The sequence below is a fragment of the Colossoma macropomum genome, unplaced genomic scaffold, assembly GCF_904425465.1.
Source record: "Colossoma macropomum unplaced genomic scaffold, Colossoma_macropomum, whole genome shotgun sequence".
Taxonomy (NCBI): domain Eukaryota; kingdom Metazoa; phylum Chordata; class Actinopteri; order Characiformes; family Serrasalmidae; genus Colossoma; species Colossoma macropomum.
The window spans coordinates 24,917,125-25,061,303 of record NW_023494785.1 but is presented as its reverse complement, the minus strand read 5'-3'; the positions used below and the strand labels follow the sequence as shown (position 1 = coordinate 25,061,303).

At 40.0% G+C, this 144,179-nt stretch overlaps 1 long non-coding RNA gene across 4 annotated transcripts; it reads right to left on the bottom strand.

The window, feature by feature from the left end:
- Positions 1 to 39,081: 39,081 nt before the first annotated feature.
- On the bottom strand, positions 39,082 to 143,634 carry LOC118820134. 4 transcript variants are annotated; one of them, XR_005008233.1, is made up of 6 exons: positions 143,522 to 143,634; positions 141,734 to 141,917; positions 112,668 to 112,800; positions 72,901 to 72,978; positions 67,629 to 67,680; positions 39,082 to 40,634 (listed from the first exon to the last, which is right to left on the bottom strand). It is a non-coding gene; the product is annotated as an uncharacterized LOC118820134 (long non-coding RNA). The 4 variants fall into 4 exon arrangements; XR_005008235.1 differs by lacking the exon at positions 39,082 to 40,634 and adding an exon at positions 59,809 to 60,316; XR_005008232.1 differs by lacking the exon at positions 72,901 to 72,978.
- Between the last annotated feature and the right edge of the window lie 545 nt (positions 143,635 to 144,179).

The window sequence follows — 144,179 nt, the reverse complement described above, 5'->3', positions numbered from 1 at the left end:
GAAGAGAAGAGAAGAGAAGAGAAGAGAAGAGAAGGTGTCCTGTACAGTCTGTGTGAAGTAGGTCAGGCTGAATCTCTAATGATGTCACGGTCTGCTGACCTCCCAGCCTGTCTGTCTGCCCTGCCCCATAATAACCTCAATTGCCTGCTGACATAATGACACAGTACCCTGTTAGAGCTGCAGTCTCATCAGCCTGCAGCTGTCCAGCCCCCATCCTGCCTGACGGGCCTCCACAAGTCTGGCACATCCGCAGAGGAACGCGCATCAATCACACATGACTTTGGCGTGCATTAATGACCCCACCAACAGGGGGAGATACCACTCAAATGAAGTTTCCTCCATATTTGTGAACACAAAGACATGACTGAGCAGAAGCGCTGATGGATTTAGAGTTAAAGATTCAACAATATGATAGTTGAGATCATTATAGGAAGATGAACACTCGCCATCTACTACAAACCTCTGTCTTGTACTGTTAGGGGTGATTATACATTTTTTCTACTCTTACTTTTAAAGAAGCATACTTTACCGAAGAAGTTACATACAGAAATGTCAACAGACATGAGAGTTGAGCATATTAGTTTGTTGTTTTTATTTAACCTTCATTCAGATTCAAATGAATGTAAAATTAAACTGCCCTAATGTCCTAATCTATGAATCGACTTGTACTGCCTGTGAGTTGCTGCAACACACATGTCCTATCTAAACTGTGAAGAGGAAGATGAAGATCAGTGCGGCTTAAGAAAATGAAGAGCAGCACTGCTGAGGAAAATGACGAGCCACACAGGCAAGGAAGACAAGGAGCAGCACAGCAGAGGCAGATAAGGAACATGAGTACAAAAGACTGTTGCAGGCCAGAGACTGAGTGAGTGCTAACACTGTGCAATGCAGTGGTTACGGCTGACAAGATATTATTTAGGCACTGGATCATTCTCAACACAGCAGTGATACTACCATGGTAGTGGTATGGTAGTGTGTGTGGTGTTGGTGTGAATGTATCACAGCTTTAGTTTTTACACCCATCAGTGTCACTGCTAGGATGAGAGTGGTCTATAGTTATGCATTACAGTAAGACATATTCCGTGTCAGTTCTCTTCCATCATCACAACTTAAAGTTCATGTTTCAGTAAATGAAACCAATCCAGAAGAGAATAGATAGATCTCTGTTAGAAAGACAATAACAAGAGAATCTGAGCAGCACTTTGATCAGAAACAGTGTCATCATTACCGTGGGTCTACGCAGTGTGTCATGCTTGGCACTCCAAATCAGCTGCTGTACTTCTTAAGAGAACTGCGAGACTCTTAACGGGCTGAGTTGTCAGACCATTTTAGCAATAACTCTCCGGAAATAACTCTCAAGAGCTCGGCTGGTGTTACTGTTGCCACTGCTGTATTGATTTTGCAGAGTTTTATGTATAACTATACAAGCACCAACTGCAAAGCTCTTATGCGAATATTTTAAGCTGATACAGACACTATTTGTGAAATGTATCATCCATCTGTGAGTGTTTAACAGAATTACACTATGAAAACTTGTCATAGTTGAGCGCTGTAAGTTTGTGCATCATTTTTCCTTTTTTTAAATACAGAAAATTTTGAGTGAAATTACAGGAAACAAATATTGCCAGCTCATGTGCTCTTATTATTAAGTGCAATGAAACATATTTCAGGAATACACTTTTTCTCCAGCCAAAGGCACATGACATTTTATTTATATTGCATATACATAAGTACACTGGTATTAATGGTACTTTTTCATCACATAGAGGAGTTATGATACAAGTAATACATGTTTACAGGGAAGATTAAACAGAGTCTGTTAAAGGTCTGATTGTGTGGGACTCATACAGGACGTTTAGATATTAGAACATGGGGAAGAAGTTCCACATGAATGTAAGGAAGAATTACAACTTTAAGAAACTCCATCCTAGCTAAGCAGGTCAAAAACAATTGCTTGAATCACATATGTCTGTAAGAGGGATGGAGCCTTTTAATACAGCGATACACAACAGCAGCTAAACAGCCTCTGTGTAATATGTAAAGGGTTATTAGAGTTCTCAGTGGACCCACTTCTGCAGATGGAGTTTCTGCTATGTGAGAAACATGTGTGTTATTAAATGGTCATGTAAAACTCTCCAGTCTGCAAATGTCCCACTAGAGGCATGAGAACCGGACAGGGATTCTGGAGAAGTTAAATGATCTCACAATGGGAAACGGCTGCTTTCCTACTTAGCCAGCTCCTCGTCCATGTGTAGAATCTCCCTGAGAACAGTTAGTCCAGTTAGTCTGGGTTTTTCATCAGACCTAGTGTAGCAGTCAAATGTTTGGACACATCTTCTCAAGTATTTTTTTTAAACTATTTTCACAATTGACAATAATATTGAATACAGAAAAACTGTGAAATAATACAAGTGTCTCCACTACAATCAGAAATATTGGCCTTAGTTATTTGGAGTGACGCCATAAAAGACCTACCTTTAGGTCTCTAGAGAAACTTTCAACTATAAATTTCACTGAAATTCTAAATGAAAACCACTTGTTTTGGTGACTTTTTAAAAACATTTTTCATATTCAACGTTTTAGAAATAAATTCAGATAGCGTCAACTTTTTGTCACCATTTGTAAGGACTGTCAAAGCTAATGCATTAATAACATGTTAACATGATAAATTTATTAATACCAACTTTTTTTTAAGGTGGTTAGCACAACTTACTTGATCCTTCAAAAAAATCCATAGGTACAGGTTGAAGCCCAGCTGGTCACACACTGTATGTTGCTATGATAGAAAATGTGATTGGGGCCCTCTTGTTTAAATACAGCTTTTAGATGGCTTTTAAAGCACCTTCAGCAGACTACACTGGACAGAGCCTGTAGGAGACCTATAGATAAATCACCAAGCAGCAAACAGCACAGTTTCCCTGAGAGCCTCCGCTGTAACAAGAATCCACAAGGATCCATGTATGAACAAGAACTCGAGTGAGAGGCTACAATCACAGTGGAGGAACCATTGACTGTATTTATGAACATAATATATAAATTAATTGGTTGGAACCTGCAGCCACTGTTGCTCTCACTGGACATTGATCAAGAAAATTGGAAAAAATTCACCCTGTGGATGTCAATGACACAAAATGATGTGATTAATCATAATTTATTGTTTTATTAATTTGACAGCTCTGTTGTTTATATTGATTCTAAACATATTTAAAGCATTTAAGCATAAGCATTCAGATCAAAATGTCTGCGACTATGAAAAACATGCATTCAGTCAGGTGAGTTCCAGTGGTTATTGGCATGCAACAATAAAGACATCTGACATTCACAAAGACTTGTAATGAGAAAAGAACTGATTTAGACCTTTTCCATTAGACCATCATGGTGTTAAAGAGAGAGTGGGTGTACTTCAGAGAGTAACCAAAGTGACAGTCACTGTAATGACATATGAGGGAAATGCAAATATTATCTCCCACAATGCTTCTGTGCACCTGCGGTTCTCAGCCTGTGTCAGCAGATTTCTCAGGCAGACACAATAGACAGTCATTCCCATCCCAAATTATTTTAAACAAACTGAAGACTGATTTCTTCCTGAAAAGACAATTTGGGAAGTTCTAAAATGATACCATTGTGCTCGCTGCAATGATCCAAAAAGAGGCACATTGTCCCAGCTTTCTGCCACATAAATATCTGTCATATTGGCACAGAAAGTGAATAAATGTTCTGGAAAAATGATCCAATGAATGCAGAAAATAAACTGTAGACCTTCACTAGCATTATCTTTGGGCTCATTATGAAGCTCACAACACTCCCAAGAATGAAACCCATTTATAGAATACTTTGGCTTTGTTCATTCTAATATCTGACTGCTGTCTACCATCTGCAGCGCATGGCCAATTACCAAAGACAGTAACTTCCCTGTACTTAGAAAAGAACAGAAAGCCCATAGACTCATAACACACTCACAACAGAAGTCAATAGGCAGCTGCTTCATTATATAACTGTGTTCCTTCTACAAGTGTGTTTTGAGTCAAAGGGTTCTCTGTTCTTCTTCTAAGTACGAGGAAATGTTTCCAAATTATTACTTCTGTTAATCCACTGGATGCTACAGCTGAGGCAGATGGAGATTAATAGGAAAATGCTTGAGTATTCCTTTAAAGAGTCCAGAGAGTGGTTTTTGTTTTGTTTGTGTTCTCTTTCCCCTGCAGTTACAGACAAATGCAATTAGATTAACGGCTGACTGCGGTGAGATGACGCAACCATGTGAAAAGCCCCTGAAGTCCAGCTGACCGCTTTTACAGGCATGATTATCTCCAGACAGCAGCTGAGGGTGATGGGTTATGACAAGGGACTGCACACGAGCACATAAACACACGCACACACACACACTGAGGTTAGAGACTGGGTAGAGTATAACCTGAGGTGCTGCAGACGCTGTTTATTATTAATCCAAGTAGATTTTCAAAGGTTAAAAATCAGAGCAGAGAGCAGATAAGGCCATCACTGCATTAACACTAATGACTGCAGCCCACAGCTGAGGAGCTTTTTGTCTTAAATTGAAGAAGTAATAGTTTCATAGCCTTATTCACTAGCTTAACAACACAGTGGATTTTGGGCATTAGGACCCTCAGTAAATCTGCATTTTATGCAGCTGTCATATTTCTGATTGGATGACTTTTTTCTTCTTGTCGTTGATTTTTTTCTGGATTTGCAACCTTAATACTTTCTCAGTTTCTTCATTTTTGACTGCTTTCTCTTACACTGCCAATCAGCCAATAACAGCCTGCACACACGCATGAGGCCACACATGACTTAAGGCAATATATTTATAATTACTTTCAATTAGTGTATAATTATTTGTTTATAGACATTTTAAGGGCAGTAATCTGGTGTTTAAAACACAATAATAATAATAAAATAATAATAATGTAGTGGAGTTCAGCAGTTACTCCCACTGTACACTTGCAGCCCAGGATCAAACAACCCACAGCTCAGTATGGATCTGCAGGCCAGCAGTTGGGAACGCCTGCTGATATTACAAAGAGTCTCTCTCTCTCTCTCTCTCTCTCTTTCTCTCTAACTCTCTCTCTCTCTCTAACTCTCTCTCTCGCTCTCTCGCTCTCTCTCTCTCTCTGTCTCTGTTATTTCTGTTGTTCATGTCTGTAGCTTTCTCTCTCTCTCTTTCTCTCTCTCTCTCTCTCTCTCTCTCTCTCTCTCTCAGGTTTGTCTAGCATCTAGCTGTCCTGGTATCCTACTATCTCTCTCTGGCTTTCTCTCTCACACTCTCATTTCTTCCTCTCCTCTCACTCCCTTTCATTCTTATTTCTTTTCCTTTCCTCCCTCCTTCTCTACCTTTCCTCTCAATCTGTCTTCTTTTCCCTCTTTCTACTCTGCACACCTTATCTCTATTCTCTCCTACTCTCACTTTCTCTCTTTTCATTCTCTTACTGTAATGACTTTTATCCAGTCTGTTGCTCTCTCTCTTTCTTGTTCTCCCTCTCTTTCTCTCGTTCTCTCCCACTATCTCTTTCTCTGTCTCTCCTCTTCTTCTACCCTGCAAACCTTTTCTCTATTCTCCCTTACGCTCTCTATCTCTCTTGTTTCTTTTTCTGTCCTTCTTTCTCTAGCTCTCCTTCTCCTTTTTTCTCTGCTTCTATCTCTATTTTTTTTTATTTTTCCATGTGCCTTTATCTCCTCCTTCTTTCTCCCCTTTTATCTCTCTTTCTTTCTCTCTCTCTGTCTCTCTCAGTCTGTCGCTCGCCCTCCCCTCCTATGTTGGTGTGAAGTGAGGCTTGTACAGAGTTGATCTCACTCTGGGGTGACACTTCTCCTCCTCTAATATTCCCTCTGCTCCTAACGGCAGCTCCCGCAGCTCTTTCCTGCTCAGTCAGGTCTATCCGCTGCTGCTGAAACATGCTATGTGTTAAAGTTGGTGGCAAAGGAGCAGTCAATGAGGCTTTACTTTAGCGCCCCCAGCCAACCCCCACCCCAGACTCCATCCACCCCTCTTCATCCCCTCCTCCTTCTGCTTTGACAGGACAGATACATCAGCGTGACGATACGTTTATCCATTTTTCTCTAAACTTCACCTCAGTAAACTCTTTACTAAATGCATCTAGCTGCAGGAGGACATTCTCTTTGTCATCCCCGCTGTCTTTGCTTCAGCATTGATGCGTCCCAGGACAGTAGGATCTGATGCCGGTCTCCATCGTGCATGTTTACCATCCCATTCTCGGCCATTCCGAAAAACCCTTTCCCGATTTCCCTTTATACCTCTATCCAATTTTACCCACATTTCATTCTAATTACACCCTTATTTATTTCATATTTCTCTGGTACAGTTGTTCAGTGTCTAACACACTGCTTGTTCTGTTTAGTATGCTGCATGCTAAACACTCACCATGACAAATTCCGATTTGTCAAAATAAAACTGATTCTGAATCAGGCAAAACAAGAATCCGTAAACCAGAACCGTCCAGAGGATCCATGGATAAGCCCATCGCGGAGTCCAGGAGGAGCGCAGGTATGAAACGCTCCAGTGAAGAGGTGCCAGGCTATGCACAGTCACTCTGGAGTGTCGCAATCTTCTTTTTTCCTTCATGCCAGCAGATCGGATGCTGTTTGGGTGAAGCAGAGAGTCTGGACTAAAATATCTCAGCACAGATTGCAGAGACATGAGGTTAATGCTGGTCCTGATTGGGAGCGCTGTACTCTCCAACTGTTTCCACCACTCTCGCAGCCTTTCCCCACTCACTCTGCTTTTTCTTTCTGCCTTTTTTTTCCAGAGAGGGGGGCGGTGGAGTTTTAGGATCAGCAGTGTCGTCTGCAGGGCAATGAGGATGTAGCAGTGGCACACCAATATTTCTCTCTGTCTCTCTATCTCTTGTTCTTTCGTACTAGCTATCTCTCTCTCTCTCTCTCTCTCTCCCTCTCTTTCTTCCTCCAGAGCCACAAATCATAAGAAGAGGCAAATGATAAGGAGCGTTAAGCTGAAAAGCTCTTCTCGGTTTAGTGGGATTCTGTAAAATGGGGTTTAGTGAAGGTGGGGTTGGGTTGGTGCTGGGGTTTATGAAAAGTGTACCCGGGTGTTCTACGTGGATGCTGGTGGGCTGAGGTGGGTTTCAAGATGCTGTTCCACTCATGTTAGCTTGATGGCAGCATTACAACTCGGAGCTGCTCAGACTGGAGGCTTTGTCCGGGAGGAGAGAGACGTGGGTGCGAAGCAGAGTTGCTTCCTGGTGATGATATAATTCTCACATTCTGCCTCCTTCTCTACTTCTCCTCTCTATCTCTCTTTCTCTCTGTTATTCTCTCTTTCTCTACCTCTATCCTTCTTCCCCCCTTTTTCTAGCTTGTATACCCTGTATACCCTGTATCTCCTTCTCTATAGTCTTTCCTACTCTTTTTTCTTTTCTCCCTTTCTCTCTTTCTCTTTCTCTCCTTTCTTTCTCTCCCTCTCCCCTTTCTCTGCTACTTCTTTTCTCTACCTCTTCACACATTTCAGATTTTTTTACTTTCTTATTTGTTTATTTACTTAGTTAGTTTGTTTATGTATACAGATTCATAGCTATGTTTTTTTCTTGTGTATTAAGATGTATTTTTAATTGAATTATGTTAACCTGTTTTCCATATTTATTCGGTTAAAATAAATAAGCACAGGTCACAATTTTTGCTGCAGATAATCAAGAGAAAACACATTAGTCTTATCTGCATGAAGTTGAGCAATTTGAAAAGCAGTGCATGTTTTATATCTATGTATGTGGACAAAACAAGTTAATCAGAAAGTATTTATTACTTACATTAAATTTGTTAAAAGTAAATCTATTTTTAATTATGTGAATGCAGATCTCACATTAACCTGAACATGAAAATCACATGATTTCCAGAGAGAACATAGTTTCCAATTTTCATCACCATGTCCAGTGAGAGCAACAGTGACTGCATGTCCCAACCAACGAGTGTGTATGACATATAAAATATATGTCACATATACAGTCAGTGACTCTAGCTCTTCTATGATTATATGCCTCTTGCTCTCATTCATACAGCTTGTGGATTCTTGTTACAGTGAAAGCTTTTGAAAGAAACTGCAGCTTTTCACTTTGCTGTTGCTTTTGTTAGTTTGCTACTCATCAATTTATCCATAGATCTCCCACACGCACTATCCAGTGTATCCTGCTGACAATGCTTTAAAAGCCATTTAAAAGCTTTATTTGAAAGAGAAGGCTACAGTTGCAGATTGCATCATAGTAAAATACAGCATGAGCAGCTGGGCTTCAAGGTCAAACCACAAATGGTCTGAAGGGTCAAATTAGGAAGTTATGTTAACTGCATTTAAAAAACTGTGGTGTTAATCATTTATCATGTTAACATGTTATTAATATGTTAGCTTTGACAGCTTTGACAGAGCTGATGCTCTTTGAGCTTATTTTTAAAACTTTGAATGTCAAAAAACAAGTGTTGCTTATTTACTTTGACAGCACTAATTTCTTTATTGAGTTATTTAGTTATTTATACATTAATTTTATTATTTGTTTGTTTGTGTATGTATTTGCTAGTACTGCGTAGCATGTTTTGTTTAATCCACATGTATATGTGAAAATCAAGGATGGTGTAGGGTTTCAATAAACAATAGAAAATTTAGAAAATGAAAAAAAATCTAAAACAAAAAATCTAAACAGTCTAAAAAAATCTGACTGATTTTCTACACAGGGTGGAGAAGACCCTTCAAACATTTTACAGAAACTGACAAGCGTGACTCATTGCATTTTGCTCTGTCTGGGATGAGTACTCTGCCAACAGAGAACATAACAATGTGTCGGCTGATGCCAGACAGACACACACACACGCACATACAGCACATTGCTTCTTTGAAAAGCAACAGCCAAATGCTGCATAAAAAAAGGGTGGACTGAGTTGAGACACAACACTATGTTGTTCAGTGTGTTACTATATCTACACTCCACTAAAGCTAAACTCTAAAAAAGGTGCAACACACTGATGTCACTCCTGCTGTCTTCACTACAGTGCTGTGCTATTCAGAGCTCACTGTAGTGGAGTTTAACAGTGAGGGGGTTAAACTGAATCCCACCACACACAGGAGAGTGTGTTTGAACACCTGCAGGCTGGTGCAGGCGGGACAGAGGAAGTGAGCTTTTCCACCAGCAAACACCCGGCCTTAGCCAGAACACCCAGATAGGTCCCGCTCTCTCACTGCTGCTGCCTGTAAGCAGCCCAAACACGTCCCTGCAGAGGACTGAAACTCACACTCACCTTCTCTCTCTCTCTCTCTCTCTCTCTCTCTCTGTGTCACTCTAACTTGAGTGTGCCTGAAATTACTCCTCTGATGGAGATCATGATCTCTGGGCACAGCCACCTTCAGTGGCACTTTTTTCTCTAAATACAAAACACCCAACACACCCAAGCACTGAAAGATGTGTGTAATATAAGAACGTAGTCATTATTCATTTATATCACCAACATAACTGATATTGTAACAGAAAATAATGCTTGTATTCCAGTACAATTTGTCAGTTATATTAGTATATATTACATATCTTTGTTGATATATATTACATATCTCTATTGTCGGAAGAAAACCTTGTATCTCAAAATGATAACTTTACAGGTGAAGGAAAAAGCCTACTTTACTCATAATGTAAGTGAATGCAACCAGACCGAGTCATTTTGGGCAGTCTCTTTTGGTCCATTCTTCATGAAATTTACACACAATGTAAAGGGCAACAGGCAATTTCAAATTATGTTGAAAACTAAAAAATGACAAAAATGGAATATATATACATATATATATATATATATATATATATATATATATATATATATGTGTGTGTGTGTGTGTGTGTGTGTGTGTGTGTGTAAAGCCCACTCCCAACACTGTATATCATGAAAAAAGTGGTTTTAATTCTATATTAATGATACTGACGAAGTTTAAGCCTAAGTACATTTTAAAGGCACATCCATTACTGATGAAATGTATGAGGTATGAAGACGAGCATTACTTTTTTTTTTATCTCATCATACTGCACAGCTACAAAGCCATATCAGTTGGAGCAGAGGTTGGAATATTAAATGAGAAATTAAAGAGCTTTCGGATTTAATAGTAAACGTTGAGCTATTTCCATTTCCTACACCAATCTTTAGTCAGACAGAAATATGTCTCACAGTGTTGTATAAAGCTGTATAAAGGAGCTCCTTTACCTAGAATTAATCAGTACCTCATACTGAATGCAGCGTCTAAAATACAAAACGTTTCCTGTGTATTAACAGATGTGTTTAAGGCACACAACTGGCGAAAAACTCCATGCCTTCACTGGAGAAAGACTCATCGTTCATCCTTCAGCCTGCTTTAAGAGGATTTGGCATTTGGGCTGAAAAAGAAACATAAGACTCCTACTGTTACAGTACAGTTACATGATGTCATACCAAAACTTTGTGACCATTTTTTAAACATCATTTGAAAATGCCAGTTCCGGGAACTGAACTTGACCCATAGTTTAACTGATCCAGTAATAGGATTGACTAGCTCAATAAAAAAGCCTCATCATAAATTTATATTAGTGACTTTGGTATTATTTGTTTGCAAAAACAAATTCAGAAAAAATGGCAAACTAAAAGGTATACAAATGGCACAGTGCCCAAACTTTGCCAGAAACAATTTCTTTTCTAAGAAATTTAAACCGCCATGCCAAATAGTAAATAAGGCAGGTGTCACAAGCATGGTCATTAGAAACAGACCTTTACAATTCTGCAAAAGTTCATTAGAGGATTCTTTTTTTGGGCTGATGTGTCCTGCAATAATGCACACACCATTAAACTCATTTTGACGGAGCCCAAATGGAGAAATGCATTGACCGACAAGCCTCTTAGACCTTCACTTGCACAAGGGTGGAGAGGAAGGGAGGGGGAATTGGACCTCAGCCACTTTCACATACTGTAGAAAGCAAATGCAATCCATCCCACCTGGGACTCCCTCACTCAGGGCTGCAGCTGTGAGGCAGGAGCCTTTAGCGCCCTGATGCTTTGCTTTCAGAGCAAAAACAAATGGAACAAAAGCCCACAATGTGTTCGTCCACTTCACTCAGCTGCTCATAGCTTCTGAGCTTTGGGGTGTCTGGCCTTTTTTGTCTCATGGAAGCATGTGGTTGGAATTAATTGGCCCGTTCACCTGCCAGCAGACAGGTCACCTGCCGCCCCTCTTCTCCGCCTCTCATTCAGACTTCATGTCCCACGATGCACCTGAAGCTTTCCTTGCATCAGCTTAATAAGTGTGGATGATCTATGGTTTATTTCAGGTCACTGCCCAATCATAAACTACCCAAAGCTGTCCAACTATTGTTGTATTTTTGTCATTATGTGCTTGACATGACTTAGATGGATGCTTTCTTCCACAGCATAGAGTTGAACTCAGTTCCACATTGCACATACACCAACCTCAAGCATCACTGCAGGCTAAGGGCTTTGTATGTGTGTACAGGAGATTGTATTATATATTAGATTGTGTTTATGACAGCAAATATTTTGACTATTCTGCACTTTTCACTGGTGTCTCCAATCGATTTTAGAGATAATGACCACACCACAATAATGATGCCTTAGGGGATTAAACACTGTAATACTGTACTGGATACAGAGTAAATTTAAAGACATGAAGCAGCTAAAATGTATTTTAAAAAGGCCTTAATTTACCATAGTGGTGAATAAATGTCTGTCCAGATTATACTGTATCTAATCTATGTTCTGTTCAATATTTAGGATTTTCTGCACTGCGAAAAATAAAAGGAAATAAAGAAAAAAAAGCATTTTTTTCCAGCCACAAATGTAAATAGCATTTGAACGAGATGGTGGTTCACATTTGCCAAGTTTCCATGACAACCACACCAGACTCAACAAAAGCCGGGTGAGTGTGGCAGGCGTTTGGCAAACCCGGAGGTGCGTCTACACACATTCAGTATTCTAACCTCGCACACCATCACATTCTTAAAACATATTACCACATATACAAGGATTGTATAATAGTGTGTTTGTTGTGGGGTGATAAAACACACAGAGTATGACTACTAAGAGGCAGAAAAACTGAATTTAACTAAACAGAATTAGCATAAATAAAAGGGAAAAAAGAAAAGATGATTGTTTTGGCTTCCTTTTTACACATAAATAAGATAATAAGTCATGCTCTGACAAGCAATAACTGTACATATCCATTCCAAGAAGTGGTGAAATTATTGTAATAGCACAGATCACATCTGAACAACATTTTACAGCTTTCTTATCTTCAGCAGAGCACAGATTCAAACTGTAGGTTAAAGGTCAAAGTGAGTCTTCAAGCTGGCCTCTTGCACTGGACTGTAATTTTATATAAATATTCAATTATCACTTAAGAATTAAATATTCCATTAAATGTTGTATCATCCAAACTGAACAGTCTCTTTAAAATGCTCACAAAATAGTTTATCCTGCAACAGCTGTAGTCCATTTCTCTTCTCTCATTCTGTAAAAGTCATCACCTCTTACTGCACTGACTGTGTGCCATTTCACCACAGACATCAGTTGTAGTGTGGCTAGACAATATTTGTTTTCAAAAACAAAAGTAAAAAATGTTGTTGTCAGTTTTCTGTAAATTCAGTACTCACAATGCTCTTTTACTACCAAAGCTGGCGTGGGCTTTGTGAAAATATTAAAGCAAACGTCTAACATTGCTTCAGCGCATCAAGTCATTACAGGTAAGACATAAATGGACCATAAACATGTTTCACTGCATAAGTAGGACTACTATTAGCTCCTTGGAAGAGAGAGAAAAGAGTCAGGCTGTATTAACCTTTTTTCTACAATCAGATCAGACAATGAACTGAATATTGCAGCAACAATAGATGCTCTGATGTCACTGATGTTTTGTTTATTTTGTCCATGTACAGTATACACACGACAAAATAATGCCACATCCCCCCACTCGCAGTCTGATCAGATTACTGTTTAGGCCAGTAAGTCTTAAAACAAGGAGAAAAACATGTAATCTAAGCATGACAGAATTACTGTCCAGAGTTTATGGAGAACCTGTGTTAGATTAGATCTCCCCAATCACAGCCTTATTCAGCCATTTACCTACAAAATTATGGCAGAACTGTATTTTATAAGTATGGGCTGATATAGATCAGCTAACTAATGGAGCTAGCTAACAGGCGCTCAAAATAAAACATACACAACAGATTTTAGGTGTAGAATCTTATTCAAAATCAACACAGTAGAAGAAAATTGAAAAAGCACAGTACCTGTTTAGCTAGGATTAGATAGCCAGTCAGCTAATGGCTGATTCATCGGAGTGGAAAGCTGGAAGGCAGAGATTTCGGCAGGTTTCTGTAAGCGTGTTTGGCAGCTGATAATAATACTGTTTCCTTTAGTTCATTTGAAAATGAATGAAGATGGCTGTTTGGATAAAGTATGTTCCTCATGTGTGCAGCCAACATTCTCCTCTTTCTTTCTCCACTAAACTTGATGTCTCTGGACTCATCAGGGCTTTCTGGCTGGGAGCTGCTCTGTTTTGATTGGCTTTCAGAATTGAATCTTTTAAATATAACCAGGCTTTCTTATTATTTGTTTCTGAGCTGAAATGCACATTTGTTATTTTTCTGTAATAATAACAGAAGTAGTGATGTGAAAATGATGTTAAAAATAAACTCAAATAAAATTACTTTTAAGTACTGTGATTTTATTCTACCCGAAAAAGTATCATATAAGGAAAATGTATTCAAGTACTGATCACTGATGAAGGGTTAGAGGATGGCTAACACATATCTACAGGCTACAGTTTCTAACACACCAGCAAGGTTAAGCTACAAAATAGTTGTCTCTAATAAAAAGATGGCTAAGTAGTATATGATGAATGATCAAGGATCTCTGTTTAAGTGGCTGCAGTTTTATAGGGTTTTGTATGCCTCTCTAGTACCAGTATTACAAAGCTGTTTTCAATGATTCCTGACTCAGACTCTGACATGGTGCCTTTAACACAGTGGAGGCTGTTTGCTTTTTCTGTGATAAGTGTCACCACAATATAACCAGTACAAAAGCACATCTGTAAACCGAATGGACCTCCCATGCGTGGAGCATTTCTCTCATGTCTTGCCATCCTCATGTGTTTTTCCTCCTCCTGCATGATCTTATCCCCCAGCACTCCTCCAGCACAGAGCTGCCTGCACCTCAACCCCGCCTTGCATCCGAGTCTGGATCTGCTCAGCCATCTGCGGTGCTGTCGGCCCGGGTGTAATTAAAGGTTGTGACAGCAGAGGCTCCCGGCAGGGGGTCCCCCACCGCGATCCGCCACAAGCCGCCTGGCCCTAATGCGTCCTGACATCCGTTCAGGACAATGCGAGCCGGGCCTTACCCTGGGTAACATATGCCAACACCGCTACGCCCCTGCCGGTTGTGGCCTGCGTGAGAGCGGCCCGCGACGCTAACCCACAGAGACTTGTGTAGAGGAGAATCTGCTCGTGCCCTTTCGCCAGGCCTAATGCCATCTGAGCAGGCAACCTTCCTTGGGCTACCTATATAGGTCAGTGTGGAGCTGGCTAGCTTGTGAAAGAGGTTCCAACAATCTTGCAATGTCTTACCTCCTGACCCTCAGATCGTCCTTCAATCTGACACACTGAAATCTCAAGGAGGTTGTTTGTAAAGGTATGGACTATGAAGTTTCCATCTTTAATATCTACAAGGTTTTTATCATCTCGGCAACTCACCTGAGATAAACAGAAAACATGGTGCTCATCATCATTGCACACGTCATGTCTGATATTGCACATACTAGTATTATGGTATGTGTAACGTTCATCTATATCATTTAGTTTGTGTATATATATATGTAGATATATGTATATAGAATACAAGACAAATTCATCACACATGCATGTGTACTTAATGTTTAAAGTGATTCTGATTTTAGGATACCAGGCTTTGAATAGCAAAGAAAATGAACCAGTTTAACAATGATATCGTGCAGTCAGAGGCTTAAGACTCAGAACACAAAGCATTGGCTGTTCAGAAGGGTTTGGATCAATGAACTCAAAAAAAAACAACCACAAAACAGTCTATTCTGCTGTGTCATATTGAATCACACTCAAAACGTCCCCATTCATACACATTTGAATCTCATCTGAAGAAAATTTTAGAGATAAAAATAGGTCTGTATGGAAAACTAAGACATTAAAGGAATAGTTTGTCACAAAAAGCTATTTTTTGCTGAATTAACTAAACTGTCCACATATTCCATATGTAGTCAAGCAGCAAAAACACATTTGGTGTCTAAAGTTTGTTTCTTTAATTTTGCACTGGATCTTGAGGCTAGTGTAATTAACAAATAATGGAAGTTTATACTCTATGAATTAGCATTGTGCAAACAGCAGGCCTAAATTTACACAATGGTCATAAACAACATCATGGACTTCAGGAGTCAGTAGGGCTTTTCCGGGAATCACTGTCAATGAATTTCAAGCATAATGGGCACAGGCACATGTAGGAGGGATAACTAGAGGCCAGTTCATGATCAGAAACAGACAAGCAAAGGCAATAACAGAGGAAAACACTGGGACTAGGAGCATTACTCATAACTTAGCTATAGCAGGGACCATAGAGACTACATATATAAAGGCAATGATTAGCTGACAATACTGCAAAAATGATGGCTTGGCAAGTGAAGCCTAGACAATAAATCTAGTCAATATGTCTGATGTTTCTCATCCTGTGATTGTTGTATGAATATTTTAAGAGTATTCAACCTAATTATAGGTGTTTTGGTAACACTTTATAATAACTTTGGTCAATAAATCAATAACTGATCATTAATAACTGTAAACAAATTTTTAGTTCATCAGGATTTAAAAATGTAGCAATGTTTATGAATGACAAGTAGTTATTGATGTGTGTATTCATATGTGCACATATGCTGCACAACAAACCCTTTCATTAATAAATAATGAGTTGTACATCATCAGTTCATGTTTATAAAATCATTGCAGCAAAGTACTAAAGTGCATAAGTTACAGTATTAACAGTTGCCTAAGTTCATATAATGTCCAGTATGTACACATGATGATAAAATATCTTGTGGCTATGTAAATAGATAAATCATGTGTGAAGTTTAACTTCTGTTAACATGTATTCTATAGTAGTAAACCTTTTGGCAGTAGCTAAAGTACAGTGGAAACTTTAAGTAGTTTTCTGTCTTGCATAGCTTTGTATTGCTTCACATTGCAGCTTTCGCATGGAGAGATCCAAAGCGTGCCTGATTCCCAAATCACATTGTCACATAAAAATATACATGAGAAGTGCCTGTCATGTGGAATAGAGTGACATGATGTAGTAGTTTTTTGCACTCATTCAGCAGTTTCTCTCCTTCTCTTGTGTTTCTTGATTCAGTTGTGATAGTCTGTGCAATCTTAGCCTTGATTTTATCACATATTTAAAAACAACTTTATGAACTTTTAAGTTTTTAAATATATGATAAACTCCCTTGATCAGCTGAAGAAACACAGTCAAATGAGCTCTGAAATTATTATGAACAGTTTCAGCTTTTCTTTAGCTACAGCAAAAACATCTATATAAAAGAATACATATTTCACAAACATCTGATAACAGAACTTATAGATTTACACAGGAGTTATCTAATTACTTAATCTTAAAATTGTTTGGTCATATATCCATACTGGACAAAATATATAGCTTATGTCACAATTAGAAAGTGATTTGCAGCAATTACTGGTATACATGAAATGATGCTGAACAGCTCATTATTTATAAATGAAAGGGTTTGTTGTAAATGATTAGAAAAACAACATGTCCACTGTTTATAGACATGAATACACATATCACCCCCTACATAAATGCTCATTTATAGACATTTGAATTTAAAAATTCTGATATGAACTATTGATTTGTTTATAACTATTTTTATAGAGTTATTTATGACATTATGACATTTTTTACTTGTTGTAAGAAATTTTATAGTGAAGCGGCCTTAGTCAGTTAAGGGTGTTTACTGAATCGAGTCACAAGTCAGTCAGCGTGAAGAGTTGGTGGACCTCATAAATTAACCAATGAGTGGAAGGATCATTCTCACAAAACATGTCCATAAATATTGGAGTGTTCCTGGAGTTTCTACAGATGCCAGTGTCACTGCTAGGTTGAGAATAGTTCACCACCCAAAAATATCTAGCCAAGAGCTGCTCTGTGCTCAGAAACTGACCATTAATGAAAGGCTAGAGAATGGCTAACTCAAATTGTGCATCTACAGGTTATGGTATCTAAATGTACACCAGCAGTTTCATAGAACATGTTACCTTTAAGTTACATCAGTTACATCATATCTAAAAGATGTTCTTACTTATATTATAGACTAAAGGCCACAGCACACTAACCCAACATACCCAAAAAACTGAAATGTTTGGTTGGGTTTGATGTACCAGTGTGTAGTTTAGAGGATCTCAGGATCTAAAGTTGGTGGACCTCATAAATTAGCCAATGAGTAGATGGATCATTCTCACAAAACATGTCCATAAATATTGGAGTGTCATCATTCAGAGAAAAATATTAGTATAATTTAATAGATCAGTTGGAGCTCTACTTGGTACAGCCAAACATTTGTGAAGTTAATTTTCAATTAATTCAATTTTAGCATTTTTACCCTAATTCTCATTACTGCACATTTTTTATTCATATTAAATTTTATATTGCTTGTAACTGTTAAATCTTTTTACTTTAACGTGTTGTAAACTATAAGGATGTGAACCAAAACATTTTTTTTTAATGTGACACAAGAAAAAAGAAAAACCTCATTAGCTGTCAATGTGTTGCAATAATGAGGCAAAATACAAAAAAACTAAAAATAAAAAACGCTATATTTTGCAAAATATAGGTATGTTTTAATACTTAGATTTAAAATATAACAAAACATTATTTACAAATACATCTTCAGATCTATAATTCTAAAAAAAAAATTTGCTTTATTTTAACCAATCATTCAGGTGCATTTTTTAAAGCTGCACTTTGTAAGTTTTGGGGATTCAGAGACCTTTCTGGTGGAGATGTGTAATTACAAACAACGTGCAAAAGAACATTTTTTAATGTTGATTGTGCATCAGATCTGTTCCCCGAGCAGATGGATCTGATGATTGCGAACGTCTAAAGCGGGTGAAGGACACATCCTCTGAGGAAATAACTGAATTATTTACTATAGTCATTACATCTTCATCAGTATAATGTTGATATTGCATTTGAGACCTAAACATCGAGCCTGTCCATGTGAATTTAATAAGTAAAGAATTATGACATGGTTCATAAAACGCCTGCGAAATCTGACCCAACACCTCTGACTGACACCATAGTGTTTTTTTTTTACTTTTGACTCACTAATGCTGCTTTTAACAGCATTCTTTACTTTATTTTTTTTGTTTGTTTTTAACAAAAAAAACATACAGAATCTTACTTAGTGTTGATTTAATTATTCAACCATGCATCAGTGTTTGCATATCCCAAAAAAGAAAACATTATGTTTCAGTCATTTTATTTTTTTGAAGTTGGATCCCAGTATTTATTATGTATATAAGAATAACTCAGAAGTAGGAGAAAATTGTTTCTAATAAAGTGGACAGTACATTTATGAGCATTCTGAAATATCTATGTACAGCAAGTTGTGTACATGATACTGTATATATGAGTATCATTGTTTGGGCATCTGTATTCTTCTTTCCAAAAGCCGAGTTTGAACACAGCACATATGCCCCTCAAAGCTTCTTTTTACATGTGCAGTCCCTTCGCAGTGCATTGGTCAGACAGGTTGCCACATGAAGCCCTGAAAGAGACAAAGACCCTTGACACCAGCCTTCAGCCTCAGTGCTCTCTGGGAGCTGCTCGCGCTCACACGGCAAAGAGCTGTCGTTTTAACAAGCACCAGAGGGAAGACCTTGGCACTGTCAGAGGCAGCACTGACCCCCTCTGCTGCCTCTAAAGGAAAGGAGAAAACACTCTCCAAAATATTAAGGGGGCGCTAACAAAGCCAGGTCACCGGGGTCTTAGAGCAGGAGCAGTTGTCTTTTGGTCGGCCTCAAGGTGGTGTCATCCAGTAGCCACTAATTTGGTCCTGGATCTGCCTCAGGAGTCGCAGGCCTGACAGGTTGCTCCCTTCACTAGCTTTGTCCTTGTCCACTGAACAGATGAGCTTAATCCGAACCACTAATTACAAAGTTGAGTGTGAGGGTTTGTTTTCTGTTGATATTACACTTAGCATTTCTTATTAAGACCATGTCTGTAATGAATAATTCATATGATTTATAATTATACTTTGTTAAACGTAGCACAGAAAGTCATTATGAGTGGTAAAAGCCATTTGTGGCTGCAAGTAGAAACGATCAAGTTGTGAGAAGAATTAGTGCTGCAAATAAGACTAGATTCAGAAACATAAACTTCATCCATTTCAATATCCCAAAGCTTATGTTTCATCTCACACTGCCCTGTCCTGACCCTAGTTCTCACCCTTTCATTGAAAATGAATTGCACATTTCACCAGTCACCATGCACCCCATTCATCACTGGTCAGTGTCTGACGACAGGACTACTGCTGACCCAATATTAATTGGGGGGTGGATCATTCTCAACACAGCAGTGACGCTGAGAAGGTAGTGATAGCGTAGTGTGTGGTGTTGGTATGAGTGTATTAGGTACAGTGGTGCTCCTGGAGTTTCTACAGATGCCAGTGTCACTGCTAGGTTGAGAATAGTTCACCACCCAAAAATATCCAGCCAAGAGCTGCTCTGTGCTCAGAAACTGACCATTAATGAAAGGCTAGAGAATGGCTAACTCAAATTGTGCATCTACAGGTTATGGTATCTAAATGTACACCAGCAGTTTCATAGAACATGTTACCTTTAAGTTATATCAGTTACATCATATCCAAAAAGATGTTCTTACTTATATTATAGACTAAAGGCCACAGCACACTAACCCAACATACCCAAAAAACTGAAATGTTTGGTTGGGTTTGATGTACCAGTGTGTAGTTTAGGGGATCTCAGGATCTAAAGCATGAGGATGGCTTTAGATGGTGAAACTTTCATGCAACTAATGAGTTGCTTGCAACAAAATTTCCTTGCAACTTGGTAGTTACATTAAGTAATTAAAAAACATGGGTGCCTTCTTTTTAACCATCCAATACACCATCTTCTGTTTTATTTCCTTGTCCACTGATCCAGTGAAATCCATTGTCATCATGCGATGTGTAATGGCATTTCAGGAAGCTTGTTTCATGTTCAGATTCTTGCAACTGAGTAAGTAGATTGCAAATGGCTGTACATTATGGAGTTTAAGGGCAATGTAGGTTTAAAGCAACAAAAATTGCATACACATTTCACCATGTAAAGCCAGCCTGCGAAATCCCAAACATTTGGTTCTCTTCATTACGGCCTAGTAAATGACAACAGATCTCCCCAGAATAGATTGTGTCTTTCATAGAAGTGAAGCAAATTCCCCTATAGGTCTTCCAAAGATGTCAAAGCCAACTGTCAGCCTGGCACTGTCGGTGATACTGCATTCTCTGCTGACCTACTGTCTGGATCCTCAGGACCTTCTCAGGACCCTCACAGTCAAGGACTCCCTCCTCTGTGACCCCAGCACCACGGCCCTGTCCGTTTGTGGGCAGACAGGCCCCTGTCTGAGCCAGCTGTGCCATCACTCAAAAGTTATATGAAGGCCCCAAGGGCAGCAGAAATGTCAGGAGCACCAGGGTAAAGGTGAGGCAGTGGGGACATGTCTGAACCTGTCTGAATATATCAGACCAGAGCAGCACAGTGCACATGCATATACACACTCATGTTTATTAACACAGGACTCTGCTGGACAACAGCTTAAGCTGACCAGAAATGTGTGTCACTATCACTGAACAAAAAAATATTTAAAAAAAAAGGAGTTCTGGCTGAGCAGACTAGGTTACTTTTATGCAGTTGTGGCTTGGGACAGATGCACAGGACATCAAATACATAAACAGGAGGGTTCTTTTTTTATTCTGAGTCTAGATCTTCTGCTATATAAAATTTCTTATGACAGAAGACACAACTCGGAATGCTGAGCAACAGCTGGAATCTTATAAGCGAGGTAATCACCATCACCATCCACCAACTTCTATTAGCAAATATGTAACCGTCCAGAACCAAGTTACTGTTAGACCTGTCCCTTAGGAGATATACATTCATATTTTCGTGTTTGCTCAAACTAATTTGCATATTTTTCAATATTTATTCTAGTAAATACCACTTGCACACTTTTTAAACAGGCAGTGACTCATTGGTTTACTAGTACTGTAACCATCCAGTTACACAATCATATGAATTTCAATGCCATAATAAAGGCAAATACATTCACCATCCACCTTATTAGAAACTCCTATCTTGGACGTCCACTCTTTATGAGGTCTACCCTTTTTTCTGAGTTTTTCTGAGTAACATAGTGGATAATTAAAGTGTAAAACATGCCATAGCTTTCCCACAGGCCACATTTTATGTCATTTTTTTTCCCTGATGTAAGTCAGCAAATAAGCAGTACATGTGCATTAAAATGTGCATTAGAAGTGTGTTCTCTGTAGAAGATGTGTTATTTTCATTTAGGAAATCAAGAAAACTTGTCATTTAAGCAGGCTAAGCTTTAGCATACAACTCTAGGTGTACAGTTACAGACTGTAGCCCATCTGTTGTCATGCACAAGTTCTTGGATTATACCACAAGTAACAGACCTGATTCAACTCATCAGCTAATTACAAAGGCCTTCATCCTTTTTTAGAAGAGGGAGAGCAATAATATCTGCAGAGTTGTGGCCCTCCAGGACCCGACACTCATGCTCTACCCCATTCATTTTTGTTCCGTTTCTGACCACAGGACTGCTTTTGGCCAGGTATTCTTTAGGTAGTTGACCTTTCTCACTGATGTGGTAGTGGAATAGTAATGAGTGTGGCACAGGTACAAGTGTAGGGCTTTGTAATGAAGTGTTGGGTGAGTGTTCATAAAATGTACTGTAAAGTTCCAAAAAAGTCACTGAATTGAAAGCGTTCTTACCACAAGCTCATAAGCCACCCCACCTTTGCAGAGCAATTTCCTGTATCAGTTACTAACTTGGCTCTTTGTGCTTCTCTACACATTCTTATCCTTCCCCTGCCCTCATACTCAAAGCCAAAGATCAGATTCTACTGAAACACAAAATGCCACGCTTCAAGGCACTCGAAAGTCATAAACAAAAAGATAAATCTGGCAATAAAAAAAGAAAACACATTTGTCTCCCACCCTGTGCTTGTATGTATTTTGTTCTCATCCCTTTAACTTATCCTCGGGTGCAGTCTGCATACTTTATTTTAGTCCTTTAAGCCTTGAGAAGATCAAATTTAACCCAGAAATGAGTGACTGACGTCGGAACGCATAATACACGATCGTGAGGCTTTGATCGTAATTCCATTAAACAGGAAAAAATTTAAAAAGCAGAGAAGGTGGAGAAGCATCGAGCTCGTTAGAGCTTTTTTCATGCCCCACCAGGCTGGACCTGCTCCGTATTAGCATGAATATGCCAGACACGTACACAATTAAGGATTAGTTTCTTTGAATGAGCCTGGGGCGAGGCTAAGAATTGCCTTATTTTCAGAGTCACACGCTTATGCTAATCATTCCTGATTATAGCACTTTTTGACAGCTTACCCCACATTTGCATGCAAATGTAGAAAAAAACTATTTTGATAGTCACCTTTTTAGAAATGGCTCATGTCGTTTATAGAGATAATTGAAATTTCTTCGTATTTGTACATTTATTTCCCATTTTAGTTATTTTTTTATTTTTTTATGGTCCATGACTAGAACTATAAGTAGAAATGTCTCTAGATGTTCCTTTCGGAACACAGCAGACCTCTTTCTGCATTTTCCTTGTTAACAACCTGCTTTGAAAGTTGAGTCTTTATCATGGTTAAACTGGCCTTAACTGTCCTCTCCATCGTTAAGGAAGCTGTCAGGAGTGAAAGAAGGGTTAGATGGGGATGGTTCTCTGAGCTGTCAGTCAGACTGTGTCTCTCTCTCAGTGGGTGGCTCGCCACAAATTCAACAAGAAAAGAGTCGCTTTTGTCGCGCAAATGCTGTCAAGGTGAGAAGTTCCCAGTGGACTGTTTGATATTGTGCAAGTCTCAGACACCACAGGCAAAAAAGACTGCGAAAGCTGGTGAACGAAAGAAAGTAAACAAAACCTTCATCCGTCGACAAGAGCACCACACTGCATTTGATGTTTCACAGCTAGTTTTATCATTTGTCAGGTAGTCAGCGTCCGACAGTCTCTTTGAGCCAATCATTTCTTCCGACAGATATGAAACAAGGCCACCGCAGTGGAAGTGAGTGAGATCCCTTTTAAAGAAAAAGTAAGCCAAAAAATCAAAGTTACACCATTTCTTCTTACCTCAAATGTAGTCGTTCAGCCAAGACATGTTCAGTGTCTGAAGTTTGCTTCATTACTTTTACACTGAAGCTACAAGGCTAATGCAGCTAACAAGTAAAATACTCACCAAATAGCATTGTGCAGACTGCATTCCTAAATCATCATTCAGCTACCTCAAATAATGTTGAGCTGTTAAGTAATCTCAAACAGACTTGCAGGTAATGCTTTCTTTTACAGTCCCTTTAAGTTCTAGGTATTAATCAGATACATGTAAGGTACAAACTCCAAAGTACTCCAAAGTATTTTTGAACATATTTTTAGGTAACATGATGGCAAGCTCCTAAGCAGTGTAACTAAATTACACTGAAATGCCCAAAAGGCAGGTTCTAAGCATCAGCTGGGTAAGTGTGTGATACAAACTCCATGGTGCTTGCAGTGAAAAAGTATTGAGTAGTTATATGGTGCAAAAAGACATGCGAATAAAATATAAAAAGTATTATATAGAATATATCTGTCTATTACCTATAAACAGCACTGAATCTGGCCTGTAAAAGAAAGCAGTGATTCTTACTATAGGTCTTTACAATTTACTTCGGAAAGCTATCTTTGTCATTTTTGCCATCATTTTACACCATATAACTTACTCAGTACTTGGAGGTGTTTCCAGTTTACATTCCCATGTGACAAGTGTATGTTTGAACCAACCACCTTGTTATTACAAATATTGAGATATTTGACACTATACTATACTTTATCAGATTTATAACTGGACCATTTTAGTTATTTCAGTGTAATTTTAAAGACTGTCCTGGTACTCATCATTTTATCATCATTTTACCCAAAATAATTGCATAGCACTTGATTGTCCTCTACACTTATATCTAGAACTTGTCATTTTGTAAAACTGTCTCAAATTTATCATCATATTATGCAAGTTAATTATCTAGGACTTTGTAATTTGTACCTCACACTTAACTGGTTGCCCATTCAAAGGCCCACTGGGCCCAAAGTTTTATGACACACTTCTATAATCTAAGAATAGTTTAACCAGTTTGCACTGGGGTCCCTGTAGTTACTGAATAATACTTAGTATGTAATAACCCTGGGATTTTAAGGGGTTAATACCTAGAACTTAACTGTAAAAGAAAGTGTTACCAACTTGTTTATGTTGTGACATGCTGTTATCTATAAAAATACACAAAAGTGTATTGTACAGCTAAAAACAGTAATAGTCATTTTGAAGCCTGAATTTCATCCACTTTGTTGTCCATTTTTATATATTTTAAAGCTAGAAGCTGGTAGCCTCTGGCATCACATAAGACAATGTAAAATTAAGTGACAACTTCACAGGATAGTAAACCATTGAAGTACAATGCAGGATGAAAAGCGCTGAGATTGACAAGCAGGAACCCAGGAGGTGATAAGGAAAAGCTACATGAAAAAAGCAATAAAAGTCTGAAATAATGCTATTTTTAACCTTATCGTTTGGTAAGGATGTTGTAAAAGTAAAGCAGATCTATATGATCTTTGCTGTTCTCAAACTCCAGTCGCACTCTCAAGTGGCAGAATCATGTGTTCACTTAAAGAATGATCCGCTATTCACATTAAGCTGAAGCATGGCCTATTTTGACTACTGTGAATGTAAAATTGTTTACTTTTGAGAAGAAAAGGAAAGAAAGCTATGCTAATCGCCTCAAACCCAGTCATCCAACAACAACAGGCAGTTCTGTTTCACCACAACAGCAAGAGACTTCAAACCGTGATCAGCTTTAAGCACAATTCACATCTAATATGTTAGATGTGTGATAACATTGGAGTGATGATTGCAGTAATGATCGTCTCTAGGACCATTAGCATTGTGATTATGCAGTTAATGGCTTGCATGCGCTACTGGCCTCGCTGACAGGGAAGGATTAATTAGTGGCGGTAGAGGTTATTGCATGGAGCTGTGGGCCGGCCGAGCACATTTGTGATGACAGGTTCTCCTGAAGCCTATGAAGGCAGCAGATGCCGTGCAGAGAGGTGGTCCTACATCACATACAGGGGCCTACTTACAAATGGATGGTGTTTGAGGCTCATGAAACATAGCGTAAAGTGTTACAATATTAATAAATGGATGGTCAATAATTGATTCAGAAGATACAGGTAGTTGGCCTGATAGAATGTGAGAACATATGCTGCTGTTAGTAAGTCATGAAGATGTGTGTCTGTGTTTTAATGTTATAACACTTTCTCATGTCCAGTTACCTAACATGTAATTACCATCTATTTTTTTTAGATATCCCTACCCTGTACTTCCACTCTCTGAGGTCCACTTACATTAGAGGTCCACTATGTACAGTCATATGAAAAAGTTTGGATGTCCCTGTGTGGCATTCGCCACCATCCCATGTGCTCCGATGATGGCCACGAGAGCCGCCAGGGAGGTGGAGCCCAAACCCTGAGTGAGAACGAAGTCCCGTAAGGATGACGGAGAGAAAGGGCCCAGACACAGCTGGGGTCGCTGTGACATCCCCGCTTGCATCTGATGACGTCGATGAGGCCCCACCTGCATCTGAGGATGTCACTGTGACCCTGCCTGAGTCTGCTAAACTGCAGCTTGGTTCTGCTGTCTCCACCATCCCCATGGGGCTTCGTTCTCGCTTGGGGTTCAGGCCCTGCCTTCCTGCTGGTTCTTGCAGCCATCATCGAAGCCCAGGGGACGGATGTATGCCACACCCTGTTATTGTTTTGTTGAGCATGAATACACAGAGAACACACTTCTGTGCGTTTTAGTGTACAGTTACTGGTGGTATGGTGGTAGTGTGTATAGTGCTGGTATGAGTGTATCAGGCACAGTGTGGTTAATGGAATATTTACATGTTTAAATTTTACTAATAGAAAAAATAAAGTGAAGTACAGTATCTAACAGTCACACTTTACTGAATGGTTGCATCCAAAAGGCTACATGATGCTTACATACTGTATTGTGCAAAACTTTGAGGCACCTGAGGAAATTTGAATTAAAAAGCTAGTTATCTGGGCAGCAAGTGTTTACTTACTTATAAGAACACTGATATTAGTTTGTGCGTTTGTTTTCCAAACAATGGTTATCATCCAGTACATGTTTTGACCATTATGTTAAGTCAAGTGTGCTGGTGATGGAATTTAAGCATTTATAAATGTTTATGCAGGTTTACATCAGTTGTCATGAAAGGCTTATGTAGATGTGATGTAATGTTGTGCTTCAGTAATGTATTAGCACTTCTAACTGTACACCACACTTCCTAATAAAAGGAAAGGGTAAAATAAAAATAGCACTAAGTCTCTTTTTATCTAGCCTTCGTTTATTCAGTATTTCCAACAGATTCTGCTCCATTCTGTTGCTCCATTCTGTTTCCTCCCCATATGGAGTGAAATGAAACAGTGAGCAGTGAGCTATAAGGTCCCTTCCAGAGAGAGAAACACTGACAATAAGACTAAAACTAAACAAATATGACCAAACACATTTTGGTTGATCAATTACATTTGGGGTATGTAAACTACCTGCGAGCAATGAGCAATGTTGTTTTGAAAGCAGTCTAGTCAGACACATGTACATAATGCAATGCTCAAGGACTAGTTCAGATAGGGTTAATACCTGGGTTCCATGCAGGTATTACACCTCACAATATATGAACTAGGAGCTGTATGACTGAATGTAAACTGCTGCTGTTCCAAACCAAATGTAACTTTCTCAACAACAGCAGCTTTATCCACTTTGTAATAAATGTTTCTAATAAACAACTGCATTATTTAAAAAAAAATCTTCATAGGGAGCAGTCATTTGTTCCTACAATGTCAAAATGTTAATGTTGTCCATCATCCTGAAGACAATTTATTTTTTTATTTTTATTAGTGGCTTCCCTTTGCAAAGCATCCTTGGGTTTGTGAAAAGTTCTATATAAATTGAACTTATTACTATTATTGTTATTATTATTTGGTCCCCACAAAGAGATAAACACACACACACACAGACACACACACACCTACTTTGGCATGTTCTGGCACAGCAGAAGAACCACTTTAAGCTGGGTGGCTACAGTCCTGAAGATTAAAATAAAAAAGCTCAAATTCTGCATGGATCGATCCAGCAAGCTCCCAATCCCTGACAGCTGCAGGATTGCTGCATGATTAAGAGTGAGCTTAAAGGAGAGTAATAACCTGAACTTGAAAATCCATTTTTGGAGCTTTCAACACCGTAACATCTACTCACAATGCTCTCATTGTTATGTAGAGAGAGACTGAGAAAGAGAGAGGGAGAGAATAAAAGAACGAAAGGCAAAGTTAGAGAGAGGGTCCTTTTTCACCTTCAGGTAGAATTTGGCCTTGAACCCTCTTATACACTGACTGTCCACTTTATTAGAAACACCTACCTTTTACTTGTAATCATACATTTTCTGTTCTGCTCTGTGTTCAGAAACTGACCACTGATGAAGGTCTAGAGGATGGCTAATACAAGCTGTGTCAACAGATGAGCTACTAAATGTACACCAGCAAGGGGTTCTTGCAAAGTAGGGGTCTATAGTGAAGCGGATGGTAAGTGTATGAGGGGGAGCATGAAGCCTGTATTCAGATACTTTTATTTTGTTATTAAATTTGATTAAATATGTATCTTATTTAAAATATATATAAAATGATTCTGGTAGAATATGGACATTTCAACAAGACAATGATCCTAAATACACAGCAAAATAACTCAAGAAGATGAAGGTACTCACAGGTACTAGCCAATCTCCTTGAATCCCATTGAAAGTTTATGGAGAATATAAATATTGCAGATCCTTCAGAGGGACCCTCATAACCCTGGGGAATTGATTTGTCAAGAGGAGCTGGCCAAAATGAAACCACAATGCTGCAAAAAGCTAATCATTTCTTACTGTAGAAATGTCTTACTGTGACTGCAACAGTCAACAACATTTTTAAAACTTATAAACTTCTAAAATACATACTTTTTTGTTCATATTTTTAAGTACAAAGACAAAATACATGCATGTAGATTTGAAGTGTATATATATATATATATATATATTATATATATATATATATATATATATTTTGCACTTTTAATGTCAGTCACTATTTACTCCTACAGTGCATAAGCATCAATAACACATTGATGAAAAGTTGAATTACTGCGGATGATGAGCTCATGGATGTTTAATCAAATCACATTTGTACAATTACAAGAGTCACACCAATGTGTAGTAACTACATGATCATCTAAAAACAGTTATACCTGTTCTTTGACTAATTACTGCATGTAAGTCAAATCGACCTTGAAACATTGATTTCATGCAGTCAGAACATCTGTAGTTAATTAAGCTGAAGAGCTACAGTAAATATGTTTTTTTTTTTAAATCAAAGAACCATGTCAACATATACATTATCTGATAGATTCATTATTGTGTAGCCACTATATTAAGCAACATATGGCTCAGGAGGGAAAATGAGGTGAGTGTGTGAAGCTTATTACACAAGGCAAGCGGTGCAACAGTTGGAACTTTTAACCATGAATAAGTATCATTTCATAATGTGGTGGAGACTTCCCACCTCTCCCTTTTTCCCCTCCAAACTACCGCATGAATTTTTCATAAGGGTTGTGTGGGGTCAAGCCCCTGTGATTATTTTGCTCAAAAGAGGCTCTCGGCGGAGGCCTGCATTTCATTTGTGTCCTCGATCGCCCCCTGTGTGAACTCTCTCCCTCTCTTTCTCCCTGACTGGAACAAACCTGCTTTGACCTATGCTAATTTTCTCTTTCCCAAGGACGAGGCAGCATTGCAGTACAGCTGTACCTTACTGAACACTCCCACCATCTTCATATTAATCAGGCATCAAGGGCTCTGTCTACAGACTGACCCAGGCTTGTTGCACCACCAACATGACCTCACACTCTCCAACTGGAGATATTGATGTGAAACATGATATTAGGCCTATATGAGTCTACTCCTTTATATAAAAAGGGCTAAATAGAGGCTCAGAGGCCTACGACCATGTAAGACTTGCTTTGTGGATTCAAATTAATAGCATTAGGTTTTGATTTTTTGGCGGATTCTATATTTTATAAGTAACCAGTTAGTGTAGGTAGTGTAGTGTAAGTAGGGCTGTTCAACTCTGACTCCTGTTTTAGTTACTGTTGTTGTGTCCGTCAAACTTTCAGTTCAGGCTACCTGGTAGCAACCGTAGCACTGCTAAAAGACTAAAACCTCAGTAGCACAAAGGAAAATGTAAAAGTGCTTAGAGGAGAATCTTTTAAAATATTTTATTGTTCAAGAATAAGCTGCATTTACCAGATGCTCACTTGAGTCATGCATGTTTGAGAACTAAAAAAAATGAAATATAAATAATAATGGATTCCCATGTTTACATTAATCAAGGATGTTTTTAGCAGTCGAGTATTAAAACAGTAGGTCTTTATGTCTAATCAGGAGGAGATTTGAGCTAAAACAGCTGCCCCTTCAGATGAGCTAATGCTAAAGCTAACACAGGAGCTAGTGAGAGCAACTGAGAGTTCTTGAGGATTTATTTGTTTGCATGTATGTCTAGGTGCAAACTTTGATGGAACAATAAGAGTGATGTTGTACAAAGGCATTAATATTTGCACAGAATGTTTTTAAACTGAAACCTGAGTACTGCACCATCCTGTTTAATTTGAGTAATTTATCAAGTGAACTGTCAGCAACCAAGCTAAGCAAAACTAATTCACTTAACTTATTTTAACATTGTTGTGTAACATGTGGGAACGACAGCTGTAAGATGACTGGCCACAGCTCTCCAACTCTGGTACCCTATAAACTGAGAGGACTCTGAGGTCTGAATGTCTTCAATTTACAATGACAGATCAAACAACCAAACAAACTATTTTGATGCATAAATCATCACTTAAGAGGACGCTTACCAGTGTGCATGACCTCGCTCTTGTCCTATGATAAGGTTAACAACAATGAGAGAGAGAATATTGAGACACACTGCATTCAATGGAAAAATAAAAAAAAAATATGTCACAATTCCACAAAGACAATTTTCCATTAGTAGGGTTGAAATGAAAATTTCACAAGACGTTCATAACACCTCATGACATATCATATGCTGTTTGTGCATTGATAGCATATTTTATCAAAGTGTAATTCATTCTTTTCCTGAACTTGTATGTCCTTATCTATACTTATGTCATGTATGCACCTATGCCCTTCCCTTGCACATCCATCCATGAAGCTGCAGTCCTCTTTTCATTGCATATGTGCCGGCATATTGTGTTAATGACAATAAATTTAATTGAATTGAATGATTCACCTCAAATTAAATGTATAATCATGTCTAAAAATAGATGAAAAAACAACTGTCACTATCAGATATAAAGCTTTCATCTTTGAGTGAGAGGAGAAAATCAAGCTCCACTTTTGTTCCAGATCTAAAAAAATCCAAAGGTATTACTGTCCGTCCTTCTTCCACTGTGAAGACAACTCAACACTATGAGTCTGAAAGGATGTGGAGCTGTCTAAAAGCTATCACAGAGAAAAGAAAATACATAAAAGCATCAGAGAATTTGCAAACAAATTAAACAAAGATGCTACTGGTGTTCTAAGAATAATGGACTAGCCACCCCAGAGTCCAGATGCCAACATCGTTAAATGTGTGTGGAATTACTGGGATATTGCAGAGCAAAAAATGCAACCAACTTCTAAGACTATACTTTGGACATGTGAAAAAATATCCTTGCAGATTTCTCCTGAAAGTCCTGCAAATCTTCTGAAAAAAAAAAACAGAAAGTGTAGCAAAGTGTGGGCACACCTTATTAAATACTAGAAAAAAATGAAATTATATTTAGTTGTTGAGACTTCGGTGTAATTTTCAGTTTCCTGACACTGAAAAATGAATAATGTGACTGGAAATTAAATAAATTATGGGTAGCCTCTGCCTTTTTTTCACAGTACTATAAACTAGGCCTCAAAATAGTTGCTCACAGAAGTAATACCTCTGTGACAGAGACATCAACAGTACAAACTCATAAACCAAGGCTGTGCAATGTGAGCAATTAACACACTCACACAATACACTGTTTTTTTTCAGGCATGGGTCATTACCTAAATAGAAAATGATTGTGGGCCAAAGGAAAGCACACAAGTCCCTGAGCACTGTATGATTTCTGATTCAGTGTGAGTGTAAGAAAAAGTCTGAGTGTAAATCAGATGTCTGTACTGTACTGTATGGAGTTCACCATATGCTTTGGTTTATAGCAGGATCAAACATGCGGAACAAAATGGAAAGAGTTCATGAAAAAGCTGCGGAAGTTCAGAGAAGGCCGTTTAAGGAGAGTGGTGGAGTACAGCCAGAGAGACTGTTACCTACTCACTGGCAGCTTTAAGATTCACCTACTCTACAGGTTTACTGCATAGATGGACAATTACAGACTGTAGCCCAGCTGTTGTCATGAATAATTTGTCATCTTCTACGACTTTCATCGTTCTTCATTCATCAGTTTTGAACACAGGGCTGCTGTTGACCTGATATTATTTTGTGACATGGTAGCAAGTGTGTATCGCTGATATGTTGGTCCACCATTCAAAAACTACCCAGGCAAGAGTGGCAGAAAATGACCTATAATGAAGGGCTAGAGACTGTCTGAATTTTGCGCAGATGAGCTACAGTCTCCAATGGCTTTTTCCCACCTGATAGTGTGGTACCACCCTCCATTTCATCACTACAGTAAAAACAATAACTGAATTACTTGTTTTATTTCTATATATCTATACTACAATCTGCAGTCACCATGCACTCGTTAAGTAAATCGCTTCCCTTGCCAACTGCTGGTCACTTTGGGAGCATTTTCACTGAAACAAAAATGGTAGTTAAAGGTCATTTCTGTGTCCCAGTGTGGCCTAAAATTGTTTTTTAAAAAAGTTATCTTTTCAGCCAATGTAATTATCTCCCACTCCTAAATATTCATTTAACCACTGAAATAACCTCCCACTAGATTTGTACGTGTAGCTTGACTATAGGCACAACACAATACATGCCTCTTTGACTGATGCATCAATGGTGGAAACTAATAACGAAGACTATACAATGTGACTTCAATTCACACGCTCACACAATATACAGGTGTGTTTCAAATACTGGTCATTACCTAAATAGAAAATGATTGTGGGCCAAAGGAGAGCACACAAGTCCCTGTGCTCTGTGTGATTTCTGATTCAGTGTGAGTGTTTAGAAAGAAGAGGCCTGAGTGTAAGGCCTGAGTCTGTACTGTACTGTATGGAGTTCACCATATGCTTTAGTTTATAGCAGGATCAAACATGTGGAACAAAAGGGAAAGAGTTCAAGAAAAAGCTGCGGAAGTTCAGAGAAGGCCGTTTAAGGAGAGTGGTGGAGTACAGCCGTTAGAAAAGCCTCTCTCTCTCTCTCTCTCTCTCTCTCTCTCTCTCTCTCTCTCTCTCCCTCTCCCTCTCCCTCCCTCTCCCTTTCTTTCTCTCTCTCTGACCTCAGTAGGCAGGTATGTGACCAGAAGTCTTGTACGTTCCGGGGTTGACCAGGCTGACTCTCGCGCTTGCCACCCTGACTCCACACGTACACACGTTCAGGGTCTGAGTCCTCTCCAGATGGCACTCTGTGATCATTTATTAATGAGGGAGTTCAGAGATTTACTGCCAGCTGCTGCCAGCCTGCTCCCTGGGCCACCTACCACATACACACACCCACACACATGCACACACACACACATATTTTTCCTCATATACTGTATGCATTCGTCCATTCCCACATCAGGTTCACCTTCACACACTAGCACATTTTCAGAGGCACATATATAAACATTAATGTGTGCACACACTGGATTACACACCAACATGCAGTGTCTTTGAAGGTCCACTTGCACTATGAATGTGTCATCTCATGAAGGAAGTCCAGCTAGCACATTAGGTTCATATGTTATGCCTGTAATGATGGTCCAGTGCTTTCTAGGGACCAGTGCTGGTTTTATGGCCCACAAGATTTAACAGGGTAACAATTTAAAATGCAAGTAAATATAATACAGAGTAATCAGTATAGCCTAACTAATATCACTTAACTGTATAGTCACACAATATAATAAACATTTTCTATTTGTAGCCATTTATCCATAATTCAAATTTGAGTTAGCAGTGTTCTTGAATGATTAACATTGTTAAAAATGCATTTAAAATATTACACACAGTAATATTCATTTATTATTTATTAATATTTTATCCCATTAATATATATTGACAAGAATCAGGTTCAAAATTTCTAATGATATTATGTGTTCTCCTTCGGGGATTCATATGGTTAAGAATTCCCTCACAAATACACTTGTCTGGTAAAGGAATTAACTTTTGGAAATAATCAGAATAAAATCTTCATGATGTTACTGAAGTACATTGAACTGACTAAATGCCATAGTCACTGAGTGTGTTTACATGCATTCCATATCCCGATCATAATCGGATTTCTGCAGTTATCTGATTATTGAAATGGTCATGTAAACACCATACTCCGATACTCAGATTTCTCAGTGCATGTAAACTCTCCTTTGTGCTACTGAGCTTTGTTTTCAGATTTCTCAGTCTGCGCATATGCAAAAACAGACTGCTGTACCGGAAACAAGCAAGCAGCGTTTTTTAAAAAAGCTGCGTCATGAAGTTTGAGTTTTACATTATGCTTACGTCACGTCTTCTTCTGTGAGTTTATTGGCCTGACTCATGTAGACCTGGAGTTTCCCCATTATCTGATTCCCCAAGTGCATGTAAACACGTTGATCGTATTACTGACAAAATCTGATTTTTTGCAGTTATCGGATTATTAAGTGTAAATAATGTAAATGCACTCACTTAACACCACTTGTTTCATATGAAAGGAAAGTGTTTTTTGGGATAACTCAAACTGATATACTTTTGGGAGCAGAGTTTTTCATGCTACTGTTGGTAACATAAAAAATGGATGATGAAAACCACATCCTTCCAGGTTACGTTATAAATAGCATAAGTGTTTCTCTTTTGATGCTGCATATGGCCATCTGATGAGAAACATCAAGTGTCTCCTCATACACACCATAGCACTTCACACAGGCTGACAACGCTTCCCCTGATACTCCCTCTGAGGCTTAGTGAAGCGAATTCCTGTTAAAATCCTCCGCCCGTTAAAATAAACACGCAAGTACATGCTCCTGTGTTGTGCCAGATGTGGTGCGATGAAACTGGAAAGCAGGCACCCCAGAGCTGTTACAGTTAGCCTCTCTGTTCTGTTCCGTGCTTTGCTTTAGTGTCAGAGTCAAACTCCTGACCCCTCATCACTTGTGAGAGGATTCAAAATTCAGGTCAGTTTGGCAGCATGGATGTTACCCCTGCAAATGTTTCTGCCATGCTAACACTAAAGCTAGACACTCTGATGTTCACTAGTGCTTCTATACACTTGATGTACCTGTAGCCTAGTGCTTTCATTCACTGAAGGACTCAAAGAGAACTCTTATAGTTCTGTTATGTGATGGTTCTGGTTCTGCAAATAGTTGTGGGTTCATATTTGTAGCCATGCCATGCTTTATAATACTGCCCAGTGAAAAGCATCTTTTCTATACACCAGTGAAGTGGAACTACATGGCAGGTGTTTATAATAAAGTGGATGGTAAATATGTCTATATGTATGCTTATTTTATGCAGCAACCATCGCTCACACTGTGAAATCACATACAGCATTAATTGAGGTCTTATGTATTTTAAATGAACCGTAAAGATCAATAGCTACACCGCTGTTTAAATAGAAAACAAACGTGAGCACAAGTCATGAAAAGGTCTGAAGCCAGTAGGGTAAAAGCACCTAATTCCATCCCTCCTCTCACCATGTAAAATAAACATGCCATCATTTTTTAATGAGTGAGTAGCCAGGCATCCACCCATAAACACCTGGGGCAGGACTGTTAATCTGAGGGCAGCTTCAAATGAAGCACTGTATGCACAACTTCATAGCCTTCTCCATATTTTCTTTGGTGGGCCAGGCTTCCTCTCTTCATGCCTGCCACTAGCACAGAAACAGCCGAATCTAATCAGAATCAGAATTTTACTCACCAAGCACAACATGTGCTTTTTCTTGGTGTTTTTCTTGGTGTCCATGTAAATATCAAAATATATAAGGCACAATATCACAAATACAAATGCATAGAAGTACAGTGAATTGTTGAAGTGTAAACAGGATGTGCATTGAATAGTATGTACATTCAACAATATATCAATGATGTAGCAGCAGTTAATGCATACAGTAGATTATTAAGAGACTTTTAATTAACTGCATAAATACAGTTTATCTATAATCTGCTGAATTCAGTTGTTTTTCACTTTATTTGGAGTGTCCAAGTTCATATCTGTAGATGTTAGTCTGAGAGGAGAGGTCACTGAATATGTAACAGGTCTAATACAGACCATCAACAGCCTTAACAAGCTTTTATAGATGCACTGCTGGAGCTTAAATGGATTAGATTTTGGTTAAGGTTATGGTCAGGATAAGGCCAGAGTGAGGGTGAGGGTTAGGTTTTGGGTTGAGTTAAGGTTAGGATTATGATCAGGCCAGGATGAGGGTTGAGATTAGGCTGTGGGTTTAAGGTTAAAGTTAGGGCCACCCACATTAGCGTCTGGGTTACATTTTAAATTATTCTCTGCCCCAATCTGTTCTGTCTTGAGTAAGAAGTGTTGGAAAATGTTAGCTAGATAAGATGTTAGTTAGATAAGATGTTTCATTAATAAGATTTGAAGAAAACTTTAGCACATAAAACTAAATTTCAAAATATTTCACATATGAAGTGATCAGTTGATCCATATATATATAAAATCTGTACCAACTGTATGTTAACAGGATTTTCCAACAAAAGTGTGGTTTTCTGACTTGGAAAATGTACTGGTAAATTTTTCCCAGTACATTGTCAAATTCTTTTTGTGTATGTGTATCACAGTACACACTGTGTACAAGGTGCCATCAGTCCATTTCAGGTGTTCGTACAGTAGACAGTGTGGCATGATTGGTTAGACAAAATGCTATAGATGATATATAAAATGTTCCAGTGTCTTTGTTCTGTACTGAATCACTTCCCAGTTTGGAAAATGTGGTTTTGCTTGCTTAGTTCCTGGTTTTAGATGGGATGGTTAAACAGACCTCCAACTTCTTTACAGCCAGCTGGACAAAACACTGTCAGTAAGCTCCCAGTCAGCCACCTGGGAACATTATGTCTGTCAGAAGGTGGCAGTCAGAGACAGACGGAGACACAGACAGCAAGTCTGTAAATGAAGCTGAAGGTACAAATGTGTGATCCAGGCTGCCAGATTATATATTTACATGTATTAGAACACTGTGTGTGTTTTTACTCGTGTCATCTATGAGTGTTATGCTTTTTATTTGACTAAGGCTGAAGTCTACAGAGAGAACACTCAATATTAGAGCTAGGCCTTCAGTTCAGGACATAATGGTCAAAAACAAAGACCTCTACAACACTTTTACAATAGTGCTAATTCTGCTAGCGCCCCCATGATCCCATAGTGTTATTGCTATTATCCTGGGCAAAAAATGCAACTCTGGGACCCCTGATGACAGTAGTGTAACTACTGAGCAGGCAGGGGGGAGCAATCGCACCAGGGCCCATAGCACAAGGGGGTCTGTCGTGACCAGGACTCTTAAAATCTTTAATAGGTTCCTCATACAGATACTAACACTATTGTACAGCTGTGACTCATGCAAAGATCCAATTTCTTAACGGCATACATCACCAGTTTGCTTTCATGAACACTACACAGACAGTCCTGACATCTGTTTATCTTCATCTTATTCATAATGCAAACCATCCATGGTAACTGTTTCCAACAGATCCTTCACAATCCTCAACATTACATATTCATTATGCTCGTCTTTGTTAACATTAGACGCTAATGTGGGTGGAGTGGCATACCTTTGAGATATAACGACAGTAAATAAGCAAATTGCATCGTCATTTTTATTCACTGAAGGTAATATTTGTATAGAGGTCCATTAAGTGCTTTTTTGCACAGGAGCCCATAACATCCTAGATATGCCAATGCTGGTGCTTTGGGTACACTAAGCAACTACTTATACCACTGGTGCATAGAAATCTCCCTGATCCTGTGGACATTTGGTCCCCACAAAGAGCTAAATGCACACTCACGTTGACACGCTCACCAATCTCACCAGCATCCTCCTTTCATGTAAGGCCGATGCTAATCTGTGTTTTTTCCTGAGCTGCCTGCAGTGCAGTGTGATTGTGGCTGGTGTATACAGGGAGGTCTCTTCTTAAACGCCCGTTTCCATGCTGATAAACTGGAAAGGAAAACCAAACATCAACATACAGAAAAGCCAGGTGTGGCCAAAGATTTGAGCATGCTAAAAACTAAGAATAATTTTATTAGTGTTGATTCTGTTGGGGTTTATTTCAAAGACGGAGAACAATATGCGCAAAAACTACCCACTAAGAAAACTTTTTCCACAGATATCCATTGAAACAAAATAATGTGCTTCTTTTTGGTTCATTTGCAATTATGGCCAAGTAGCTCAATTTAACGGGTTAATAAAGATTTAACATGAGCCTCTAATTCGGTGGGAGGGAAATTTAAGATTGCCAACACATGGGCTTCTTTATGAGGCAGTTAAACAGGTGTAGGAAAAAAAGTGCTGAAACACCCAGAGGTTCAAAGTGAGAGCTATTAAAATGTTCTTTTCAGGAGTTTCCCTGTTAACAAGTTTATAAAGCACCATTACGCTCCATCTCAAACCACCGCATTGACTTTCTTTGATGCTCAACCAGGCCTGCTCACTTCACTCCAGACACATGAACACCAGACTCACACTAACCTACTGAGAGTTTCTGGCTTGCTGCAAGTGCTCAGTCAAATTAACAGTGCAATGCTTGTCTAAGAAGATTTAATTGCTGCTCCAAAAAGTCAATATCTACATGCTACACTCAGCAGCCACTCCTTTAGAAACCTGTACCTTGTAGCTCCACCCTGTTGGTGTATAGTTAGAGACTGCAGATCATTTGCTGAGGCATAATTTGTGCTATCCATCCTCTAGCCTTTCATCAGTGGTCGCTTGTATGAATATAAAAAGTGGCCAGTGAATGAAAAAACAAGGTAAGGGTTTCTAATAAAGTGGCCGAGCTACGTAGTACACTTATTTGACAAGAGGTGGTGCTGTTTTACATGGGATAACAGGAGGGAGCTTCATTGAGAGTCTCTGGTCCTGCAGACCACTTATACAATCAATCACGCTCTGTTCCGTCTCCAGTCCAGGTGAAAAATTATGAACTGCTTAAGTGCTGAACAGGGAGTGTGTGCTGCTTCTGAACTAATCCTGTGTGTGCAGTGCAAATGCGCATTGAAATGTGGTACAGTTTTATATTGTGAGGTGCAATCACTACATTTAAAGTGTTCTAGGTGAGTAAAATGGCTCATTATAAACACTATAGGTTAAATTTTATCTCTTGTTTTTGAATTCTTGTTATCAGTGAGCAAAACAACATGTGAGATTTTAAGGATTCAGCATGTGATAAAACAAAGACAGAACAAAGATCCCTGATCTAAACCTGTTCTCGATGAGTTAACAAACCAACCACACCTTAAACCCTGTTTGTTCAAACTTTTATTAACCTACTTTGAATTTCCAAGGTTGTCTTCCAACAGGAAAAGTCAAATGCGCCAGATATAATTTCATAATGAACTCTTTTTGATCGCGGCCTTTGAAGGACATGGGCCCTGCAGGTGTGTCTGCTTTGGAAGGTACGCCAGAGCTTTGACAGTATTCCCACTGAATCATGCCAAAGTTTAGAACTTCACATCGCCAGTGGTCCCATGGAGGGCGGCAGATAAAGTCAGTGTTGGAGTCGGGTAAGCTCAGACGGGGGGGTGGGGGGTGTGGGGGGGTTATAAATCCCTCAAAGAACTCAAGGCTGCCTGCGCTCCTCCGCCAAGCTGTGGTGGGAGCCTGAATCAAAGCAGACGCTGCCTAGAAGGAAGACTAGCCTGGAGCCGAAATTGATTTACAACAGAAAAAAATGGAGAGAACGAAAACAATTGATTCAGGGCAGAAAAAGAATGGAGATGTACACAGCTCAATAGATAGCCTTTTAGCAGGTGGTATTGTTTTGTAAATGATTTTTGGAGGGTGTTTAAGGATTTGAGGATTTAAAAAAAAGCTTATAGTAATTCGAGTGTTTGCTAACTGTTGGATCAGTAGAACCAGAAACTTCAGCTACACTGTGAATTTATTGCTTGCAGATCTGCAGATGTGTGAGAAATGAACACTGTACTAAAACCAACTGAGAGATCCCCCTTCATTTATTTAATTTCCAATCAAAACAGCCATTAAATACCAGTTATTTATTTTTGAGAGATATTTCTGAGGAGATTGCATATAAAATAATTCACTTGCATAAGGAAGAGGAATTGAAAACTGGGACCCCTAACAACCACGCAAGCCCACCAAAACTATCACCATCAGATAATCGAGCTTCACTCTTGCTTCAGATCTTAAAAAATCCACAATTGTTTCTTGCCATCCTTCCACTGTGAGAAGACAACTCAAAAAAAAGGATGTGTAGCTGATAATAAGCCCTTATTGAGAAAAGAAAATAAACAACAAAATAAGAGCTAAGCGTGATGTATTATTTTCAGTTTTCACCTCAAACTGAATATTTTTGACTTCCTTCCTTTTTTAGCTGGACCTTTTTTCTTTTCTTTTTTTCTGGTTGATATTTCTTTTGGAAAAAAAAACACAGAGCAATAAATAAATAAAGAAAACCATTCACCTGCACCTCACTCCTCTCTCTTAAACTCACAGTAGATGGAAGACCTACAGTGCAGGGTGGGGGGTGAGGGGTAGGCGGGGTTAGAGGCCGCCTTTGAAAATAAGTCAGGTGTCAAAGTTCACCACGGCTCAGCACCCTGTAGCAACAAGAGCTGTAATAGAGTCGAAGGGGTTGGGCTGAGGCCAAGCCTTGGATCCTCTGCTTGTGGAGGGAGGCTCCTCCTGCTCCTCTTTGCTGATGCTGGACTTCTCCTTCTCCTTCTGAGGATACCAGCGGTCCTACCACAATGAACTTTTGCTTACACCGAGACCTGCTCACTGGTGATGAATGCAGGTCCAGCACTTCTTGCCCAAAAAAGCAGTTTCTATAGAGAGAAGCAGAAGTGGATCATCAGTTAGACTCAAGGTGTACCAAGCTTGCTATACATCATGGAGAAATCTTGCAAGAAGATCCCATGCATTAAAGCAATAGCCAAATAAAAATCTAATCTAATTTACCCAGTTTTCCCCTTAGCCCAAACATAGGCAGTGAAATAAGACGTTTGGTGTCCGAAGACTGCTTCTTTAGTTTTTCACTGGACCTACTAGGATAATTTAGCTAACAAGTAACGGCCGCTTAAGGCCACCAATTAAACCTGTGAAAACAGCTGGCTTAAATCATCACACATTACTGCAAACTGCATCTACGAGTTGCTCAAGTAATGTCAAATAGATACCATTATCTATAAAAATGGACAAAATGTCACAATACTAAAAAACAGCAGTAGCAGCAAAGCCAACTGTCAGTCTGAATGTTATCTGTACTTCTGCTCATTTTCATGGATGACACTATGTCAGTGTCAAGTTTTAAGGGGAAACGGCCAAAGGAATTGGTTGGACTCTGGCCTAGTTATGCATCATGGAGAACTCTTGTAAAATAAAGGATAGGGCCAAGACAACTCCATGCATTAGGAGTAGATATGGAGTGGTAAATGTATAGTTTGCTGGTAACGTCGTTAGACTTCACTCACTGTAATTGGCTGGCACTCATCTGGCATCAACAGAGTACTGTAACTTATGTCTTAATTGACGAGCAATTACTCTGTGGTCGAGAAAACCACCTTTGTGACTTCCACACATCAGAATGAGTTTAGCACACCAGTGGTTACGTCAGCGCAATTAGCCAAATGCTGGATTGGCCACAACAAGGGGTCCAAACACTAGCACCGTGCTCACACTCAGTTCTCAGAGTGCTCGGAGCCAGTATTTAATCAGAACCACTAGTACACAATTTACATTACAGCTTCGCGTAGAGACCAGGAATGGTCTGAGTAAGCGGACATGTACGACCCCCTTGGTTTGGGGTAGATGCAGGGTATGTGAGTCACAGCTTATGGTCCCTGTCTGGACCACTGGAGACTGGATGGAGACTGCGGTCAGGCCAACAAGGGGCTGACCCTTAGTGGGGTAACTGAAGGGGCAGTGTCGCATTATCTCATCCTTAACTCTTACAAGATGTATTATTATGCTTTGAAAAAGTCAGAAGTGAGGACTCAAGCTTGTTCAAACAGAATGTAAATGAAATGTAAATGTAATTGATTGAGGATCTATGAAATCAGTTGTGTAATTACATTTAAACAGCATAGCCAGATTCTAGGGTTAATCAGCTCTGTACTGTCCTCTCCCATCACCAACAAACACAAAACACACAAATGGTCATAAATTGTTGCTCCCCCTGACAGGCAAAAAGCTGGAAAGTACACGTTTGTCAGTCTGTGACATCACTCATCTTAACAAGCTACGACTGTTGATGGAATCTCATGCCAGCGGAGCCCCTCGGCCATAACTACAACCAAACCCGATGGACCACATGTAGTCGTTCATCTGTCGTTCATGCTTGTAGCTGGAACTCCTAATAGCAAGTGTGTAAAAATGAGAGATATGTCATTTGTGACAAATATTGTAAAAATGAAGTATAAATAAAATATGTAATACGAAACACACCCTTTGTCTTAATCAAAACTCCTCATTAGCCATTCAAGCTGAGCTCCAGTTCCCCTCCAAACGCAATTAAGTGTGAGCCTTAAAGGATAAAGTAAGCTTGTTAATAAGTTCACAGAGGAATGAAAAACACCCTTTTTCTTTATTGCTCTAGTGATGATATTGAATCTAATAAGGGATTGCCTGTGAGATCAGCACGCAGAGTGTGTGTGCTACATACCTGCCAGCTTCTCAGGCATAAAAATGAAATCAGTTTTTTTTTTTCTCATTTTTTCTCATTATCCCTTCAAAGTCAGGCTCCTAGATCTCTGTGGGACCTCAACGACAAACAAACTGAAATTATTAAAGATCAGATTACTGTATGGTTGACTTCCAAAACCTGTGATAGGGGAAGTTCAAGACCTTTAGACTGATTATGACTGCATGCTCTAGATGTTCTCCACCGCATTAACCTATAGAGGACTTTCACTTGTACAGTGCTGCAATGCTTTGTGAATCAGCATGAATGCACTGTAGATTGATGGTGAGTCTGCACACTGTCTACTTTATTAGAAGCCCCTACCTCGTTTGTTCACTTTGCTGGTGAACAGTTAAAGACTTTATGTGTTGTTCTGCACAATATGTGTTAGTCATCCTCTAACCGTGCATCAGTGGTCAGGTTTTGGGTGGCGGCTCACTCTCAACCTACGAGTGACACTGATGTGTGTAAAAAAAACCAACAGCACTGCTATACAAGTATATTTTGCAGTTCTCTTGCAATACTAACCCAAGTCAATTCAGATTATCAGATCAGTCCGTATCAGCCAAGAATTTGCATATTGGTGCATCCCAACAAACAATATCTGAATAAAAAGCAGTCTTGTGTTCAGAAAATGACTAATGACGAATGGGGTAGAGGGCAGTTGACAACAGGTGAGCTACAGTCTGTAATTGTACACCTATACAGGAGGGCAGGTGGTGCCCATGAGTGGAAGCATGACTAAAACTGCATCATAGCTTTATATAATTACTACAGCATTATCAAGTATTCATGAAAACATTTGATTATCTGCTTATTACCCTACTGTAATACCTGTGCTTTCTGAGTTTGAATAATATATAAAAGAAAAAGATCAAAAACATCACTCCCACATTAACACACCTGAAATACAGCTGCACTCATGTGTTCAAAGAATTGTATAAAATCATATACAGTAAAAATGTATCGTGTTCTCCTGGTCTGCCTCAGCTGAAGAGGGCGCTGAGAAATCAAGATGGAAACGACACAGGAAACAAAGGCTCCAGCCGTGCCTGAGGCCAGAGATGAAAAAGTGTCAATTATATATGATGTCAGGCTCACTTAACAGGAGGAGCGAGCATGTGTGGCTATCACAGGGACGGTGTAGACAGCATGTCGTGCGACTGCATTTAGTCAACACCGCCCGAGGCGGTCACTCTACGCTACTGTCCGCCACTGGACTTAACTGGAGCTGACAGGCAGTGACCAGTGAGTTGCATCTGCCAACCATTCCAGGTGGACAAAACTGTCCTAATTATAATGCCCATCAAATATTTGGGGACACCTAGCTTTTCAACAATGGTTTGAAATAAAAAAGCATGTTTTAAACATATTAAACAGAAGCTGTTTGGATTTTGCTATTTCTCTTTGCAAAAACTTTATAGCCAAGGGAACGACTGACAACAGTAGAATATCAGGATGTCATACCCCAGACAATTTATCCCTTTGTTGTGATGTAGCACTCAAAGACGTTTAAACTCTTCAACATGTGCTTTTAACAGTAGTTTGGAAAAGATAAAACCTGTTCTTCATACCAAAGAACAGACTTGAACATGAAGCTCAGTGTTGCAAAACGCAGTTGTTTGCAAAAGTTTGCATGCCCCTGGTCAAACTACACGTTTTGTTGATGAAAATATGTTAACAAATCTTCTACAGAGAACACACTTCTGCACAATTTAATGCACAGTTACTGTTTATTTGCTGAATTTAACATAATGGGAAAGAATAAAGTTATGGCAAATTTTACATTGTATGTTTTATTTTTTCCAATATGTTACATTCAGCAAATAAATAAAAATTGTTCTAACATGACATGAAAATTGCTATATTTGAGTTTGCTTGCAGTAGAGAATGTGCTAACTTATTTTTTTACTTAGAAAATTAACAAAATGTGTAATTTGAGCAGGGGTGTTCAAATTTTTGCATACGACTGTATATGACTGTGTACAGCTGTAATATCCACAGTATTAGTAAACACCTTTTTTTTGTTAACACAACCTAATGCCAGTCTGCTGTAGTGATTTTTTGACAAAAAAATCTGTCAGTGAATCCACAAACACACGACGGTTCAGGCCTTCGGAGCATGTACGAGCAATTAATCCCCCCGCTTGTTTACTGGGTTCACGCTCGAGTCTTTGTTAATTTGTCGAAGCCTCCAAACTCTAACTCCAAGGACGTGTTTGGTGCCTCTTGGATGGGGGCCATTTTCATTACCGCCGCATGAATAAAGTGGGCATATTTAGCAACAGACTCCTTGCTTTGAATCTTTGCCTTGTGCTCCCCCTCCTCCCTCCCTCCTTTGAATCCAGATGTCAGAAGAAAAGAAATGTCTGCTCCCAGAGCAGGTCTTCCCTCTCTGTCCCGGAAAACCTGAGAGGAAAGAAAGGGCCCCACTGAGAGCGAGCATGGATCATGGTAATTGCCAGCGGTACCTTGGGGCTAGAGCGATGAGCTCATTATTTTCCCCAAAAACCCTCAAGTCTCGCAAAACAACAGCAGGCCCACTGCAGCTCTCAGAGGAAGCTGGGTGTGTATGTGAGGTGTGTGCGCGTGTGTGTTCTTTCATACACCCACCCTCTCCGAAAGTGCTGGGGAGTTCCTTTTGGTTTCCACGATAACAAGCAAATCAAATATAGCTTGTTAAAATCTCCAGCCCATTTTGATGGAGTTGCTTCTCCCTGACAAATCAGCTCTAGTTTAAGCTGCAGCGCTTAGTCTAAGCATGGCAGGAAAGGTGTTCTACTTTTTTCTTTCTCACATGAGAAACGTACTGTCAGCTTAGTTTGAGCCTGCATTGTAATACAGACATTGAATTTCTTCATTTTGTAATGTGCCATACGTTTTACTCCTTGGAAGTAATTATTTATTATTATTATTGTCCAACACGAATTGTGGTGAAATTCCAGTGAAATTAAAATATTACAATGTGCCTAAATTGTGCTTTCTGCAGTAAAAACAATGTGCAGTCAAGTCCACAGTCCCTCACTCATTCAACTGCTAAATATTAGGTACAGGCTGGCATTATTAAGAATTATCTGAATCAAATAACTGTAGTTTACATTCTAGTTATTCTACATTTCTACAATTCTAATTAATTAATTATATTTATATTTGATTTACATTTTGTTTGAATAGGTTCTGTACTTTCATGTCAAAAAATGACAAAAACATGACTAAACTGTAAAAGATGGCTTTCCATAAAACAAGACTGTATGCTCTACAATAACGTCTCATTAAATTCAAATCATATTAAAATATCTCTTATTCTACTTATGAACAGAAATATGATACTGATTGAAATTTTAGAATCAGTAGACCTACTTCACTTGTTTCCATAAGCTATGAATTTTGTAATGCTTTTATTATTGCTGGGAATAACTGTGAAGTCGTGGGGTTAAAAATCAAGAGTTACATTTTTCATCATGATCACAAAAATGTGACTGAGTATGAAAAACACTTGCCCCCATAGGCGTCAACATTCATTAGAGAAAGGGGTCTAAACTACTGTCCCATAGCGCTTCCTTTTAATAGCCCATGTGTCCTCAGCATCCTGGGTGGGAGGAATGGAATAGCTCTGTCGATTCTCCAGCTGCCTTCAACTGGCAGAGTGAGACAGCAAGCTGACAGCAAGCCTGTGGTGGAGTAATTATACCAGTTGACAGCATGGCTAAGCTGCTGGGGGATCCGGGTAGTGTCCAGTGCCGAGTGGTCAGTGGGCATGGAGGGCCACAGCTGGCTTAGTTTGCTGCCTGCTCTGTCCATTGCGCATCGTTGCCCCTAGGAAAACAGGCAGGATGGGCATGGAGGTGACGCAGGACCCACAGAAAACACCGGAGGACATGGAGCCTCCATTCAGGGCAACACGACAGGGGTCATTGCTGGACTTGCTGGATGGTATCCAGCACTGGCTGCTGGAAGGTGATTCAGGAGTCAGTCCATACACACCACTGGTACCTGAGGCTTTACTCCACTGATAGATTCACTAACAGGACTGACAGGGCCTTTAAGAATCATTGGCATCCTTAGTAATGAAGAAGGGAAAATGCTAAGAAAAAAGTCTTTTTTATTTGTCATTGTAAAACAGTGGAGTGGGCTGAGGAGAGGAGTCCACAAGAAAGGATTCTTCTTAGTATTAAGTGCCATTGAGTCAATTCCCACTCCTGGGCATATTGATAGTGTTTCTCCAGAATACCGTGTCTCCTAAGTAAGGACTAATATCCAGAAGGATTGTGTATAGATGAATGGTCACAAATCTCTTGTCCATTTTATGGATAGTATATCATACATTGTTAGAAACCACCTAAGCAAAATTTGAGGTTAGTTAACAGCTTAACAAGAGATTTAGCCATGCAGTTCACAAAGCTAATTGATTGGGTATTATCAGTTAGCATCCATCACTTGGTAGCCAAATTAACCCTGTAATTCCAGTGCTAAACTATAGATAGAAACTTTTTTAAGACACCAAACATGTTGTGGTTGATTGACTACACTTGGTGTACAGGGAAAACACTGGTATCCACAAACTTAAAAGTAAGTTTCCACACCTAACCTCAGCCTGGCACATAGCTCTGTGTCCTTTTAACTTTCCTTCCATCCCACTCTCCCTCTCTCTCTCTTTTAGAGCTAAACTCTCCTCCCAGGATCCATAGCCCTCTCCAGACCGGGGCAGCTTTCATGTGGAAACGTTCTGCGAGAATGAAGCCACGGCCTCCGTCTGATGCCTCCATCCAATCACGATTTCCTTTCATCCACCAGCCCTACTCTGGCCGCCTCGTCATGCTTCTAATTCTGACCACATGACGGCCACTCGCTGGCTACAATGAGCTCTTTAAACACAGCCTGCCTAACTCGGTCTCATCTCTCTTAATTACAGCTGGGCCGCTGATCTCTTCCCCTATCACTTACATGGAAAAAAGAAAAAGATAGAAGATAATTACTGTGGGGCTTCATCCAGTGGCTTAAAGATCACACGTGGCACAAATCCGCAGAATTTCTCATGCTGTAATTACAGTGTATAAACACTTCGTATCATAACCGACATCCTGAGGCTCACACACACTGGAGCCATTGCCTTCTAGCCCAACACCTGTGAGCATCAACACTTTCATTACTGAAAACGCGCTGTTCGGTTTGACCTTGTGCTAAAGAAAAAGGAGATGAAGCATCACAGAGATTCAAATGTGAAAAAAAAGGTTCAGAAAGCTTGTCTTCTTTCAAAATGTTCTGATTAATGTTTTATTTTGAGTGTCACTTTTGAATGATGTAAGAAGAATATTTGAAGTTTTGTTAACATACACAGCTGTTTACTAATGCTATGGTTATGTTTTGCCCTCAGCTTTATGTCCATCAAAGTGTCTTCCTTGGTGTGAAAGTTTTGTGCATAGATTTTGCTTAAACAATGATTTGACAACTATTGCTAAAAGCACCTATTGAAAAGCTTTTGCCCCAAGTTTACAAACCCACATTTAAAAACCTGAAACATGTTTCCCAAGTTTAAAAACCCAAGTTCAAAAACCTGAAAGTTTTGAGGACTGATGAGTGCTGACATCACAGCAAGAGTGTAAGTGTGGGTACAGCATATTCCCAAGATAGTTCTTTGTCAGTTGTTCCTTCAGTTTTGCAGTGTTTGCAAAGAAAACAGAGAACCAAACAGATTTCGATTTAGTATATCATCACAACCAGACAAAGAAAACATGCTCATTTGGTAATGACTTTTTAACACTAGGCCCTCAAACTTTGGACAGGCAGTATATGATTGAGAGTTTTAGTAAGCTGGTAAATGTGTGTGGTCTGAGGAGGTTCCAGCCTCCTCTGTGGTTCATGTTGCTAAAGACACCCTCCCACATCATTACCTAAGAAACTTTCCTATTGTACTCATGCTACACCTACACATCTCTGCCAACTGCACAACAGGCCAGAGAGGAGGTATTGTGTTTTGCCATTACTGGAGTATTCTTCCCATAGAAACAAGAAGCAGGGGGATTAAAAATCTCTATTGCTTTATAGGAACAGTGGACAAGCAAGTGTTGCATAACTAAAACAGTAGTAGCAGCCATTATGAAGTTCTGTCCATTTTTCATAGGTAACAGTATGTCATGCAGTGCAAAATACTACATTAGCAAGCCTCTTTGAGGTTACTCAACACTTGACAAGGTTCCTTGACCAGGTTCAGCCACTTTTTGGGTCTTACACTTTGGGTTTATCTGATATCTTCAATTATTCAACTTGATTTACTTTCATCACATCTTTGTCAAATGAGACATGCATGAAGTTTGGGGGGTAGGAACATGCCTGAAACCCCTCCTTCTTCCAATCTAATGCCCTATAAATTCACATCCTCACCTTCTGTTGTGTAAAAGTCTTCTGAGTATGATGCATGTGTGTATCCTCTCTTTGAAAGCCTCCTCTCTTGTCAATTGCTCTGAATGTATTTAAAGAACTGATACATCCTTAAAGAGTTAGTAATTTGAATGGATCACAGGGTGAAGGAAGGTAGTAGAGAGGAATCAAGGAGGCACCAATTAGCTATGAGATCCACCCTATGACGTCACCCAGCTCCACCTTCAACTTGTCCCAGCTCTGCCCAGTCTTCTCGTTCTTAACCAGTGTTCCCCAGCTGTGTCTAATCAGTCTGTCTATACATAGCCCACGTGTTTGTTTGTCAAATCTTGTGTTTATATAGTGTCTGTACTCATATTTTAACCTTGCATTTGTATAGTTTTTGTTTAGTTTTTGTCTTTGTGTCTCTTTAGTTTTTCTCATTTTCAGTACATTTCAGTTTTGTTTGAGTTGCAGCTGATTTGCTGTTAGCCTCTCTGACTATATTAGCCTCATCGCAAAAGTAATGAAGTGAACTCTGGACATCAAACATGGCTTACTGACTACATATGGGGTAAGGGGAAAATTGTCATTTTTCTCTGAACTATTCTGGTCCAGCTCTTGGCAGCACAGATGGATTCAGTGAGTCGTATGACTTGCTGCCAGCTCCTGTGGCTGTCCTGAAAAGAAGAGTCGGCCATGAAGTGGAAAAAAAGTTTAATTTGTGCTGGTTTTGACCATCTATCTGCAATCTGCTGAGTTAAAAAATCGCTAGTTTCACACTTTGTGTATGTCAAGTATGCAACTGAATGACTCAGTGGCAGAGAAATAGTATTACATAATATAATATATGAAGTACCAGTTTTCAGCTTAATGAAATTCCACATATGCTGAACACGTGTTGACTGCTGAAAAGTTTTGAGTTTTGAGGGCTTGTTTCAAAGACATTTTTCGCAAAATTTAGTTTTTTTGTTTTGGAAATGCATACATAGGCAAAAACAAGTTTCAAGCATTTAAGCATCAGCATTATTAATCCTGCTCCTGGGAATCTATTCCCTTCCCCAACACACCAATTCATCTCAATGAGTGAGATTAGCTGTTCTGGGCCAGGGAATAGTTGACACAGTGCAGAGTAAATAATCCCCAAAGCAGGAATAAGAAACACTGATGTCTTTTAAGATGAAAAACTTGTCAAGTTGGTCCAAACTTTTGACTGGTACTGCAGAAGGGACAGAATGACTGTGAGGCCCAGCTACAGTGCTGACTGTTAAACATCCATGTCATAGCAGCTTATATTTACGCAGCTGCTCCTCCACTCGACACACTGGAAAGCGATATAGATGTGGGAAACCCCCTGCTCCGGATAGATACGAATATTCCCAGATTTTCAGCTGTGTGGGGGAAGGCCATGGGAAAACAGAGAGCAGCAGAGCGAGAGAAGAAGAAGGGGATATAAAGCTGTGGGAAATTCTGAGCTGTCTCTTCTGGAAGTGGCTCAGGCTGTAAATAAAATCAAACGCAGGGAGCAAAGCCTGGACGGTATCAGGAAGATCAGCAAAATCCGAAGCCCAGATATTCCCTCCTCCCGGGCCACCACAGCAAGGTGATGCTGATTGGAGTGATACAGAGTCGAGGCTTGTACAGACAAAGCCTCTGTGGTGGGGATATCCTGCCGTCTAATATTCACCCACAAATCATAACAATGATTGTGCCGCTGTTTGTTTGCTGAAGGCTCTGAAGTTTCCTTCCCAGGCAGCTTTCCGGATTCTTCTTCCAGAGCAGCCAGGAGATGTGCCTCAGCGCCAAGCAGCAGGCGGGGTTTTGAAAGAGAAGCAGAAAAAGGGTGTGTCCATGTAGAATAGTCACGTGACCTAATGGCAGCCAATCAGAGAGCCTGGATGGAGGTTCACTGCAAAGTTTACTGGGTCAGACCAGCTGCATGAGTGAGGCAGCCAATGAGCAAAGGGATGGAAAAAAAATGTGCCGCTCCAGACAGGCAGCATGTGTCTGCTTGGCCAACACAAGCAGCGAGAGAGAGAAGAGGAGGGGGAGAAAGAAGGGAGGTGGAAAGAGAAGAGATAAAAAATGAGATACAGGATAGACGAGGAGCGCTAGAAATGATGAGAAATGAGCCTGAACTAACACTAGAAGGAAACTATCTGATAAAGGCTGAAATGTGTAGGCGATTATGAAAATGAAAGAAACGTGTTTAAAAAAAATAGAGCAGCTTCCAAGGCTTGTGTGACATATTTTTACTTCAGTGTAAATATACAGTGTAATTCAGCAGATTCCAACTTCACACAATAGTGCGCACAAGTCAGAGACCACCCTTCATTTATTTTATTTCCAGCCAAAGCAGTAATTATTCAGAGTTATTCATTTTTCAGGAGATATTTCTGAGGAGATTAGATATAAGATAGTCCACTTGCTAAAGAAAGAGTCTTTAAAAAGCTGGTTCTTCAAGGGTTCATTAGTAAAGACAGTGGTTCTATAAAGAATCATAAATCATAAATGTTCTTCAGATAGATGGAGAATGTGTTGTATATGATTCTATATAGAACCTCTTTGAAAATGGTTCTCTATAGCACCAAAAAGGGATCTTCTATTGTTACAAGTTTGCCACCATAACAATAAAAGAACCCCAGTACTTAAACAATCAAACAAAACAAAATCAAGCTCCACTCTTACTTTCAATCTGAAAAAATCCACAAGTGTTTTTGCTCATGAGAAGAAATACTCAACACTGTGAGTCAGAAAGGATGTGTAGCTGTCAAGTAGCCCTCACTGAGAAAAGATAATAGACAAAAACAAAGAACATTTGCAGATCAAACATAGAAACTAGAGAAACACACACACCAACAGTATATATATATATATATATATATATATATATATATATATATATATATACACACACACACACACACCATCTCTTCTAGATCGCTGAATCTATTTCTTGCTGCACAGCCAGCCACTGTGTTCTGCTTTGATTTTCTACATCCGCTATCAGACAGTTTTCAATACAATCTTACAAAATCACATTCATCCACCTCCACAACGGCTCCCGACTCCAGCAGTATGGAGAATCCATTCACTTGCAAATGGCCTGGCACAAGCCAGCATTATGTATTTACAGTATATTGAAAAGCGTACTAAATTCCTATAAAACATATGCAGCTCCTGCTGACATAGCTGGTAATGCAATTTAAACTGTATGGCAACACTTCCTCACAAAGCTTTGTGATGGCAATGAGTTGTAACACTTTTTTTTTTTATATATCAGACGCCAGGGTGCCGGAGCCAGAATGAAGAAAAACGGCAGCGTGGAACGACACTTATTTTATTCACATGAGGACTGTGTGCAGAGCTGCTAGCAGTGCTTTGAGGAAGCAGCAGCAGAGTGTGAGCTCAGTACAGTAGGTGTCAGAGTTCTACTACGGATCTTTAACTGCAACACACAGACGCGCGTGCACACATACATGTTTAAGCACACACATGTACAAACACACACACATGTACACACACGTGCACACAAAAACAAGGAGACACACCCACATACCCGCACTTACTGCTATTAGCAATGAGGAAGAAAGAGCACGTTTTCAGTTGTGTGTTTTTGTACATCATGTGTTTATTTAACTCACCATGGGATGCAGACAAACATGAATTTAGACAAACTAACAAATTTTCTAATATCGAGGGATACAAAATAATGGGAACACCACATGGAATATATATATTCACTGGCCTCTGTATGTGGTACACCTGCTGTATACAGTCATATGGTCAAATTGCATGTTTTGTTGATTGAAAACAAGTTAACACATCCTCTGCAGAGGACAAACTTCTGCACATTTTAATGCACAATTACTGTTTATTGGCTGAATTTAACTTATTGGGAAAAAATAAGACATAAAATGCCTGTGAAGGCCTGTGCAAATTATTTTATTTCTTCTTTTTTCCAATTTTTAAATCCCAGATAAATAGAAATTGAGCACTAAAATTTGCAGAAGAATGGCTTACAAGTTTCTTCCCTATAGAGGATGTGTTAACTTGGTTTCACATAGAAGAAGTTAAAGAAGTAAACTGACCAGGTGTGTTCAAATATTTGCATACAACTGTAGGTGTACTTTACAGTTACTGTAGGTTTACAGTTACTGATTGTGGCCCATCTGTTACTGCACAATTTGGTCCTTTATTACAATGCCTATCAATGGAAAGGGACCACCATAGAATCACCACTGACCGGATTATATTTGGGTGGTAGACCTTTCTTAGCACAGCAGTGACACTGACATGTATTAGGCCTAGCAGCATTTCTGGGGATTTTACACACATCAATGTCACTGCTAGACTGACAATGGTTCGCAAGCCAAAAACATCCAGTCAACAGTGGTCCTGTGGTCAGAAACTACCCAATTTTACAGGGTTAGGACCTCAGGATCTGGACTGAAGGTCTAACTGTCAGATTAATCATTCACATAGTTAGAAACTGACAGAGGAATCAATCAAGCACATTCTGATTTCCCACATGTGGGATCTATGTTGTGAGTAAAAACATCACTCTAGGCCTTTTGGAAGTCTTACATACATCACAGAGTGTGAATACGACTGGTAGCCTGACCAGTGGATTTTGGTCAATTATTAGAAATGTAAAACAATGGCAACGGCTTTACAAAAAGCGTCACTGCAACAATGCAACAAGGAAAAAAGTGCATTAATATGTCGGTTACAGGCTTCAAATAAAACATAGAATGTATTTTACCTTCAAATGTCTGTGTTTTCTAGGATGGCCAAAAAATGTTCTAAGTTAGTCTCTGTTAACTTAATGCAAACATACCACTAGAATCCCACAGTGGCGCTAGCAGAAATTAGCACTTCTGCAGAGGTTGTTGGGTTTTTTTTCCTCATTTTTATCCATGTTTTGGCATTTATGACTTGAATCAATGCCTAGCTCTAATAATCACAGTTCACCACTGCTAACACTATTTATCTCTAAAAGTCTCTAATATTGTACATCATCTAAAATCCAACCTAATATACTAAATTAAGATGGAAATGTAGTAGAGTTGAAGGTAAACATTGGAAAATAAACTTCCTAACATCACTATAAAGTGTATTTCTCTACATAGCCAACTTGAGGTTAGCAGTTTAGCAGCTCCACACATTTGGCATTGCAGTATATTTTGCAATAAGCCATTTTTTCCTCGCTGCTTTTGAAGCAGAAAGGGTCTCAAGAGGTCAACATTTGGGGAGGTCGTGTCAAGGCGTACTTTAAGCCAATGTTAGCCTTCGCTTGGGCAGAAAACACCACTGGAGAGCAAAAGAAGAGCACACCTCACAAGCCTCCAAATGTCAAAGTGGCTTCCTGCTGGGCAACTGATCAATGCTGACCCCTGACCTCACCGTTTCAGCTCGCTGGTCACCAGAGGTGGAGCATAACTTTAGCAGCAGGACCAGAAGGAGGAGGATGCAGGAGAGAGCAAAGAGAGAGAGAGAGTAGTTCAAACTACAAAAAAGACCATTATAAAAAATAATTAAATATTAAGTCTTTAGATATTTACAACAATCATGATCTACTTAAACCCAAGGCATTCATAGAGATAGTAGTAAGCTAAATTTATATATATAAATATATGTGGCTGGAGCAGCTTTTAGAGCTCCTGGTGTTTAAAAAGACTTAATTTCATCTGGTATCGCCTACATTCCAGCATTTCTGTTTATGATCTAGACATAAACCTCTCTTTCAGTTTAATTCACTGTGATGCTGAAGAAAGAAAGACAGCAAAACATGATTCATCCTCTTCGCGGACCCATGAGCACTCACCACTAATGGTGACGTAATAACCCCTTTTGCTGCCTCATAAATTCGGGCTAGACAGTTTAAGTGCATGAGAAAGCTTAGAAAAGGAGTGTCCAGTTCATATCCTGAAGGGTGTCCAGCGCAGTTTGGTATTTTCTCAGCACACCTGACTCAGCTTAGCAGTTGATGTAGTAGGTGTGTTAGAGCAGGAAAACCACCAAACTGTGCTTTATTGCTGTCCTGGAGGTTTGGAATTGGACACCCCTGGCCCAGAAGGACTTTGGCGCTGAGGCCGCCGTCTAGCCCCCTCCTCGAGGGAAGGCTTGTGTGTCCAGTCTGCCTGGGTGAACACTTCCTTCATGCATGGGTGGATGCTGCTGAGCTTTCTGCATGTTGCATCAGCCAGGGTGGTCTATTTTTACTGTTTATTTTGAACATGTTTTCTTTTTTCCCATTCCAAATTGTTTCACAGAGGAGAAAGAGCTTTTAGAGGAAATAAATAAGAGAAGAACAAAGCCTATTGGTGCTAGAATTAGGCAATACAGTCTAGATTTTAAAAAGACATCTCAGGAACTATTATTTAAAGATTTAATTACTTTAACTAAAAACAACTTGCAAACTATTCTTAACTGTAATGTTGAATTTATGGTGCCTTTTTGCTACTGCCTACCCTCTGTTTCTTTGCAGGTTCTTTGTTCTATTTTCAATTATTTGTTTGGTTTTTATTCTTATATTTTGTTGTATCTTTAGGATTCATGTGTTTTCTACCCTTATGTTGTAGTTGTTTTTATATCTTATTTCGGGCTCCCAACACTCACAGTAGTTATAACAGGAAAGGGTCAATGCAGAGGCAGGCAAGAACACACTAGGTGAATCCATAACAAGAAAACTTGTTTACATGTTCAGAGAACAGAATAGAGTTGTGTATAGAAAGGATCACTTCTGGTTTGTACAGTATTTTCAAAGACACACTGGAAGTATTTCATGTTTGGCATTCATTTCTGGCATACAGCAGTGAGCCACACTGAGAAACAACTTCAGCAGCCAGGAGTTCAATTTCACTGATCAAGGACAAGAACAGTGCCTGACTCTGAGGAGAACTGGACCTCTAATCATACAGTCTCTGGACCATAAGACTGCAGACCAAGACTCTGGAATCTGCTGGTCCCGAGACTACGATGACTATAAGGTGTTTTGAAACATAATAATTGAGCACAATGTGTGTGAGTCTACATTGGTAATGTTTATAAGTCTACATCATTAAAGGTTTTTTTTTCTGATTTCTCCATTGTGGCTGGCCTAATACTCTTTTTATTTACCCCTCTTAACTATCAGTTGAGCCTTAGAAACCCACATAAAAACCCAGTGCAATTTGTTTATTTCCCATTTGTAACTCACCCAAACAAACTGGGGCACTCTTTCAAAATGTTGATTCCAAAATTACATTTGATACCACGCTTGTGTTTCTAAATACAAGAGATGTTTTATTCTTATTTGAATTTGGAGACCAGACAGTCTATTTTTGCAGACATAAAAGCATTCTTTATGTTTTTGCCACTTGTTTGTTATTTAATGAGATTAAAACAAACAGAAATAAGTTAAAAGTTCTGCAGACTTGAAGCTATTGACGAAGAATGCATTTAAAAAAAATAATTCAGTTCTTTACTTAACTAACTATGCAGTTCACAGTTTGTATATGTGTAATTACAGTATATTTACATAGTACAACAAAATGACAGTAATCACTCGAGTTCTATGGGTTAAAGCTACTATAGCTAGGCTAACTTAGCAACTGTTTCCTAGCTTACCTAGAGTTTCAGCCTCAAGGCTTTCAAGGACACTATATGCAAACAGGCATGTTATCTTGTTCTAAAGATTATCTGAATATTTGCTCATTTTTATAAAAGTGTAATTTAAATAACCTTTCAAACTAGACTCCACAGGCATGATGAGCTAATGTAGAAAGCACCAAAATGCCTGTGTACACTGGTGAACCACTGCTCTACCAATAGCAGATCACAGGAAGCAGCACTGCGCATCACTGCTAAAATAAGTCAACGTGTCTGACTTTGGTCTTCATCTCAGACTGGGTTCTGAGTTGGTCTGAAGTCACCCTCTCTGTTGTGCTACCACTGACAAACCACAATACAGCAGTAGAACTTAACACTAATTGATACCGATACTATTCAAGGTCCTCAGGCCAAGTTAGGTCAACATAAAGCCTCAAAAATATCCACAGAAAACTGTAGAAAACACCTAAAGTTTGTGTAATATCCTAAAGGCATGCCTGTTCCTCATTGTCCAAATGCTCTCCTGTCGTCCCTGCAGGATCTCGTCCTCACTGCCCACCTGTTGCTGGCCCACTGGCCCTAATGATGCCAGGCTTTGAAGAGCTGTGCAGGGGGTTTGCTTTCCTTTGTGGCAACTCATAATGAAAGGGAAACACATCAAAAAGCACACGTGAGTGCCAGCTCTGCTGGAGGAGACAACAGCGTGCCATGGAGTGAGACACCTCGGCCCAGGAGCTGACACACTCCTGAGACAGCTATGAGGAGGAACGAACGGGCATGTGTGTGTATGAGCATGTATGTGTGTGTCATTGTTTTGTCTGGCAAAGCCCCTGCTGCAAACAAACAGTCATGCGTGAGCAGGGAAAGAATTAGAATAGAGGGGGAGGTGATACCAGCAAATGTAAATCTTTCATCACTCTCAGTCAGAGCTGTAAGACAAGAGATTAAACACCGTCTCACATCCCTGGAGCGACGTCTCTCTGAGATCACTCGGCTCAGAATGGGTTCTTTATGGTGGCGCTGGCATAAAGGCATTGGAAGAGTGCATCCGTCCAATTCTTAACGCAAAATTATTTCTATTTTAAACAACAAGTGGGTGGGCTATTGATAAAAGATGGTAACCGGTTTGTATGATTGGGGATTCAAAGTTGGTGTCTGGGCGGTGGACCAGAGAGGTGCTAGTATAAGGATCCTAGATAGAACCAGCCTGTCTTTGTGCACTTAGTCACCTAATCCCTCAGACTGATGCTCAGATTGACAACTCTGTGCTTCTTTTAGTCTGAGTGTTCTTATCAGAGATGAGGACTCAAGTCAGTGACTCGGATTCAAGTTGCATGTTGACCTGACTTGTGACTTAACTCAGACTTGCACTTAACTGACTCGAGACTTAAGACTCGCGAAAAAAGCTTAAAAGATAAGGTTTTGTTTCCAACCTTATAAGTGTGACTTGTAGTGAATTTACATTGTTGACTTCGCAGCTGTAGTCACTGGTGCGATGCAGAGTGCTTCCTTTTTTCTTTTTCTTTAAACCATCTGCAATAAGTGAACTTAACCCCTTAAAATCCCAGGCTTATTATGTACTAAGGCTTACTATTCAGTAACTATTGGGAAGTGTGTGTAATAACACGCTGGGCCTGTTGGTGGGCCCTGGCCATTTAAGGGGTTAAGTGAACTATCTGCAATGAATGACTTTACCACACAATTCAACACTCACACACTCAAAGAAGACTCACACCCCACAGACTTGAGACTAGACTTAGATGCACATCAAGCAAATTGCTGTCATATAGACCAATAAAGTGTAACATCACATTTCTTTAACATTTGTTCTGAGCCACTGGATGTGTGTTTTTCTTAATACTGATTGTCTTTGCATTTAACTAAAATTGAAGGGTGCTGTAGTGTGATTGTACTGTACTATGAGTACTGAGTGCTGAGGGCTAGGAGAAAAGCATAAATGTTGAGAGGAAAAAGGTGGAGACAGGAAGATGGGGAAATGTGAAACTTTCACTATAAGATTAGACTTTATGTAGAGATGGCGTGATTTTCTCTCAAATACAACATGCACAATAATCCCATGCAGAACAGAACACCAACCCCAAGCATATGAACCTAAAAAGAAGTGTACAATCTTTGTTGAGAGATGATGTGGTCTTTCTCTCAAACTCTCTCAAACAAAAAGTTTCTGTATTTACCTGGATTCAGCCCTCCAGGACCAGAAATAGACACCCTTGTCAAATCATCACTTCAGCACTCAAATCAGCCAATAAGTCTGACTTCAGTGTTCATCTCACAGTGTCACAACACTGCTCTGACGTTCCGCTCTCAGCTGCACAACCATGGACTATACAGCATGTACTGTTCTGTTTATAGTACAGCATATTACGGAGAGGTGGTGCGGTCTTTTTCTATAACTTCAGTTATTTTCAAATTCAGCTTCTTTATTGACCTGTCTGTGAAACAAAAAATCACTTCATATTTGTGCAGTATTTTTCAATAAGCATTTCATTTTTTGCTTAAAGGACATAGACCATTGAGCCATTTTTGCAAACAACTACAGCCAGGAGCCCTTGTTCCTCAAAGAAAGTGGCAGATTGTTTTCAAATTGAATCTATAAAAGATTGGGTCTGAGCAGTGCTAGATCCCTGATCCCACAGTCTTTGGACCAACAGAGTCCAGCCTTGGTCTTCACTCTGACTGGTTTAATTATGTCACCTTGAATTGAATCAGGTTGCCTGATGTCTGGTTCCTTTTACTGAAAAACATGTTCCGCAGTCCATGTGACAAAACCAAATACTTTGCTATTGTTCATCTGCTGCAACAACAATACAAGCATCTGTACAGTCTCAAATGTAACAACAGGAAGTTTAGGCAGAGAGTACAGCACTAATATCCACAGAGAAAAGCATGCTTTGAGGGTGAATTTCCTCATTTAATGAAGATCATCATAGAAATGCATTTCCATCAGTTTGGAAGCGAACCGAGACCCTCAATTTTTAGTGGATCATGGTTCAGTTGTTTAGTGCACCACTTGGACTGTTCACACATGTTAAAATGGACCAAACTAAGAAGAATGTTCAGTTAGTCTACACCAAACAACATAGGTGGGAAAGTGCCTTTAGCTTGTAAGAAATGCAAGAATTTCTTCTAAAGTAATAAGACATTAATAATAAGCAATAATAATAAGACACATATTAAGTTGAGCTGTCCCAGGGGTGTCCAGCTTAGGTCCTGGAGGGCCTTAGTCCAGCACAGTTTGGTTATTTCCCTACTCAAACACAGCTGATCCAACTCAGCAGTTAGTAACCATGTTTAGTAGGCAAGTCTGATGAGGAAAATCTTCAAACTGTGCTGCATCCAGACCCTCAGAATTGGACACCTTGCTATGTCATCACTTCAACACTCAAATCAGCCAATAAGTCTGATTTTGATGTTCATCTCATGCTCTCATATATCCTCTGTTACGCTCACTACTGCACAACCACAGACTATCTAGCTTTCACCTTCCTGTTCTATATTACAGCTCATACAAGAGAAGAGAAATCACATGTAAAAACAGAACAACCCCAGGCGTGTAAACCTCCTAAAGACCGTTTAGACACAAACAGCGCTTCCGCTCCTCACGCTGCTCCTATGTGTACATCCTCTCGAACAGTCAGAGTACAGCACGTGGTTTCAGTAACAGAAGTGGTGATCCTCAGCGGTGGTGTAAACATGTTGATCTGATGTAGACCGTCTGTGCACTCTCACTGCAGGTGCCTGTGGCACCTCTGCATCTCTCCGCAAACATCCTGTTTGACTAACGCGGCAGGCTGTTCAGATGGGGTCGTGTCTTCCTCAGGAAGAGGCCCTGTTACAGCCTGCTTCCAGGGGTGTAACCTAAGGGGGAATGAGGGGACACATTCCCCAGAGCAGAAAAGAAGTAAACTGATCACCCTCAATACAAGGTTACATAAATATTACAGGAAAGCAGAAAACATATTTTTGAAACATTTCATGCCACCTGCTTGTGACTGATGTGTCAGGAGATTTTAGATAGATACATTATGAGCCAGAGAGACAAGAGCTAAAATGACACTTCAAGGACACAACTGTTTCACTTCAGTGGCCATCTGCACCAAAATAACCAAAACTTCTAGTTCAGGCTCACGAAATCACATCTGGTTTCATTGAAACAACACTGTTTCACAGTAAAAAAAAAATGTGTATAATAAAATATATTTTAATAAAACACCTGCTGGTATTTTGATGTAAGATTACTAACAATATAGCATCACTGCATCAAAACATTGTAGCTCCAAAATAGTAACTTAGAAACAAAAAAAATCATTAAAATTATTGAACACTTAATTTTAAATGAAAGTTATTGGAAGAGGGTTTTTTGCCAAGCAAAGCAATTTGGAGCATTTCATTTACTCTGTTCACCATGATAATTTAAAACATTATAAAGGACAGCTGACATTTTCAATTTCTGTAACAAACAACAAAAATGGATATGGGTTTTGTTTCTGAAAGCGATGACATACCGCCTGGTTTCTGCTTGTATTTTTGACATAGGATCATAGATGATATATATATGCACATACAAAAGTTTATTTATTTATTCTTTTATTTTTTTTCCTTTTAACCTTCATTTTTACTTTTGCACTTTTGCGCTGGTAGGATGCCATAATCTTTGCTTGCAATGACCTATACAATCCATGGACAGATGTCTATCACCATTAGCTTTCTGGTTTTCTTCTTTACCTGCGGCACTCACCAAGAATCAGCCCCTTCAATACATCAGTTTCGCATTTTGATGCCTCCTATACAGAACATAGGATGATTTCCACATGCCCTTACACACTGCAATCAATCCTGAGTTGTGCTCTTTGCTTGTGATCTGCACAATATAACGCCTCACCCCGTGACATCTGAACTCCAGCATGTGGAAAACATGCTAAGCCTCATGGAGTTGAAGTTGAATATGTTAAAAATTCCTCCTCGACCGCGGCCAAGCATTAAAAATGCATCCAACCCTGGCCTACAGTATGCAAAGTCCAGGATCAGTGCAGAGTTCACCAAACGAGAGCTTAGTGAACATGTGTTTTTAGCAGCTGTGGTTGTTATTCTTGAAACATCTCGGTAATGTGGGTCTTCTATAATTGACAATGATCTTAATTACGGTAACAGTCAAACTATTACCTTATTAAATGTATGCTTTTCATAACCTTAAAGACAATTTAATTTAAATGCTTATGCTTATAATGTTCTTCTCTGATTGTATGTTAGAAAATGTCTCATTTGTGTGTTGGTTTGTAAATCAGTGGTGTAGCCAGAATTTCATTTTAAAGGGGTGCTGGTCAGAGGTTGAGGGGGTCAGAGACTGTAATCAGAAACATTTTTGAATATTAAACACAACACACGATTGCTTTCCTCACATTTAAATGGCTAACCTTATTTACTAGAACAACTGCCAGCAAACTGAAGAAGCTGGCCTTCTCATTTGGCAGCTTCTTATTCAAATGTTCCGCTCCACCTTAAATAGTACAGCAGTCAACTGTTGCACTGTTGGCATTGAAATATCAGATAAGAATACGAAACCAGCTTCAACCTCATATACCACTGAGGGTAAAGGCTAGGTATCCAGAGTCTAACCTTTTACAGCACTAGGAGTAGATGTTTACAGCAAGTGGTACTTATTTTCAAAGTACTTATTCTTGTTTTCTTTACCAGTCAGCTACTACTACTTGCTAGCTAGGTTGCAATATGAATTAGGCGCAGCTTAGCTAATTTCATCAGGAGAAACAGGAGTGTGTTAATGTGTTAACAAATAGCATCTTTGCATGAGAAAATATGTCTTTCTGTGCCTTTTTGTGTGACCGACGATAGCATGTGGCTGTGTAAACATATCGTCCACCATGAAATTGTGATCTAAGAAGAGCATTATCAATCTCTTACATATTTAAAGTGGAAACAAATCACAAGTATGCAATAACTGGCCAAGACAACCTCATATTGTGTAACATTTTCATTGGTACTGGAGATTTCGGGCCCCCTGTAGCTACGGCCCTGATGTAAATACTCAAGTGAAGGCCCAGTGTGCTTCATATCAAGGAGATAATGCACAGGGATTGAAGTGCACTGCACTGTACTGTACAGCAGGACACTTTCCCAGAGTCCAAACAAACGGCCACACACGTGTGAAAAGGGCAGACAGAGCATCAGGCATGTGTGCATGAGTGTCGGTATGTATGTGAGTTTATGAGGAATCAGTGCTGGCCACTGATTAGGCTTTGTCTGGGAAGAGTGTGCTCCTGTTGCTTCGCTTCCTGCCCTGCCCTGGCCCACTCGGCATGGTTCTGGACATGCATACACACACACGGGCCACACATAGATTCTTGTCAACACCCGGCATGCCACCTGATCCATCCCCTCCTCGCACACACACGAAACCCCCTTCGTTGAAGAAACTCAATGACCTGACAGACTGGGCCTGCCGGCTATGTATAATCACACACAGACATTCGCATGCACACACATACACACACACACACACACACACACACTCCTCTCTCTGTGTCTGACTCCCTCAGGCAGACTACTGTTGACAGGCACTTCCCCGACTGAGTCACCCAGATAACCAGAGCACTCCAAAACAAAAACAGCCAGTCAGAGACACACACACACATGCAGGCACACACATATACACATACACAGGTTTGTATTTATACAATGTCAGGGTGTGATGTCATGCATATGTTCCATATGCATACATTTAATTTACACTGAGGACACTAGGGAAATGTCCCCACCACTTTTTGTAAGTGTAGTGTGGTTACAGCAGAAACAAACACAGAAACACACACACACACACGCAGATCCAAATATGTCACTAAGACCATGTAGAGAAGAGTCTTCGTTCATTCCTCACCATTAGATTGACACATGACAGTCAGCTACATAGTGCTTTAACAAAAAATGGCTCAGTGAAAAAGCTAAAATTTACTCACTTACACTGAATGTAGACAATCAGCCAAAACACAATACTGGAGCTACAAGGCTTACATTGCTAACACTAGATGTCAATAGTCACCCAAATCTTTTTAGTAAATACATCCACAAAACTTCTCTCAACCCACTCAAACCACAGTCAGTCATCATTTAGGTTGCACTTTCATTTATGTTGCACCTGAAGGTGTAGTTTAGGACAAAGTGAACTGTAAAAAAGAACAAAACCTCTGAATGCTGTGGGCAGACATCTTACACAAAAAGTGTTGTGCCGAAATTCAACAGATCGTTGCACGTAGACATGCAAATGCAGGCATATGGGTGCTACCAAGTACATTTGCAATTTCTGTTCCTCCTTTTTATTTACATTTTTTGGTGAATAAACTGTGTATCTTATAAACTTGTAACCTTGAAGATGTACTAACATATTTTCACTTAGAAAATCAACAAATCATTTGACCAGGGGTGTTCAAACTTTTGCATACAACTGTATATGCTTTTAAATAAAAACAATAGAAATCACAAGTCTAATCTAGCGTTTATATGCCTGCATGACGTGTGCACAGGAAGGGGAGTCGGTTTTTATATATACAATAAGTCATACTGTGTCCTAAACCACACCAGCGAGCGTTAATGAAGACCTGGATGTGGACTGAGCAGGTTGAGAATAGTTTTTGGGTTGTATTTACGGAAAATATTTGGGTGACTATTGACTACTAGTGTTTGGACACCAAACATATCTTGGCTGATCCACTACATCTGGGATAAGTGGAAAGTTATGTAAATTAGATGTATTTTTACACTGTTGTGTATCTGCACTCTATGTAGTCCTGTGTGATGTCCTGCTGTTGTGTGTTGCCCCATGTGGCCTGAAGAATGATGTTTTTGTGCCAGTACATACAGGTTATATTGGGGAATCACAATAAAGACCAATTGACTCACTTGACTTGACTTGACAATGTTAATTTCCTCTTCTTCCATCACTATTGGGTTTGCTATGTTATGTTAGCACCATGCTAATGGTGGTGTACTTTCCACTCTGGGTTTAATACTACACAGCTCTAGACTACACATGGACATTTGAACATACGGTCAGGGAACATATTGTATACTTCATATGTTATAGTTGTCGTTCAGTGAATATTTCAAATATTTCAACTTTAATTCTGTCTCTAATATTGCCAGATTAGCCTGTAGCCTGTTAGGCCTGTTGTACTTACACACAGTTAGTGACTGCAAACATACATGTATTTGTGAGATCCTGCATGTTTTTTCTCCTCCAAGCCGGGTGTGATGTGAGTTTTCACCTTTTTTGAGTATGTAAAAAGCTTGGGACCACTTCACCTTCTGCCATGCTGTATCTGCATTCTCTGTGATTGTTTACATCAGCAGCTCTCATCCGAGCAGAAACGGAAAGTAACATGTGAGCAGAATGTGACAGAGTAGTGAGAGCTTGTGAAACCAGAGCTACTTTGCATATCTACAAAATCTCTAGTGAAACCGTGACTGAAATGCAGTGACGGTATTTCAGAGTGTGCACAACATTAGTGCGTACACTGAATCTTACAGAATACCCAATTATTGAATACCTTATCCAAAGCCTTAACCTCAATAACAAAATGAAAAAGATTTTTCATTCCAATTTATAGTTTATAGCTTTTGTATAAAGCACTTTACAAAGATAGGACCATTTTATATAGGTTACAAATGTTTTTCTGCAAAGTCAGGACATTTTTGTCCTAAAAATGTATGAAAACACACACATGCACAAACACACATATATGCACACACACACACACACACTACACATGCACTGGGGGAACTCCAAAACACCCACAGCAGCATGTCCGTTTCTTTTTGAGCATATCATGGCTCACTCTGTTAATAGCAGTAGTCGATCACTCACTGCACAGCTTAGATACAGCAGCTCACAGCAAGTGTTAAAGCACATCTGTTTCTGTGAACTCCAGACAAGACAGAGTTGTCAAAAAAGGGAGAAAATGTGCCTTCAGCTATTGAATGGGAACTGGTTTGGAACAGTTCTCATGATGGGGTAGGATGACGGCCTCAGAAGTTCACATGCTGTCACGTTGCAGCACTCTTCAGATTTCTGCCCTAAAAAATTTATGCTGATGAGTCACAACCTCTTAGACATTCAGTCGTGAGAAAGTTGATCAGGAGATACAGCTCTGCATTTCTTAAACACTGCATAGGCATATGTTACAAATGACAAAATAAGCAGGCTACAATCCTCTCAGTTGACATTATGACTGGAGTCAGCCACAAGTTGTCTCAGCAATTCCACAGTGTAACATTAATTATGATCTATGACACCATTCTTCATACCATATAAATACTGTATATACGGGTGTATGTATATATATATATATACATACAGCTGTTGTCAGCTGTTGGTTTTTCACCGTATTCCATGCCCACAGTCATGTGTGTATATATATTATATATATTATATATATATATATATATATATATATATATACATGACTGTGGGCATGGAATACAGTGAAAAACCAACAGCTGACAGAAGGAATGAGATACTTTTTAAATTATACTGTACTTATGATCCATTTGGGGAAACTGTTTGGGGCCAGTGTGACTGCAGACTCTATGAATTGCCAGCAATTATCTATTTAGCCATTTTATTAAGGCTCTTTCATGAACAAAAGTGAACTAGTCTATGTAATGTTGAATAGATTTCAGTTCCAAAGAGGAAGTTAAAAAGCACATCTTTCTTCAAACTGTAATTATTTCAAATACATTGTCATGTCCAAGTAAAGACAGTTCTATATAAGACACATAAAGAAATAGCTTGACCAAAATCAAATTTACACCATTTTTTTTTACAAATGCAGTAGATAAACCAAAACATGTTTAGTTTCTGAAGTTGGCTTCCTTGGTTTTGGACTGGAGTTACAAGGCTAATGTAGCTAACAAGTAATGGAAGCTTATAGAGTACCAATTAGCACCGTGCAATCTGCACACCTGAATCGTTACATCATTTTATCACACATCATGTTGTTAAGCAATCTCAACTATGCTTGTTTATGTGGTTGCTGACATTATATGATATACTGTTATATTCAGGCTCTGCCCCTTTGCTCTCAAGATGGTACAAGTGCCCTATTGGTTGGTGCGTATAATAAACATATTTTATATATTGTATCCATTTCAGTGAGACTCAGCTCAGTCTTGCCCCAAGAAAATGCCTTGTGGGTTCAGTTCTCTGGTACAGTACCCACCTCCATTCCAAAAAGTGGTTATTTTGGAGCAACAATCCATGTTGGCAGTGAAGAGTGTTAATAACTCGTGAAGTTAACATCACGTTTTCACAACACCAAGTTTTCAAGACTCTACGGAGCTCTTAAATGGAGTTATTACTGGATTCAAAATAGTGATTAAAAAGTGATTAAATGCAGTGAGTAATGCCATGGCTTTGTATGCTATGACTGGAGTTCAAATCCCTACAGTGCTTTTGGCTGCCATTTGAAAAACTCTTAAGAGTATGCTTGGTTTTATCTGAAATATGATTACACTGTGTCTCTTGATAAGAGTAATTGCAATAAAACCTAAATCAAATGAGGTTTAATTTACATTCATGTTGCTCTTTTTTGCCCTTGAGCCCCTGCCCCCCAAAATGTCTGTGCATTACAAATGGACAAAAGTACAAATAAAATTCAGATTCTTTAGCTATGTGATATACTTTTTGCCCAAAAGCTATTTTTGCACTAGACTGGCCAAGCAATTGGGCAGTCAGAATAATGTGATTAGGATGGTGAGGTTTTTTTATCAACACTATGTGTATCACAGCTGTTTTCTATTCAGAGACTAGGCCCTATTCTGTGAGAGGGAAGCGAACAGGGTGGTCGTGAATTGGTAGGAAGGTACACAGTTGCTTTGTCTTGCTTTTAGACACAAATACCATCTGAAATACTGGCTGTTGCTCATGTGAAAGGATGAGGGTGTCATTTGGAGCCAGAGCGGAGATGTCAGAGCAAGCTGTAGACTCAACTGGCTGCTTATCAACCATCAGTCTTCCTGTTTTCGGCAGTGCTCCACATAAAAGAAACACCATTCTGAAGATTGGTCCAGTAGGGAGGTGAGAAAAGTGCTAGTTGCAAAGCACACCTAAATCAAAACCTGTATTCACGTAATGGGCTGCGAGAGAACAAGAGCCACTTACCCATTCACAGCTGCCCACTTCCTTTATCTCTCGCAGATTCAGGGCCCAGCCTCTGAAAGAAAAACATTGTGATACACTAAGTGATGATGCAAACCACAGCGTCTCTCCATAGAATTACTCATTATTCTGACTGCCAAATTACACAGCCATCATGACAATCGCAAACAAGCTACTCTGCAGTCTGAGTGCATGTGTTGGTAATGAGGTAAATCTTCTAGATTTCTGCTTGTTTCTCACTGTTGCTTCAACCATTTACAGTAGCAGAAAGTAACTGAATGTATGTTTTTCATAATCTGTAATACATTTAGATCTAAAGGCTTATACCTAACACCTTAAAGTATTACCACACACTTCTATAACCTAAGAACAGCTCAGCTAGCTTGCATTGTAGTCTGTGCAGTTTCTGAATAACAAGCCTTAGCATGTAATAAGTCTGCAATTTTAAGGAGTTAAATGTTGATGCCTACGTATGAATTTATGCTGACAATTTATGGTAACTGCTACTTTTTTATTAAGCAATAACATGAGTGAGTTAAGCATTATCCAGAACACTTTTATTTGTGTAATGTAAGTCATTACATGAGCACAACCCTTCCCTGAGCACTGGGTCTAAATGGAATGCGCTTATAGTTTTCCTATAGTTTTCCTATCCTATAGTTTTAGGATGAGTTTTATGGCAATTTACTGTAATTTACTGTACATATAGTAAAGTGACATGTAAAGCAACAAATGCTTAAGAAAAAGCAAGTAATTAAAAAGAAGTATACATGAAACATTTCCGAGTGTCAAAGCACTTTATGACCAAAAGGACAAAGTGAGGTCATTTTTATTTAGCCTGTCCAGAAGTTAGATATTTTACTGAAAATACTGTAATTTTTCAAAATAAAAAATGGGGACTTTTATTTTTAAAAATGCATCTCAGTAAAATGACATGGTAGTCCATATTAATTTCATGTGAAGCATGTATTCCTTATAAATATTGATTTAAACATTTCTGAACATGTTATGAAGTGTTTATGTGAGATATTATGAACGTGTTATGTAGACACCCTTCAAGTGAAGTGTTATTGTTATTACTTTAGTAATGAGCAGCCAGTTAATTAACTACTGACTTGATAAGGCTTAATAAGAGCATTATGAGTGCTCAGAAAAATGCTTAAATCAGAACAGATAATAATAATATATATATTACACAAACACATGAGATGGAGGAATCTATGTGCATGTATGGACATCTTGGACATGTATCTCTGCAGAGTGCCAGCATGTTGCTTGCATCTCCATAGGGATTTCCAATCATGAATACGTTTCTCCCATCACACAAGCCTGACAAGCTTATCTCATGAACATCATCACAGTTCAATGAGACATGCTTATTACACACAAAATGAAGCATAGCCTCCTCACTATGCATTCAAGTGTGGGTCGTCTTAAGAGACGTTTTGGGAAGTCTGTGCTCCCATGATTCCCATGGGCTTTTGCCAGAGAAAATTACTGCTGCAATCCAATGTCTGAATAGGGCAAGCTAACCTCAGAGGACCTCACATCTGTGTTTGCATCTGGCTTGTCCTGGAGCCTTTGGTGCTGCTGGGCTAGCACTAGCCTGGAATACGCTAAGAGTGCTAATCAAGCAAATATCCTGTTTTCTCAGACGTGTACGTGGGGTAGAGCTGTGGGTGCCTGTTCTTGTGTGCCTTCCCACTTCTTTTGGTTTTGGTGGGCTGGCGGGGACCTAGTTATTGAGCCCTGGTTTTTCAATTGGAGGGTGTGTTGCGCCTTAGCACTCAATAGCAAAGAAACCATTTAAAATTAGCGGTAGGAATGTTCTGCCTCAGAAAAAGGCTTAAACCATAACAGCTGTAGAGTAATTAAACTAAATAGGATGTTTCAAACAATAATTCAGCTCTTGCGCATGAAAACTCCCATTTCAGCAACAACAACAGAAGGAAGGGAGGGAGGGATTTTTTTTCTTACAGGGCTGAAAAGAATTATAGCAGGAATTGAACTACTGAACTCTTTTAATGACATACAAAGGATATTTAGGGGATATTTCACCAATCAAAAATGTCTTCGATTCCCAGTGTAGGAGTTCAGCTCAGTAAGATTTCCAAGATATGTTCCGACGTATGCTTGACTATGCGTTAAGAATATGTCTGCATGTAAATATGGCTTGGATGGGTTTCAACACTACAGTCGGCTTCCATCCAGGACTGCTAATATGTCAATGTTATGTACTGATCCCTACAGATATGTCCATCATGCGGTACGGCCCTCTGAGCTCTGAAGCTCAACCGAGGTGAAAGGTCAAACACAGGGAATGTCAATGTTCCCCAAAGCAGGACAAAATCCATCATGACTATTTGTTTTCTTGCTTTGTTTCCCAAGAGTCACTGTTGCACATCAGACCCCAAACCAATCCATTACTCCAGTGCAACATATAGTAATCCCTTTTAGGCTTGGGTGAGGGGGCAGGGAGGGTTGAGTATTTCCATATGACCTGAAATATTCCTTTGAGGCCCAAAAGGTCAACACAGGATCCAGCAATCCATGCAGTTTAGGCCAAATGTATTTCCCCTATCTTGGGTTTCCTACCCCTTTCAGACCACGTTATGGCCCTTTCTTTTGCATACATTTGTACTACATATTATAATAGGATGTACTCACCCAAACAACAAAACAAAGAAATTTTAACTTTTATAAAAGTTGTGTTATGCTTTGCCCTTTTTTGTATTGCTGTTCTTGGTCCATCACCCATTTGTCATGTATTTTATGTAGTTTGGGATTTTCTGTTTGGGTTTGTTTGTTTCTGTTGGGATTTTCTTTCTTTCTTTCTTTCTTTCTTTCTTTCTTTCTTTCTTTCTTTCTTTCTTTCGTTTGTCTTTTGTTTGGTTAAGGTAAGGTTGGACTGTCTTTGAATTAGTATTGGGTTTTGTTTGTTATTTTGGCCTTGTTCAAACCCAAAGACCACTTTTTTATATTTGTATAATACACACATTTCATTATTACACACACACACACAGACACTCAAAAAGCACACACAGGGTACCACACACCATTCTGTTACAGCTTGACCTTTGACTAGGTTGTAACAGGATGGAAACTGAAATCTAAATACAAAACAATAGAGCAAGCAATGCACCAGGCACCCCTTTAAAAATAAAGGGCTCAAAAGGGTTCTTTGGAGCTATGCTATAAAAACACTTTTGTTTCCCAAAAGAGCCTTTCAGTAAATTGTGGATTTCAGTGAAATTGTATGTTTAAGAGTACAGGACAACCTGTCTGTTCTACCAATTCATGTTGTGGTTTGGCAAAAGAAGGAAACTGACAAACTGGGGCTTGCTAGTTTGCCCAATATGTCTAGTACCAGAGGGTAAAAAATCTGTCACTCAAAGAATCAATGATACCCTAAAGACAATGTGAGGTTTCATCCTTCTGGCAGCACAGCCAGTCTGATGTGGTTAAAGCCTGTATGTACTGTTTATAAAGAAATTAGGACAATGCTTTCTTTTACAGTACTTTAAGATCCAGGTATAAATCAGGCAATAGTAAGGCACAAACTCCAAAGTACTAGACAATTATTTTGAGTAACATGATCATAAGCTTGAAGGCTGACTAGCTAAATTACACTGACATGCCAAATGGGTTCTGGACATTAACTAAAAAGATTGTACACAACTAAAGTACAGAGTGTTGTACGGTTTGTACTTGTTTATTAGCTATAAACTAAACCGATTCTGGGCTGTAAAAGAAAGAAATGATTCTTGTGTCTTTTATCAGCTCTATATGTAGAACCTGCAAGTCATTTCAGTGCTATTCATTTAGACTCTCTTGGTAATTATTATTATTTTACCCAAAATAATTACACAGCACTTTAGAGATTGTTCCCCACACGTGCTAAATGAATATCTAGAACCTGTTTGGCATTTCAGCGAATCTTAGTTAAACTCTCTTCAAACTTACCAACATGTTAGTACTGTGGAATGTATACCTCACACTCACATCTAGAACCTGCTGTGCGTTTGAGTGTCTTCAAATGTACCATCATGTTACCCAAAATGATTATCTAGTACTTTGGGGCTGTACTTCACACTTACCTGGTTCATACCTAGGACTGTAAAAGAAAACATGACCAAAATTAGAGGCCTCCATGCTGCTAGTTCTTGCAGGTCTTACACTGAGGTGTCTGCTCAGTTTTCTGTGAGAAAACATGCCTGAAAACTCAACATGCCTTTCTCGTTGGAACCCGAGAGGCTCAGATTCTCAGACGTGACATAACAGGGATGGAATTCACCTCGGTTGCCTCTTGCAAGCTTTAGCAGCCCTAATCTGACTGACGGGCCAGGAGCTGGAAATGCATGTAAAGTATCGTCATTACCATTAGCACTCTGTGCCCTGCAGCATTCTGCAACCTGCAGACCGTGAAAACTTCTATGATTACTCTAATTTAGGAAACATGAAAGATTAATAATGAACCAACCTGGCCTGGAGACCAAAGACGGTATAATGCGGGGAAGGACCACTGAGTCCAGATGGCCTGTGGATGTGCGTGGGACAGAAGGTCCCTTCCTGGGAGCACTTCCATAGCATAAAATGGAAAGTATTGTACTGTTAATACTCAGATGAAAATGAAATGTGGATCACTTTATACTGTTTTCACTCAACAGTCACAGGCTGCCAAATGTAGCAGAGGGGAAGGAGCCATAAGAGGAAGCTATGGTTTGGCTATTTTAGTCTTTACTTTGTGGTAAATTGTTCTTTCCTTTTAGTGCAAAATGTTTTAGGTTTAGTACAAAATTAGACAATATTAGGGCCCACTTTATTTAGATTTCCCCCAATAGATTATCTATCGATCAAATTATTAACAAACTATTTGTTGAAACTTGGGGATAAAATTTGTTTTGGTACCAGGGCTAGGTTTAGGTCTAGTGTGAGTATTAGGCTTAGGTTTTGAGTTGAAGATTTGGGCCAAGGTTTTGGAAAATATAGGTGAACTGAATAGATATTTAATTGAAAATTAGTTAAATGTAAGATACTCCTCTACAAAGCATTGAGACAAATAAAGTACCACCTACTACTACCCTACAAAAAGAAGACAAAGATCTAGATAGTGAAGTTAAAAGTATTTATTTATAAGAAAGTAGTCCAAAGAAAAATTTTCCCAAGTTGTTTCATCACCATTCACTTGTACTATGTGAACCTATACAGCACTACTTTCCTATTAGTGCCACATTAACTTTTAATGACAAATGGCTTATCACTCTTGATTTCTTACTTGCTCACCCATCCATAGCCGGTCCCAAGCTTAAGTTGAGAAAGGAGAAGGGTTGGACGAGGGATTAACTACTCCACCCTATAAAAATACAAGAAGCTACAAAAAAAAAGCCTTAGATTTTCAGTAACACTAGTCTAAGAATTCTGATCTGATGGTCCAACATCATCAGAAATGGGTGTCAGTAGCAAAGGACAGAGCAGCAGCCAGTGGACAAAGAAATCATAAGAAGATCCTGAGGAGGGTTTGGCTACATGCTACACTAGCTTACCACGAATGTCACCAAGCAAGCCCTCACCTAGAATCCCCAAGATAAGCAGAAAAGAGGATGATCACACAATGCCTGACACAGAGACCAGAAAGCGGACATCAAGAGACTGGACTACTCTTGAAGCCAGCTGGGAAGAAGTGCCCAGGATGGGCATGGCTGGAGGACCATTGTCAGCAGCCAATTCCCTCCAGAGGGGTAGACGCCTTAAATGACGAAATGATTTCTTACTTGTGAGTGATTAAAACTTTCTATTCAAAGGATGTGTGACACCACATTTATGTTTGTAAATAGAAGGGGAGATATTTTGTTATGCTTTGTAATCAAAAAGTGAGTGAATATACAGTCTTTTTAGAGAAAAGAAAAAACGATAACACTTTCTATGAATGTCACCTTTGTAAGCATCTATAAACACATTTATAACATGTTATAATGTAGTCATAAGGCATTATAAACATGGTTATAAATATTTATAAAAAAAAGAATTACACTGAATTACATTTTATAGCCATGTTTATTATACATTATGAATTGTTAATATAATGCATTATAAATAGTGTTAATAACATGTTATAATGTCAGTGCCAAAGAAGTCAGTCCCAGCTTGGAGAGCATAAAGTAAAGACAAATACCAAGCTAACGGTGGTGTACACTAACTTTCCCACATTGGGTAAAACACTGATGGCAGTACTAGTTTAAAATCTGACATTTGAAGCCTGTAATGTGCTTTACTGTGCATGTTTTAGTGTTTCAGTAAATTCTTCAGTAAATTCTTCAACTTGAAGCCTCATTCTTAACACTGGAGGTGGCTTTAGTACAGTATGCTTCACTTTACTAAGAGCGGATAAATACAACTTATGAGCTCTTATAATTTGTTATGATCAGTACTTATAATGTATTATGTTAACAATTCATAATGCATAATAAACATGGCTATAGCATATAATGCATTTTTATAAATATTTATAGCTATGTTTATAATGTCTTATGAATGCATTATAACATGTTACGAATATGTTTATAGATTTATAGAGGTTTTTGACATAGAAACAAAAAAGTAAGTGCAGATGCAAACCTGTAGACTCAGTAAGTCTTTAATGATGTTATTATGTGTAAATAGTATAGCAAAACAATTGTAATAACACTAGATTTCTGAGTGTTTTAAAGCAATACTAACGACTGCATTCACTTATGTGAGCTTCTTCTTCAAGTTCCTGAGCTACTCAGCCTACTAAATTAGATTTCTATCCAAAATACATCAGTGACAGTAGCCAAATGGATCTGAATACATTTCCTTAAATGATGCATCCTTTAACTTCCTCCGTCAGCCAGAGAGTGAAGAAAATGTGTGTGTCGACTGAAATGCTAAATTGCTCTCGGCAGCAGCGAAAGCGCTAAACCCCACCCCCACCCCCTGACTCGGCTCACCTCTCCAGTCCATTTTCTCTGGGCCAATTTGCCCAGGTGAAAGGACGGGTGTATCGCACTGACTGGGAGATTTAGAAAATGCGAGGGAAGAAGAGCCTGACGGGAGCAAAAGACTTGCAACGTAAGCGCACGGAGGCGGAATGGGACCTTGTTACAGGCTAATCCAGCCAGATAACTACAGGCTGAGGGGACTTTTTTTGGCTAGCGGGAGCTTAAACTTATTAGAGACTTCTGGTGCTAATGTGTGTCGGCCTGAGCTGAGGCACGGGTACAATGGCGGCAGTGAGAGTGAGTGGGCAGGAGAAGCTGGAGGGGAACTCTCTCCTGAGCTTCGATAATTAGAGCATTCATCTCCACAGAGCGCTAGACACGGCAACCAGAGCCATCGACATAACCCAGTCTCCTGGGCCTCGCTACTGCCTAAACGCACAGCATTCGTCCCAGGCTGTAATTTGAGAAAAGCCAAGACTCTGTCTCGTTCACAAGCTTTCTACTTCAAGGGACAAGTGATCCAGAGCTTTAAGGCTTATCTCTCTCTCTGTCTCTCACACTCTCTCTCTATGTTTGTCTCACTCTTTCCTCTCATCCGTGCTTTCGTGTGCTATTTGCTGCTGCCTATTTTCCACCTTCTCCACTTCTGACCACAGACAGGCCTCAGGGTTCCTGTTTACTTGTCCACGACTCGAAAGGAGCTCATCAGCAGGCCAAACAGACACACACACACACACACATACACACACACACACACACACACACACACTCATAAACACAAACATGCAAAAACATATACATACATATACACACATATACACATTCACAGGACTGCCTCCCAGCTCAAGTCATTCATAAACAACTCTGAAAAAAAAGATCAGCGCGAGAAGAAAAACTCCAGAATCAGCTATTTTCTTCCTCATGAGATTTATGTCTCTAGAAGTCTTTAGAGATTTATCTTGTCTTGCTTATGTTACACCCAGACACCATGGAGCAGCAAGTTCCAAACACAAAAACTTCCCAGTTTGTGAGAAAACATATCACCAGTCCAGCATTTTTATCCCTCTGTAGAAAAGAAATACTGAATTATCAATCAAACTGCCAAACAGATTTATCTTGCATAATAACACATAGCAAAGCAACCAGATCATTCACACAGACCGTGCAAAATTCAGGGACTGCTCTTAATTTATTTAATTTTCTAGCCAAAATGGCCTTTAAGCACAGTATTTTTCAGTGTCAGAAAAAATAGAAAGCATTTTAAAAGAAAATTACATGGAAAACTCAACAACTAGATATACTGTAGCGTTGGTGTAGAGTAAGACTCAAGGGAGGCCATGATTTCCACCATGAGAACTGCTGTTTATTAAACAGAAGGGCAGAGGGGCACATACACAGCACTAAACTTGTGGTAGAGGTCAACACTAGCCATATACTTCACCCTCATTATGACCACCCCTCACACACAGAACAACACAATAAACACATACCGCATACCATTAACTGAAGAACAACAACATAAACAACACTTAAGCCCCTTTTCCGGAGTTCATTCACCATGAGACTCCCGGCACAGCCATCAGCATGGCCATACCTCACAAGCGTCTAAAGGCCAGTGCCAGCCAGTAGCAGGTCACTACAATACTACCTGATTTTTTTAGTATTAGGTGCATTCACCCTTTTACCTTTACTACATCTTCCGTTCTTTTCAGAGGACTTGCTGCCATTTAATATGCAGATATATTTTTCCATAACTCCAAAGTTCAGTCTTAGAAGTTGCACAGCGTCTTTGTTTGATTTGCAGATAGTTTTCTTTGCTGTCTGTTTCTTTTTCTCAGTAAGGGCTTCTTGCCAGCTACACATTCCTTCAGTCTCATAGTGTTTAGTTGTCTTCTCATAGTGGAAGGATGGACAGAAACACCTGTGGATTTTTCCAAATCTGAAGTAAGAGTGGAGCTTGATTTTCTCCTCTCTCTCAAAGAAACTCAAGTACTGTTTATCTTATGGTGACAGTTTTGGTGGTCTACCAGATCTTTTCATTTTCTCTGGAAACTCCCGTTTTTTCCACTTATTTCCATTAGACTTTCCCACTCCATATGTGGATTATTTTATGTCTAATTTCCTCAGAAATATCTTCTAAAAATGAATAGCTTGTACTTAATGGGTGTTTTGACAGGAAATTAAATAAATAAAGGGTCATCTCTGTCTTTCGCACAGGCATGAATAATTGTAAATAGTCAGAATTCCCAGATTGATGTCCAATAATAGAATGTAAGAAAATAATAGATTACAAGGGTTATCGTTTTTTTCCCCTCCCTTTTTAGTGGTATTTGTTGAGACACATGCTTCCTTTTCTGCTCCAGTATCATTTGGCAAAAGCCAGATGGAGCTGGGTCAGCTAATGTAAACCTTATTCCACATTCCAACTCTAAGATACACTCTCCCACCCACCTCTGGGTTTTCCCCCACTGCTGGTTGATGACAAAAGAGGAGTGAGTGGTGTTAGCAGCGCTGCCGTGAATAGTTTCATACATATGCTAATGCAGGACACTGAGTAACACCAAGGAATCAGAACATTTGGATTAATGTATGGTTATATGTGAACTGCAGCACAGCATAGCGAGTACAAACGGTGGAACCAAAAGTGCTGTACAAGTGTTTATTTTGTATGTCTGTTACTACTATTTTGTTGAAGTACTTTCAAATATCCTTTAAATGTCCTGTTTTGAAGACTAAGTCCTGGACAAAAATGACTAACCTGCAAGTGAACTATTTTCAGAGGTTCTCTTCATTTGAGTGCTGCTACAATAGCTGTGCAAATTCTTGCCAAATTTGGATGAAAAGAATGGTTCAAGTTAGGGCTCTAGGGTGGAGATGGAGATGCTTAGTTTAGCTGTAGTCAGAGATAAAACCATGCTCAAATAAGAGAACTCTTCATAACAGTAAATAACAGTAGTAGAAGTAGAAGCAGAAGTGAGAGTAACTTGAAAAATTAACCAACAAACTAAAGTTTGATAGACACCATTCTTCTCTTTTTGAGATCACTTGGTCTAAAATAAAATGCTGAAGTTTTAAAGAGAGAAGCACAAGAAATAAAAAGCATTTTAGGTGCTGAACCAATACACTAAAAAAAAGGAAAAAGGATCAAAATGACTGTTAGAAATATAGATATATAAGAGTAGAAGTAAAATGCATTCTTGTAATTTTACTTTTTTTTGCATGGTGCCATGCAAATTCTTTCCTAGATCAGGTTAGCCGCAAACTGGAGTGGGCCGAGGCTTGATGTATGGTAGAGCGAGGCTGGCCAGATGATGTGTTCTTAAAGGAATGTGTCCTCTGACCCACATCTAGCCGGTCCAATAATAGGACGCTGAGTGGTCCAGAAAAGAAGGGCCTGTGTGGGACCCCCACTGCTTTTACACCCCTCCCAACTCTTTATCAGCTCGGTTTTGTCCTAGTCTGCCCCTGTGACGGCCCAGTGTACGCCCAATTCATTCATTCTCTCTGTCTTTCTCTCTCTCCCTCTTTTCCTCTCTCCCCAGCTGCAGTAAGAAAGGCCAGCTACCTTTTGTGCTCTAACCCCAGAGACACACAAGCACCACACGAGCCCTCTGTTGTCCGGCAGCAAAGAGAAATGAATAGCAGTTGGCCTTGGCTCGGAGAGAACGGCCATTAGAATGAAGGTGGACGAGTCGAATGGGCTTGGAACTGAATGCCGAGGACAGATCACCTGCTCCACATGGGGGTCAGTGAGTCCACAGGCTGGGGTGTGCAGGGTGTCGACGACGAATGACAATCACAACTTCCAGTTATGATGATTCATAACAACTCATTCAAAGCAACTGTCATGGCCTGAATGTAATGCTGTCAGTGGGTCCACTAAAATACATTTACGTGTGTTTAAGAAATTGTGTTATACTTTTTATTGTACATAGTTAAAATTTGGTATGGATCTTTACGAAGTTAGAGCCTCATCACTGCAGTGTCTGTCAAAATGTCATACAGCTATAAAATTTCCTTGTATAAATGTCCCATACAGCGGTGCTGACAAAATGATCCTGACTGTGAAATCACATCAGTAACTTCCCATAAATCACCACCTGCCATCCTATAAGTTAACAGTTTATATTTATACATTGAAAATGTACAACAAATGTTTTTCATTGCTTTCAGTTATGATGATACATTGCAATTCAGCAGGCATTGATCTCTGCTGATGGCTATACTTTATTCACTGAAAACTGACTTTTTGTTTTTCTTTGAAACTGTGTTGTACAAAGTCAAAATTCGATGTGTATTTCACGCACCTATTCATACGGCCTTAGAAAGCGCACAATGGCCTGAAGACCATTTGTACATAGACGCCCTGGTGTGTATAGAAGAGTGAGGAAAAGGAGGGTGGAAGAAGGAGAGAGGAAAAAAAAGAGCTGAAACAGATGGGCGAACGGCCTCTGGATCAGGGCTGTCTCGGCTGAAAGAAGGGCTTTGTCCGACACAACAGCGGGGCAGAAGCAGGACGTATGCCGGACTGGGAAACAAACACATGCACCTCAAGGCAGCTGCAATATCTCAGCAAAGCAGGAACATGAGAGATCAGTAATGAAAAACTGCAAAATAAAAATGGAAATGTGCAGAAAAGTCCATTGAAAGTGCAAACATCCCCAAACCAGGAATAAGCTGTATTGTTTTGTGTGAATGGGAACTCGACAATATTCCTTAATTTGCCTTGGAAATTCCAGTGTTTTTCACTGATTCACCTAGAAACCTAGTTGGTGTTCAAGCATTTGCATTTTAATCTGTTTTTCTCTACTGTATCTTATGCTACAGTGATACTGAACTTCGAGTCATTCATACAATATTGAGACGAATAAAATCTTAATGAAGTTGTGCATCAACTAAAAATTTTTAAATATACATACATAGACATCTTTGAAACTACATTATAAGTTGTTTATTAGCATAAAAAATTAAAGACAACATTGAAACTTGTTTTAATTAAAAGTAAAATAAGGCTGTCTGTTTAGTTATGAAATGTTGGATTTAAAAAAGTAATGCCTTTACTTGGTAACATTTCTTTTAAATTTTGATACACACACACACACACACACACACACACACATATACATATATATATATATATATATATATATATATATATATATATATTGCCAATGTAAAATGACACACACCCCTCCCTGTGTCCCAGACACAACAAGGCCCATGCCTTAACTGGCCCCCGAAAGTGAGCGAACGGCATTGGTTTTAACAAAGAGCACAAACTAACCCTGACTGCTTCCTTAATAAGCCAGCGGAGGGGAAACAGAGAGAGTTTCTGAAGCGTAAATTGGGATGTTTTCCATGTGGGCCTAATTGTGTGCCTAGTGTTATGTTGAGGCATCGAGGGGTGACAGCAGGTGAAAGCTGGGTTGTGTTTTTTGGGGGAGAACTAGAATTCAAATGGGCCATCCCCCCCGCTCACATACACACACAAGCCACGCGACGGAGTGAGACTGGCAATCAAGCCCCTCTCTGCAGGAGCGCCGCCCTGCACTCACGAATTCTCTCTGTCCCTGTCAATCCTCTGTCAGGGCGTCAGGTAGTTATTGTGCCAGAGGCGGCCCACCTGATTATTTATTTAAAAACTCCTCGGATAAGTCCTCCTTTTCCTCCTCTTGCCAAGGTCAATGTTATAGTGATGATGCCGCTTGAGGGCTTCCCATCTATACTTGGGAAAAGCCGTGGTGATAAGGCACTGATTAAACAGATCTTCATTGCAAACATTAGACTGGTTCATTAGAGGATGCATAAATATTCAAATAAATAAAAGACAGGCCTAGAGTATGTATGTGTGTGTATACTTTACATGCTATGACACAGTATATGTAAGAGAATGTAGGTTACCTCATTCAGCTCAAATGACTATTTTTGTACTGCTTCCTAGTCCTCTACATTTACTGCTAATAAAAAGCACTGGAAAAAGGAAAATAGGTGGCCTCTGATGACTGGTCCCAGCCTTCGGTGCGCTTTTCAACTTCCATATACATCGCCAGCGTCCATAAAAACGCAATTCTGCTTCCTTAGATCCTCCCGCACAAGGAAACGTATACCATAGGCCACCGGCCCCTTCCCCGCCGCTCTGTGTACCATAATTGAAAGTGGAAAAGTGCAGGAGGCAGATGGAATATTGTAATAATAATAAACATTTATATTGCTCATTTATATGGAAAAATCTATAACCCAGTTCCCTATGATCACAAAGGAATGAAAATGTATGGCACAGACATGCTTGGGAGCCCCGTTCTCATTGGAAATGGAAGCGGTGTGTTCATTACCAAGCAGTTATGTTTGAAGGAAGCAATAACACAGATTGTCCTGAATGGGGAAAACCTTTTTATCTTAATCTCAGGAGATGATGGAAACACATATAGGTCCCACTCAACAAAACAGAGGAATCTGTAGTAACGGGGCTAACTTTTTTAGCCCTGCCTTAAGAGAAAACACCTTAGGGCAGTCTATTGTGGAAAGGTCTCAGCAAACTGTGTATTTCATATGAAGAGAATAAGCAATACTTGCTAACTCATTAAGCTATGTTACTGCTTTCAGTGGTTTAATCCTCTAGAGCTGGTGGAGAGAGGAGCATCGCTCTGACCTGAGCACAGCTTTCAGTCTGGTGACTGTGCCGACTGAATGAAGGCCATCACTGACCTCAGCTAATCTATGTTACAGCTCCAGAGGGGCAGGTTGTAATCTAAGGAGGGCTGGATGCATCTGGTGTTCCAAAGAAGTGAGTTTGTCTTTCTCTTTTACAAGATTAAATTATAAGTAATGAGAGGAGACATTTCTAGTTTCTAATGAGGCATTTCTAACTTCTAACAGGTGCAATAACATCAGTTGAGTGCAGTGTTGCATAATGTTTATTTATTTGAGCACAGACGGTATCTATCTTCAGCTGGAATTTTTTTGTCTTTGTTAACACTTGCAGTCGAATTAGATTCAGAGAAACAGAATTTAACTCATTCTTTACTTTTCTAGGTGAAGATCAGCACTAGCACACAGCCACTAGGTGCAGCAGAATAACTGGAATAGTGTGTTGATGTGTTAATTGCTCTTTTAAGAATTATAATTTTCAGTAAGTTCTTCAACACTATAATCATGTATGCTATTATCCCTCCAAAAATTTAAATGAGCAGTTGTACCCTTGACCTAATCCAAGTTTGATTCTTTCCTTGATCAATGTAATCAATCCGAGTCCAATTTCTCATTAAATGAAGACTCCACTCCCAGTAAATGGCCCATATTCCCAATCTGTGATGGAGGCAAACCATTTAGGGATCCAAAATCCATGATCACTTTGAACCAGGACAAACCAGTCAGTCAAATCCAGCGTTTTGTGGATTTTGATCATCTTAAAAAGCAGACAGCATGAAAAGCGTCAAAGGCAAAGCACAAGCCTTGGGCGAAAGAAGCACAAGGACCCTCCCAACGAAGAGAGGGAGGATGCTGCATCCCAAAAAGCAGCCAAATACTATATTGGTTTCAAAATGTTACACACATGCCCTACCCTACGTATAGGTGACTTGTCTTGGGTCAAAAAAAGGGCAGAGATTTGTCAATAAGTGACCGTGGTCACCCATGGGGCAGTGATTGTTGGTTACTGTTGAATGCAAAAGAGAAGGAGAGTGCTAAAACCCACTGCTCTGCAGAGAAAAGAGGGGGGGACCACTCCCTGCTTCCAAATGGAAATTAATCTCCCAAAAAACAGCCTCATCAGTATTCAGCTCACACATCCCACAAACGTACAAGGAGAGGGGGGAGGGATGGGATCTGAGCCAAGTTCAAGCCCACCATATCTGTGCCGCCACAAACCAACCAAAAATTCATTGTTTTTTTCCTCCACCCCTCCTCCCTTAAACTTCAACATCGGCTATTCACGTCCAGCGGCCACTCACCTGCTTCATTTAATCACCCGTTCCCATTTATAGGGTAGGCTTTGCTTCTGGAGACGACCATGGAGGCGGACAGGTGGGACCAAGCCTCCGTTTCTGTATGTCAGACAGCATTTTAGGGAAATGCTCACACTCAGGAATAAATTATGGCCTGTATTATCATAACATGGCACAAGATCCAAGATCCATCCAATCCGGCAGAAACCGCTTCATGCTTTCAACCACCCCAAATTGCCCACTTGACTTTTTTTTCCGGTCTCCTTTTTTCCCTCTACAGATGTGACTGCATGATGCCTGTCTGACACCTAAATACTAAATAAGTACAGGCAAAGGAACATGGCTGCTAACCGCTGATACTGTACATGTCATGCATTCCTAGCATGTCTTATTAAAGTGAAGTTGAGGAAATAAACCCTACGTGGAGCACCGACAGGGATGGGCAGGGGATTCATTGTAAACCAAATTCTTTTCGCAATTTAGGGATAAAATACATCTAATTGACTGAGGAGACACAAAAGATTTCTTAACATTAGCACAGATGCATGATTTACTGTCTGCAGAATCAAAATAGCGCTTTATCGGTGCCAAACTGTGAAAATAACTAGAGATCTCAGTAGACAGTTTTGCTTCTACCCAAATAAAATAATCACCCCCACCCACATGCATGCAGATGCCAAATCCAGTTTTTCAGCTGAACTGCAAAATTCTTGCCTTACCATTAGGTGCCAGAAGAGGACAAACATGGAATGAAATAGCAATTAACACACCCATACATGACTACAGATCTGCCTAGTTTAACACTGAATGCTGGTTTTACTTGTTTAAAAATTGGCTCTCCACTCTGAATGTCTTTGTGACCACACTAGCTATCATTGCTGTCAGGAAACCTGAGCTGTTTAGCACCCACATCCACCAGCTGCACAGAAATGTGTCAAAACAGATGTCCAGTACCAGTCAAAAGTTGGAAACACCTGACTGAATATGTTTTTCATATTTTTAAGGCTTTTTCAAAATGTTTACACTTGAATTCTTGAAATTTGTTTCTGAAATAAGGTTGTTGCCAATGTACAGTACTGTGCAAAAGTCAGAGACTGCCCTTTTGTTTGTTCAATTTCAATTAAACTGGCCACTAAGCGCAAGGTTTTAATTTTTCAGCATCAGAAAACAGAGCAGGAAATATGTATTCAGCAGAAAATAAAAGTTTATTTTCAAATCTATACGTATCAGTTTTGTCTGCTTTTTGCTTTTGTGCACTCTGCTGCCAATTTAGCTCTTCTGGCCTTACAATCTTAAAGCCAGTTCCAGTTGTCTCCTTTCAACAAAAGCTCTTCCCAAAGCTCTCACTGACATTATGTTTACCTTCAAACAGATACTAACATTCACACAAGGAAATACCCAAACTCACCACAGCTGACATGCAAATTCCTTTCTCATGGTTAAGGAAGATACTGAGATATTTCCAATGATATTGATTGCATAAAGAAGGGGAAGGTCAAACAAAGTTCAAAAATTATTAAAAGATCTAGAGAAAATGGGCCTCCTAACAACCAAACAACCATGCAAGACCTGGTAGACCACCAAACTGTCACCATCAGATAAACAGCACTTAAAGCTTTCATCTTTGAGAGAGAGGAGAAAATCAAGCTCCACTCTTACTTCAGATCTAAAAAAATTCCACAGGTGTTTCTGTCCATCTTTCCACTGTGCGAGCACAACTTAACACTGTGGGTCTGAAAGGCTGTATAACTGGAACACAGAAAACCAGACATCTGAGATGCAGAGTGAGGTTTAATGGACTAACTTTGCAATTGGGATCAAGCTTTAGAGGTGCAGTAAAGCATCCCTGTAGATATCTTTCTCCTGTCTCCTGTAAAGAAAGGAAGCTATAATAAAGGAGAAGAGTGGACACACTAAATACTGAATAATAATATATAAATTGTACTAAATGGCTGTTTTCACTCAAAATTCATTAAATAAAAGGTGGTCTCTGACTTTTGTACAATACTGTATACATTTATTTCCAAAACATTTATTTTTTATGTAAAAAGACACCCTTTCTCAGTCGGTGTGTCCAACTTTTTGCCTGCTTCGCTACACAACATCACAAAGCAGATATAGACCAGATCGACCGGTAACCTCAGACTTTTCTGACCTTCTGACCAAGCCTTTTCTCCAACATATGTTGTGCATTGAAGAGCTGCCGCTTGTCACTTGTCCAGCTTCCTGCTCTAACTGAAACCACAGACTCTGATTACAGCAGAACCTGACACTCCTAGTTTTGGGAGACAGCAGGAGCGAGTCAGAGCTAGGCCCAGATGGCCCATTGTCAAGGGTGGAGTACAGCTCTGCTGCAACAATCTCTCTGTACACTTCCCCTCTCTCCTTCTCTTTTTCTCTCTTTGTTTTAAGCTCTTTCTTTCCCAAAACCCCCTCTTGGCGCCGGGTGTGAAACGATCAGTCAGCTGAAATGAAAAGGGGAGCAGAAACGATGCTGTCACATAACAGCCATCCCAAACTCCCCTGAGCAGCCCAGGCTTTTGGAATTATTGGGATTTTTGCTCCTGTTTCTTTCTCTCACTGAAGTCACCGGGAGCATTTTAGGAACGAAGTGACAACCAGCACCAATCCCCCCATCACCAACATGCTTTTTTTTCCTTTCCTCCCATCTTCTTCTCCAATTGCAGACAAGGCTAGCTGTTTAAGAGCCAGAAAGGAAGAGAAGCTGCAGCTCTCAACTAATGCATGGGGGGTGTTGGGCTTAGCGCGAGCTAATGATTACCACACATGAGAAAAGCAGAGTTAAGTGAGGCGAGATCAAACTGCGAGGAAAAAAATGGAAGCAGAAATGCACTGCGAGGGCCACTTTGCCACCACTGCTGTGCCGTTTGAATGCTTAGCCAGAAATAACAATACATAATGCATGAGCCGCAGTCTAGTCCAAAGACACGAGTCAACGTAGCATTTATTATTCATTTCACACACCTCACGTGACAAGCTTTCAAACAAATGGATTTTAAGTGCAAAGGGGTTTTTATCTTGTGTCAGAGTTTTTCGTTAAATGTGTTGAGGGTGATCCACCAGCTTTTGCAGCGAGGCAAAGAAAGGGTTAATTGGCAGTAATTAATGAGTGGAAATAGCATTAGCATAATTAAGGAATTAAGGCTGAAAATGAAAGCATTGCTTCGTGATGATGATTTGAACTGTGTGTGTGTGAGTGTTCACGTTCAGCCATTTCAATAAGCCCAAAAAACTGTTGAGAAAGCAAAGATTTTTGAAACGTGTCCTCGCTGCCTCTGAGTCATGCTGGACGACTTTGAGAGTCGACTCACACACACAAAACCTCGGGAGGCTGGGAGAATTCCACAGTGAGGTCATGAACCTCATATAAACCCAGGCAAATAAGAAAAAGGCCTTTGATATCAAGTTCAAAACTATCTTTTTTTTCTCCAAATGCTGCTGGCCTGAGGTCACGCTTAGCACCATTCCCTCTGGGACTTCACTTGAAATGTTTATTAAAGTGTATCATTCATACTAGCTGAGAAATTCTACCTTTTGAGCATGAATAATAGCAGTAAATGCTTCCCCCCCACCCCGATTATCAGCCTGCTGGCAGTACACAGTGCTCACTGCCAAATAGTCCGAAACTGATCGCTTTTAACCATCTATTTCATCCAAGATCACAGCCTTGTTCCTAACTAGGCTTGGTTTCTCAAAGTTATAGCAAGTTATAGCAGCTTTCTCAGAATTATAGCAGAACAAATTACTGTACAGAGTGAGTATCTTTGACCCACGTAACAATGATCATTACACCAAAGAGCTCTGGGTAAACTGAGGGCTAGAGTCCTTATTCTCTGAGGATAAACTTTCGCAGATGGCTCTCCAGAAGCGGATGTTTCAGGCTGATTGTAGTATCTACTGTCATGATGTTGATGGTATTTGTGAGTAAAAACCACAAGGAAAAGAGGGAAAGTCCTGGCACCAGAGATGACTACAAAGTTATATTCACTCAGTTACGTGTACTTAAACTTTAGGTACAATCAATTTATACTTTTAGATTTATATACATCTTATCCTCTGTATTTTAAATTTATAATACTTTTACATTTGCCCAGGAATATCTGTGAGGAAAAATAATCATTTTTTTTCCACAGTTCCATTTTGGTCCGCCACATTCAGCTCTAAATTCTGTTTTTGGGGGTTTAATTTCACCTCTAATTACACCTCTCAATTTGGCTTCACCATTTCATTTCAGAATCCCTAAAATAGAAGAACAATTTCTAACAAGCTTCAATTTTAGTGCTTATAGATGTTGGCTTGCACTTCAGTTCTCAAGGAAAATTAGTGCTTGAGGAATTCTGGTTTTTTTGTTTTTTTTTTTTTTTTTTGGCTGATGGTTTTTTGGAAATATGCTTTTATTTTAACTTGAGTCATTATTTCATTCAAGTATGTAACGCCACATTTTACCTGAGAAGGTGTTTAGTCTCCTCTACACACCTCCACCTGGTATATTACATTTATAGCATTTAACAGACACTCTTATACAGGGCAACTTACAAAAGTGCTTTGTTGTCCACTCAGAGGATGCATGCCTAGCTAGTACAAATAGGCTATACAAATAGAGTCCAAAAATCCATTTGAGCTAAAATACCACCAGAAACAAGAGTGCTGATACCTAGAAAGAAATATACACAATACAGAAATAAGACATTTTATAAGTGCAAATACAAGACAGCAGGGTCTGCTGGTCAGACTTCCAGTGGAAGTTTATTCCACCACCTGAGTGTCAGGACAGAGTCTTGACACTTGTCTACCATGTATCCTAAAACCTGGCAGGTCAAGGCAAGCCATATATGAAGCTCCAGGGCTTGAGGTGCAGTCTGAACCATTTCCATTAGGCACCTGTTTACCGACTACTGATAGAGAAGGGAAACAAGTTTGTGATGTTTGTAAAGCTACACTATGTAAGATTTGGGGATTTGGAGACCTCTCTGGTGGAAATGTGTAATTGCACGCAACTTGCACAAGAACATTTTGTAATGTCGGTTGTGCTTCAGACACCCTTCCCAGGTGGATGAATCTGAAAATTGTGAGCTTGATGAAAGAGTCTTCTGAGGATGTATCATAATTATCAAACATTGTCATCATGTCTTCTTTACTGCTACGTTGCTTTTGCATTTAAGACCTAAACATCGATCTGAACCTTCTTTTTAAGCCAGTGCATGTGATGTTAATACATAAAGATGCATGACATGGTCTGGAAAACATTTAAATCCAGTCTGAAACATGACTTTTAGATGAACATTTCAGGCTGTAGAGGGTGACTTGCAGCAGCACACAGTCATAATGTTTTAGCATGTTTCTTTCTCCTGACTCAGTAATACAACTTCTTTAGATTTTAATAAAAAAAATGATCTTACTTAGTGCAGCTTGAAGATGTTAGCAACCAGAGGACAACTGGATGACAGCGTGATGGTGACATGCTCTGCCATCTCTATTCTGTCTCAGGCATTGAAACACCTGAATTTTACCTTGGCGGTGAACTTTAATCTGCTGAACTCCCAGCTACAGTCACCCATTTCAGACAGGGTGAATTAAGCAATTTCGCATGGAAAAGCATCAGGAACAGAGCTGCTACCAACAGTCTGACACTTGGGCTTGTAAATGTTGACCTCAATCCTTAAAGCAATTAATTTTACTGCTGCAGAGCAACAGGGAGAGGGCAGTGATGTCTTTGTTTAAATTGCATTTTGGATTAACTGCTCTTATCTGTACTTAACTATATCTAATTTGGCATCAAGGTAGCCTTGAACATTTTTTGTTGTTGAGAAGCAAAACAACATTTTATTCATTCATACTCTCATTCTTCACGTCTGCGTGTCTGTGAAACACTGGATGATGTATCCCTGACTCACACTCTACAATGCCGCTTCGGAAAAGCAGACAGAAATCAGAAGCACTTTAAAGAACTAATCGCGGTGTGAAAGAGAGAGCGGAGAATGAAAGCCATCAGAACTCCCCACAGAGTCGTTGCATTCACTTTAATGAGCACAGAGAGGAGAGCGGGCCTCTAATATATATGTCCGCTGCGGGACAGCAGCTGGCGTCTACACACAGCACAAATCGAGTGGCCTTAAGTGACCGCCAGTTTACAATGCTGTTTACAACACTACATCCAGCATAGTTCGGACTAATGAAGAGGAGAAAAATGTCAGCAACTACATGGGCTTGTTATATAAGCAAATGTGAACATTCTGAACATTTATTGGTCATTTTGTCAGGAAATGTTGTGTTAGCATTAGAATTTACCTGACCGCCTAGCGTACCTGGCCATGCAATAGACTATGACGCAGTGGTTGCATCATAAACCATAAAGCCAGTGTGAGGTATATGAGTGATGTTACTGGAACGGCCGGCGAATTTGGGACAACATTTCTGGTAATTGCTGCTGAGTTTTCCATTTAAAATTTCGTTCTGCACTTTGCCTGTAAGGCATGTTGAACAGGTATGACAGTGGTGTACCGGTAAAACAACTCCGTCACAGCCAGGAAAAGGTACTTTACAGGTAAGGTGATAGTGAATTTGGCTCTGGGTGCTGAGAACCTGTTCATATCAGCAAACACATTTGCCCCTCTTACTGTCATTTATACCTCTCTCTGTTTCTGTCTATCTGGCTTCTCGTGTGTGTTCATAGATTAATGATACCTACTGAAGCATGGCTGTTTGAAGAGCCATTAAATCTGGTTATTTACTTACTATTCATCACTGTCATCCCTCAGACAAAGAGAAAACAAGGTTATTATATAATTATGACTCACCAAGACATTTCTCCTACTTTTCTGTCTGAGAGCACATGCCCTGTTGATGTCTGGAATCCAACTTTGGAGACAAATTCAAAAGACTTCTCTGAAGAGGTCCAGTGTGAATTAGCAAGACACGCTGTCACAACTGATCGAGTACTGAAGCATAGCATTACATGCTAATCACAGAAGAGCACCAAAGTGCTACAACCTACGTTACACTTAGCTGGACCCTTGATTCAATTAACCCTATTAGATAGGCTGCCCTACTGGTGCTGTGAAATTACACTTTGTCTTTAGAGTGTCACTGATTTTCAGTTCTTTGAGTAAGAAAAAAAATGTCAGCAACTACATGGGCCTGTTATATAAGCAAATGTGAACATTTTGAACATTTATTGGTCATTTTGTCAGGAAATGTTGTGTTAGCATTAGAATTCACCTGACCGCCAAGCGTAACCCTAATAGATAGGCTGCCCCGCTGGTGCTGTGAAATTACACTTTGTCTTTAGAGTGTCACTGATTTTCAGTTCTTCGGGTAAGAAAGCTGCAATTTTTCCAGTTTTCCAGTTTGTCAGTGTGGACCTTTTCCTTCCATTATCAAACTACTAAATAAATCTGTAGGAAAAAGGGTAGTTTCTCTTGCCAAATGGTGTATTTCTTGCTCCGTCGTTTTGTATATAGACCAGTTCATGTTCGTGTACTTGGTGTTATTATCAAAAGACAACATAGTCATGCAAAACAGACAGTTGTGCAAAAGCAGAAATGCCTTAACACAGATCTGAAAAGCCCTTCTTTTCATAAAATTACCTGCCAGAACATGTTATGGGTAAACACCCTCTGTTGTGTCCTTTCCTGCTTTCTTCCTTAACAGATTAGAAACGTTTTGACCCCTCTATACCAGGCCTGGCTGTCTTAGTAAAGCGAGGTCAGTGTCCTTAGGCCTCTAACTTCCCAAGCTCCAAGAGCCCATTACTGTATGCTAAACATTGAACGGTTAATTCTTTGGGGTCTTAGCTCTCCTGAGACAGAACTGCAACCCCCTGAACGCAGATGGGGCTGATATCCAGCAAAGAGCCCTGCTAATACGTCGGTGTAGGAGGGGGTTCAGCCTCAGCGGGTTGGTGTGAAGCGCTGTGATATAAATCAGAGAAATCTCAGGGTGCGGAAAAGGAGGCCCGCAGGAAAGCAGCCATTATGTAAATACACGGAGAGGTCCATTAACGAGGGATTCATAACGAGTGATCCATAACGAGGGTAGGTGATGCTCGGGAACGCAAGTGGGTCAGGAGCCGCATGCCAGGACTTGTCGAAGGCGGAGACGAGGTGTTCCACTACAGGGATTGATGCGGAGAGAAAGGTTAATACTGAGTCACTGGGTGAAACTGTGCGAGGTAAACAGATGGAGTGAGTGAGTGAGCGAGAGTGTTTGTGTGTGTGTTTATTCTGCAGTTCAAGCAGGATGGTGCATTGTATACACAGTTTACTCTTTGTTTGGATTTCAAAGGAATTAGAAGGTGGTAATCGCTGCTTATTAGAGTGAATTACCATGCACTGGCCTGGGCCAAAGGTAATTTGTCAGGCTTGCTTGGGCTTAAACCAAAGCATGAAGTGAACACAGGTTGACCTGCCTGGCTATTGAGGCTATAATGGAAGGTCTTATAAAGTGAAATCTGACTCATGTAACTGAGTGAACATAGACCTCTTAGGCTTCTGTTTAGACACCTGAGAAAAATAATGATGAATTGGAACTTAAGAGGAGGCCTGTACCAATAAATAAGTAATGCATAAGCAATAAGTAAGTAATAGATAAGCAATAAATAAATATATACCAATGAATACAATTCTGACTAAATCATTACCTGCTGTCAAGTGTTGTGAAATAAACGGGCCATGGGAATTGTTAACTTATTAATTTATGAATAAAAAAAAAAAACATTTTCTTTTGTTGATGTTCACACTTATTTCACACAGCTGCCATTCTCAGAGACCACAGACAGCACAAGAGTGTGTTAACTGATTCAACTCTTTTGCTCATAACCAGATTCAACAGATGTACTAGAGCAGAGAAATCTCCAGGACCAAAACTGGAGAACCCTGGCATAGAGGGTAACATTGATCCACACATTGTACTTGGGTCTGATTTCTTGCCTGGGCAGGCACACCAGGCTGCATCAATAAAAGTCCTTGGGCAAGACTCCTAACGCCACTTTTGCCTATATCTGTAGCATGACTAAACCAAAAGCCATGAGCGAAAGTTAGCTGATGTTACCTAGCCAGCTAAATCTCATGAAAGATGAGATATGCATTAGGACTGACCTAGATGCCTTTAGGGAATTAGCTAGCTTGCTAACATCAGGCAACACTTATTACCTTCAACATTTCAGTGTTTCTTCCTCATGCTCTTGGGGAGTTTTTCCTGACACTGTCTCTCTTAGATTGATCTCTGGGGGATTTGACTTGCATCTCTGAAAAGCAACAGAAGTAAAGCTGAATTGAATTTGTTGTGTATCAGCATGTGTGCATTGCCCACAACTTCTCTGACATATGCCGACTGAGATCTGACTCCTTTCCACTCCTGTCCAAAACAGAGACAGAAATAAACACAGGCAGGCCGGACAAACACAGGGTGAGGTTCCAAAGTCCAAGAATAAGTTCAGAACCCAAGAACCTGGACAGCCCTGTCTATCACTCACACACATACACACCTAACTTTCTCCTGTGTCTTATCTCAAAAGAGTAGTTCAACCAAAACGATGTCATTGTTGATAAGAAGTGAAAGCTAGTAGTTACCACCTAGAACAAAGTAATTAGGCATGCTAGCATGTAATACTGTTTTTGGTGGAGCTATCAAATGTCCCATCTTCAATTCCTGAGTGTGTGAAAGCCAAGATCCAACTTTCCACACATTTTCCTATTCTCTCTCTTCATCCTGGGACAACACCCAGCAATCTGCAGGCCAAAAGCAGGCCTTTACAACACCCTACATGGCTATTAAAGCTACTGCCCTTTACCAAAGACCAGCAACTGCCTTCGGCCTACGGACTCAGCCCAGTCTGGTAACATTTGCTTCTGAAATTGTCAAGTAAGAGAGCTGGTTGTTATGTGACAGCCTGACAAAATGGCAGGGAGTGGTATTTGGCTTGTAAATGATGGCTAATGTGGGCCTGTATTGATGTTATCACAAAGGACACATAACGGCAGAGTTTGGGCAGTTCAGGCCCTGGAGCTCTTTAGGGCCTGTTTTACTGTAAGTTTGCTCACACTGCCTTCCCCTCAAGTGGTCCACCTCTATTGAAGGCCTAGTAAAATCTTTAGAGAAGAGTGTCTCTGTGAAAGACTGAACAGGTTTGGGTGTGTAGCGCTGCAGTGTTTTTCTTCTTTTTCTTAACTTTGCATACTTAGAATTTGTACACTGAGAAATCAAGAGATTATAAATTATCTGCTTAAAATCCCAGGCTTATTACAAAGGCTTATTATTCAATAACTACATAGACTACAATGCAAACCAGCTGAGTTATTCTTAGGTTAAGCCTTGGACCTGCTGCTGGGTCCGGGCTATTTAAGGAGTTAAAGAGTGAAGGAACGTTTTCCTCAGACACTATGCTCATGATCCACCTTATTAAAAAGTCCTACAAGGTACATTCAATCACAGGCCATCAACCGTATAGGTCACTATAAAAGTGTATAATTGCAGACTGTAGCCCATCTGTTGTCATGCACAAATTGTCAGTCACCCTCAACTCCATTCATCACTGATTCTGATCGCATGACCTCTGTAAACCAGGTATTATATGGGTGGCTGTCTAATCTCAACACATCACTGACACTGACACGGTAGTGGCATGGTAGCATGTGTAGTGCTGGTATAGTGGTGTTTCTGGAGGGTTTTTTTTATGGTACTATCACTGCTAGGTGGCAGCCAAGGCTTAGCTCTGTGGTCAGGAACTGGAAGAACTAGAGGATGATTAACATAAATTGTGAATGCCAACACATGGGCATAATGTCTCTAACAGCTGTACACCAGCACATTGGACCTATAAAGTAAAATATGTCCAATAAAGTGGATGATGAGTGTATGTGAAGTGCTACTAGGCAGGACAAAATGAGGGTCCTTCTTCCCTAGGCCACAACTCCCTACCCCTCCCTCCCTACTATTGTAGGGTTATTTCCTTGTTTTTTTTTCCTAATTCATTGAATATGATTCTTCTACCATGACCACACTAGTTCAAAACAATGCAGCTTTTATTAAATTTAAGGAGGACCTACAAGGGTTTCTAATGTACTGGTCAATAAGTGTAAATAAGTGTAAATACAGAAAGCAGGATGATAAACAGGAACCACAGGGAAAGAGCATGAATCCAAGGTCAATGTTAGATCTTACAAAGTCCTCAGGCTGTGGTTACTGTGGGCTGTCTGGAGAATATGATCCTGTAAGCCACCAGCAGCCTTCAGCTTCTTCTAACCGTCACAGCTTAACAGGATACAGAGAAGCCAAAGTGTTGCTGGACACCTGCTTCTTGTCAGCGGCATCGAGTCAAAGGCAGCAGGAAAGAACTCCCTGGGAGGAGTTCATTACAAGATCACGGGGGAAAGATATTTTGGGCAGCACAAATTACTAAGGTAGTGTAGGTGTGGAACGGCAGTGAGCTCCTACTTATAAAACTGCGTCTGAACATGTTCTGTGAAATGTGAGAGGCCAGAATGAGTCTGCCTTGGAGAAAAGTGCTGCTTTGAACGTGTTCACCTTTATTTACCATGAAAAACTACAGCAGACACGAAATGGTTCAACTCAAAATCAAATCCAAATGATAGGCACCAGTTTGGCTAACAGATTGTTGATCAATTCTACAGATTTATATAAAAATACTAATTGCTCACTTTATCAGAATCACCTACCTTGTAGGACAACTTTGTAACTTTGTAGAGTTAGAGACTGTAGCTCATCTGTTATGTAATTTGTGATAGTCATTATTTAACTCTTTAGATCACAGAGCAGAGGTGGGACCAAGTCAATAAGCTGCAAGAAACAAGTAAGTCTCAAGTTTTGACACTTGCATCCCAAGTCAAGTCCCAGGTCAGTACAGGCAAGTCACAAGTCCCAAGTCCTAATCTTCAAGTCCTAAACACATCAGTGTGCATTCTTCAGATAATTTAAGCCCATTTCAACATTGAACACAAAAATGATGGTAACTGTAATGTAGCCTTTTAATTACATGGACAACCATGACAGACATACTGGTATACACAAAGAGTTGTGCAACTACACATGAAAAGAATTTTCAAAGTACTATTGATTTTTTAAAAAAAAGAAAAAAAAAAACTTTATATTCAAAGACAATGTGGGAGAGTGAGTTTTCGGGAACACTGGACACATATGATTAAAATAAAACTATAGCTCTAAAACTAGCTCAGCCAACTAAAAATAGCCACGAATTTTATTTGAATTTAGAGGATTACGACCAAGCTGAACAAAGTTCACAGAAAAGACAGCAAAATGATGGTGAATGTACGAACCTAATGTTGATTTTTTATCTGCCAGCAGCTTCTTATTTGAATTTTCTGTTTAACCTTAAATGGTGCAGCAGTTACAGCACCTGCTGCACCATTTAAGGTGGAACAGCAAATTCGAATATGAAGTTGGTGAATAAAAAGTCAACATCAGCTTTGTGGTGAATGTGGCACTTGTTTTACTTAGCTGAACAGAAGCTGCTAAAATCGGTCAAATAGAGAGAGCTGTGTTTCTTTTGTTTAACTACCATGAGGAAAATGGCCAGTTTGCCTGGTAAGAGTTTAAGTGCTGAGCAGGGCTTATTGATGCTTCACTTGTTACCAGATTATGAGGGTGAACTCTAACGCTTCACTTGTCTTGCGAAATAAAATAAGCCGAGCGTAAGCACAGTAACAGACACTTGAGGATGCTGCTGTATGACAAATTTATGGCAGGAAACAAATTCATTCACATGAAAAGTAAGCGGCTGTGCAGTCAGACACCTCTCCACGTTTCTCTCACTTTGGGTTTCCCTTTGAGTCTTTCCGAGTCATGAGGTTCAAGTCTGAGTCAAAGTACAAGTTATTGGTGTTGAAGTCAAAGTCAAGTCGCAAGTCATTTTTGATTTTGTCGAGTGGAGTATAAAGTCATCAAATTCGTGACTCGAGTCGGGCTGCCATAGAGCTGCTTTTGCTTGGATATTTTTGGATTGTTGACCACTTTTAGCCTAGCAGTGACTATGATATGTATAAAAACTCCAGCAACACTGCTGTGCCTGATACACACCACCATACTACTAGCATATCAGTGTCACTGCTGTGTTGAGAACCCAAATAATCTGGCCAACAGTGGTCCTGTGGTCAGAAACTGACCACTGATGAATAGGGCAGATGGTCAGGTGATCTAAAACATCCACAGGTGTTTCTGTCCATCCTTCTCCTGTGAGAGGTCAACTCGATGCTATCTGAAAGATGTGTAGCTGTCAAGAAGCCATTTCTGAAAAAAAGAACGTAAATAAAAACTGACAAAGCTGTTGGTGTTCTCAGAACAAAGGACTGACCACCCCAGAGTCCAGACCTCAACATCACTGCATGTGTTTGGGGTTTCTTGGATCATGACTAGCAGAAAATTCAACCAACATCTGAAACTGCACTTTGGAGCGGTGTCTCTTTATCCCTTCAGGTTTCTATGAAAAAGTGTAAACAAGAATGGAAGCTGTAATAAGGGCAAAGTGTGGTCACACTGAAAACTGAAAAATTGGATAAATGCACCCTGAATAATTTTCACATACAAACAACCAGAGACTTAAATGAAAAAGTGAGAGCACACAAATCACACATGTCTAGCTTCTCTCTCTCTCTCTCTCTCTCTCTCTCTCTCTCTCTCTCTCTCTCTCTCTCTTTTACATAGGGCCACCCCTTTTAATCAGGACAGACTATTTTTACCCTCAGCTTACAGATGAATGTGCTCAGCAACGAAAAAAAGAACAAAAAGAAAAAAACTTTCAAGGCATAAAATAAATTAAAATTCCTTCTCAGGCTTTACTCTCTAATTCGACATTATTTCAAGGTTAATAGCTCTGACATCCAGAAGCGCTTAACAACCCAATAAAACAGCGATTCCTTACTCCATCTCCATCTCCCCCACACAATTCCTAATGCCATTGAGCAGAGGACAGGGACCACAGCGCTCATGAGACTGCCTGGGTCTTAATAATCTCCGAGACTCCAACTCGCAGCGAGAGGCAGCTGATAATTCACAAACCCATATGCCGGCTTTGTTGATAGACTCGGAGAGCTTACCGCAATTTAATCAGCGTCAGCTCACACTGAAGACTCACTGTACATTAATATTCCACGATGTGATGAATAACCCATGGTGAAACTTTGAGGAGAGGGCATTGAGGAGACGCTGTCTGGCACTGAAAAGCTCCATCAACACACGCTACTATTACAAAGAAGAGCGCACTAATTATTAGGTACGAAATGGCTTTATGAGCCACACTGAATTCAGCAAAGGTAGTGGAGGAAAAAGCTGCAGCGGTTTGAACTTCAGGCGTAGTTATACATATAAGAATTAACAAAAAATACAATGAAAGGGGTCTAGAGGAGAAGGTCACTGACCTTATTTAGCAATGCAACATACACATTCACCATCCACTTTATTAAAAACATCTGGTGTGCAGTTAGAGACTGTAGGCCATCTACTGATGCACAGTTTGTGTCAGCTGTCCACTAGCCCTTTGTCAGTGGTCAGTTTTTGGCACCGCCGTGTCTGATACACTCATACCAGTGCTACATGCCAATACCATGCCAGGGTCACTGCTGTATTGCGAATGGTCCACTACCCAAATAATATTTGATCTACAGAAATTGTAGTCAGAAACTGACCAATGATGAATAGAGTAAAGCGTGGCTGAGAAACTGTGCTTGACAACAGATGGGCTACAGTCTGTTACTGTAGACTTATACAGTGACTTATATGGTAGATGAACATCAAAAAATGGCCAACAAGTTTCTAGTAGTTTTCTTGAAGGAGCTTCTAATAAAGTTAGATGAGTGTAGAACACTAATGTAAACTAAACTGATATAAAATGCTTGCATTCAAGGGTCTATCTCATGTGGCTGACCACTTGTATGTACACTATATTTCCAAAAGCTTGTAAACACCAGCTCATTCAGCATTTCCTCTGAAATCGGGGGTATTAAGACTATGTTATCTCTTTACTGCAGTAACTTCTACTCTTCTGACATATACTGGATGTTGGAACATTGCTGTGAGGATTTGATTGCATTCAGACATAAGAGCCTTAGTGAGGTCAGGAACAGGTGTTGAATGATCAGGATTTTAAAGGTTTTGGATGGAGCATCATCACTCCAGAGAAGGCAGTTCTTCTGCTGCACAACCCAGGGCTGGGAGGCTTTATGCCCCTCTAGCCATCACTTGGCATTGAGCATGGTGACCTCTGTGGGATGCTCTGGAGCTTTTCTATGGAAATTATACAAGCTGTCAGCTGTGCACAACAGAACACCTGTTTCAGAAATTGGTACACCTTGAAGTCTATGAAATCACTAACTAGAAGGGGTGTCTGGATACTTTTGGACATAGTTTATTAATGTAGGGTTACTATCATAAATGCTGTATGCATTTAGCAAAAGACAAAGAAGTGGTGTTCTCTGTCTCCTGGTGTGGGTTTGGAGGACTGAGCAAATCACAGGCTCTGGTGAAAACCCAGCCAGTGCTGTTCCCACAGTTAGGTGGTAGAGGCCTCAGCATGGGTTGGGCGTCTCCCTTGCTCTCTCACTCCTTTTCTTCCTCCCTCTCTCTGTCTCTCCTGTCTTGCTTTCCTCTTTATCCCACCTTCTCTAGCTCTTTCTCTCTCCTCCCCTATTATTCCATTTAGAGAGCAACACCAGGGCATGAAATCCAGGCTGGAAAGTCCCCCATCCCCTAAACTAGGGCCATGAAAACAGCCTGTAATCAGGGAGGTGTGAGGCTTGGCAACGGAGTGAGGTTCAGACAAGGCCTGCTTACACTGCATGACCTCAGCACATGAGCGTACATGTGTGCGTATGAGTTACTTTGTGAGTTTGTGTGTGTTTACTCTGCAAAGCCGAGCAGGGCTGCAGAGTGTATACACAGTTCACTGGTTGTTTGGGTTTCTAGGGAGTTAGAAGGAGTAATCGTTGCTTATCAAGGCAAATTACCATGCATCGACTTGAGCTGAAGGGTCTGCTGGGCCCATCTGACACAGAAAGAATCAAAGTGTGTATGGAAATGCCTCTGAAAATCGTCACTTTAAATACTATGTCCAACAATGATGACACTGCAGTCAGACTAGTCTCAGCCTCAGACACTCCATGCATATGTTTAGTAAACTGCACTGGATTTTGTCAGTTCCATTCTGACTGACTATGCATACATTCATATGAACGCACCAATGTCCAGCGGTTTTATCCAAAGGGTACTGCACTTTTGCAGGCTATCGCTCACTCTACACACCATGACAACAGTAAGCCTTTCAGAGCAAGATATAGTCGATGGCCTGGAAAAAAAGTTCATGGCATCACATTTTTAAAAGTTATTTCTGAGCTTTCTTGGAAGCATTCAGTTGAGCTTAAGTGAGATATCCTTGTGTGTCTGCTGACAATTTGTTTCCCACGGGTGTGTTTTTTTTGTAGCACCATTTTGAAAATTGCCTGCCCCTACATGTCACGCTTAAATAACAGTGGTGGGTAATTTTGCATGTCAGTCAACTGGCCCCTTCCTGTAAAAGTAGGTAGTTCTTGGCCATGTTAAGCAGTGAAACACACCAGATTCTCTGATGATAGGCAAGAATCTGGCTTGCGAGACCGACAGACAGACTGACAATGAAAACAAATAACAGAAAGGAGCAAGACCTGCTAAGATAAATGAGTTGCGACCACAATCTGCAGTACCTGCTAAAAGCAAAGTAGAGAAACAGAGTGACAGAAGACTCTGAACAGAATAGGTGAATAGAGGGACAGGCACGGGCACACATGGCCCTCACCACAGGACATCAGGCACTAATTTCACCCATGGCCGGCCCAGCAGACCAGATACAGAGTCAGACAGTGAGAGAGAGATTGAGAGAAAGAGACACACAAGGTGAGATACAAAACTAGACAGAGAGAGACAAAGACAGACAGACTGGCTAATATGAGCTCAACAATGTACATTTAGGACACAACACTGCAAAAGAGAGTTCAGACCATGCCTTCAAAATGTAGTGGTAGTATGAAGGAAGAGTGATTGAGCAACAGGGGAGAACTCTAAGAACATGGGCTGGAGCTCTGGGCAGTTTCTGCCTGTAGCTAGAAGCCCAGACCAATGTAGGACTGAAGAACAGGGAGGAGATGGGGTGGCGGAGGAGATTGCGAACTTTGTCAGGGTAACAAAAGGTGAGGATATAAATTTATAGGGCATTAGATTGGAAGAGAGTGGGGTTTCAGGTATGTTCCTCCAGTTATAACATAACTACATATGTCCACATATTAAAGAGGTGTGTGACATTTAGAGGGAAGATATGCACCTCACTTTCCCTAAAGGTAGGTTTCTTAATTTTACCATTCATGTTTGTGTTTTTATTAAACTGGCACCATGTTTCTGTTTTGTATTACCTTTTTCTCCATACACTGATTTATTCACACTGTTTCATTTACACACTCTATCAGCTGATTTTTACATTTGCCAGGTTCTGTTCAGAAAGTGTAGAAAGCTTTATTAGAAACCCCTGCACTGTAGCTCTATCTTGCTGGTGTAGGACTTCATGCTCTAGATTGAGGAAAATGAAAAGTCAGGTCAACTTGAAATGTTATACCAACCTTCTCTATAGCTTTTAAATGTTCTTAAACATCAAGTTGAGCTTAGTCAGAAAAACAGCTAATGTAGTTGTCTCCAAGCTGAAATTGCTTAAAGCCTTTGTTGGCTTTTTGCTCAGGTCCTCGCCCCAATTTAGTCATTGCCAGTTCCCTCCCATAGACTATGAATCCCTCAAAATTCACAAATTCCAAATGGGGGTGGGGGAGGGGTCTCCTCTTCTCAGACTAGAGGACAGAGGAGTCGCCACAATTTAAACTTATGGTGTTTTGCCTCCTGATGATCAGGCAGTTAGACAGTTGTGCCACTACATAGCTGTAAAGTTACACAAAGAACCAACAAAAAGATGTGGAGCTTTTTTATTTGCACAGGTAACTTTTCTTGATGTAAGCACAGACAATGCCCTCTGTCTGAGCAAGAGCTCTGAGCTCTAACACACCTCACTCAACACATGATTAGTTAATGAAGTGTGCTAGACAAGCAAAACACAAGGAACAAATAGGGACACATCCCTGCAATTGATGGGTTGCAGCCTAGAGAAGAAGGACCCTCATCTTGTCCTGCCTAGCAAAATTTCACATATACTCACTTTCTCCTTCCATATAAATCCTTACCATATAGTCCACTTTGCTGAGTTGTTAGAGATGTGTACCCCATCTGTTGCTGCTCACAATTTGTGTTAGCTGTTTTCTATTTCAGCAGTGACACTGCTGTGCCTAAAATCTCCAGCAACACCACTGTGCACTGTGTACACTCATACAAGACCCACACACACTACCATACTGATACCATGTCAGTGTCATTGCTATGCTGAGAATAACCCACCACCAAACAATGTCTGGTTAACAGTGGCCCAGAGGTCAGAAACTAATCAACGATCAATGGGGTAGAGGATGACTGACAAACTATTCATGGCAACAGATCGGCTACAGTCTATAATTTTATATATATATGTCCTAAAGTGGTCAGTGAGTTAAAGAGCAAGGTAGCAGTTTTTAGTGTATATTATTACTCCTCTATTATACAGCTCACTTAACAGGGTATTTGAGTGCACTGCTCCACCATCCAAGCAGACCACGACCGCTTTTGACTATGCTGATATCGGGCAGTGAGGGAAGGGGGGGACAGATTTACACTATGACTTATAAGGCAGATTTTCTATTGTTGCGTGTGTGCCCTGTTTTCTTTCTCTGCATTATGAAACTTAATATCGTACCAGTGTTGGCAAAAAAAGTTCGATTGCCTTCCAAGTCGTATATTTAGATAAATGCAATGCAGCGAGTGTGATTCTCAGCGGCTCTATGGAGACGGTGCTGGCTCACCAGCGCCCTCCCTGTGGGGTGACCTCGTCTGAACCTCTGCTGCTGGAACACTGACTCGCCTGCACCGCAAATGGAGTTCATTAGAGTCTAGTAACAATCTCCCACTGGAATCTCTCTCTCTCACACACACACACACACTTTATCATCTCTCTCCCTGTCACTTTTCCCCTGCCCTTCTCTCTCTCTGTCCCTCCCTTGTTCTTGGTTTAGTCTAGCTTTCTCTCAGTCTGTCTCACTCCCTCCCTCTCTCTCTCTCTCGCTCACTCTGTCTCTGTTAACCCATGTAACTCTCCATTTTTTCACTCTAAGAGCACCAGTCACCTCATAACCTAAAATGGGGAAATACTGTTTTTTTTTTTTTTCTTTTTCAAACACAACGTTACTTCAAATGTGGAAATCAGCAGAGGCAGGCAGAAGACAGAGTGCCCTGGACCAGGCTACGAGCGCCAGATGCCCGTCTGTGACCCTGTGCACCAGCTAGCCGGAAAACGGCCCTCTTGCTTAATATGCATTGGCTGTGGGAAGGCTATGAAAAATAGATTAGGTGTGCTGGATTAGCGAGGGAGACAGAAAGCAAACGAGAGAGGGAGGGAAGGAGGGACGGAAAGATAAAGAGACTGAGGAAGAGATAGAGCGAGAAAGAGGCAGAGGACAGAGCATGAGAGAGCAGCAAAAAGTTAATCATCTCATGGTGGGAGGCAGAGGAGCGGGACTTGTTCTTAATTATGCTCTCTGTATGAGTTGAGAGAGGGGGGGAGGTGCGAGCCACCGTTAGGAGGTTCTTTAGCCCTGCTAATGCCTGCACCTCCTCTGGGAACAACTCCTGACAGGTCCTGCTGCCGGCCGAGAGGAGGCCAAGTACATCCGGACGTGTAGGGACAGATAAAGCGGTAGGGTAGCGGTAGGGCAGACACAGAGAGAGGATGAGCAAGCGACCAAATTACACACTTTCTGCCTCATTAGGCTGCGTGCAGACAGCAGAGCATATTCCAGAAAAAATCTGCATGCACTCCGAGCTGAATTTGTTTTAATCGCAAATGTGAGCAAAACTGTCTTACAGCCCTGCGATCACTATCTGACTCAGTTTTACCGGCCCTCTTTTTTTATTGGCTACCTGGTGAAAAGTGACGAGTGGAGCTTTTACGCTGAAGTTAAACATCTTTCATCTTGCAGTGGAAAAATCTGTGATCCAACGCAGAAAAAACAGGCCAAGCAGACATTCAAGAACTAGCGCCAACTAAGGCTGACTTATGATCACCTTACATCAGCTCACAGTTGCCTCACATCTTCTGTAAAAACTGGCATTCAAACACACTGCAAAGATTACAGCTGCCGTCTGACATGCACAAAATGGCTCTCCATAGCAGGAAGTGGCAGCTGTGGACAATTAAAAATGAAAAGTGATAAAACTTTGCTACTAGCAAAAGAATAATCAGATTTTTCTGGTTAAAAATCAGATTATTCATACTCTTTGCTCTCTTTCATTTCTCTACTCATACACTGACTTGCTAGGCTGAAAAGCTAATCAGAGAACACTCTCATGGCCGACCACCAGCACAGATTCTACATGCCTAATTGGCAAAGATAGTGCTGACAAGGACTGTCTAGAGTAAAAGGTGCATGACACAAACATGCTACAGGCAGTAGTTCACCAGTGTTGTCCACTGAATCCTAACAACATCCAACAGCCAGGTTGGTGCATCAGGGCCTTTAGGTTTCAGATTAGGAAAGTTTAATTGAAGTTAATAGAAATTTAATTGAATGTCAGTTAAAGACAAGGAAAGCATCTCTAAAAGTATCTACAGTGCACCATCAAAATAAAGTATTACCAATAAAGTAACAGCAGAATAGACAGAAAACACCTAAATGGTCTTCTTTGCTTTGTAGATAAGAATGGTTCCAGGATCTACCAAAAAAAGCTGCAGTGAAGAGTTACCACTCAAGAGGACGACCATGAGCCACACTTTCACAACATCTGGCACCACGGTTGCACATTTGACTACAGACTATTGATAACAGGACACTCCCAATACACATGCAAATCTGCACCAACTGCTCGAGTACTGCAAATACTGTAGTATGGGCTCATAAACTCTTTAATTTGAGATAATTTCAGTGGGGTTAAGTTGGTAAAAACTGTTCTGTAGATCACTGTAGACCTGAAATGCAAACAAAACACTGCCACTCTCTGTCCTAGGAAACTAAAACTCCAGACTTATAATGAGAAAACTTATAAAGACAATAAAACTTTGTGGTGTACTATCCATTGGCTAAGACAATAGGATTAGGACCAGGATAAAGTTAGGTTTATTTTTGAAGGATGTTGTGCAATGTTTTAAGAGAATGATTCACAGTGATGTTGAGGTGGATAGAAGAGGGATTAGATCATTCTGACAATGGATTGTATCTTTAAAGTCAAGCTAATGCCATCTCCATTTCTTCCAGGTCTGAGATTCATCATTCAATGTGGAATTGCCAAACCGCCCAATTGTTTGGGTCTCCATAAAACAGATTGAATGATCTCAGGATATTTGTGTACTTCTATCAATGCATTTACACAGTAACCACCTTAGTAAGTACCTAACAGGGTTATCCTAATATGTTGTTTGACAGCAGCCAAGGCCACCATCCCCACAGAGAACCAAAGGCTATCTTTCTGGGGCTCACTGGTTGTTCATCAAAGTGCTAAAATCCTGTCCCACCCCTGAGATCAGTACCTTCGTCAAGGACCAGCTACATCCATGAGAGAAGTGGGCGATTCCCACTGACTACACACAGTCGGAGGAAAATAAATCCACCCCTGAGTTTCAGCTACTAAAGCGCCTCAGTCGTTTCAGGCAGGTGAGTGGAAATTGAGCACACTAATAACATGTCTTTGTCTTTGCCATGTGCTTTCACAGATAACCCCACTTCACAGAAGTCATTGGCTGTGGCTAGTAGACCCAAGTTAGAGTAAATGGAACTCCAGCACCCCTTTACATAGGACACACACCTAGCATCTCAAATTTCAACCAGAGTTACAATAAACAAGTCCCCTGGGGGCTTTCCCAGCAGGGCTTTTTTCCTTTGTGTTCATGTGATTGTGCTCTGGCCTTACAAGCTGTGTGTTTCACAGTTGATGTCTAAAGTGCTAGGCTTATAACATCTATACAGCCACTAGATGACTTTCAAGGTGTTCTGAAACCTTCCTCAGGGACTTTACACCACATGCCTCATCATGCTTAAAGTAATAATCTAAGCTCAATTCTGGGAAGCATGTGCTCAAATGCATCCTGTCTTTATGCAGCATATGATGACTTTGCAGAATCCCATCTGATTGACTCAGCATGGTGCCTAAATGGAACTGACCTCATAGGAACTGATATTACAGCCCATGATTCTTCTCTGTCCACAATCCAGGGGCTCAAGAAGCCCTGTTCACCTCTAGCCATGGTGATCAGTGTCTTTCAATCATCTTCCTTTGATCGATTTCATTACGTTGACCCTGTTTCGGCTATATTCTTTTTATGATCTCATACCATCAACCACAGCTCCTGTTTCAAAACACTTCTCTCTTATTGTATGTCTCAGCCATGGAAGGCAAGGATGGTGAAACCCCATATCGGATGACAAGAAAGGTTTGAAGTCAAACTGTGCCTAGAGACAGTCCATGTGTGCCTCCTCGAGTGCCATGCTTTCTAGCAACAATGTCAAATGAGCAACTGAGGGGAAGACCTGAATGAGGTGATGATGTCTGTGTGTGTGTGAGAGAGAGAGAACAAGTGGCCTGGCCATCACCTCAAGGCAGGGCATCTGCTGAACATTCCTGAAACTCAATCACTTAATGACTTGCGCCTCACGGAAGGGGCAAAGCCAGCGCGAAACACACACCATCTCGTCATATCATTTCCACGTGCGAGTGAGCGGACCGTCTCCTGGGGCCAGGCTCTGATAACTGCCATCGGAGCCGGCTTGCCCATTCGGTCGCATTGTGCTGGCCGGCCTGGGGCGGCTGCATCCCACTCCACTAAATGGGACTCTCATGTCCATGGCTCTGCTCAACATCTGTCAGGCAACCGGATCCAAATCAGTCCTACTCCAGTTACTGGGGAGTGGACTAGCGCCCTGCTGCTGCTCAGCCGGCATTGAGCTTGTCTCTCCACTGTTGCCTGACTGCCTGCCAGTCTTCAGGTAGGATTTCACCTGATATGAAAGTATCGATTCATATCTAAAAATCCTTCATGCTGACATGCTCTTCTGTCTGCTCGGTAATGGATGGAAATGCAAAGCAACAAATCTTTACGTACCACCCAAGATTTACAGCTTAGCAGAGCAAAATACATTAATAAACCAAAAACACAACAGCAAATTCAGAATCACAACTGCAAATTAGAGACACCACAGCAAATAAAAAAAACACATTTTATTTGTTGGATTTTTGAACTGCTGTTTTGTTTTTTGATTTGCTGAAAGCTGGCAACTCAAGTTTTGCAACTCAAGCGATGCTAAAAGGCTACACATTTCACTTACTCTTTGCCACATCCATTTTTGGATGACTTACACCGATCAGGCATAACATTATGACCACCTTGTTTCTACGCTCATTGTCCATTTTATCAGCTCCACTTACTATATAGGTGCACTTTGTAGTTCTACAATTACAGACTGTAGTCCATCTGTTTCTCTGCATACTTTGTTAGCCCCCTTTTACCCTGTTCTTGAGTGGTCAGGACCACCATGGACCCTCACAGAGCAGGTACTATTTGGGTGGTGGATCATTCTCAGCACTGCAGTAACACTGACGTGGTGGTGGTGTGTTAGTGTGTGTTGTGCTGGTACGAGTAGATCAGACACAGCAGTGCTCCATGGGGGTCCTGACCACTGAAGAACAGGTTAAAAGGGGGCTAACAAAGTATACAGAAAAATAGATGGACTACAGTCTGTAATTGTAGAACTACAAAGTACCCCTATATAGTAAGTGGAGCTGATAAAATGGACAATGAGCGTAGAAACAAGGAGATGGTCATAATGTTATGCCTGATTGGTGTATATCTACACTATGTACGTTTTGGAGATTTGGAGAAATTAGAAATGTGTAATTGCACACAACATGTGGAAGACCATTTTATAATATCAGTTCTATAACACCCGTTCCCTAAGTGGATGAATCTGATGAGTGTGTTGAAAGAACATTCAAAGAGAACTCAGTCAAAACTTGGTGAAGGATGGGTCTTCTGAGGATGTAAGTGGATTATTTATTATTGTCATCAAATCTTCATCAACATAATGTGAATTTTGCATTTGTGACATAAACATTGAGCTGGACCTTCATTTTGAGCCTGTGTGTGTGATTTCAATAAGTAAAGCTGTATGACATAGTTCAAAAAACCAATTTAATTTTACATTATTATTAATATTTTACAGTTTTACAGGAGACTCACAGCAGTGCATGGACAGCGTGTTTTGGTGTGTTTTTTTCCTACTGACTCAGTAATTTCACTTCTTTCAATTTTATCAAAAAATTTTGCATGGTGCAACTTTAAATATTACCTTGGATAACAAATTTGTTTAATTTCTACATTGAATAAAAAGACATGTTAATGTACATATTGTTCAGTGTTAGTTATTTTTGATCCATTTGGCTATCGGTGTGCTGAAAACATATTTTATTGGTTTACTGGTTATGAATAAATATCGTACAATACTGTTTGTACAGTTTCCAGTAAAAAACTCTCTGGTGAATTTGACACTAGGGTTAGGGTTAGGTTTAGGATTAGGTTTAGGTTTTGAGTTGAAGTTAAGTGTAGGTTTAGGGTTATATTTAACAATCGATTACATTCAACTAAAAGTTTAGTTTGAATGATGGTTAATGACAGGGTGAGTATCTACAGTGGACTCTCAAAGTAAAGGAATTTACTTTCAAAGATGGTACTACCATATGAAAGCTGGAATTGGTTTGTTAAGATAATATAAATTTCAGGAAATTGCACTAGCTTGAACTGTAAGCTCAGTTATCATTTCAGCATAAAATACCCCTTTGACTATGTCTGGTGGATGATGTCACTTACTGTATGACTCAGATTAAGATGAATGTGCTAGAGTTTCAGCTAATTAAGGCCTGGAAGAGAAGGAACAAAAATAACACTTCAAACCGAAATGTCTTCGCGTCAGTCCAGGCCTGAAAGACTGTCCTTTAACTCTGTCTCTGAGAGCTCAAGTGACTCCTCTGTCTGGGTAAATGCTTCTCTGTGATCCCACTACGTAGCCGCTCAGTCGGAGGCAGGGGGCCAAGCGTGCCAGATGCACTTCACTGCTCAGTTTAATTAAGCACTGAGAGAGAGTTAAGGTCATCTCTGAAGACCTGGAGGTGACTAGATCCCCCTCTCTCTTATTCAAAAAGTGACTTAATGATCTGCCAAACGAGGCACGTAGGAATTTGAGGGCTTAATTACCAGTAATCCGGGGTATTTGTAGACACAGCCAGGCTTGACACAAAGGTCTGAGTGGAGAGAAACTTTAGTAGTAAGAGCTGCAGCGTTTATCACAGAAGTTCTTATGCTGGTTCATACAAACAGTGATGGGTATGTAACAGGATTCCCTGGCTGGGTAGGTCAAATGAAGATGACATAAAGAAGTAAACGTCAAACATAACAAACGACTTAATGAATCTCAGCAATTCGAGTGGCTTTATAGTTGTGCTTGATTAGTGCTCTTCCTCCTGGTATATCCTTCATTTCATCCTATTTCAAGGGCCATTTATGATCTAGATACCAGATAAGATTGAAGTATTAATTCTGTCCTCAGCAAGGCATCATTACTTCCCCAACCTCTCATATGTCACATGGTAATGAAAAAAAGGCGTTGGTTGTGACTGAGTTAATTACTATGACGGACATTTTTTTACGATTTTATGGAGGCAAGAGCAGTATGCCTCATCAGCACTTTGCAATCTGTGCACCACCACACAACTCTTTCATTCCAACCACGTTTTAACTAGCGTGTGTGTGTGTGCATGTGTGTGTGTGTGTGTGTGTGTGTGTATCACCAGGCACATCATAGCAGTAAGATACATGACTCACCCATCCACATGCTGTGGGAGAAAGAAAGAGGCCGTCCGAGTGCTTGTTGTCATTCTCTCTCCCTTCCTCTCATCTCTCTCCATGCCTCACATAAGCATAGCGCATTAGAGGGAAAGCTTCAAAGTTTCCCTGCATAAGCAATATCATCCCTCCTCTCTGTGTAGTGGGTGAACTTTCAAAGCCAGCCACAAATCTGCCTCAGATACTGACAAGTCCCTGACATGAAGCAAAAGAACAGGGAGTATTTCTGACACTAGCAGCAGAGGGAGATCATGCACACCAACAGTCTGCTGATACATGTCCTGAGCTGCCAACCACTTTGTGCTTTTTATGTCTGATTGAAATGCCTTGGTATGAGGAAATATCTGCTGAAAGGACTTGGCATCATATGCGTATTGGTATCTGGCCTTGTACGCACTTATGCTGGTCTGGAGTCACAGAATGCAGATAACAAGCCCACTAATAATAATAACCCCACTATAAAGCTTAGTTTGGACCGGAATGCAGGCAGAGAATTTCCTGCCTGAGTCTGACTCAACCTGAGCCGTCATCAAGTTCTGAGCCCGAAATTGACACACAATGGTGGACATGTACTGGGATTCCCTTGCGGCGTAGGTCAAATGAGGGCGACCTTTATGCTAAATTCTGTCAACAATATGAGTGTGGCCACAAGGTTTGACATTAACTTTTTCCCTGTCATTCATGTGGACTGAACCCAACCGAAGATGACATGAGCAGTCAGGTCCCATCAGGTTGGGACAAATATTTCAAGCTCTACTCCACTATTTGGTGCACTTCAGAATGGGTTCTCCACTGAGGAGTCTTGGAGAGAATTTTCTGCCACTGTCCTGTTTACGCATTAGGGCCAGCATTTCTGGAAAGCTGATTAGGAACAGTGTAATAACCTCCACTGAGTTGTTTGTTAGTGAGGGTAAAACAAATAGCTTACACTGTTTTCTTGATGAGAGCTTGAATTGCAGCCTCCTCAATTCCGTGTGTCCATCTGCCACTAATACTTCCTTCCATTTGATCTGAGGTGCCATGAAAACCTGTCTACAAACACATGAGTGATCCACAGGTGCTGTGCTGTTTTTCTCTCTGTTTGCTCTCTGTTCATCCGAACCGGCTATCCGCGATGATATGAATGAAGATATATCTGTACATCCCTCTTGGGAAATCTTAGCTTATTGTCTGCTGAGATTGGATAGGCTTATAGGGTTCAAGTAAGGACAGGCAGTGTAGATCTGTTAGCTGAAAGCATCACGTTAAGGTGAAATTCAACACGAAAACACTGACACAGACGAAGGTGGCCCTTAAGCTATAGGGCTACATAGCTAGCAGTGATCAATATGATCATGAGCAATATGAAAGCCTATATGAAATCAATATGATAGCTATATAAAAGGCCTTGACCATAGACTTTAAGAGCATGTTTCATAGTACTTTGCTTTGGGTCCCTACACTAAAAAATGTACATCTGAAAGGGGAAATCCACCAATTTTACAAAAAGTCTCTATTCAGTTTAGTCAATGGGATGTCAACAAAGTCATTCAGAGTGGTTTTATGTGAAATGGTTTGTTGCAGGGAAAATTATTCAGATTCAGATTTCTTTACAGTGGTGGCAATAAGAACCAGGGTTTGTAATGTCAACAACACAAATATAACAATTTTATTTACAATCCAAAACAACCAGTGAACCTACACACATCTTCTGAGTGTTCATATATATCATTGATAACGATAAAATAGTGGAAAATTAGTTTTAGTCAGGGACTATTGTACCCTACGATGCCTTGCATGTACGTCTCTCATATATGGCTTAAAAAAACTGAGTTAAGCCAAAATCTTTTCTCAAAACTACTGAAACACAATGTCTCAGGCATCAGACAGCATATTCATTACCATTTTGTATAATAGTTTTTTGTGAGGGAGCTTCTAGAGGTATTAAACTCTTCAGACATCTGGTTCCTATCACCACCACTGGAAATATTTCTGACTTTAAAACCACTTTAAATGACTTTGTTTACATCTTATATGTAACATGTACTTATACACAAAATTTGAAAAAAAATTGGTGAAATTTTAATGTCCGCTTGAAAGAATGATCAACATAAGGGCAAAAGAATGAACACATCCAAAGTGATATTTGCTATAGACTGGAGTGATGCAAGAGTATGTAACTGTTATAAAAATATATACAATTATAGCATCTCTCAGTGCTAATGCCATTCTGTTTCTCCAAAAAAGTAGAGTTTTGCGATCATGTGTTTTTGGTCAGAGAGTCCTAGCACAGCAGACCCCCCAGAAGAATCTGGAGTTCAGCCTAATAGAGCAAACCACAGGACCTGACGGACAAGGACACACGGGTGGATGCAGACCAAGTAAGTGCTAATGGAGGCCAAGCTTAGATGATCTGCAGATATAACGAACCCAATGGCGTTAGGAAGTTGTCTGGAATTGTCATTAAAAAGAAATACTGCATTCAAATCTCCCTGAGACATGTTTCTGGCATGATAGCACTGCTGTTGGCATATACAGTTATAAACATGATTGTGTGGCTAGATTATGATCTCCAGGAATGAAATGAATCTTGTTTTGCATTTCCTACTGCACTTACACTTACATCCCTATATGCTCAGGCAGAGCGCACTCTCCTGTTAATAGAGTAGAGCTAAAACAGCACAATTTCCCTGATGTTTTCTTGGTTTTATTGCTCATTTACAATCGGGACATGTCAATGAAGTGAGGGATGACTTGTTTCTGAAAATGCCAATGTCCTCGCACTAGCTCGTAACAAGGCAATTGTTGATCTTAATGGGACATAAATGATGCCACTAACGCAGTAATGGAAAGATATGGCACGTGCAGCGGGAAACGTCCCTTTGAGACAGACGCCCACCGGAATCCATCCCGACCTGCTCCTGCATCCATACCGACCGGCACATCTCTCTAAAGAGAAGGCACAAACGCGTAAGACTGCCAGATCTCCACAATCAGCACTAATAGGTCTGCTAGTGAATGGTGCAAGTGCGTTGGCGGAAGCTTTCAGCCCCAGCAAAGTCCTTCTATGAGCCAGAGCCTGCTCTTAAATTACTCGCCTCAGCTCTAGCGGGAGTTTAATAGCTACCTGTGGCTCGAATTCCAATCTCCATGGGGTGGCCTGACGGAATGGGAATAACCTCTACTTACTAACACTGCTCACACACTAATGTGTTTCCTTGTCTTGGTTTTGTGAGGTGATTTCATGTCCTATATTAGTGTATTAGTATCTAAATGCTGCTGTGCTCCTATCCTTAACCTCACCAACCCAAAATAACCCATAAATAATTTTGGTCTCCGTAACCATTTCTCAGAAGATATGCATTTTTTAAGAGAAGAGAGGGCATTTTTCTTCATGGACAGCAGCCAAATGCATCCACAAAATCCTGATGTTGTGGAGACGATTCATCTTGGTCATCTCAGGAACATCTAGTCCCCGTAAAGTAATAAATACACACACATTCCACCTTAGTAGAGAGGGATAGAAAGCAAGCAAAAGAGACAGACAGAGGAGAAGAAATGAAATTCCTGGTAATATAGTGCTCTAGTGAGATTTCTCAGGATCACCATTGGTTACAGATGAGCCTGATTGGCAGTTGCACCATCACATGTAAATTTCATAATTTATATGTTGGGGAAAGGCAGATGGGAATTGATGCAGCAACACAGAATGAAGGGCGGAATAAACCACCAGACACAAAAAAATTAAATTGCAACACATACCCCCACCACCATCCACCCAGACCAACACGCACACACACATATTAGTGAGAGCTTCATTTTTTATTTTAAATTAATACATTTACTATTCTTAAACCTGCACATTTAATGTGCTGCTCCTCAATTAATTCCTAGCAGTCAATTATGTACAAACAATTTCTTCATAAGATTATTAAATACAGATGTATGTATTCAGGGCCTTGGGTTTCAAGGTATTGTTGAAGGCAAAAAAAATCACTATTTACATAATACCATGCAAGCAAAAGTCCTCTCCATCCTACCAAGGTGACACAGCCAGAGGCGATTGCCAGAAGTCAGTGGGTGGTCCCCCTCCAGCTAGAATCGAAATTAAATTGTTCTTACAAACCCTAACCTTGCTCTGCATTCTCCGTGCGTCACATTTCCATAGCAGCAAACTGTCGTCGTCTCCATAAATCTGCGTGTTCGCTGAGGCTGCCTACAGCTTGAGACACCCGGCCTGGAGTTAATCACCTTCATTACCATAGCTGGAGAGAGGGAAGGAGAGGGAGAGAGAAGTTAGTGAGAGAAAGAGAGATCGAGCTGGTCCATTTCCTTTGACCAGTCCTGAGCGGCCCATAATCGCTGTACTGTGCTGATATGAATCGGAGTTAGTGTGCCAGAAAGCCATAAACTCCTCCAGAGCAGTTAGGACCCCCCACCATAAACCAGACATGAGCTCACAACATGTGACAGAACCTCAAGTCTGATGTCCAGAGACGACCGGCTAAAAAATAGCCTCAAAAGAATAACTTAGCAAAAATCAAATGTATCTTTATATTTATTTATTTTTTTATCCTTAGTCTAAATTAGTTAATCAGCCAAGACAGGTTTTAATTTTGCACCAGAGATGCAAAGCTAATGTAGCTAACAAGTAACGGAAGTTTATACTACACTAATAAGCACCATGCAAACTGCATGCCAAGTCATCACACACAGCTAAAACTGCGTCAAGTTCTTAAGTAATCCCAAAAAAGACTTGATTATGTGGTTTTTTTACACTTCTTACACTGTATTACATACTGTTAAAAAAATGGACTAAGGCACATCAAATAATTGTTTTTTTATGCATAACAGTATGTCATACAGTGTCAGAAACCACATAAGCAAGCAAGTTTGAGGTTAGTAGTTATGCAGTTTACACTGTGCTAATTGGTGCAGTATAAGCTTTCATTACTCGTTAGCTCCTTTAACCTCGTAGCTCCAACTTTCGCGTAAAACTAAAGAAGCAAACTTGAGACAAACATGTCATGGGGAAATTGTGCTAATTGGATTTTTTGCCCAGCTGTTCCTTTAAGCCTGTGAGTCCTGAGACTATCCCACCTCCAGGCTTAGGGGCAGATCTGGTCTGACTGCATGTGAGCGCTGGGTGGGCCTGACACTAAATGACTGGTGAGGGTGGTCTGCAGAAGCAGGGCAGGGAGCAGTTAGTGGCAACATCCTGCCAGTGGAGAAATAAATAAAAGAGGAGAAAAGCACCAGCCGCACACAGAGCCTTCGCAAAATCCACACAAATGTGCTGCTGAGCTTACTGAAGCTGCTCTGCTGATCCACTGCATTTCCTGATGTACACACGGCAGAGAAGTAGGAAATCTATTACTGATTGCAATGAGGAGCAGGGAACAGACTCTAAACAGACAAATATTAAACATCTGCTTGCACTTCAGCTAACGGCACTAGCCTAGTCACACTGGCACTTATTTAAGTTGTGTACAGTCAATCTGATCATAAAATAAACACACACAAATCTTACAGACAGCTTAGTTATTCATCAATTTCATCTTTGAAATTTTATCATCATAATATAAACACTATAAAGATTGGTCAGTAGGGGGAGCAGTGCACTTACTGCTCAACCTCAAACTCCGCCTATGAGTACAGCCAATGCTGCGCTTCTACTGGCTCCATACCGAAACATCTGCATGAATTAGGGCGTGCTTTATGTAAATGATATGTAAGTACAAGTAGGCTGGCACTTGATTTCACACACTGAAGCTCAAATCTCTGTTTCTTTCTACATTCTTACAAATGTTTCATGAATCTGACGCAGAATAGCTTATGCGTCACATTTGTGCTCGTTTTTATGCAACTTTGATCAATAAAGGCTATTGTAACTTATTTCACTTCATAGCTTTAACTTAAAAATGGCAGGTTTGTGAAACGTCAGATGATACTAAACGTGATGAATTCACTACATGAAGTTGAAAGTTTAATTCCATTAAATACATACGAGTTAAGTGTAAAAGTGTAAAAAGCAGGTGTGGACGAAGTACAGTTGTTCTGTACTAGAGCATAAGTAGTTCTTGGTAAACTTATAGTATAAACTTAAGTATAAAAGTACTTGGTTGTGAATGTACTTTGTATCAAAAGTATGTTGAGTTATCATAGACATTATACAATATTATTTTCATGAATGAGGAGACAATTTTGAAATTTTTAGTTAGTTGCTTGTGTCTATACAATCATACAGATCTACCTAATCCTCAAAAAACCTATAACACATCTACAATACCTCTACAAGCACTTATTTTTAATGCTATATTCACAAGCACGTACTTTAGTACATTTACTCAAGTACAAGTGTAAATAGAATACCCATAAATAAGTAAAAGTATGGGTAATCTCTATATTTCTACTGAGTAAGGGTACAAAAGTATGTGATTGTAAATATACTTAATGCTCAAAATATATATATAACATCTACAATAACATAACATCTGCGATACCTCAAACTACTTTTGCTTTTGATACTTAAGCATATCCACAAGAATGTACTTTTATACCTTTACTCAAGTAGAAATATAGATAGAATACCCATACTTAAATACGTAATATGTGTTCTTCAACATATACTTAAGTATAAAGTATTGTGCTTCGTCCACCCCTGTTAAAATGAGCTTGAGCTTCATGTTTATCTGCAAAGCTTCCTATGTGCTATAGCTGTGCTTTGTACTCTCTGCCGTGCAGCACTGCTCATTCGGTGTGTGGTAGCCTTTAGACAGCTGTAGTAGTTTTTCTATGTTTCTTTCATTGCACTAAACAGATTAGAAACTTTGATCAAAACATAATATGCAGGCTCTTCACTGGTGGAGTACAAAGTTCGGACAACTCATGATGCTTAAAATGAGGACATATGATATTGGAGAGAAGCTAATTTGCTTCTAAAATATTTTTTTTAAGCTTTCATGACTACTCAAAAATGCAAAATACAAAAAGTACACTTACAAGAGAAAACAATCAGACAAAAGTATGTTTTGAGTGAACAAGTTATTTTCTAAGTATAGCGAAAACACTGAAATTTCTGTTCATGGTAATAGTTTCATGCATCGTATGAAAAACACTGGAGTATTCCTTTAATGTGCAAGTCCATTCAGAGTACACATGGCACATACACATCAAATCACATCACACACAGTAGCAATACCACCTTACCAAACATAAGGACACACACATGTAATCCAGAAAAAAATGCACACACTCACACAATCATATACATGCACAGAAGTGCTACAACACCCACCCACCCCGACACACTCCCACACACACTCTCACACACTTTAGGACATGGTGGTGAGCAGATTAGAAGCAGCTGGCTTGGGTTCAGCAGACACATTAATGAAGGCTTTTGAAGGCCACATGGCTCAGACGCTCATTGCAGGCCGCCCAGTAATAGCGCTTGAACAGCACACAGCACTCGCGATGATTATGAGGGTGATAAGGATGACGATAGCACCGGCAGGATGAAGGTGTCAGGTCAGGTTTGCTTCACGAGACATGGCAATGTGGTCAGCTTACCCTGTTTCAAAGCTGTGTTTGAAAATGTATGTAGTAACATTTGATAGGCTGTATATTTTAGCCTAGTCTCGGAATGAAAAATAGCCAGAATATGTTTAAATACGGAAATATCCAAGCTTAAACATTTGAACAACGTACCAACTGTGGGAGTGCATGTCTAGTTGCCCACCCACTTTGGCTGTATAGGAAAGCTGCTGTATTCACTTTCCACTTCATCCTCAAGCAAGTGAAAATAAACACAGCACCATTTAAAATTCTTAAAATGCTCTTCTATGAATCTTCTATTCATAGAAGAGCTTTTCTTTATTTTTGATTTTTTCCATTTGTTATTTTGACAATTTTCTATTATTTAGAATAACAGTGAAGACATCAAACCTGAAATGACTCATATAGAGTTAGCAAAACCAGAAATATTGGCCTTTTACCAAATATAGTTATTTAGACCCACTCTATTTCACTACCCAGCTGATTGGCTCAAATGCATTAACGAGGGCAGACATTCCACTAATTAACTTTTAACGAGGTGTGCATAGTAATTAGGATGATATAATGATTGTGCTCAGCATTTTACAATCCAAAAGAACTTAATGAATATTAAAGAATATTTTTAAAACAACAAATAATTTAGGAAAGAAATTCCTACATATGCATCAAATTCACAATTTACACCTGTCCTCAAAACAATGATAAGCCTTTAGGATTATCAAAAACAAACATTCAATCAGGTCTGTCCAAAATTTTGACCAGTACTGTACATCAGAACGATTGAACTGTCAGCAGGACTTTTACCCAGATTAACTCATGGTAACACCACAAGTGCTCTGGAACTGTGCGCACATTGAGCTTGTAGAGGGGCCTCAGATCTACTTCTCTCAGCCCTAACCAAGCACTCTTCACTGGAGAGCTATGAGACAAATACTGCCTTTATTCAAAGTGACCAGAACTGTGACCACAAAATAAAAAATAATCAAATAAAAACATCTCAGACAAAATCCCACAGCCTTCACCAACCGTGTTTAAACAAATATCAAACAGTGTCAGTGTGCCAAGAGAACAGCATGTGTCTCCGTTTGACTAGAGGATGCAGCGCTGATGGGGAAAAAAGGAGCAATTCGATTAAAAGTCCCCCATTAAATCAAGACTAAACATTCCCCAAACGCTTTCGCCTTCCTCTCAAATGGCAAACCGCTCGACCAGACCTTTTATTTGGGGGCGAAAGCCGTGTGCTTTTGAAGTCTGTGACCAAGAAAAACAGCCTCTCCAAGGCCCCTCACGCAGAATGACCGATGGGCCACCCAGGAAGACATGGAAACTCCAGCACTTCCTTTTAAGCCAAGACTGGATTATAGACTTGGTGTGTGTGTGCATGTGTATGGAGGGGTGGTCCGCTCAGCTGTGTCTAATTAAAACAGAGCTCATGCCTTGTACCTCCCAGTGAAAAGCCCAGGCTCTCACCAAAACCAGCCTTTAACAACACTCTCTGCTCACTGGTGTCCGGGGTTTATGGGGAACAGGATGCTCTAGGCTGAGGAGTATAGAATGCAGTCCATGGCAAAGTGTGGTGACATTGGATTAAAATCCTTCTGAAAATGTTTGAACCACGTCTAAATCCTAAAGAAGTCAAGTCAAAAGATAAAGTTGCTTTAAGGAGTATAAATCTAGAGACATGGGTGACATTTTAGACTTATGTCAGGGGCAGCAAGCCCTCTCAGTCAACTATATAGTAAGAATAAAACCTATTATTAGCAAATAACCTGTATTTCATAAAGTATAAACAATGTCCTATCTTAGTGAAGTGCAAGATGGTGCCCTCCAGGCACGGCATTAAATGCACAGTGAATGGCCAGTTCAGTATTTAGCACTAGAATGTCAGACAGTCTCTTTTAAATCCTGACTCATAGTGTTTCTCATCTAAGTTTTCAATTGACGAAAGCAAGAAAAGTCCCTTTTGCACAAAGTGCTGCTCCCACGCCTTTCTAAGTCTTGGCCACGCATTAGGATCTCATCCCCAAGCGTTACTAAGTCGTGACCACACATTATTTTAATTTATACGGGATGTCACCAGCGAGGCTCCGTACAACCGTGTGCTTCCAGAGTTTTGAAAGTCGCTATCTGTTCCCATTACTAGCAGAATAGAGACTGTGCTACTAGCTAGGCTCTAGACCACGGCATAATTTAAACTTGCTGACTGCAGTGCTTTTGATAGTAATCGCATGAAAACCCATTGCATCAGAATGCAGGCTGCCCCACAGTGTAAGGGAGATCCGTCTCTATACATAGTAGATAGTTTTGACAAATGTCAATATTCCATAATTAAAGTGAGCTGACAAACATATTAGCAAGGGGAAAAGTCCCCCCAAAATTTCACCCATGGTTAGAGATATTGTAAAATTATCTTTAAAGCTCAACTGGTACAAAGGTCATGGGTTCAGTTCCCAGGGAGTAAATATACAGATTATAAAAAACATATATTTTCCATTTCCACAAGCCTTCAAAGCTAAATCCGTGAATCTACTAAATACGTAAATGTAACTCTCAACTTTTTATCTCTCACCTATAGGCCCTCTGCAATACGTTTCCAACCCTGCAGTTTAGGAGGAAGCTCAACCACTCAACATGCTTGCTTTTAAACCAAAGCCTGCTTCCTTCTATTTGACCCCCCATACACTCACACACCCACACAAACCCTTGAAATACAGCCTTCGGATGGACAGAGCGATACAAAGCTCCGCTCTCGGTCTGGACGCAGTCCGACCTCAGTTTGAGCAGTAGCCAATAAGCATGGCTGTCCAAAGCCAAGGCGCCCATACGAGGGTTTGGCTCAACTCAGCTTCTCACTTCACTCGCAAAGTGGATGGGATACAGGTCTTGATCTTTAGGAGCGAACCATAGGGAGGACTTGCCCCAAACTGACCCAAGAGCATCATATATCTCTCTTTCTTTAATAGGTCTCTTTGCCACTCGGTAAATGCCCCCTCTTTCTCTAGACACTGTACAATCATTACATGCAGTAAGGAGGCTGTGGATGGGGAAGATGCATGCTGAGCATTGCTCAGGACACTGGTGAGCTTTTGGCCCAGAACCACCAGCACTGGCGAAGGCTAGAGGGAGTGACCTTCCAGAAAGCACACTGGCCTGCCAGGCCCGGATTTATGCTGTAGGAAAAAAAGAAAAAAACTTGGCTGTTACAGATACTGACACAGCGACACCAAGGTAACACCTCCAGCCCAGACAGGACGAATCCTTCTGCACATGATGACACAGAAGTTCTGACATACTAAGGGCTAGTTCACACACACACTACTCATTACTGTCTTTGTGGGTGTTTCATGTTCTTCAGTGTGAGTGTATGTTAACGCTGCTGTGCTATATTTTTAATCCTTTTGTAATAAAATCTATTTTTTTCTATTTTAAGGCTGAATGAAAATCGAGTCTGACCTGTTTAGGTAAGGTTGGGGAGTTTTTACTCATAATTAGATGATTTTACGGATAGGTTTACATATAGAATTTACAGCAGTGAATTTTTTTTTCCCACGACAGACAATAATACACACAAAATGTATTGTTTAAATGCATCACGCATAATTAATATTGTTCTCTTAGTGGCATAAGTAATGCAAGTAACAAAATTCTTATTAACCCCTTACATGGCAAGGGTCAGCTGACAGGTCCAAAGTTTTATTACACACTTCTATAACCTAAGAATAGCTCAGCTAGTTTGCACTGTGTCCCAGTAGTCACTGAATAATCAGCCTGAATATGTAATAAGACTGATTTCAAGGTATTAACCAATAACATTCCAGGTTTATTTCATACAATAGCTTATTATTCAGTAACTACAGGGACTTCAGTGCAAACTATTAGTTTTATTCTTAGGGTTTAGAAGTGCGTAATACAAATTTGGCTTGTTAAAGGGTTAAGTAAGTACCTGTAATGTGATAACAAAACATTAAACTCTAATGCATTACACTAGCTACTTTGTTACAGGACAACATAATCACATTACTGTAACATGTTACTTTGTATGATATTACCCCCAACATTGGTCCAGATAGCATTAAAATGTTAATGTTTTCCATAATTCTGGGGACATTTGGTCCCCACAAAGAGCTAAACACACACACACACAGATGCACCCACACACAGCCCAGAAACCCTTTAATAATGATCTTCCAACCACCTTCATAATCCCTACATAAAAAAGGAGCATATAATAATTACTACAGCCAGATCTCACAGCTACATCTACGCAAGAGCTCAACATGAGCACGACAACACTTGATCCTCCAGCACTGTCCATTTGTGGTGAGAGATAAAACACATTAAAGGCCTGAATCTAAGGCTCCAGTTACTCTGCCCTGCTTGCTGTCCAGGTTTTGTACTGGGTCAGGCTTGGTCACAGCTGTCATGTTTTGATACATGTCATTTTTATCCACTAATGAAATCATTGAGAGCTGCTTCTCACTCACTGACTATATCCATCTCCAATTCCAAATAGGAAAAGAACAATAAAAACGCCCCCTTCATTCCAACTTCCTACTAAGAAAGTTGGGAAGGTGTCCTCAACTAGGAATTCAGCATTAGATCATTAATCAAAATCATGTCAGCAGTAAATAAGTGCAATGTCTTTACTACTAAATGAGATTATAGTAGTATTTGCTCTACACACAGTAAATCCAAAGTAAATCCATAATTGACCATTTTGACAATAAAGTGTTCTTTTTGATAAGATAAATACATCACGAACATTGGAGTTATCACATTCTTATCATTAGTGTTATCTGAATGTTATCTGAATTGTTGAACAATAACAAAGGAGCCATCTATGTTTTAATTTCACTCTGTAGCATGAACGTGTGGAGGCTGAAAATGATGTAATTCTGAGCTCTGACTTCTCACTTCAGTTAAGCTGAACGCAGCCTTAGCTACAGGTAACACTAATTTCCCACAGAGCAAAATAACTACTTGACATGCAGAAACAAAGGTGGCTTGGCACCTGTTTTCTAGCTCTTTTCAGTCCTGAAAAGCACTGGACACTTTCGTTTCCATCATAATGTAGCACAGTGTTCCACACACTTCAGTGTTCCACACACGCAGATTTTGCTGTTTATAAAATAAGAAATGCTTTCAAGTAATTTATCAACTATATTTCTGTTGTTGTCTTTCATCCTTCTTTTCAGCAAAACTGTTGGCAAGACTACATATGCTTGCATTTTAAATTGCAACGTGTTTAATGATCCGTTAGCTACACTGTCAGTTAAGTTAACATTGGCTCCACACCACCCTCTCACTTTTGGTCAAACATCTGCTCTCTCTGCCGTTGTTTTCATAAAATATATTTAAACTCCACCTTATTTTCCACTACTGAATCAAGCTACCACTTCACTTCCTGTTTATTTATTGCCTCTCAGTTTGTCAGCTACCAGTGCACATGTAAAATAACTGACAGGCACTGAGGACCACCTCTTTGCAGAGAAGTTTCCTTACTGGTTAATACAACCAGACCATCACACACTGTGGAGTGTTCTTAAACAGTTATACTGTGATATACTGAGCTGATATATTAAATATTGTGTTTATTTTTCAAAATCTACAAAAAATTAAGAAATGTGGCAAAAGTACTACTGGGGACTTTCTGTACCCCAACTTTTATACTCTACACTCATTAGCACTCCACCTTTTCAGGTGTTTAAACCACTTTTGGGGGACAAAAATGTAAAATATGTACTTTATACACTACTTTGAAAAAGATAACTGTCAAATCGTTATTTATGCAAAGCCTGCTCTTTGATGAAAATATACCTAAAGCATTAACAAAAAGTAATTCTATGTTAAAGGGGCCATAATCCTACTTTTATTTTGTACCTAATTTTTTCCATGAGGCCCTCTTACAATATTTGTACTAAAAACAGTCATAATTCATTTTATATCACCATTTTCCAACCTCTTTTTTGTCCTTAGGAATAAACAGGCAGTTTTTTGTGTATGTGTGCTTTTTTGTTACTGTTCTTTTAAGGCCTATTTGTAGATGTCTTTAAGATGTATGTAAATGAGTTCTGTTCTGATTGGCTGCCCTGTATTGTGACTCATTAAAAAAGTAGAAACACTCCTTTTAACTTCAATAAGAATGGGCGGGGTTAAACTGCTATAGGCTGAATGGGCAGGTATTTAGAAATATGTTGGGTTTTGTGATATCAATAAAAAACAGCTCAGTTTCCATATATGGACTGTATGGACTGAGTGAACAGTACATTTTGAAATTTGTTTACATACAATGTTTACATACTACATCAAAATCTTCTGTTGGAAATTTAGTTTTCCATGACATGGGCCCTTCTAACAAATGTAACAGTGGAAATCAGGCTTTCTAAAAATGAATAAATAATAATTACAATAATAATAATAATTAAAAAGAAAATTAAGCATCCTTAAACTTTTGATAGGCTATGTACCTACAGTCATATGCAAAAGTGTGGGCACCAAATTACAGGTTTTGCTGATTTTCTAAGTGAAAATATGTACACATCCTCTACAGAGAACCTCAATTTAATACATTGGGGAACTAAATGAAACATTAAATGTGGCCTGTACCAAAGTAATGGAACATTCTGCATTTTATACTTAATTTTTTCACCATGTTAAACTCTATGTGCACAAAGTGCTATATTAAATTTGTACTTTGTAGAGGATGTGTTTACTTATTTTCACTTCACAAATCAACAAAACATGTCATTTGACTGGGGGTGCCCAAACCTTTTCACATGTCTGTATATGCCATAAACTGTAATGTGCCTGCTTAGCAATTAATGAGAAAGTTGAGTTTACTTTCCCTGTGTGAAAGCATTTTATGTGATCCTTGGACATCAACACTTTTTATATGCTGGGTATCATATGGCTGATCATGACCTGCTATGACTGCATTTTCACTTCTTTCCAAAACAGGATCATCATGCAGGACTCGTCCTTCCAGTTTGTGGCTCAGTTACATAACTGCAAAACCAACGTTCAAACGGAAAGTGTTAAACTCTGGAAAACTCAACCGACAAAAACATTTTGCCAAAATCACCTCTACTAAAGTGCACTGCTGCACTTAGCATGCACTGAGAAAGCCACGTAACAATCAGTGCAACAAAATAAACAGTCAAATGTGAGATTGTATGGACTGCACTTTCAGGGAGCCTGTCCTGGTCCCAAATAACTTCCCTCAGAGTCTGAGGAGAAGGCACTCATGCAGTCCTATCAGTGCAAACCAGTTATCACTGTGCATCACAGTGTTACAGCAGTATACATTTTACAAAGGCCATATATGGAATTGGCTGCACAAAGAGAGATGTGACCTAATCTCCTCTACACTGGCTACTAACACAACAAATCCCATACAATTACATAATATATAAATCGAACTAGGCTAAATATTTATTTTGCACTGCTTATGAAATGTTCTGTATTATTGAATTATATTACATTGTTTAGTAGTGCTGGAGTTTCTCTACTACCACCATTATCTGATATCTATAACTGTATGATGCTGCATAGTGAATATTGGAATATGTTGTATACTAATGCTAATCTTTCCTATTGCATTAAAAATACAATGCAGTACCAACATGAGAAAAAATGTCAGGTACCTGTCACCAATGGATGATATTAATCTTAAATCTGGAACACTGGTGGAATGTTTTGATCATCACATCCCTGGCCCTTCTCCTCCTGAAGCTCATCTCCACCCAGTCTTGTCTGAGCAGGATATTACGAGTCCATTCAGGCCGGCTGCAAAAGTCATTTGTTTGATTGCAAGGGTAAACCAGGCTCTCTAGGCTCTCCTGATGTAAAGATCCAGATGAGAAAACAGGCAGAGCTTAGAGCTTGAGGTCACTGATCAGGGTTCATTTGAACCTACAAGCTCTCCACAGGATTCATTATTAATCCTTAGAGGCCATAACAAAAGCATAGTGAAATTATGTCTTACTCACAGCTCATATAAACAAGCAAACAAGTGGATTCTAAATTTTTAACTGATGCCACATTCGTGTTCGTAAGCAGAGGACGGGAGATACTTTATTATTTATGTGCAAACATCCTTTTTTTGGAAAAGGAAAAAGCATCCTGTACGTTTTTCCCATGTTTCTTCTTATGTTTTGACATCTGAATTCAGATCTCTAATATGTTGGAACAGAATGTAAATTAATGTAAAGGTAATTCATTATAAACTACACAAATAACTATTAGCCTGTAATTACTTCTAAGTAACTATGTAATCTAAATAAAATGTATAGCAAACTATAAGATTCTATACTCCTAAAGAATACAGCTTGTTAGAAAGGCAGAATGGAGGACGGTAAAGGCTAAACACTTTGAAAAAAAACAAAGTTATGGCACATGTTATATTTTTTTCCAATATGTTAAACTCAGTAAGTAAATAGAATTTGTGCACTGAAATTTGCAGAAAATGCCATACTGAAGTGTGTTCTCTGTAGAGCATGTGTTAACTTATTTGCACTTAGAAAATCAACAAAACATTTCTTTTGACCAGGGGTGCTCAAACATTTGCATAAAACTGTACACATGAAAAACACAAGCTACAAAGCTAGCAACAGAGGAGAAGAGAAGTGTTCTTTGAGCCAAAAGAAATTAAACGGGCTCCCCAACATATCAGGCATGACCATTTACGCAAATGCAAATGCAGCTCAGAGAAAACAACAGCTCCTGTCTCATAGTTGATGGGTTTTTTGCTGGTGGTAGGAACAGGAAGCACCTCTTCAGTAAAGGGCAGAGAAACAGGGTCAGTGAGGACAAACCCTCAGGAGGCGAGCGCATTCCAAATGCCACCATGTGCAAGAATAAGCCATTCACGTTAGGGCATGGTCAAGGATGTCAGGAACGGATTAGGGTCTAATAAGGATGCTATCGGCATTTCTGTAGTGGTGCGATCAGCTTTTAATTGGTTGAGCATGAAGTAAGGAGTGAATGAGAGAAGCTAACCTGAGAAGTGAGAAGTGAGAAACAGACACACAGGGAGAGAGAGTGAGAAAGCATGAGGGTGTGTGTGTGTGAGAGAGAGAGAGAGAAATATCACACAGAGAGATATTGAGATTGAGACGGCTCCCCTAGTGAGGTGTAGAAATGATGTCAACTTCACCAACTGTTTTTTTCTGTCCCTCCAAAACGACACGCTCACATTACCCGGGTGTGTTCACACTGCCTCTCTGTACTCTTGCATTGCACGTTCAAATCTGTCACTACAGTGTGACATGCTACGCGACAGCCACGATAGCAAAACAACTTCTGTCGAAGAGCACAAGCTACATCACGAACTGGAAAGGGCAATATAACTAGAACCATGTCTGCATTATTTTGTTTTGGGCAGATTTCAGGTAGAGCATGTCTGGATTACTGCAGAAAAGGAGATTAGAAAGGTGCTGGCCTTGCGCAAACGAATTTATGAGCTATGTAATGACAATCAATATGCTTAGATGCAGTATTTTAACCAGATTATCCAAAACAACCTTTGTCAAATTTGCTTATATTGGATTTAAGAACTATATGTAATACTGGCCATAACTTTTAAAGGCCACATTTAGTGTTGTTTCCCCAGAATGCCAATTTCTGCAAATAAACAGTAATTGTACATTAAAATGTGCAGAAATGTGAAAATCACATTTTGCATACGACTGTATTTGTATTAACTACCCAATTTTATTGGAAACTCCAAGCTTGTATGACCTCCTTGCTGATGTCCAGTCAAGGACAGTAGCTCATCTATTGATTTGTGTTAGCCATCCTCTAGTCCTTCATCAGTGGTTAGTTTCTGACCACAGAGCTGCTCTTGACCAGATATTTCTGGATGGTGGCCCATTTTCAACCCAGCACTGACACTGCTATACCTGATGTATCAGCTCCACGTATGTTACCATGCCATATCATAGTCACTGCTGTGCTGAAAATGGCCCACCACCCAAATGATATGCGGTCAACAGCAGCCATGTGGTCAGAAATATATTGCTCATGACAACAGATGTGCTACAGTCTGGACCACCTTAAGTGAGGAGTGGATGGAACTACAAGGAAGTGGTTTCTAATAAAGTGAATGATCAGCTCTGCAGTCAACTTTGTTTTCTCCTCCAGCTTTTGCTGCAAAAGTCATCAGAGACCTGACCAGTGGAAAGAGAAACCAGAGTGTGCTAACCACCGCTGAGTCTGCTGACAAACTGTAATCTGTGTTCCTACAGACGGAACCACTTTGAGGCTGTAACGGCTCCAGCACCTCCACAGCAACAGTGCTGGTCTGGGATCAGCTCCTTGCCTGCCAACACAGCCGTGTTCACTAACGAAAGGCAAATAAGCCTGACCTCAGGTCAGCAGCCTTACTCTGACACTTGATGCACAGCTGTTCTTTCCTGTTCTGCCAGTTCCCCCTGCTTTCGCGTCAACAGTCGTGTCGTTCTGATGTGCTCTGATAAGGCGACTTCAGCTGAACCGTTACTGGGAGATAACTGCAGGCGTGATGCTTTCGCATGTTACACATACAAACCCAAACTCAATTCACACCTCGGCGGGGAGCCATTCAGAACGCTGAATATCAACACTGTGCAATTTTCTTTTATTTTCATACATTTGCTCATTCTGAGCACAGCGCTTATGCATTGTTAGAAGAACCAGAGAACTTTCAATAAGTTTTAAAATACTAGAAGCCCTGTAGTGACCCTGTGAAACAGTATTTAGCATTTAGGATGTCTCAACTGGATCGCTCATGCAACTGCTTGTGATTTTGAATGCGGAATCTAGAACAGCACAAAACTGTATTTTCAACATTTGACAACATCAAGTGTATGTCTGTTTCATATCTGTGTGAGTCTATGCTTTACTTTGAGGACGAATGTGTTCCAGTTTGAGCACTGTTTGACACCATGCCAATCACCTGGAAGAATGAAATACAGTTTTGACCCTGATGAGAAGCGGAGCTCATGGACACAACAGTCCAACACCATTAATAAACATTATGGAGGTTGTCTTTGGCAGAACACAATGTCTGAGTGAATATGATCACATTTCAATACATATAATGCAACGGTGGCATCTCAAGAAAAACTGATCCAAACCACCTTTTTAAGAGCTTGGCTGAAATGGATGGAATCGTTAGGTTTCATCACTCAGTGGTGAATGTGTGATGGCATGACATGTTTCAAAAGATCTCACAATGGGTTTAATCGCAACACAATCAAATGTGTCCCAAAGGTCATAGAAAACAGTTTTGAAATCCTGCACACAGTGTCCAAGCTGGAGAATAACAGTGCACTCAGAGCACTACGGGAAGAACACAACTTCCTCAGAGCACTCTTTAAACATTTGCAGTTAATCAAATAAAGACTGAATTACATCAAACAATTATTTCTTTTAAAGTTTCTCAGTGTGTTTAGCGATGCAATACCAGGGCAGGTTATCCAGAGCGAGCCTCAACTTTATCGTGCCGCAAATAGCAACCATTTGAAAAATGTGACATTGTTTGGCTTACAGGCACTGTTTATATGAATCGGCCAACATACGTTTCAGTTGTTTATGTAAGCCCAAGCACACTTCCTGGCCAGACCTGAGCCCTGCACAGCGGGAATGTGGAACAGAAGGGCACCTGAGGCTGAATGCTGAGCCTCGCTGTGCTGTCAGCTTGAATCCGAGAATAAATCTCGACTATTTACATACAGGCTTGTATGCTCAGCTAGCAAATGATGCTCTAAATCACAGTGAATGCTCTTTAGGCATGTAGTGCGGAGTCACCCAACACGGGGTGAGTTTACAGAGCATGCTCCTAACGAGGGAAGCTGCTGGGATGGAAAAGCGACGGATGCCGGGATGGTTTGACCTTTTCCTCTGAGCATTATTAATATATGCTAGGTATTAGCAAAGGTTAATGAGTGGGAGGAAGGCCCTTCTCCACAAATGCAAACAAGGGCCTGAGAGCTGCTCCGTCCTGGGCGTTACAAGCGGTGGGATTGTGCTTACGGCAGAGCCACCTTTAACACAGGACTATAATAATGCCAAGCAAAGATCAGAGCTGCATCATAAGGAGCTGCTTCACAAACTCTTCTCAAACTAGTGATTATCTTTTTAAAATTGTGGACACTGACTGCTGTAGTGATAATCATCAAATCTTCTACAACAACCCATCACGAATGAGATGCACATGAGAATAGCTGTATCCAGATGGGTTATAATTAGAGTAGATGGCAAGACTGTCACTATTAGAATCAAAACACTGATATATCAGTATTTCAGATTCTGAAATGAATGGGACTTGCATCAGTATCTCTCAGAAACAAGACTTTCTGTGGAGCAGCCACATTTTGAAGCCTTTCCCCTGTAGCAGTGACCCCAATCTCTATCAGTCTGGCGTGCTCATTCCCCATTGCCTGCAAACTCCAAAAGGTAATCTACTTTCCTTTCTTCTCGCAACAGATGCTGAAGATTCTGCCTCACCTGCCTCAGTTCAACAAGTTTGAAATTGGCAGAGCTATACCCCCTGTTCCTTGCAAAAAAAGATATAGACCTGCCTTGATTTTAAAGCCCAGTGGAGATAAACTTTAAAGACCCCTGGCGCTACTTTCAACTCCTCTCTCCCAGGCCTCCTAGGACCCTTTGTTGATAAGCCGCAGAAAGGCTGTGAAAGTTAACGGTTTATTTCGACGATTTCCGGTGCCATTTCGACTTGTGCCTCTGCCTATTTCTCCTGAAGTATGGAATATTTACCTGCCTCTGCTCTACCCTTATCCTCCGCAGATAAAATCCCAAGTAGGACGTCATCGAATCCAAATGCAAATGTGCCCGCTTTCAACATGCAAGCGTCCTGCGGATCATGATAGACCACCGACGGCAGCGTGGCGTGGCAACACAGGCCAGGAAAGTGTGTGTTGGCATGCGGTGGCGGTCGTGTAAAAGTGGCAAACATGGTGTCATCATGCAGCCAGTGTCTGGGAGACAAGGCGTACACCAACACAGCTCCTGCGGTGAGCAGGCTGGCAAATCTCTCTGGGATGCGATGCTGGCAGAGTGAGAACCACATCAGCATTCCTCTATCTGCTCCACACATCCTGCCAGCTGGCCGAGTCAGAGACGCAGCAGGAGTGAGATGGTGAGATGCGAGGTGAGGGAGTGTGTGTGTGTGTGTGTGTGTATGTATACAGGAGGGGGAGTCAGTGTAAGTAGGTTCAATTGACTTTACAGCTGAAAGTTCAAATACGTCAAGACTCAACAGGAAGTTTGGATCACAGCAAGCCAACATGTTATGGTTAGTTGTGATCCACGTGAGATTTGAGTGTGAAACAGATGCCAGACTCGTTAAAATCTGGAGGAAAAATGTGTTATCTAAGGACTAAAATCTCTAGTCGATGTCTTCCAGGGGTGTCAGTTACACTGCATTGCTGGCAACAGGAGAAAACAAAAGGGATAATTGGACCATACACACACATACTCTTTTTGATGATATCTGCATCACTGATCTACTGCGCTGGTCATGCATAAAAAACATAAGGGAGGCGAGTAATAGCATCATAAATTCACATTAACTTCACCAGGCCTGTCTGCAGTGCCAGACAGCATGACACATCCCCTTAAAAACCAGGAGCGTTCGTGTTTTAATATTCTATATTCGTCTCGGTCCTCGGACGACAAATTCATTCTGTTTTCGCCGCATTTGCTCATGTGGAGCTAAGCATCCCGAGAGGGAGCGGCTGCATTAAGACAACATTAGTCCCTGCTTCTCCAGCATGTTCAAGGAGGGCATTGACCTGACTGAGACTGGACGCTTTTTCTTTCAGCTCCAAATGAGAAGTAACCAGGGAGCTTGACCCCTGAACCGCTTAAGTAGATTTTTTTTGTCCTAATAATACAAATGTGCTTTGACTCACAAGTCAAATTAGGATGGTCTAAAATGTATAAAGTTGAAGGATATTTGTAATATACTTGTTATATACCTCCCTGTCCATCTGTATTTACAAACCACAATATCATATCTTACATTTGGGACATGTAGGACCTGTAGTCTCCACTAGGGGCAGAATGGACTTCAGTATGGCCAGAAATAAGGCCAGAGAACTGAGCTTGGCTTTTAGAAAAGAGTCATAATGGCCAACACACCGTCAGAGTGCTCACTGTTTCTCCTTGTGTGGGCTCAGCCCTCATTTCACCTGCTTAATTTACACAATGTTCATCTTATCCAAAGGTAGTCATTCAGCAAAGACATCATTTATGGCGTCAAACATTAAACCACAGATGTACACACAAAATGTGTTTTATATATATCCTAAAATACTAATCAAAATCCTAAAATAATCAAAACAGCCTTCGAGCAGTTATTCACTTTTCAGGAGATATTTCTGAGAATATTAGATATGAGTTAATTCACTTGCATAAGGAAGGAGAAAGTCAAGGGAAAATAAGTCAAACAAGAGTTTCTAAAACGAGTTCAAAACATGATTAAAAAAAGTCCTGGCTGGTTTATGTAACTTCATCTCTTCACTACCTGCCAATGCTGATTAGAACTGAAGTTGGTGTTGCCTCATACAGTATTTGAATTTCTAAGTTGAAGCCTGAAAACTATAGAAATGAAACAGGAAAAAGTTACAGCAGTCCAAGCTGGGCGGAGTTGGGTTTGTGTCATGTTTTGTGTCTATAGATCAAAAGCCACAAAACTGACAACTGTGGTGAGAATGCAGCACTGTGATGTAGCAGTGTATCATTCATGCTGTGTATGGAAAAACAGTGCTGCTTGTGGAGCTGCTGTGGGAGATGCTGCCTGGGAGCTAACAGAGAAACTATACATTTACTAACTGTGAAATCTACGAAAAGAAGAAAAATATTCTGGATTACTAAAAGAGTTTAAGATTGTATTGACAGAGGAACTTCAGGGAGCAAATATTACTAGAGAGGTCGGCTCATATAACTAAAAGCAGATTACTGGCTGTTAAGAAAACAGATTTTCCTCTTTTTGTCTACTTTCTAAGGGCATCTTGACATCTGAACATCCTTTCAGACTCAGAGCGCTGAGTTGTCTTCTCACAGTGGAAGGACGGACAGAAACCCCTGTTGATTTTTTAATATCTGAATCATGAGTGGGACTTGATTTTCTCCTCTCTCTCAAAGATGAAAGCAATATGTGCTGTTCATCTGATGGTGACTCTATCAAGGATGAAAGCTGTAAGTACTGTTTATCTGATGGTCTACCAGGTCTCGCATGGTTGTTAGGAGTCCCAGTTTCTCTATGTCTTTTAAGCTGAATGACTCCGCGCACACTCGGCTACTGAACCTGAACTTGAGCACCTGACCTGGAGTGGCGACACCCTCATTAAATGGCGGAGGTCTGGGGGCTGCAGCAGATGGAGGTGTCGTCACAATTAATGTTATTTTTATAGTTTTCAAGATAGAACTGTTAAACGTCTAAGGCCATGGTACCTTGCTGTATATTGACTAATTTTTAGTTTTAATGACTTTTGGTTACTTTGCTGTCTTCTTACCACAGAGTTAATGCAACCCAATTTCTCTGTTTTCTGTTGATTTAATGGCCAAATTGTCCACACAGAAATTGGTAAATTGGTGCAATATTGAATGTACGCATGGCCTTTCATGTTTCAAAGACATGCCCACACGTTACATTTCATTATGCCTCCCCACCAGTCAAAGCAGTCTAGAACCAGAGCTACTCATGTAGTAATGTTCAGCAAAATGCAACAGATTAGCTATTAGACATATTCGGTCTCCAAATAACACTTCATAGCGCCACATTGTGTTGAACTGGATCTAAAAGGCTAATGTAGCTAACAAGTAAAGAACAAAAGTACAGACATAATTTAAGTTTCAAGATAGCAGCTCCTACAGTTTTTAACTATGCAACATACTTTTGTGCATTTTTATACATACTGGTTTGTCATACAGTGTCGGAAACCACATCAGCAAGTCTACTTGCTTACTCAGTGCAGTTTGAGGTAAGTGCCAATTAGCTGCATGATGCTAATTTGTCGAGTTTAACCTGTTAGCTAATTATCCTTTTAGATCCAGAGCGAAACTAAAGCAGTAAATATGGAACACCAAACATACATCTTTGGTATGAGGGGAAAGTTGTGTAACTTTGTTGCTATCTGTTGCTATTCCTCTACGAAGGTGAGAGCTGGGGGCCGGTGCTTGGCTTGCCCTGCTCTCTGCTGTCAGCTGCCGCTGTGGTTTCTATTGCAACTGCCAATCAGTGCCACTCCTCCACCATGTATAATTTATCGCATTTAATTACTGCGCTAGCAGTGACAGTCCCCCACACCGGCTGAGCGCGGCCAGCACTGCCTCCCACTGCTGGAGGAACAGCTCATTGGCTTTGTTGTCTGATGCATCATCGGCTGTTTTTACCGAGCAGCAGACAAGGCGGCAGATTAGCCCTCCAGGCACACTGCAAATACATTAGCTGCTCTCTCCCCCCTCCACCCCGCCTGCTGCCTCACTAGGCTGGATGAAACTCAGGGGAGCAGGGCCGGGGGTGGGTGTATTGGGGAGCCCCACTGCGGTGCCATACTAGGGAATTTGGAACACTGTGGGGATGAGACGCTGCAGAGAAAGCAATGGGATCATTTGATTCTGCTACAGAGTCACAGATAAAACTCTTCTTTCTGACTCTGGAATGAGGTCTCTTCAGTAGAATGGAGGACTCAGAAAGGAAATAGTGGAACTGGTTAATGAGGCAAGCCGCAGCACTGCTATAAGGGTTTGTGTAGTGAGTACTTAGCAAAATCATTGTGTCTCATGCTGAAGGCATGTGTGGGATTCAGCGCAATGCCTCTTCAATCTTGCTGATCATCATATTACAATAGACTCCATCATTCTAAACCCAAAAGTCAGAATATATGATGAGTTTTGCTCATTTGCCTTTACGCAGCCATTTCGACTTCCATGTCTGGGTGGATTTGGTGCATTCATCCAACCTAAATGATCACTCAGGTTCCATATTTTTTAGACAATGTTTAGAAAAACCTCTATGTGAGATGCTGAAAGCAACAGTGGAGAAATTGCATTTGACAGATAGAAGACTGTGAAAAGCTCAATGGTGTGTTCGCACATGTGCCCCAACTAAACCTCATCCTGAGCTGGCACTACAGCAGGTGCGTTAGCACTTCGTTCTGGCAGTCCTCAAGCTGTGAAGTCCAGGCCCTTTCGGCCAAATAGCAAACCTGCTGAGATTGTTGTGGTTGGACAGCCACTCTCTTGGTCTCCAAAGTGACTAGCAGTGCTATTCTTCTCAGAGAAAAAAGACTGAAATATAAGATAGTTTTAATGAAAAATAAAGTTTTTCTTTGGTGACATATTAAGAATAACTAGCAAAATTAATACAACAAAAAAACAAAAGTCCAATGGTCATTTACATAAAACATGGTAATAAAATTTTGGCTTTAAGTTTTTCCATTACCTCAAGTGAGCTGCATTAAATCACTTTAGGAAAATGCTTAAAGTGTAAAGTGAAAAAAAATCCAGAATTTGTAGACAATTTTTAGACATACTTAGTGTTTCTGACTGTGGCTTAAATGTAAATTTACAGCCTTAAATATCCTTCAAGCATTTAACCTAAGGTAAATACTTAAGATGTTTTATGCAAGCAGCCACAAACAAACAGCAGCTCTGTACTCTGTGACATAACAGCATAGCTTAGTAAGAGCACCCTTAAATTAGAGCCTCACTCAGAAACTGATGAAAAATGAATGCTATGTCTGCTTACATTCTGTTTACTAAATGTTTAATTCTGAAGTTCCAAATCCCAGCTTGCTAATTTCAGTTGTCTGCAATTGGCTACAACAGCTTCTAGATAAAACCAATAAGGCCACAATGCTACTGTGAAAAAGCCATAGGATGCTAATATGGCAATCCAATACAGAAATGCTCTAAATGAGTCAAACACATTAACAACAGCTAAAAAAAACATGTGTAGGTGATGAGGACAGAGCAGCCCAGTAACCTTTGACCCTGTGATGGCTACAGGCAGAACCAGAGGTTACAACAACAGCTATTCACAGCGCTTAGCCACTGACTGGGTTAATCAAGCATGTGATGAGAGCATTTGGACTTCAAAAGCCCTACATGGGAAATTGGGTTTTACTGCTCATCCACCCCCCCACCCCCCCTTTTGCAGTCTTCCTCCAGCACTTTTGCCTTTCACAACTCTGCCAGTACAGCAAGGGTTTGCACATGTGGAGCATCTTAAAACATTCTCAGAGATTATCCTTCCTGAAACTCGGACCGCAGTGTGGACTGTAGCAATAGCAATGCCAACAGTAATAACAGAGTAGGCCTGCACAATGTATTGCTTGTTAATCGCAACATTAACCTTTGCAACAGTGATACTGCAATGTTTTATTGTATGCTGTGAGCCATTCGTACATATCCTAGAAGAATGCAAGAATTCTAGAAGGCATTCATATGATTAACAAATATACAATTTTTGTCGCAGTTTAGTAATGAATGTAATGGGTGCAAATGAATGATCAGCAGGCTGATCTTTAATTGTATCATATTAATGTGGTTTTATTATAAAGCGCATCTGAATTGGAATATGATATATGACGCATATCATTTAACCCTGTAATATAGCAATACCTATTCTCTGTATATGGCCAAACAACCACAATACAGAATGCATATTTCAGTTTATTTCTCCTGGCCCTGGAATTAACATTTTATGGATGATCCTATTATAAGCGCCAAACCCTGGACTGAGGACTGTTTTAGAGTATAGTCATTATACACAGAATATGCATCAAATATATAAAAAAATGGTCATTTGGTCCTCACAAATTGGGTAAACTGTGACATTGTGCTGTGAAAAGGCCAAAGGAGAACAGATGGTTTCTCCACTTCAGTTCAGGAGCTAAAATTTCACAAGTGTTTTCACTCAAAGCTCAGATCTCAGCAGAGTTTAAGCTGATTTTGAAGATGCAGGTCCACACTAGAGGAAGCACAAAACAAACAGACAGAATGTCTTTCAGTGCAAACAAAATCCAATTCTTTGCTTCCAGCAGAAAGGACAGACAATGACACTGGACTACTGTCCCTTCTGGAAAAGTGAAACTAGCATGAAGAGCTTCATCACTTCATTCAGAAGCTGAAACAATTCTTCCACATTTAATCAGATGTTTGTAGTCCAGTTTAAGCTCTATTTGGCCTGGTTTTGGAGATTCTGATCCTTTTAGCATTTGTGAAAATGTCCCATTTGATGGAACACAGCTACTCTGTCAGCTTGGTTGTTGCCATGCCAACATCAGAGATGAATGTGGTTGGTTAGTGAGTCTTTGTCGCCGTCGAAAAATTGGCAAAAAATCAAACTAAAAAAATAATGTTGCATTTTCGCTCTCTGAAAGATTGCATTTGGTATATAAGATACTATCAGTTACCTTGTACAACAAATTGCTCAAATTAATTTACTGTCATCCAAATAAAAGTTGCACAAATAAATCACGTTCAGTGTGTGAAGGCGTTTAGGGTACGTTTTCGCTTGTAGTTCAGTTCCCTTGGTCCAGACCAAAGCAGAAAATGATACGCTGTTGCATTTTAGCCCTGGTTTGCTTAGCATCCACACTAGCATAATTAACATTGAAGCACAGTAAAAAAACAACTAATCGGGCAGATCTATTAGGCATAATAACTGTTATGATATCCACCAAATTTTCTGAACTATGCTGTTTTCCATTCTATCTGGACTCATTGGTTTTATCTGTCTTGTTATATTAAGCAACAATAACCATGCTTTTGCACAATACAAAAACAGGGTGAAATCCCTATAACAGTCTTAAAGGTGGAGAAAGTGATTTATTTTAGAAACATTTTTAATTATATTTCTTGACTACCATAATATAATTATATTATATTACTCTTTGCATCCTGAGAGCAATCAATAAATCCCCCCGTCCAATCATTTAACTCAGACCGAATTAAATGACTGGATGGCCTACCTGCCTCTCTACCTACCTACAACAGCTTGCACTGGTAAAGAACAAAGGACAAGTTTTCAGTTGGATTTTTTCAACAAGGGCTTACACTTCCTAGTTTCTACAAAATCATCTACTCCAGCTTTTAGTGGCTTACTGTTTTTACAAAATAAAGAATCCTTTATTGTAATTCATGTGTGCAGTCAAATGTGTATATTAACTATTAAATAATTACTTCAAACGTATCTCAGCCTCACTTTAAAACTGAAACTATATGTTCTATAATTTCCAATTCCATGAAGGTTATGAGAATAAGGTTGTGAGAATATTCATGTGTCAAAATAGCATCAGAAACTTCTCTTTTCCGCGTACCAAAGAAGTTATGCAGACAGGAGATGACATTCATTCTGTCTTTGGTCTATTTAGATGTCCTTGGTCTGTACTGCATTCATAGAAATGAACTGCACCAGAGCTCTTTTTGAAGTGTACCAAGACCAACCTGATCAGGGGGTCTCGGCCCACTTTTTGGTGCACACCAGAGTTTGTATGACAGCGTTCTCACTTGCTCTAACAAACCGCACTAACAGAGCAATCCCACCAGGGCTCATTTTAATCGAACCAAACCTGCCAAGTCTGAATGCACCCTTAGCTGGAAAATTATACAATTGCATATGCTACAAACTCAGCCCCTTCAAATAACAGAACCCAGTGGAGTTCATTTCCTTCTGTTCTCAGCCCTTTCCCACCCTTGCCAAGCACAGCTAAGCCAAGCCAGTGTGTGAGCATGCACCCAGAGTGCATTCCATAGCCAGCTGTTACAACACAGCAGTGAGAGGAAGCTCACCTCTATGGAACGGCCACGGCCATGTCAGTCCATCAGACTGCAGCCACATCAAGCACCACTGCACAACTAACAAAGCCACATAGCTGAGTGTCCATGTCATTATCCTGTGCACTGACAGAGCCAAGGCCAGCACAGGGAAAATCATTAACATCCTGAGCTTTGGGAGAGGCAATTACCTCAACAATATTATGTTGCTGTCCTCTGCTATTAAGACAACCTTCTGCAGGTGTCAGCAAAAATAGCTTACAACCTGACCATGGCAGTTCTTGATATGCAAAATATAAATAAGTGCATGTATATAGGTCGAACGAAACAAACTAGTAATCAAAATCCTTACTATCAGCCAAACAAACTGCAGACAGAGATTTATTTTAGTGTCAGTGTCATTAAAGCAGCCCATGCTGATGCTAATAAATCTGAATACATCAGTCAGAGACTGAGGTGAAAGATTAGATGTGTCGAAGCCTGTTGGCCCACAGAAAACCACGTCAGTGGATGAAAGAACTTTTAGTTATGAAGAAAAACTGTTCAATACTATCCAGGATGTGGGCACAGATGTTACAAAGATCACCATAAAGAGAAGCAGAGAGGACCTTCTGGGCCTTTAAAGAAGGCTTAATGACTTTCTGGGTACTAAAAAATACATGTTGGTAATTTTAGTTTATTATTATTTCATACAGTCATTATGCTTGCTGTATTTGAATATCTGCAAGTATTGTAGTACTACCCTTGTTTCACTGTTAAGTTTTGGTTGGAAATAAGAAGATTACAATCACCCAATGGAAAATCCAGTCACAATTTTTCTCTTTGTAGTGTCTAGGCAGATAGTTACCTCTCCTATTCATGAGGAGCTCAGGAGCTGGACAGAAGGCCTAATGTGCCAGATTAACCACCAATATGATTAGAAAATGACAGAAGAATCAAAAAAAACTTGAGGCATTCTGGAAGTCACTGACCATGAATACAAGTAGCCTGACCACTAGGTTTCAATGAGTTGTTAGAAATGGAAAACAGCGGCAGCTTTATGCCAGGGCTCTTTACTAAAAGAGTTTGTTACAACGTAAAATATATGTTAATGTCCGTAATAAGCGTCAAATAAAACATATTGAAAGTTTTTTATAAGCTTTACATTTTCGTGTTTAATCTAGAAAGTTGTACAACTACTACAAATCCCATACAGGAGCCAGAAATTACCATAGAGCCAAAAAACTGTAGAGTTTAAAAACGAAGTCTCGTGGACAGATAAGATGGAGATTAACCTGCATGATATCAGTGTAATGGAATGAGGAAAAAGAAAATGAGCCAGAATTAGTTCATACAGACCTGACGTGCCTGAAGATACACAGTGTCTGGTGATCTATTTCCTCAGATCTGCTTCACTAAAGTAGGGTAGAATGTTTGATTAATTTATAACGACAGGAACTTTCCTTTTCGGGACGTGTTCTACTCCTGTAGGGGCTCAAATGGTTGTTTCTGTGCACCAGACACAAGCTACGTCACATGGTCAGCAGACATGGGAACAAGAACATTTGTAGTGCTTAGTCTTATATTCTCAGTGGGTCAGTGTGGATGACTAAACTAAACAGAGTATCTCCCAGGCTTACGCAGCAGCAGTGTGTCAGCCCGCCCGGATTCTCAACTCATTAGACATGCAAACAAGGCCAAGTGAACTGGCGGCGAACCGCTGGGAGACTGGACGTTCCCCTCCTTCCTGCCTCCTCTCATTTTTCTCTCCCTGAATTTCTCTCTTTCTTCCTTTTAACTCTCGCTGTTTCACTCTGGCGAGAACAGAGTGGTACAATCAGGGCTGTTCGGTGTGTCTCACTTACTCTTAGTAGTGTTATGCCCAGCTTAGACGAAATGCTGCCAATCCAGCTCCCATCAGAGAGATTCCTCATGGACAAAATCACATTTTCAGACAATACAGTAGAGCAACTGCTATGAAAGACAGCACACAAGCCTCCAATCACATTCCACCTGTAAGTGTAGAATAATGGAAGGAAAGCAATAACTAACAAATGGTGGAACCATCTTTCTGTATCAGTGCATTATACACTATACATAATGATTAAAAAAAAGGTGGCTAGATATTAAAAAAAGCATAATTCAGGCAGTATGCTAGGATGTTTGTCAACCGATGCAGAGATGAAATATTTTATTGGGCCATCTGCTGTGGGAGACAGATGCTGCTCTGTATTACAAGAGGAAATCTTATTGCTTATATGCTTCTTTTATTGTAGAAAAGATGTATGTAAAATATGTATTTCTTGCACAACAGGCATATATTATCTGTTCACTCCCTGCAGCCAGCAGCCACAATAATACTGTTAGTACCTATTTGCTGTTTAATAGGCATCAAGGATTAAGGTGTCATAACCTCATGCCCAGACTGGACAGTCGGCTAACAACAGATCCTGATAAAGCTAGATGTAGTGAGAGCATAATTTCCAAACAGGGTGGGTAAAGACAGATTTTACTTGATAAACCTCAGTCTTTGTGTATGCAAAAGTGCAATGTGTTTCCTAGTTTGCTTTGGTTGTTCTCCTAGTCTAAATCTAGAGACGTTTTAAAAGAAGCTGAGAATAGTACAGGGCTATTTTTATATTTATTATCTGACAGGCAAAAAATTAGCTTTTTTTAACTATATGATAATTATCAAACAAGCCCACAATTAGAAAAAAAGTGTTTTGAGTGAGAGAGAGTGAGTGAGAGAGCTCTCCCGGAGTGAAGACATAAAGAAATAATTTACTCCGGTCGCCGTCCCTGGCTCCGTTTTAGCACACATTTTCACTTATCTTGGGGCCGCAGGCGCCGGGGAGCAAAACTAAGCCTGATATTCCTCTTTGGTTCTTGAGCTGACCACAGGCGCTGGGCAAATCTGAAAGGTAGGCTGTCATGACAATTGGTAATGCTTGCCTAAAGAGCGTGGCTGCACCAAAGCAGATTCATATGCAGAAGGGAACAAGAATTGAGTACAAAGAGAAGAACACAAAAGATGTGAGACCTTTTTGAAAAAAAGAAATCTTGAGCTGTATGGTTATGCTTAGAATCTGAACATAACGGTGACATCACTCAGTAGGCTACTGTGCATGATCGCTACAGTTTACAGAGTGACTCATATGGGCAGACAGAGGTTATGGCAGGGGACGGCTCATCAACAGCTCAGCCAGACGTATGATCAGCACCTTCTGGTATTCTCTACAAAACATGAAAGCTCACACACAACGTCAAATCAATATAGTAACCTGTGTCCTACTATACAGGCATGTTAAGAATGCATAAATAATATTAAGATACCTGTAACAAGCCTAAAAAGATGCTCTATCTTCCACCCACCCACACAGACACACAGTGCATTTCATCACCATCTCAGTGCACTCACTGTGGCCGTCAACACGTGCACACAGGCAGCGAGTGTGTGAGTGTGTGTGGGGGTGAGGAGGGTGGTGGGTGTGGCTGTGGGTGGTCGCTGGCAGCTCGCAATAGCTCCTGCTCACGTTTCATTGGCTCCTAATGACATCATGGATGGATGCTGTAATGCCAGAGACGCAACTTGTACGATCAAAGCACCCTGGAGTAGGAGCTTGGGTTTGATTAATAAAATGGATTCAGGGAGGATAAGTTTAAAGGCTGAAAATAGATTTAGGGGATAACATAGACTTTTTTTCCAGAAGGAATGTAGCAGCCTCGCTCTCTAACAAACCCATGAGACGCTGTCCAGCTTCACTCTTGCTGAAAAACATTGTACCGCTAAATCAAACAAGGCAAAATGAGTCTGTTACACTTCTTTGGCTCCAGCAGCTGAAACATTCCAAAATCAGCAAACAGTATTGCTTTGTCTAACCTCTTGCCTCATGCTTGAGGTAAAGACAGCCTACATCAATTATCCAGTCGAAGTGGTACTTCAACACTAGAAGTAATGTAGCTACCAAAAAATTAACATAACTAAAAATATAAAAAAGAGGTCTAAAAACTCATCAAGTAGTGAATAGTGAATAAAGTGACTACTTTAGAACTGCAGCTAAACTTCTCTGTACATAGTTTGTTAGGCGCAATTTTTCCTTTTTTGGGATCCTTTTCGTCTAAAATAAAATGTTAAGGCTCCAAAATAAGATGTGCAAGAACAAAGCAGACCAGGTGCTGAATCAGCAGAACAGAAGGAAATTAAATCCAAACAAGGAATTAGAAACTAAATGTCAAAAACTAACCTGAAAACATTTCCTTACAAATACACATGAATGGAAGTTCAAGAATTCTCATTTGAAAATGCTCTGAAAAGCACAACTGCATAAACATTTGAATTAAGTACATTCATACTTAAATGTTACTTGTTATTACCCATGATTGTCTAATGAAATACAACTCATTATTATATTCCAGTACATTAACACGGTCTGTATGACTTGTGCCCCACAGGAGGGCCTAATATTATTTATAGAGGCTCAAAGTCGACATGAATTAAAAATCATACCACATTTTCCTCTGTACTGTGACATTTTCCAACACTGTATCAGGGAGCGTCCCCGAACTAGATACCACTGACTAATTTTTCCATGTTCCAAGTTTTCCATGGTGCATGGTGACTCAACCAAAAATCTAAAGAAGTTTTAGATGTTGGTAAAAGTTGTTACATTTTGATGGAAGATAAAAACAAGAACAGTAAAAACAAGAAACGATACCCATCTGTTTGGGACAGAGTTTGTACTCAAGTCACCGTAAAGAAAGTAAAAAGTAAGGTAATTAGTGCAAATGATAGCATTAAAACTAATAAAACATAAAACCAATGTTTCAAAACAAAGTCAATATTTTAAATAAAACCAATCAAAAAGTTATACTTACATTTATCTCTGTATAAATCTTTAGGTTCTGTATAAAAGGTACAGTAATCCCATGGAAAACAGTATCCCAATGAGGAAAGGTAATCCCGACAATGTTGCCAAACAAGAAGTCTTTACTATCCAAAATCCCAAAGTTGACCGAGGTATCCTGAACATCATGAGGTTTTCTTCTTCTGTCCATAGATCTGCAACAGATAAAAACTTTAAAATCCATCCAGAATGTTTTCATACTAACTTCATACAAGAAAAAAAAAGTTTCCTCAGTTGTTAATTCAGGCAACATGGTGTAAATCAGCAGACGCCATGTGCATTAGACTAAACAGCTTATTTGCCCATTTTTTTTGATGTTTTAAGTACATTGGAGTTTTAGATAATTTTAAGGCCTGTTTTGTGTTTTTAGTTACAGTTTCACAATTTTATACAGAGTTAAAGCTTTAAACATTAGGCTAAAAAGTTATTAAAAACTTTTGCGAAATTAACAGTGCAGATGTTTGTGAGTCAGACAGTGTTTCGATTATAAAAAAAAACCCTGTTAAAATAGATACAAAGCATTAAGGCCTATAGCCCACTTTTTTAATGTTATATCCTCTTTAGAAATCCCTGTCTCTATTCAAATATTCAAAAAGTTAGTAGAGTGAATATAAGTTTTTTTAACATAGCTGAAATCTGTGCTGGGACATGGGTTTAGTCAGATTGTCTAGTAGAAGCAGAAGAAAATACATATTTTAATGTGATGAGCAGCTGGTTAAAACTATGCTTACCGTTTTCCTTTAAAGAAACAAGAAATTTAAGAAAAGAGTGAAAAAAGAGGGAAAAATACAACTTTGACCAAAATGTAGCAACCACAAAATTTGATAGTATATTCTTTTAGCACAGAAAGACAATACAACTCATTCTTTTTCCTAATTTGGACTCTTTTTTGTTTCTATGAGTCAGTTTGAAGAAAATGATGGATTTAGACAAAATACCCACTGCAGTGTTTTGGAGAGATGATGAGGTGAAGCCAAAGTGTTTTGTCTGGTTCATGTGAGTGTGTTTGCATCTGGAGCAGAACAAAGAAACAGTCGAGTGTGTGTGTGTGTGTGTGTGTGTGTGTGTGTGTGTGTGTGTGTGTGTGTGTCGCTCCAACTTCTGCAACAAAGGAGTCAGTGGCTCATTGTACCTGTTGCTCATCTGCACATTTTCTCCTCCATATCCTGCCTCACGAGTCTCAACAAGAGTCCAGAAAAATGAAAAAAGGCATTTTAACTCTTGTACATTTCTCCAGATGAGACATTGCCGAAATAGCTTTACAGCCATTGATAAGTGCTTGGAAGATTCTTATAAGAACTCGGCAGCTTTTGTCCTCAGGACAGTTTTCACTCTGCTTTTTAAAGAACAGAATATTCTAAGACATTCTTCTTCGTTCTTCGTGCATTTTCTTTTTCTGACCAACTTCCTTTCGACGATCAACTTTGACAGCTGCGTGTGTGTTCGTGCGTCACGGTTCCAGTCCCACAAAGAAACGACGTTAGGAAAAAACACATCACTCAAGGCTTTTACATCAATAAATCCTCGCGAACAAAGTCAACAACACTCGTGTTTTGATATGGATATGCAAAGTTTGAGCATCCAGAGTGCTCCTCCAAAAAATCTGCCGGACAAAGGAAAGCTCTCCAAGTTTGCGCGCTGACGCACCAACTCTGAGAGAAGTTTTAAACATCCGCCCCCCGCCAAAAAAAACAGATCCAGCTCAAAAACGCAGTCAAACTAGTGGATGTGTGTCGAGTAGTGGAGAGCATGGACTCACCTGCGGGGTCCGAGGAGCTCCTGGCTCCTGGCTGAAGTTGGAGAGTTGGGGGAAATGTTGGTGCTGCTGGCTGTTGATGGCTCCCTTTGTCTACACGTGTGAAGTGAAGTGAAGGGGGGGCGGGGGGGCTGCAGCTCGGCCGCGCCTTCTTCACTTCACTCCCAGTCCCGCCCAGTGCACGCAGCTCCAACTGCAAAACAAAGAGAGGGGCACTTACAGGAGAAGCCCGGCTCGGCCACCCCAGCGCAACTCCAACAACAGAGGAGAACTCAACAAAGGGAGGCTAACTTACAGGAGAAGACCAGCGAGGCATCACCAGCCCAGTGCAAACGACCAGGCAGGGAGCTGAGCTTCATCTCAAACAAACACACCAAAAATCCCCATTTTTTTTTACCTTTTTACAGTATCATACAGTACTATACATTGTTAGAATACTTTACATTACTTTAACTCAGAGTAATCATGATTTACCTAATTATATGAAGTTTTCATTTTTTAGCTATACTAACTCAAACTAATCATGTTTCTTTATTAAGGTATTTTTCCCTGAGTATAGTTTTGTAACAGTCGCAGTAATCATATTTTTTGTACTTTTACTGTAGTGATAATGTTTGTATTTCTTTTTTACTCTTTAATTCAAAGTAATTTGCACTGATAA